Source organism: Suncus etruscus, chromosome 3 (genome assembly GCF_024139225.1).
Source record: "Suncus etruscus isolate mSunEtr1 chromosome 3, mSunEtr1.pri.cur, whole genome shotgun sequence".
Classification (NCBI taxonomy): domain Eukaryota; kingdom Metazoa; phylum Chordata; class Mammalia; order Eulipotyphla; family Soricidae; genus Suncus; species Suncus etruscus.
The window spans coordinates 66847938-66969833 of NC_064850.1; the positions used below are offsets into that span (position 1 = coordinate 66847938).

Here is a 121896-nt window from a genome sequence, read left to right on the forward strand (position 1 = left end):
CCTTGCATGCAGAAGGACGATGGTTCAAATCCCAGCATCCCATATGGTTCCCCGAGCCTGCCAGGAGTGATTTCTTTTTTTTTTTTTTTTTAGTTTTTGGGTCACACCCAGCAGTGCTCAGGGGTCTCCTGGCTGTCTGCTCAGAAATAGCTCCTGGCAGGCATGGGGGACCATATGGGACACCGGGATTCGAACCATCCACCTTTGGTCCTGGATCGGCTGCTTGCAAGGCAAAAGCCGCTGTGCTATATCTCCCGGCCCAGGAGTGATTTCTGAGCTTAGAGCCAGGAGTAACCCCTGAGTGCTGCCGGATGTGATCCAAAAACAAACAAATAAAAAACAAGAAAATATCAGGGACTGGAGAGATAGTACAGTAAGACACTTGCCATGCATGGAGCCAATTCAGGTTTGATTCCTGGCATCCTATATAGTGGTTCCCTGAGCACTAGCAGGAGTGATGCATGCAGAGCAAGGAGTAAGTAAGCCCTGAGCACCATTTTATAAAATTAGGGGCCGGAGAGATAGCATGGAGGTAGGGCATTTGCCTTGCATGCAGAAGGGCAGTTGTTTGAATCCCGGCATCCCATATGGTACCCCGTGTCTGTCAGGGGCAATTTCTGAGCATAGAGCCAGGAGTAACCCCTGAGTGCTGCTGGGTGTGCCGCAAAAACCAAAAAAAGAAAAAAACATCTGAGGGGCCGGAGAGATAGCATGTAGATTGTGTGTTTGCTTTGTATGCAGAAGAACAACGGTTTGAATTCCGGCATCCCATATGGTCCCCCCGAGCCTGCCAGGAGCGACTTCTGAGCATGGAGCCAGGAGTAACTTCTGAGTGCTGCTGGGTGTGACACAAACAAACAAACAAACAAACAAAACTTTATCTTGAAGGCTGAAGTGATAGCACAGCAGGTCGGGAGGGCATTTGTCTTGCTCACAGCCCACCAGGGTTCAATCCCCAGCATTCTTACCTTACAAGCACCCTACCTGCCAGGAATAATTCCTGAGCTCAGAACCAGGAATAACCCCCCTGAGTACCACTGGGTATGGCACTCCAAAATTTTGGGTGGGATAGGGTCACACCCAGCAATGCTCAGGGGCTTTTTTCTGACTGTGTCAGTGTAGCTTCTAGGTCTACTTTGCAATACTGGGGACCCCCCCCCAGCCCCCGGGAATCTAGCAGAAGCAATGTGTTTATGGACAGGATGGTAGGACAGGGCTAGTTCAGTCTCTCTAAGCCTGTGGTGCTGGAGGCCCACTTGGAGCTGAGTTCACTCTGCATTTGCAGGGGTCCAGCCCATCCCTCTGGTCCAAGTGGAGGCCTCCTCAGGGAGTGTGGGTGCTTGTAGATAGTGGGGCTGAGGATTCCAGCTCATTACTGAGGACTGCAAGGGTAGGAGCTTCCTGGGTGCTGTTTGCAGCAAGCTCAGTTCCCTGTCTGAGGTTCTTCTGGGGTTTCTGGTCTTTTTTGTTTGTTTATTTCATTTTTCATATTTTGACATTTGGGCTTTTGGTGCTCAGGGCTAATATCTGGCTTATGCTCAGGGTTCCCTCCTGGGACAATATATGGTGCCAAGGCTTGAGCCAGAACTTGTCATGTGCTTTCTTGCTAAGAAAATAGGTTTTGCATCAACAAAGTAATTTTTTTTTTCATAGTGCCTAGGATTGAACCCAAAGCCTCACACATGCAAGGTAATTGGCATATGTAGAACTATACCCTCAGGACTCAAATGAATCTTTATTCTCTAAAATCTAGTATCTTATTCTTTATTCAGTTTCCCAGTACCACAAGTGGGATTTTTTTGTTTTATAATTTTTTGGACTACACTCAGCAATGTTGGGGATAATTCCTGGCTCTGCACTCAGGAACTACTCCTGGTAATGCTAGACCATATAGGATGCTGGACATCAAACCTGAGACCACATGCAAGGCAAGCACCCTACCTGCTGTACTATTGCTTTAGCCCCCACATGTTTTCTATAGTCAGTTTTTCCAAGTTAGCTGGTTATCAGAGCCCACATACATGCATGTCTTAAATTTTCCATGGTAAGATAGTCTACCTTTGTTTGATTGTTTGGGCTACATCCAAATGATGCACATGTACTACTGGCATTACTCAGAAGACCATATAAGGTGCTGGGTTGAACCTGGGACAGCCTCATACAAGACAAGCACCCTACCCACTGTTCTATCTCTCTTCTTTTTTCTAAGTTCTACAAGGAGCCCATCTTGTCTTGAATGCCAGCCCCTATTCTCTCACTTATTACTGAAAATGTCCTGGGTTCTGGGTTCAGCTGTTCCTTATGCTTATGAACTTGAAAGTTCCTCTTCCCATATTTCTTCTCAATTATCTCCACACTAGTCGTGACCACCCTTCCCTGCTATGAAGTTCTGTGCACACCCCATCCTTGGATCCCTTCAGGGAACATGCCTCACATTGCTCTTTCTCTTTAGGTTGGATCAGCTCAGCCTCTCCCTCCCTCTCCCCCCTCATCCCCACCCCCAGTACCTGAAGGAGCCCTGGTCTGAATGCAGCTAAGTCTTGCCTGCTAAGTCATACATACCACAAGGGGACTGCTCAGCCACAAGTTGCATTGATGTTTGCCAGGGGGCGTTTGGAGAAGGATCATGAAGAAATCTGAAAATGGCATGGACGGCCTATGAGGAATTCTGAAGAGTCTGCTACCCATTGGCCCCTGGACTTTCAGTTTTGTCTTGTTTTGTTTTGTTTTGGTTTTTCGTTTTGGTTTTTGGATCACACCGGCAGCGCTCAAGAGTTCCTCCTGGCTCTATGCTCAGAAATCGCTCCTGGCAGGCTCAGGGGACCATATGGGATGTCAGGATTCAAACTACCATCCTTCTGCATGCAAGGCAAACGCCTTACCTCCATGCTATCTCTCCAGCCCCAGTTTTGGGTTTTTATTTCACTGTTTCTGACCCCCACAAATAGAACTCATGTTGCAAGTGGTGTGGAATGTGCTTGTTGAATTCTGCCCAGCCTGCAGCCCTTATCTGACCTTCCCACTTCCTGTCTTCATGAGTGTGCAGGCCAGCTGCTCTCAGCCTGACTCCTTGAACGTGTCTGGAGGCAGGTCCTTGTCTCTGACTGGCCCCTCACGGATAGCTTGAGGCTCAAGCCCAGTCCCAGGCTCCATAATCCCTTCTGGAGCTTGGCCCCTGGTACACCTGAGGGGAAGAGAATCCTGGGGTTTCTACTGAAATGCGCCAAGTTTCTCTCCCCTAGTTCTGGGACACTTTCTTTTAAAGCCAGGAAGGAATCAGGCATTTTCACTTCTCTCTCCTGCTGGCCAACAGAGGGCAGTGGAGCTTGAGTCAGTCCCAGCCTTCTGCAGTTATGTCAGCCTTTTACTCTTGATCCTGTCAAAGTTGCTGCCCAAAAGACTGGCTGAGACCTTGGGGCAAGGAACAACTGAATCAAATTTCAAGGTGCCTGTGAGTCTCAGGTCAGATGTTTCGGTGTGGGGCTGGAGCAACAAGGGGTAGAGCATTTGCCTTGCACGTGGCCCACCCGGATTTGATCCCCAGTATCCATTATAGTCTCCCAAGCACGGCCAGTAACGACCCCTGAAAATCATTGGGTATGACCCAAAAACCAAAATAAATAAATAAATAAATTATGTGAGCCTCTGAGGTCAGATGTTTGTCTTTTGAGGGGTGGGGTTTGTTTGAGCCACTCCCAGCAATGCTCAGGAATTACTCTTGGCTCTACACTCAAACACTCCTAAGGATGGAGTGATAGCACCATGGTAGGCTTGTGCCTTGCATGCGACCATTCCAGGACAGACTTGGCTTCGATCCCTGTCATTCTATATGGTCCCCCAAGCCTACCAAGAGCAATTTCTGAGCACAGCTAGGAATAACCCCTGAGGGCTACTGTGTGTGGCCCATGGAAAAAAAAAAAAAAGGATCATTTCTATCAATGCTCGGGAAACCATATGGGATGCTGAGGATGAATCAAACCCAGATCAGCTAGCTACACACTAAGCAAGCTCCCATATTTGTTTTATATGCTTAGTGGGATTTGGGGTGTCTATTAGCTTGTCTTACATACAACTGGCCTGGGTTTCATGCCCACCAGCCCATATGGTACCCTGGACACCATTAGAAGTGATCCCTGAAGTACCACCCTAGATGTGCCCCTCCTCCATTATCCCTCACAAAAAGACTTCTTCCATGTCCTGTGATGGGGGTGTAGAATCCAGGCAACTAAGGTGCAGGCATGTCTCCTTCACTCACCCTATTTGGCTATTCTCCAATCTGTCATCTACCAAGTTTGAGCAAGCTCTCTGGCAGGACCCAAGGGTGGTTGGGGCTCCTCTACATTCAGCTTCCAAAACCTGATGGGTTGCAGAAAGGATTGAAGCAACTTCTAAGGGAGATGCTGTCAAGCCAATCAGAATGGCACCTTTGATCTCTCTCCAGTGTGAGTCAGTCTCAGATTGAAACAAACAGCTAGAGGTTGCCTGGGTAGCCCTGAGTGAGCTCACAGGCATCCTCTTCTTCCAGCAGGATTACTCCTCCACCCTGCTTTCCAGCGCTTGAGTGTTTTAAGTTGACAGAGACATCAAGAACACTCAATGCATCTAAAACACTGATGTACATTAAGAGTAGAGAGAGGGGCCAGAGTGGTGGCCAAGTGGTAGGGTGTTTGCCTCACAAGCGGCCAATCTAGGATGGACCTTGGTTTGATCCCCTAATGTCTCATATGGTCCCCAAGCCAGGAGTGATTTCTGAGCTCATAGCCAGGAGTAACTCCTGAGCGTCACCGGATGTAGCCCAAAAAGCAAAGGCACCCCCTACAGGGAGGAGTGAAGTCATGACAATTCTTGCCTCTTCCTCTAGAAGGCACTTTTCCTCTATTCTTTCGTGGATCACTTTGGCTGCCTGATTCTATTCAAAGACTTTAAATGCTTGCCAAGGGGACTACTCCGAGCTTGAGCTTGGTGTATTTGATAGGGGAACAATCTCCCACAAGGAGCAGCAGACCCTGGTCTGGTCTAGTTGTTCGGTTTGTTCTGGAAAGTTTGGAGTCTGTTATCAGCTCTGAGCACAATTGTCAGTGAGCTGCTAAATATTTGTAGCTGACTGAGATACAGGGGAGGGTCAGTGTGAGACCCACTGCTGATTGCAGGATCAAGTGTGCCATGAAGAAGGGCATAGATGGGGCCTGTGTGATAGCACAGTGGGAGGGGTGCTTGCCTTGCACGCGGCTGACCCAGGCTTTATCCCTGGCTTCCCATATGGTCTCCCAAGCCTGCCAGGGGTAACTTCTGAGTGCAGAGCCACTAGTAACTCCTGAGCACCGCTGGGTGTGGCCCAAAAGAAGGGCACTGATATGGATGCCAGATACTTCTATTTACAACTCAGCTTTGCTGCTTAATAACAGAGCTGTTACCTAACAAACTGCTTGAGATACTGGACCTCAGTTTTCTTTTGCATAAAGTTTTATTTAGACAGTATAATTTATCAGAGAATGGTTATGAGGATTATATACTACTTTGAGCAGTACGAGTTCATTAGTACTAGCTAGTACTAGTATGGCTGTCAGAAACCACCAATGAGCAAGGTGACTGGGCTTGGTCCCGCCATCATTGTTCTCCAAGTAACAACCCTCTGTTCCTATTTGAATTAATGATTTCTTTGTGCTGCCCTATTGCTCTTTCTTTCTGCTAAATCCAGATCTTTTGAAGATGCTTGTCTTTCACGGTTAATTATTCCAACTATCTGTTCAACCAAGGTCTCAAAACATGTATTCCTTCTTCTACTCCAGATTTCCAGTGTTCTGGAGCCCACACAGCCAGCTTTGTGCATCCAAAATCTGGCTTTAAACCCTTCCGCACAAAGCCCCCTCTGTACCTCTGCTCAGGCCTGCTCACAGCCAGCACTGGAGCTTCTCACCCATGCTCGCAGCTTAGAGGCAGGGCAGAGGTTCTTCATGGGATGTGTCCTAGATCCCAATTACTCTGCAGTGAGACCCAAATACTTCATCAAAGTAACCTGTGGCACTGAACTCTACAGAAGAGCTTTTTCTTTTTGGCTTTTGGGTCACACCCGGCAATGCTCAGGGGTTATTCCTGGCTCTATGCTCAGAAATCGCCCTCGGCAGGCTCAGGGGACCATATGGGATGACAGGATTTGAACCAGTGACCTTCCGCATGCAAGACAAATGCCTTACTGCTATGCTATCTTTCCGGCCCCTCTACAGAAGAGCTTTTGCTCAGACAAATCAAGCATGAGCTATGACAACCTGTGTTGTGAGATTTACAAGACAAAATTCCCAAAATTCATTTGGTTAAACCAGCACCATTTATTCACATGTAATTTTACAATTTGTAAGTTGGTGGTAGTGGCTCCTCCATGCTCCAGGAAGTTGCTGAGGCAACCCAAGAGCTCAACACACTCACCTGAGGCGACAGAAATGGCTGGACATAGCTTAACCCCTCCAACTCTCATCCTTGGCCTTTTCCCATATTAACATTGACACTATTGTAACTAGTAGCCAATTTCTGAGAAAAGTGAACATAGGAGGTCTCTTTCAAGTTCCAATGGACTAGCGGGATAGTACATTGGATGCCGCATTTGCCTTGAATGCAGCTAACAAGACAATTCCTGGCATCCCATATGGTCCCCTGAGCTTGCTAGGAATGATCTCTGAGCACAGAGCCAGGAGTAATCCTTGAGCTCTTCCAGTTATGGCAACAACAAAAAAAAAAAAAGTTCCAGATCCACTGGAAAGTGTTATGGTTGAGGAGTTCCCCCACCCCAATCAAATTGGTGTGATGCGATATTAGCCTCCAGTATCTCAGATTGATCTTAATTAGGGGGTCTGAGCAATGGCACAGCAGGGTGTTTGCCTTGCACGCACCCAACCCAGGACCTACCCAAGTTCAATCCCTGGCATCCCATATGGTTCCCCGAGCCTGCCAGGACCAGGAGTAAACCCTGGATGTGGCCCCAAAACAAAGTCTTGTAGTTGTCACTAGTTATTATGGGATCCTTTCTACCAGTATAGAGTGAGGTGGCCCCTAATTCAATGGGACTGGCGGCCACATATGAAGGAGGAATTAACATTGTACATGGGAGGAAACACGTGAACAGCGGAGGTGTTTTTCACTGGCTGCAACCCCACACCTGATGTGAAGATGGCAGGTGTGGGCTGGCGAGATAGTACAGGGGAGGGAGATGGCAGGAGCGGGGCTGGAGAAAACAAGTCATAGTGTTTGCCTTGCATACAGCCCACCTTGGTTCTTTATTGAGCATGCTATATTGTCCCCAGAGCACTGGGCGGAGCTCCCAAACAAAGTTGAATTGTGCGACCACATCTTCCAGATTTAAGGAAAGAAGCTGGAACTTGTGCTTCCAGCTTCTAAAGGCAGCTAAGTGCCCTTGGACCATCTCTGCCAACACTGCCAGAACCATCCATGAGTTTATATGTGCCTCTTGGTTTAAATCACCAGTTTCTGGTCAAAAGGGAGATGGACCAGCTCTGAATGGAAAGAGTGACTGTCAAGCATTCTGTCAGGATAGAGCATTGATTGGCTTTCCTTGCAGGCCTGCCAGTGCACCCGCCCATGAGTGTCAGTCTTGGGCAATAGCAAGGAGAGACTAGAGATGAGAAAGCAAAATCTAGATTCTAAATTTATTTGTAGAGAATTAGTGAATGATGTTGGGGAAACATTCTCTCAGTCCCTTTGCTACAGCAGAGGAAAGACCTAGATCACTGTCCTTTTTGGTTGTTTTCCCTTTAGAACTTTTTGTCTCCCTCCAGACTTCTCTAGCTGAAGCCAACTGTGTCCCTGGATTCAGAGCTTGTCTGGCAAGCACAGGTTACCACACCCCTCCCACACCACTTCTGCCTTCCATTCTCTAGGGCAGGTGGGAGGGGAGAACCGAAGCCTTGGCCTGTGGTTGCTCAGCAAGCTGACAGGAGGAGGCGCTCATTGTTCCCTGGGGTGCCTGAGGAGGGGAATGGACCACGGGGTTCTGGGGAGTCAGACCAGAGTCAGCTGCTTTCGGGTCAAGTATGTTATCTGGTCCTATCCAACTCCTCTCTTTTAAAAAAGTTTTTTTTTTTGGGGGGTGCGAAGAGATAGCATGGAGGTAAGGTGGTTTGCCTTGCATGCAGAAAGACTGGTTCAGAAGGACTGTGGTACGGCATCCCATATGGTCCCCCGTGCCTGCCAGGAGCGATTTCTTAGTGCAGAGCCAGGAGGAACCTCTGAGCGCTGCCAGGTGTGACCCGAAAACAAAAATAAAAAAAAGAACTGCAGGGAATGGGTGGGAAAGAGATTAATGATGTAGCCCTGGAACTCTGGAGACACTGCTGAAAGACTTCAAATTGTCTCAAGTCCCAACCCCTGGTGGGTCTTTTACCATTCTGAGCCCAAATACATGCTAATCTGGTTTGAGTCCAAACCCTGCCTGGATGTTATCTTGATAAGAATGTTCTAGAGGTCAGGTGTCTGAGCTCTGGTCTGAACCCCACCCTTGTTCCTTCCCATTGGTGCTTAAGTTGTTCTGCCTAGGGAACCGAGGGCTGCCTAGATGTCTGTTGGAAGTACAAGAGACTTTCTGTCCTCTCTTGGTAATATTACAGGACTGCAGGATTTCTAAACTAACCCAACCAGAAAGAGGAGAATCCTGCCCCTGAGGTTGCTGCATGGGAAAATAGAGCCATCTCCACCCACCCGGGCCCTACCTGGAAGGAGTGGTCTGTCTGACCTGCCTGGGCTTGTCTGAGGCTGGCTCAGAAGGATGAGAAGAGAAGGAGGGGTGCATCTCAGTAACTGTGCTCTCACTTCGGAGCCCTGAGGATGTATCCGCAGGAAGCAACTTAAGACAACTGCTTCAAAGAAAGGGCTTTGGGAGTGGGTGGGAAACTGGGTCCTCTGGTAGGTAGAGGCCAGAGCTGTAGGCAGGCAGTGTGGTGGCGGAGGGAGCAGCGATAGGAGCTGATACAGTCTCTGCTTCCAAGTTTGATTTTTCTAATCCTTTCCTCTCTGTGCTTTCGACCTCTGCTGCTGATCTATAAGCTGATCAAAGATTGGAAACCATCACGGTAGAGTCTGGTTTCATAGATTGGGAAGCTGGCTCAGAGGTTAATATTCTTTTAAGCCTCCCTCAATTGACAAACAGACATCACATTAAAACCCAGGTCTGGGCCGGAGCAATAGAACAGCTGTAGGGCATTTGCCTTGCACACGGCTGCCCCAGGACGAACCCGTGTTCAATCCCTGGCATCCCACATGATCCCCCGAGCCTGCCAGGAGCGATTTCTGAGTGCAGAGCCAGGAGTTACCCCTGAGCACCGCTGGGTGTGGCCCAAAAACCTAAACAAACAAACAAATAAATAATGTTTTAAAAACAACAACTCGGGTTTGGGTGACACCAAAGCCTGTACATTTTCCTTTGACCCTAAAGAGTTAGCTTATTCTTGGGCACACTTTGAAGATTTTAAAATGAAAGAGGTGAGCCTCACACTGGGATCCCTACCGTGGGTGCTTCATGTTCAAAGGCCTGGATGAAAGTGGTGTAGGCAGATAAGTAGGGGACTTGGGTAATGTACTTTTGGGAAATAATAATACTAATAAATATAAGGGCCAGAGCAATGTTACTGCAGGGAGGGTCCTTGCCTTGTACACAGCTGTCCATAATTTGATCCCCAGCATTCCATATGGTCTTCCAAGCTCCACCAGTAGTGATTCCTGAATACAGAATATAGAATTACCAGGAGTATCCCTGAGCACCACCAGGTGTGGCATGAAAACAAAAACAAGGGGCTGGAGTGGTGGCACAAGCAGTAGGGTGCTAACCTAGGAAGGACCATATGGGCCAAAAGCCAGGAGCGATTTCTGAGCATTGAGCCAGGAGTAACCCCTGAGCATCACCTGGTATGGCCCACCCCCACCAAAGAACTAAAACAAAACAACACTTAAGGATTTTCTAGCACAAAGTGACCCAAAAGCATGATGACCTTTTTATGTTTTGTTTTTAGATCACACCCAGAGGTACCCAGGGGTTATTCCTTCCTCTGTGCTCAGTAATTACTTCTGGCAAATGCCCTACATATTGTGCTATCCTCCAGTTCTAAAGAAGAATGCAACCTTTTGACTTGCAAATCCTCGACTCTTTAAAGAAGAGAAACTGAGGCACCACCCAGATGCAGAACTCTAAGTCTCCACCCAGAGAAGATTGGGCCCCTCAAAGGGAGAATCTCTAGAACAATCTATGATAGAACAATCTATGAGATTCTGAGCAATGTAAGGCTTTCCTGTGACAACACTCAAATAAATGTTCACATGTACAAAACCCCAGAAAAGCCCTCTGGAGAAATCTTGCTTCACAGTTTCGCCTCCTCCTGAAGTTCTTTTCAATAAGGGGAAGGTGGTGGCCAGAACACAGTGACCAGAACATTGGACTCACTTAATACCCACCTGACCTAGGCATTTCCCTAAGGTTGGCCAAGGTGAATGGGGCAGAGAGGCAGAAACACTCTTTTCTCTAGTCAGCCTCCCTTACTCCCCACTTCACAGTGCCACCAGAGACAAAGGAAAAGTCTAGAAGAAAGGAGTACGGGGCTGGAGATTGTGGGAAAGTATAGGGTCCCTGGTGGTCTACAGGTGATGAGGTTTTTCCCAACATCCTGGGAATGATGGACATCAAGAGGTCCTTCATCTCCCCTGTCTTGCCTAGTCACAATTTGGTAGCAGAAATACTTCTATCAGAAGGGCCAGAGTGGTGGCGCAAGTGGTAGGGCATTTGCCTTGCATGTGCTGACCTAGGACGGAACTGGCTGGATCCCCTGGTGTCCCATATGGTTCTCTGAACCAGGAGCGATTTCTTTCTGAGTACATAGCCAGGAATAACCCCTGAGCATCACCGGGTATGGAACAAAAAAGAAAATAATACTTCTATCAGGAGACTCTGAAATTATGCAAACTCTATATAAGGGCCTTGCCTACAACTAACCAAAGCCCAATACACCAGGGTCCTCCAAGTACCCCCAGGAGTGATTTTTTTTTTTTTTAGTCATACTCAGCGGCTCTCAGGTTACTCCTGGCTTTGTGCTCAGAAATCACTCCTGGCAGGCTCGGGGGACCATATGGGATGCCGGGAATCAAACCGGAGTCAGTCTGGGTTGGCCGCATGCAAGGCAAATGCCCTACTGATGTGTTATTGCTCTGCCCCCCCCAGGAGATAATTATGAGCACAGAGTCAGGAATAACTTCTGAGCACCGCCAGGTGTGTCCCCCCCCCCCAAAAAAAATAAAATAAAACTAAAAGAGGAAGGAAAGGATAAAAAGAAACAAAATTTAAAAAAATAAATTAATAATAAACAAATTTGGGGTTCTCATATGCAATCAGCATGCTGTAAGATCTAGCATGCCCAACAACCCCAACAGGAAGAGGCTGTACTCTCGTGAGCCAAAGCCCAGCTGGTAGGGATGGAGAGCAAGTAGCACATGTGTGCCTTGCCAGGGACCTGAACCTTTCAGGCATTTCTCTGTTTCTGAGTAAACCTTTTCTTTGTTGCTTAAATAAATCCTTTTTGTTTGAGGCCCTATATTTGGTGACATGGGTGGGAATGCCAAAGCAGCAGCTGCAGAGCTGGTAGGAAATGAGGCAGCTCCAAGATAAGCCCTGAGTTCATTGCTTCCCTCTGGGGGCTGAAGCAGTGGCACATGCGGTAGAGCATCTGCCTTGCACGCACTAACCTAGGACGGATGGCGGACTGCCGTCCCATATGGTCTCCCAAACCAGGAGTGATTTCTTTTTTTTTTTGTTAAAGTGATAAATTTTTAATTGTTTTTACTTTCCAGTATTTGATACGTAGTCTTGCCTGAAATTATAAACTTTAGGATTAGTGAGAAATGGATTTTTCTCTTGAGTTTTTAGAAATCATTTAGAGCTTCGTAAGAAATCATTTGTTTTCTCCTTTATTATATCTTAAGATTTCAAGTCTGAGAAACCTACCACAAGAATTTTAAAAAGTGCATGAGTCAAACAAAGTACAGTTTAAATATGAAAAAACACATGTTCCATAACCCCAAAAACATCTAACATAAATACTATTTCTTCCCTCCAATACAGCCTTTAGAGAACAGTGGTTCTTACCTGAGAGGTACTGGTGACAATGTAACTGTGATGAAGAGGTGCTACTAGTAGCCAATGGGCAGAACCAGGGATCTGTTAAACATCCTATAAGCTACAGGATGAATCCCACAACAAAGCATCCAGTCTGAATGTCAACAGTGCCAGTTTAAGATCCCATGTTTCAGAGTTAACTCAGGAGTGATTTCTGAGCAGAGCCATGAGCAACCCCTGAGCATCACTGGGTGTGGTCCAAAAATCAAAAAAAAAAAAAAAATCCCTGAACTTCCATGGCATTGGCCTCTAGAGTGTATGTGCAAATTTATTAGAGAGGATGTGCAAATTTTCTGTCTTGATCTTTGTAAAGGGCAACCACCTGGGCCTGTGGCTCTTCTGTACATTGTCAATGGCTGTGCTTGGGACCGTGGGCAGCTAAATCCATTGTCAGTGGAACTGCCAGCTGTGCTGTCCTCAGATCCTCTCATTGGCAGATGGTTTTCCAACTGGGGTTGGATTTGTGCTTTGACCTGATCTCTCTTGAGACAAGGCTGTGCCACTGAAATGAGGCCAGCAGGTATAGAGTAATAGTGCTTTGTAGCACCTTTTCTATCAGAGACAGCCTATAAAGGGATTCTGGCTCTAATCCTGAGTGATAAAGGAAATATCGGGAGCCAATAAGTAGGATGCTCCTCTTTCAGGAAAACTTCCACTTTGGTCTTCCAAACCATTGTCCCTGCCTTCTGAGCATTCTTAAGTATGGAAACTGAAGTAAGTATAAATAATTTAGGGGCCGGAGTGATAGCACACAGGTAGGGCATTTGCTTTGCACGCTGCCAACCTGGGACAGACATCCCATATAGTCACTTGAGCCTGCCAGGAGTGACTTATGAGTGCAGGACCAGAAGTAACCTCTGAGCGTTGTAGGGTGTGGCCCCAAAACCAAAATACAACAACAACAACAACAATAATTCATGATGGGGCCTTGAACTCGAGAAATTTGCTTTTGTAAAATTAAATGGAAAGTTTTGTTTGTCTGTTTGTTTTTTGTCACACCCAGCAGCACTCAGCAGTTACTCCTGGCTCTGCTCTCAGAAATCACTCCTGGCAAGCATGGGGAACCATATGGGGTTCTGGGATTCAAACCACCATCCGTCCTGGATTGGCTGTGTACAAGGCAAACACCCTACTGCTGTGCTATCTCTCCAGCCTAAACGGAAAGTCTTTGCAATTGGTTTTTGGAAGCCTTCGGATGTTACCAAGAATCCAAATTTTTTTATTTAACAAATCCAGTATTTAGCTGACTGAGAGGAAAAAATGCTTAAGGAAGGAGAAAAAATTGTGAAAGGATGATGCTCCTCTGTGCCCTCTTGTACCTCCTTTGCATCGGGAGACTCAGTATAGGTAGGTACCTTGGAGCTTCCTCCTGTGCTGCTCCCTTTCCTCCCTTCACTTTCCTTCCCTGCCCCTCCCAGGCTTTCAGTTTGCTATCCTGCTTAACTAGCTATTGCACTGAGCCTCCCACTGAACTCTCCTCTGAACTTAGTAACACCTGCTATTTAAGATAGTGAAACAGGGCCTGGGGGGATAGCACAGTGCTTACATTGCATGTGGCTTACCTGGGTTCATTCCCAGCACCACGACATAGTTCCATAAAGCTTCACCAGAAGGGATTCCTGAGTGCAGAGCCAGGAATAAGCCCTGATCTTAGCTGGGTGTGACCCCAAAAGAAACAAAAGATAGGCAAAAGTTAGAAACAAAAGATAGGTGATTCGAATCCAGCATCCCATAAGGTCCCCCGAGCCTGCCAGGAGTGATTTCTGAGCGTAGAGCCAGGAGTAACCCGAGTGCTGCTGGGTATGACCCAAACAAAACAAAACAAACAAACAAACAAAAAACAAAAGAAAAAATAGGCAAAGAGCTAGAGCATATGCTTTATGTAGGACCCCAAATTTATTCCCCAGTACTGCAAGTCCCCACAAGAAGCTCTGAGCACCATTCAGAGGATCCAGATAAAACTCTGTTCTCTTATGCTTTTTGGAATAAGGCTGGATTGTGAATTCAGTCTCCTGTTTCCATTTACTCACATGAATTGTGAGCTCTGGCTCATATTTCCTGAAGAAACTGAGGCTTCTCAGTTTCTGTACTACAGCCCCTCACCCCAAGCAACATTGGAAGTATCCCCAGATATCAAAGGTGTGGCCCCAAAATAAAAGCAATAAAGGAAACTCAATGCTCATGAATTTTTTTAATTTGTTTTGGGGTAGCACTCAGGGGTTACTCCTGGCTTTGAGCTTAGAAATTGCTCTTGGGGCCCGGAGAGATAGCACAGCGGCGTTTGCCTTGCAAGCAGCCGACCCAGGATTTAAGGTGGTTGGTTCGAATCCCGGTGTCCCATATGGTCCCCCGTGCCTGCCAGGAGCTATTTCTAAGCAGACAGCCAGGAGTATCCCCTGAGCACCGCCGGGTGTGGCCCAAAAACCAAAAAAAAAAAAAAAAAAAAAAAAAAAGAAATTGCTCTTGGCAGACTTGGGGATCATATGGGATCCCAGAGATGGAACCTTCATTGGAAGGTACCCCTACACAATAGCCAATCATTTTATTTATTTATTTTGGTCTTTGGGCCATACTCAGTGGCACTCAGGGTTAACTCCTGTCTCTGCTCTCAGAAATCATTCCTGGCATAGGGGGCCGGAGAGATAGCATGGAGGTAAGGCATTTATTTGCCTTGCATGCAGAAGGACAGTGGTTCAAATCCCGGTATCCCATATGGTCTCCCGAGCCTGCCAGGAGTGATTTCTGAGCATAGAGCCAGGAATAACCCCTGAGTGCTGCCAGATGTGACCCAAAAACCAAAAAAAAAGTCATTCCTATCAGATTTGGGTGACTTTATGAGATGCCAGGGATTGAACCCAGGTCTGTCCTGGGTCAACCACACACAAAACAAATGCCCTACCACTGTGCTATCTCTCTGGCCCAGCCAATCATTTTAAAGATCATCACAAAGCTAGAACCTCCCTATTCCCTTCCCTATATAATCTTCCTAGTGAACTTGGGCAGAGTTCATCTCCTTTTAGAGATGACCCTGACCTGTTAGTATTGGGGCTGTTGGTAGTCAGATTAAAGTTTTGTTCAGCTCTACTCCAGTTGTGTGGTCTCATCCCTCAACTTGGGACCCTAACAGTACAAAGTACTGTATTTGCTGGCGTATAAGACAACCCCCTAATTTTGCAGTTAAAATATAGGTTTAGGCCTATATTCGCTGTATCAGACAGAACATTCCTGTGCTGCATGTGCTGCATGTGTTCCTGTGCTCATGTACCACAGTGAGCCAATCAGAACAAAGGTTCAAAGGTTATACTGTAATAGACTTCCTCTCTGACACTGGCCAATCTGAGTAGGCTTTTTACAGTGTAGACTCGGGTCCAAAACATTGTCTAATTTGCATGCATAAAAAGCCTGCTTGGATTGGCTGAGTTAGAGTGGCATCCGAGCAGCCTTGCAGTGATTGGTGCAGGATTGACTTGGAAAATTCGTTTTGTGGCAATATTCAGACAATTTTTGCTTATCGGCATATTGAAACATTTTTTTTTTTTTTGGTTTTTGGGCCACACCCGTTTGATGCTCAGGGCTATGCGCTCAGAAGTTGCTCCTGGCTTGGGGGGACCATATGGGACGCCGGGGGATTGAACCGCGGTCCGTCCTAGGCTAGCGCTTGCAAGGCAGACACCTTACCTCTAGCGCCACCTTCCCGGCCCCATATTGAAACATTTTTCGGGATAAACTCGGTGTATAAGACGACCCCCGATTTTCAGTTGACTTTTTTTTGTTGTTTCAAAAGTCGTCTTACACGCTGAAAAATATGGTATGTTCCAAAATTTATAAAAGGAGGAACATGCTCTTGGGGTACTGACCTAAAGGCCACGATTAAGGGTTAGCAATCCATAGCTAACCTCATGGCACAAGGAACCCCTCATTGCCACAGAGCATCATTACCACTGCTCCTTGGCAGAAGCCACATAACAACTAGCAGATTGGCCCATTCAATTTTGTTCTAGTTGTTTTCTTTATACTTGGGCCACACCAATTAGGCTCAAACCTAATTCCTAGCTGTGTGCTCAGGAATTACTCCTGGCAGTGGAACAATTTCTAAGCACAGAGCCAGGAGTAAACCGTGAGTGCCGCAAGGTGTGCCACTAAAACAAAACGAAACAAACTAAAAAAAAAAAAAAAAAAAAAAGGAATTACTACTGGCAATGCTTAGGGGACCATATGGGATGCTGGGGATCAAAAATAAGTCAACCATTATGTTACATGCAAGACAAATGCCTTCCTCTACTGTACTCCGGTTTCTGTGGGGTCCCCTTTAAACATGTCTGAACCTCAATGGGTAGTTCTCCTAAACTCTTGCCCAATTGAACATTTTTCCTCAGCTAGTTTGTAGTGTCACGCTAGGAGATTGGTTAAGGTTTGATTCCCACAGAACTCCCGGACAGGAAAGGCAGTTCCCATTCCCCTGTCCAATTAGGTCAGGGGGAACAGTTCTAGTTGTAGAGATCCACAGAAAATAATTCCCACAGTGAAAAGGTATAAGAATGGGTTCAGGGAATCTGGTGCTCAAGCAAGAAATTCATACCACAAAAGCTCCTAAGATGGAATGCAGCTCAGTGGAGGAAGACTGAAGAATGAGCCCCAGCCTTCCTCAGACCCTTGCTTTTATTGACAAGAATCAGGTACCACCCAAGGATGGGAACAGAATACCAAGTAAGAAATAATCCAATATACTATCACCAGGTCACACCCTAGGGTGGGGTACAATAATTGATTAGGGTACGATCAGTAACACAACACTAGCTTATCTTCTCTGAAACCTTTTGATGATACTTACATATAACTAACTAATATTTATTTACTTGTTTGTTTTGTTTGAACTGGGTCACAATCAACCATGTTTAAGGCTTTTTTCAGGTTCTCTATTCAGGCGGTCTCATTCGGCAGTGCTCAGGAAAACCCTATGCAGTTCCTGGAATGAATTGGGTCAACTGCTTGTAAAGCTAGTGCTTTTTTTTTTTTGGTTTTTGGGTCACACCTGGCAGCGCTCAAGGGTTACTCCTGGCTCCACGCTCAGAAATCACTCCTGGTGGGGTCGGAGAGATAGCATGGAGGTAAGGCGTTTGCCTTCCATGTAGTAAGTCATTGGTTCGAATCCCAGCATCCCATATGGTCTCTCGAGCCTGCCAGGAGCGATTTCTGAGCATAGAGCCAGGAGTAACCCCTGAACCCTGCCGGGTGTGACCCAAAAAAACAAAAACAAGAAAAGTCCTCCACAGTTGCCCCATGGCACCCTCTAATTCAATATTTTTTGTTTGGGAGCCACACCCAGCAGTGTTCAGGGGCTACTTCCAGCCCTGCACTCAGGAATCACTCCTGATGGAATCAGGGGACCATGTTGGGATTGCCTATAATTGAAGCTGTGTGGGCCTAGTACAAGGCAAGTATGTCCCTGCTGTACTGTGACTCTACTCCCAAGTTATTCAGTTTTTAACCCAAGGCTAAAGTTTATCTTGGTTTCTTTCTGTCCACTCCCTTATTTTGTATTTTTACATTGTAACAACCTTATCCTACTCCTGTGCTGTGGGATTAGTGGGGCTCCTCATAACTGCCTGGCCCTGAAGGAGCTTTCATGATCTCTTGCAATGATTATAAGAAACTCTTGGGTGGGGGGGCTGGAGAGATAGCACAGTGGTTGGGCATTTGCCTTGCATGCAGCCTATCCAGGACAAATGGTCGTTCGAATTCTGGCATTCGATATCGTCCCCTGAGCCTGCCAGGAGTGATTTCTGAGCACAGAGTCTGGGGTAACCCCTGAGTGCTGCTGAGTGTGACCCAAAAACAAACAAAAAAAAAAAAAAGAAAAAAAAGGAACTCTTGGGGGCTGAAAAGACCCAGTCAGTTTCAATCCCTTCAATCTCGGTTACCCCATATAATCCCCCAGGGTGGCAAAGCCTAGAAGAAGATCTAAGCACTACTGGCTGTGACCTCAAATGAAACAAACAAAACAAAAATAGAAACTTATTTGGGGCTAGGGAGACCTTGTCTATGCAAGGACCCAGGTTCAGTCCTCAGCACCATCTGATGTAGTCCCCTATGCCCTAACCCAGAGCATTGAATGGAGAGGCCTAGACAGGAATGATCCCCCAACTCTCACAAGCACTGCTTGAGACTTTCCTCCCCACACGTGAAACTTAGGCTTGGTTAATATTTCAGTGTCCAGTCATGGCTGTTTAAAAGATGAAATATAGAGCTGAAGTGATAGGACAGCGGGTAGGGCATTTGCCTTACATTTAGCCAACCTGGGTTCAATCCCTGGCATCCTATATGTTCCCCTGAGCCTGCCAGGAGTAATTTCTGAGCACAGAGCTAGAGTAATCCCTAATGCCACTGGGTGTGGCCCAATGCCACCCCAAATAAAATAAATAAAATGAGATATAGGGCGTAAATACAGAATAAGGCTGAAGACACTTGCTGGCCAACCAGATTTGATTCCCAGCATTCGATAAGGTCTGCAAGCACTGCCAGGAGTGAGCTCTGAGCACTGCTGAGTATGGACCCCCCCAAATTTTTTGTTTTTGGACCACATCCAGCAGCACTCAGGAGTTACTCCTGGCTCTGCCGTCAGAAATCGCTCCTGGCAGGCTCGGAGGTCCATATGGGATGCCAGGGATCGAACCTGGGCCTGTCCCAGGTTGGTCTCATGCAAGGCAAACAAATGCCCTATCTCTGTCTAGCCCCAAAATAACTTTAAAAAAAAAATGGCAGGCCGGCTAGATAGCATGGAGGTAAGGCATTTGCCTTCGATGCAGAAGGATGCAGAAGGACGATGGTTCCAATTCCGGCATTCCATATGGTCCCCCGAGCCTGCCAGGGGCAATTTCAGAGCATAGAGCCAGGACTAACCCCTGAGCACTGCCAGGTGTGACCCAAAAACAAAATAAAACAAAAAATTGGGAGGGGGCACACTTAGCAGTGCTCAGGGCTTACTCCTGGCTCTACATTCAGAAGTTAATTCTGGCAGACAAGGGGGCCATAGGAAAGCATACTGACACTTGTCCTGATTTCTCAGACCTATCCTTTGGGAAATTCATAAACTCTCATCTTTGGAGTTAGTCACAAGACATATCTTGCTTCTGCCTCTCTTCGTCCTCAGCTAATTAGAAAAGACAAAACCAATGACTTCTGTTGAAAAGAATCACATTCTAGTTGAGCCACCCTTTTACAGCACACCAGGAAAGCACTCAGAGGTGTGGCAAACTCCCCACCCTACCCACTGTACTATCTCTTCAGCATCTCTCTATCCCATGTCTTATGTCACTTTTCATTGATCTCTTCATCCCTATGCCCTTCTCTTACCTGCTTCAGTCTAGTCTCTACATGGCAGTCAGAGAGATCTTTTTTATTATTCTTGTTTTGGGGTCACACCCGGTGGTACTCAGAAGTTACTCTTGGCTCTGCACTCAGAAATCGCTCCTGACAGACTTGGGGAACCATATGGGATGCTGGGGAGTGAACCCATGGTTTGTCCAGGGTAGGAATCAGAGAAATCTTTTTTTTTTTTTTTTTTTTTTTGGTTTCTGGGTCACACCCTGCAGCTCTCAGGGGTCTCTCCTGGCTCTACACTCAGAAATCACTCCCAGAAGACTCAGGGGACTATATGGGATGCAGGGATTCAAACCACCATCCTTCTGCATGCAAGGCAAATGCCCTACCTTTATGCTATTTCCCTGGCCCCTTGTTGCTTGCTTTTTTTCCTCTGTGAAGAGACCTGTGTTCTTTCTTGGATACATATTTCTTCTCTTTCTCTTCCCTTATGTCTAAGTAAGTTTCATTCAATAAAAACTATGTTGTCAGAAGAAGAAAGACAAAAACCTAGGATGATCTCAATTATAACTGCTATATAGAATAACTGGACCTTATCACTTAGGGAGAAGAACAGAAAAGGAAAGAAATCAAGGAGAAAGAAAGATGATGAGAAAGGGAAAAACAGGTGATTAGGGATTGGGGCTTCTGTTGTGCTGGTGATGTAGGAGAGAGGTAGAGTTGTACAGCCAAAGCACAGACTCAACAACACTAAAAACATGAGATCTGGGGCTTGAGCGATAGCACAGTGGTAGGGCATTTGCCTTGTACGTGGCCAACCTGGGACAAATTCCAGTTCAATTCCTGGCATCCCAGGAATTGATCCCAGGAATCCCGGGTTCAATGTCTGATATCCTACATGGTTCCCGGAATCCAATCATGAAAGATCCCTGATCACATGGCAAGGATTAATCCCTGAGCCTGCCAGGAGCTATTTTGAGCACAGAGCCAGGAGTAACTCCTGAGAGCCGCCAGGTGTGGCCCCAAAACAAAAACAACAACAAAAAGAAACCATGGGATCTAAGCAGCAATCACAGAAAACTGTGAAGTGCCTGTCATGATGGTGGTTGTGGTGTCACAACGGTGATTGTGGTGGCAAATAGAGTATAGAAACAAACACTAGGGGGCCCAGAGAGATAGCACAGTGGCGTTTGCCTTGCAAGCAGCCGATCCAGGACCAAAGGTGGTTGGTTCGAATCCCGGTGTCCCATATGGTCCCCCGAGCCTGCCAGGAGCTATTTCTGAGCAGACAGCCAGGAGTAACCCCTGAGCATCGCTGGGTGTGGCCCAAAAACAAAAACAAACAAACAAAAAATAGAAATAAACACTAGGGCTTGGAGAGATAGCACAGCGGCATTTGCCTTGCAAGCAGCCGATCCAGGACCAAAGGTGGTTGGTTCGAATCCCGGTGTCCCATATGGTCCCCTGTGCCTGCCAGGAGCTATTTCTGAGCAGACAGCCAGGAGTAACCCCTGAGCACTGCCAGGTGTGGCCCAAAAACCAAAAAAAAAAAAAAAGAAAAGAAAAGAAACACTAGTGAAAGGAGCTAATATGGTAATGGTGCGGAAATGTGATATGCATAAAATCAACTACAATGAGTTTTTATTTATTTATTTTTGTGGTTTTTGGGTCACACCTGGCAGTGCTCAGGGGTTTTTCCTGGCTCCGTGCTCAGAAATTGCTCCTGGCAGGCAGGGGGGACAATATGGGACGCCGGGATTCGAACTGATGACCTCTTACCTCCATGCTATCTCTCCGGCCCCAACTACAATGACTTTGTAAATCACATTCTTTAATTAAAAAAAATGTTAGAGGGCTGGAGTGATAGCACAGAGGCTAGTTTAGCCTCTAGGCTAGCTGCTAGGACATATGCCTTGTACTTGGCTGAGCTGGATTCAATCTCTGATATCCCTACATGGTTCCCGGAGTTCAATCATAAAAGATCCCTGATCACATGGCAAGGATTAAGTCCTGAGCACTGCTGGATGTGGCCCAAAGGCAAAACAAAACAAAACAAAAACAAAAACAAAAACAAAAAACTACCAACAACAAAAAACCCACAACTATCTCTGAATTGCTTATCTAATGATATCCTTTTCCTTGCTGCACTTTTCCAATGGCTTCCTGTGCTAGGAAGATCCTCCTGACCACAGTCTACACAGCAGGCCACCCCTAGCCATCTGTCTGCCTCTTTCATGCTATCTCCCTCTCAACTCTTATATCGGGCATGTGGCATCCTTTGGTTGTACTGTTAGTATTGGGGCCTGGAGCAGTAGGAGTAGTGGCAGGAGCCATGAGTCCAGTAAACAGTTTCTCCAGCAATCCAGCAGGAGCAATCTGGAGAGGTGGTAGCAGCAGCAGCAGCCTCCTGTCTTCACCACCCTGCCTGCCCCTCAGCACTTCAACCCCAGGGCTTTATTATATACCCCCAACTGTCATCCTGCAGCAGTTACAAGGGTCAGACTTCAGGTAACTGACAGTATCACCCTTAAAGGGACAGTAACTCTTTTATGGCTAAGTGCCATTAGTGTCTCTGTTTCCTTACACATATCACTATCACACTCTCCCTTGACTGAAATTCTTTTGCATGCTATTCTTCTTTTTAGAAATTTCCAAACTTTCCAATATCCTTCAATATCCAAACCTGAGTTCAAGTTTTCTCTCCACTGGGTGGGTCATCACAGCTAAAATAAACTCATAAACTCTCTGGTTCTATGTTTCATGACTCGTATCAATGTATTTTTTCCCCTAAGCTGTTATTTGTACCAGAAATGGCCTTTTTCTGTTGTCAGTGTCCTTTAGGTTAAAATACAAAGGATAAGGACTATTTTGTTTTGTCTTTGGGCCACACCTGGTAATGCTCAGGGGTTGCTCTGGGCTCTGCACTCAGGGATTGTTTCTGGTAGTGCTTAGGGTCAGCTGCAAGTGTTCTACCCACTATACTATCACTGGACTTTTTGTTTTTGGGCACACCCAGAATCACTCAGGGGTTACTCTTTGCTCTGCTCTGAGAAATTACTCCTGGCTGGCTTGGGGACCATATTGGATGCTGAGGATCTAACTTGGGTTGGCCGTATGCAAGGCAAACACTCTACCTGATATAAATCACTCTGGCCCCTGGACTTTTGTTTTATTCATTGCTCCATATTAGAACTTTGTTTAATATCTGGTGTAGAGAATATGTTCAACAAGCACTGATTAATTCACTTATTATCAGGAATCATGGCATAGTGTTGAGTATCATGTAGTAAATCCCAGGCTAGGTGCTAGGGAAACATCAGTGCACAGAGGAATAAACTTTTTTTGTTTGCTTGTTTTTTGTTTTTGTTTTTTGTTTTTGGCCCAGTGGCGCTCAGGGGTTACTCCTGATTATCTGCTCAGAAATCACTCCTGGCAGGCATGGGGGACCATATGGGATGCTGAGATTCGAACCACCTTTGGTCCTGGGTCAGCTGCTTGCAAGGCAAATGCCTTAATGCTGTGCTACCTCTCCAGCTCCAGGAATAAACTTACCACTGATTTTGTTTGTTTGTTTTTATGGCCATATCCAGTGTAGCTTATGACTTACAATTACTTTTGGAGGACTTGGGGGGGGCTATATGTGATGTCAGGGATCAAACTCTGGTTGGTTGCTAGCAAGGCAAATGCTTTACCATCTATACTATTGCTCCAACACTATTTACCATTGAGTGATGGTTAAAACTCCATCACTCCAACAGCCTGAGCCAGAATCTGGTTCTGCTAATCTTTTTTTGTTTTGTTTTGTTTTTTTGGCCACACCCGTTTGATGCTCAGGGGTTACTCCTGGCTAAGCACTCAGAATCACCCCTGGCTTGGGGGGACCATATAGGATGCTGGGGGATCGAACCATGGTCCTTCCTTGGCTAGCGCTTGCAAGGCAGATGCCTTACCTCTAAAATGACTCAGCCATTCTGATTCTCAGTTCCTCACCCAGGAAAGGAAGAGAATGACAGGTACTTTTAAGAGTATTTGTGAGGATTAAAAGAACTCACACAATTATGCTCAGATTATCGTGCATATTTAATAATGCCAGATCTTTGATTAAAAGGAACAAGCATTGTTTTCATACATACAGGCTAGTACTGCTTTGTCTCTACACATACTGAACATTTCATCTTTTTAATGTTTTCTTTGAATTCCTTTTCTTTTTTTTCGCTAAATTGCACTTTCATTTGAGCTACCCAGAAATTTACATAAATACACAGGCTTGTGTTTGAGACCCTTTCTGTATCTAGGTACTGATTATCTTGTGTGTGTGTGTGTGTGTGTGTGTGTCTGTGTGTGTGTGTGTGTAGGGGGAGCCACACCAAGCTCTGGGGTTACTCCTGGCACCACACTCAGTAATTATTCCTGGCAGTCTTGGGGCCACATGTGATGGCAGGGATCAAATTAGGGTCAGCCTCTTGTGGTGCAAGTGCTGTACCAACTGAATTATCAGACTGGCACTGATTACCACTTCTTTAAAAAAAAAACCCACTTTTTTAAATTTACTTTTTGTCTGTTGGGCCATGCCCAGCGGTGCTCAGGGGTTGCTTCTTGGCTCTGCACTCAGGAACGACTCCTGCTGGGCTCAAAGATCTTATGGAATGTGGAGGATTGAGACCAGGTCAGCTCTGTGCAGGCAAGTGCCCTACCTGCTGTGCTATCACTCCAGCCCACTCCAGGCCCATGATTTCACTTTTGTTTTTTTTGGTTTTTGGGCCACACCCAGTGATGCTCAGGGGTTACTCCTGGCTTTATGCTCAGAAATTACTCCTGGCTCAGGGGACCATATGGGACACTGGGGATCGAATCCAGGTCTGTCCTGGGTCAGCTGCGTGCAAGGCTAAAGCACTACTGCTGTGCTATCACTCTGGCCCCTACATTTTTTTGGGGGGGGAGGGTAGCCACAACAACTGGCGGCACTTAGGGGTTACTCCTGGCTCTACACTCAAAAATCACTACTGGTGGGCCGGAGCGATAATTCAGGTAACCAGACTCTATTTCTTTTTTTTTTTTTTTTGTGGTTTTTGGGTCACACCCAGCTGTGCTCAGGGGTTATTTCTGGCTCCAGGCTCAGAAATTGCTCCTGGCAGGCACAGGGGACCATATGGGGCGCCGGGATTCAAACCGATGACCTCCTGCATGAAAGGCAAACGCCTTACCTCCATGCTATCTCTCCGGCCCCTAATCAGACTCTATTGGAGAACATCAATGAGAACAAGGTTGAGAAGGCTACAGCTCCTCTAGAGATCACTGATTGCTGGGTTTCTGCTTCAAACATCCCAAGAGAAGGGTGGGGCCTGAGAGAGAGCACAGAGGGTAGGGCATTTACCTGTACTTGGCTGACTCAGGACAGACCTGGCTTTGATTCCCAGCATCCAATATGGTCCCCTGAGCCTGCCAGGAGTGATTTGTGAGCACAGAGCCAGGAATAACCCCAGAGCGCTGCCAAGTGTGTGTGGGTAGGGGTAGGGAAGGAAAAAAAGATCTCTCCTGGCAAGCTCAGGGGGACCATATGGGATGCTGGGAATCCAATCAGGTCCATACAGGGTTGGACACGTGCAAATGCCCTACTGCTATGTTATCGCTCCAGCCACTTGATTATAAAGAGCTTAGAGAAGACCAAGCTAGGGGCTAGATAGGTAGCACAGTGGGTAAAACACTTGCCTTGCATGCTCCTGACCCAGGTTGGATCTTAGACACAGATTTTTGAGTGAGTAAGCCCTGAACAACATTGGAAATGGCCCCCAAACCAAACAACAACAACAAAATAGAAATGACAAAACTTGAGGGAAGGAAGAAAATCTTTCAGAAGCCTGACTTTCCTCATCAGCACTGAGCATAGGCCATGTGTGACGTTACTCGTTGCTCTGAGAAGGCCCTGACTTTATTCTGATTTGAGGAGTTTCAAATAGGGGCACAGGATGTGGCTGTATATGAATTCACCTCACTTCAGGTTTTTTATTTTTTTATTTTTGGATCCCACCCACAGGTGTACTCAGGGATCACTTCTGATGGGGCTTGGGGGACCATATGGGGTGCCTAGGCTTGAACCCAGGTCAGTTGTGTGCAAGGCAAGAGCTCTACTCACTACGCAATTTCTCTGGCCTTCAGCCTGTCATTTCGGAGTGCTAGCACTAGGGTAGTCTTCCTTCTCAGAGTGAGATCCCTGCCACTGGTCTGTTCAGGCCGATGGGGAAGTCAGGGGGAACCTCACAGCATCCTGTCTGACCTCAGGCTTGTCTGGCTAGATATAGATTAGCAGGGCCAGGGAGAATGGCTGGGGAGTACTGGTAAGGAGCACTTGGTTCCCCACCCTCAGTTTTACAGGAGTCAGCTTGGCGGATGGGGAAGATCAAAGACTCTGGTCCAGCATTCTAGGCCTGGCGCTGTTATTAGCACAGTAACTCTGGCTAATTGGCATTTCTGAGTCTCCACTTGCCCATCTAGGAAAGGTGAACCTGATGCCTACCTACTTCACAGGGCCCACATGTCTAGATCAAGTCACACCTCGCTGTCTGCCCTGTCTTTCACATGTGAGTCTTCCTCCTTGCTCAAATCATTTACCCACCCACCCCACCCCTCCTGGGCCCAGCTAGGAATTTCCTGTGTCTGGCCCAAGGAGCAGTGCTCACACTGCAATGTACAGAAGCAGTGCTCTGAGCACTGATAAAACTGGCAAAGGCTGATTCCTTCCACTCAGAGACTTTTATGGTAGAAACAGTGAATCTCAAACATTCCCAGTATCCTGCATCTTCCAGCAGCAGCTGTGAAGGGCCCCTTGGCCAAGACCTGAGTCAGGGCTGGCCCATAGCCCATGAGCGCCCCTCCTGGTCTCTCAGCTTTGCTCAGGGGCACAAGGTTGCTCTCTGGGAGTTTGAGCCCTGAAAGTGGCCCAGCCGGAAAGGGAAGAAACACACCCTGGAGAGAGAGGGTGGCAGACTGCCTGGCCCACCCCATGGGCAGGGCTGGCAACCGTGGGAAAGTACCATTTGCCAATGACTTTTGGACACTCACAGGACACTTTGGGCCTCACACAGGTCCTCAGAAGCTCTGGGCAGGATCCTCTGGGCTGACATCAGAGAGCACAGAAGTTTTAATCTGAGTGGCCAGTTACCAGGACCAGACACAGGCCAGGACCGATCCCCAGAACTGCACCATCCGCCCCATACTGGGACACACAAAGCAGAGTATGGGGGGAAATCCCACACAAATCGCAGAGGAGGGGGAAGAGGGGTAGTTTAGGGAAAATGCAAGCAGCAAGAGACTCGGGAGGACTCTGTCCCACACTTCTGTTTTTTCAAACATTCCCAATGTTTTTCTTTTGTTTTGGGTCCCTGTCAGTGTTCCTCAGTGCTTACTCCTGGCCCAGCTCAGGAGAGCATACGTGGTGCTGGGTGATTGGCCAGGTTGGCCTCTGCAAGACAAGCGCCTGCTGTACTATTGCTCCAGCTCACTCCTACTGAGAATCTCTCCCTGCTTCCTTGGCAGCCAGATTCTCCCCTGCGCCCTCCCCAAAGCTCCATCCTCAGGCAACCAGCGCACAGAAACGGAGCCATCTCACTTCCTCCCACAGATCCTCCTGGCCTCCTAGCTTGAGCATGTCATTCCTTGCTGCTTCTGCAGGCAGCTTCCTTGTGCTCTTTGGGAGGCCCCTCTGCAGGGAGAGCCCTTGGGGGTCCAGCTGAAGTTCTAGGAACATTGATAGGCCCAGTAAACCAGTCACGGTGAGAAAACATTGCAGCAGTTCCTCTAGAGATCGCTGGTTTCTGGGTTTCCACAGAGACTTCTGACCCCAAGAAGGGCTTGTGCAGAGGGATAGATACTGCGGGAAAGCAGAGGGAAGCCCCAGGGCAGTGGGGGGTGGCTGGGGAAAGGCTGAGACTAGAAGTGCAGGCCGCAGCACCCCGGAGCTGTGCGAGGGCAGTCCTAGAGACAAGCACAGCGCCTTCACGTGCTCTACGTGCGTGCACCCTGGCGCTGCCGCCAGCCGCAGGCCCCCCAAAATGCATCCACCAGCCTGCTGTGATGCCCCGCACGTGGGATGGAGGCGGGGTGCATGTGGACCGGATGGGAGAGATTCTCCGCAGTTTTGTTCCACGGGTGGTTTTCGTATCCCAGCGACGCACCTCTGTGCGGGCCTGCGGATCTTGGGGCACAGCCTGCAGATGTCGGGGTGCAGGGGGGATGGGATGGGGTGGGTGGTATGCGCGGGCGGGGTGTGTGGTGCAAGTCTGTTATGAGAGCCGGATACGGATGAAGTCTCCTATAGCTGTGCGTCTGGGTTGCTGCACCCACTGGGGCGGTTTTGGGGGGGGGGAACCAAGGCCCGGGTAGGGCGGGGTGTTGTTTTAAGAATTAGGAGGGGGGGTTCCTGGAGACGTGGCACTCGGAGCTGGGCTGGGTTCGCTCCGCTGGCCGTCTCTAAGCTTCACTTTCCTCCAGGAACCCGCCTCGGACCCCGCCCCGGCCCTCCCTCCCCGCGATCGTGGAGCGTCCAGTGGCGAGCGACCTGCGGGGCCCAGGTGGGCCAGGCCCGGCCTCTGGGGCTCTCTCCGGCCGGCCCCAAGCGAGACAATGCGGCCCCGGCCCCGCCCCCCGAGGGCCGCCCTGGCCAATCAGCGCCCGAGTTCAGGCTCTTTAAAAAAAGAAGTGCCGGCCGCGGTGTGGCTGTCAGCTGGCGAGGGATCCCTCCGCCCATGTAAACACACATCATAAAGGGCAAGGCCCGGCGTCGAGGGGGCGGGCGCTGTCGCCGTCGCCTTCCCGGAGCGCCTCAGGGTCCTCGCAGTCCCCCGACTCTCCCCTCGGCGGCCGCCCCTCCCTCAGCAGCGCCTCAGGCCTGATGGGGGGGGGAGCCAGCCCCACAGCTGCCGCCGGATCTGAGCCGCAGCATCTCCTCGCTGAGGAGCCGCTGCCGGAAATGGAGGAAGCTGGGCTTCAGGGGGGGAGCCTGGAGGAGGGAGGCCGAGCTCACAGCTGACAAGTGGGCTGCGTTCTGCTCACCTCTGCTGGGACTCTTGGGGGGCTGGAATCTCTCTCCCAGTTGCCTGCCTAGGGTCTTCTTCCAACTAATTGGGAGAGGGGCTGAGGGCTGTCCCAGGAAATGACACCACAGGAAATCCATTCCTCAGATTCATAGCAAGCCCCTGGCCAAAAGAAAATTATTTTTCCCCACTTCCATTATGTTGGGGAAAGCTTTTCCAAGAGTGCAGTCGACCACCTTTGGGTCTCCATTGCAGAAGTTGCTGGAAAGGACTGTCTTCCGAGGTTCACAAAAGCCTTAGAGAACCAAGTCTAGATCACTTCCCCAAATTCTCCTGATCTCTTGTGGGAGCCAAGTATATTTGAAATACTTTGGGGAAAAGGACTCCCCTAAGCCTTTACAGTTGAAGAACTCTCAGAAGATTTTTTTTTTTCCACCTAGGCGCCAAGAGCAGGTGTAGGACCCTTTTCTGAGGAGGCTTCTGGCTATCATCAGCTTTGATGTGGGTTTGCTTTTTTCTGGAAAAGCATCCGTAGGGAGACACTGCCTCCTCGCCCACAGGCCCCTCTAAGTCCGCTGCGACTCTGTGTAATGGGGGAAGCACATTTCCTCGCCAATAGGTGGGCTGTGAGGATGCCATGAACTACTAAGTGATACCTGCCCTGGAGAAGCTCACAGCACCCTGTTCTAATATCTCCTCCTAATCTAATCCATAGTCTCCTGTTTTCTGCCTACTTGTCGCCTCAGTGATGAAGGCTGAACTGCCCACCCCAATCTGTCCTCCCCTTTATAAAACCTAGGTACCGACTTCTGCTTTGGGAAAGGATGACAATTCCCTCAACAGGTCCCCCCAGACTCCAGAATCCCCAAGCTACCTGCCTTCCCCTGAGCAATTCATCCTGAGGTGCTAACTGCTCCATTTGCACCCCAGCCTCCAAATCAGCACGCAGCCCTTTAGGATCATCTCCTAGTCTAGGCTCTCCCAGCAGCCTGCCTGGCAGCCATCTTGCTGGCTGCACCCAGAGAGAGAGAGGGTTGGACTCTCTCTCTTCAATGCGCCATCCCCTTTCTCATAAACAGTTTCCCTTCTCGAGCTGCGAGGGGCCAAGGGCTTCATCAGCTCGCATCCCCTAGCCCGTCCTTTCTCCATGGCCTTGAAAACCAAAGTAGCCGTGGAGTGGGCAAGGCAGTGGTGTAGTTCACTGGGTAATCGGAGCAAGAGCGAGGAGGGCGCTGGAAGGGGGCCAAGGATCCGAACTTTTCCACAAACGTCGTGCACAACACGGGGGTGGCCTTAGGTTGGCAAGCCGGGTGGGTGCCACCGAGGGAGGCGATCCATCCTGCGAAATCCACCGTCATCTCGCGCTTTGTGCCCCCCTCCAGGGCCTCACTGGGCCTAGGGGGACCCCCCCCCCCAACTCCAGCACAGAGCACAGGCTCAACTAACCACAAGGTCATTCCGCGATTTAGGCCTTTGGTTTCTGAGGACAGGGAAAGAAAGAAAGAAAGGCACGGAGGAAGAGGTCAGTAGGCGCAAGCTCCCTTCGCCCCCAGGAGCCCCCCAGCTTGGGTCCCAGGCCCGCCTGGGGGGCGGAGCCGAGCGCCGGGGAGGTGGGTGGGTGGGTGGGGTGGGGGCGGGGCGGGACTCTTTTCCCGGCCGTGGCTGCGGCGGAGGCGCACGGCGTGGGGGCGACGAGCAGGCGCGTGAAGCAGCGAGCGAGCGAGCGACGAGCGAGGCGAGGCGAGGCGAGGCGAGGCCGGGAGGGAGCCCGGACGCACCGAGGAGCTGCCGTTGCGGCCCCGCCGGCCCTCGCAGCGCCCTCGCCCGCGCCCGTTCACCCAGCCAGGCCCGCGCCCGACCTTCCTGCCCGCGCCCGCGCCCTGCCCCTGCCCCTGCCCCGCGGGGATGGAGCCGGCCGCCGCGCTGCCCCCGGGCCCGGGCCCGCGCCCGGCGCTGCCCCTGGGCGAGTTCCTGCCGCCCCCCGAGTGCCCGGTGTTCGAGCCCAGCTGGGAGGAGTTCGCCGACCCCTTCGCCTTCATCCACAAGATCCGGCCCATCGCCGAGCAGACGGGCATCTGCAAGGTGCGCCCGCCGCCGGTGAGTCCGCCGGGGGGTCCCGTCCGTGCGTCGGAGCGTCCGAGCGGGCCTTCGCCAGCCTTGCCGAGCGGAGCGGGCCCGGGGGCGGCGGGGCCGGGAGCGGCCCGGGCCGGGTGCGCGGGCGCGGGGCGCCGGGGTGCGGGGGCGTGTGCGGGGGTGCGGGCGCGGCGGGGGCGGGGGCCGGAGTTGTCGTGCGCCGAGCAAAGTTTCAATATGGCGGCGGGAGCCCCGGGTCCTTTGTGTGGCGGCGGCGGCGGCCCGGAGCGGCCTCACCTGGGCGCCGCCGCATCCCAGTCCCCGGGCCCCGCTGCGCCGCCGCGTCCCGGCCTCCGGGCGCCCGGCCGGGTGGCGGCGGCGGAGAGCGGGCGCTGCCGGGAGCGGAGGAGCGAGCCTGAGATGTGGTGGGGGGCGTGAGTGCTTTTTGGGGGATACTGTGATGTTTTTGGGGTCCCCAGTGAGAGCAGCGGGCGGGCTGCACCGGAGAGACTGTCTGCAGAGTTTGTGCCCGTCCCCGGGTCCCCTGGTCCCGGGCCCGTGGGGCGGGGTGAGTGTCACGGAGTGTCCTAACGGCCCCAACGGGTGCGCCTCCCACCCCCGTCCGTGCCTCCCACTCCACTCGGGCCCACGACCACGACGGTTGGCAGCCCGGGCGGACCGTTGGGGAGGAGGAGGGTGAAGTTAACCGCCGCCGTGGCGGCCCCCCCTCCGCTCCCCTCCGCTCCCCCCACCCGCGGCCCCTGTCTCTGCTCTTTGTCGTGACGTTCGAGCTGCGGGGACCTTGCGCGAGTTTTGTGTCTGTCCCCCAAACGGCTTCTCCTCTCGAGGCCTTCCCTTCCCCAACCCCCTAGGAGAACAACAGACCTTTACGTACACTTGTCGGGGAGGAGGGGGTCGTGCTTGACTGTGAAGTTGAAAGTGCCCACTTTGGAATTGGTAGTTTTTTTTTGGGGGGGGTTGTTGTGTTTTGTAAATAAGACATTTATTTATTTATTTTTCTCAGCAGAACTGGGGATGGTCAGCCTTGGCCTTGAAGGAAGTGGCGTTTCTTTGCGGTACAGAGGCAGAAGCAAGAACCTTGCTTGGTTTAGGAGCCACCTTTTTTTTTTTTTTTTTTTTTTTTCTTTTTTTAATTTTAGTTCGGAAGTTCTAAGCACTGTAAGTCTGTCGGATGCAAGAAAAGGTGGACGGACACACACCTGCACCAGTGCTGGTGTTTTCTGTTGGAGGCCCGAATAAGTTCTTGGGATCCCAAATGTGGAGTTGGGTTCCTGGGAGAGTGAGTGGCCTCCATGTTGGCATTGTAGAATCTGGGGTGGCTTCGAGCCCTCCTCGCATTTTTCCATTCCATTCTGTGCCTGTCTGTGTCTGTTCCTTTCCCAGAGGGTAGTGCTGCCTTGTTTACGTCTGGCTGCTTTGCCTCTTGTCTACTATATTCGTGGTAAGCAGATAAGTGATCTCACTGCCTCAGCTCGCTCTACATTGCCACGGAGGTGATGGCCACCATTTCGTAGTGAGGAGCACATCCTGCAGGCAGAGGGGACTCTGAGGCAGAGCCTGGCCCTGTTCTGAAGCCCATATCGTGGGCTTGCTTCAAGGGTAGGCCTGTGCCAAATGGAAGAGATTAGATGGGTGGCCTTGGTATAGCTGCATACAGGAAAATTTTTTTCAGAAGTTGTGACTCTTAAGGATCTTGTTTGGAACAAAGGCTAAGTCTGACCAGTCTTTGTTTTAGGAACACTTGTGTGTTTCACTTTGTGAAAAAGTGGTTCTTATAGTTGAAATCAACAACAAGAAACCCCAAAATGTATAAAATATTTTTCTTGGTAGCTTTATAATATATGTTTCTAGATTTTTTTTTTTTTTAGTTCACTACTGGAGTACTACTAACTAAAATTGGGGGTTGGTGTTCTTAACATTTCACTTGTTTGGAGAAAGTAAAGAGCATTCATTATAAAGCCTATTTCCTCTTTTGTCCTTCACCTTTGTTTCTTTAAGTAATGGTACTTACATGGCTTCTTTTTATAACCACTTTCTCAGTGAGGGTCCTGAAAACCTGTTGGGCTTTTTGAAAACAGGTTCATGGAAATTTGTGAAAGTGCCATATATATGATAAGCATGAGAACAGGGGAGCACAGTCAAATCCTGAGTTAAACATTTAAGAATTACACCTTTGTTTCAAATTACATTATGCAGTAGTATAACAAAATGTAAAAAATAAAAGCTTTTGAATTTATTACCTTTAAAACGCTCATTTTAAACCTCAACACTTAGGACGTATAAAATACTAATTATTTTCATGTCACTAATGGTGTTTGGATGATAAATTTTAGTGGTTAATTTTTGCCCCACACCAATCTTTTTAAGCAAAAATTGGTTGGCTGCCTAGTATTAAGACTTTTCCCCAGCTTTCCTTGGAATATATATGATGACTTAAATAACTTTAAACATTTAACATTTGGCTCAGCATTAGAAAGTGATGGATTTAAATCTAAGCCCAGGTGGCGGCAGACCCTCCCACCCCAACTTTAACTTGTTTGTTGTTTTTTGGGCCACACCACGTGGAGCTCAGGGGTTGTTACTCCTGGCTCTGCACTCAGAAGTCCTGGCAGGCTCAGAGGGACCATAGCGGATGCTGAGGTTCTAGCCCAGATTGAACCCACGTCAGCTATTGCTCTGTCCCCCACCCCAATCACTGACTTGATCCCTTCGTCTTTTTATTTATTTATTTATTTTTGGGTGAGGGGTCATACCCGGCAGCTCTCAGGGGTTACTCCTGGCTCTATGCGCAGAAGTTGCTCCTGGCAGACTCGGGGCACCATATGGGATGCCGTGATTTGAACCACTGCCCTTCTGCATGCAAGGCAAACAAACGCCTTACCTCCATGCTATCTCTCCGGCCCCAGATCCCTTCATCTTTAGTGTAAAAAACATTTCCTTGAAAACCCATCAGCAGCTTTGAATGAGCGCAGTGGTACCACTGAAGAATGGGAGGAACTGGAATGCCTGTTTCTTTGTATGACACACTGATGTGAATGATCAGGCCTTCTCTGCACTCTTTTTTTTTTTTTCCTTTTTGGGCCACACCCGGCAGCACTCAGGGGTTACTCCTGGCTGTCTGCTCAGAAATAGCTCCTGGCAGGCACAGGCCATATGGGACACCGGGATTCGAACCAACCACCTTAGGTCCTGGGTTGGCTGCTTGCAAGGCAAACGCCGCTGTGCTATCTCTCTGGCCCCAGTTCTCTGCACTCTCAGTCGTGCTCCTGGCTTGGGGAACCATATGGGATGCCAGGGGTTCGAATCGCTGCCCATCCTAGGCTAGCGCTTGCAAGACAGACACCTTACAGCTTGCGCCACCGCTCCGGCCCCCTAGTACTCCCATTTTGAGGTGTGTGTGTGTGTGTGTGTGTGTGTCTAGGACTCCCATTTTGAATTTAGTTGGTTTGGGGGTGTGTGTATGTCCCTAAGACTCTCATTTTGAGTTTAGTTGTGTGTGTGTGTGTGTGTGTATGTGTCCCTAGGATTCTCACTTTGAGTTTAGTTTGTGTGTGTGTGTGTGCGTGCGTGCCAAATCTGTTGATGTTTAGGGGCTACTTCTGGCTCTGTGCTCAGGAATTATTCCTGGCGGGACAATATGGGTTTTGGGGATTGAACCTGAATTGTCCATGTGCAAGGCAAACGCCCTACCGCTGTACTATGGCTCTGGCTGACTGGTTTTATTCTTTTTTCCTCAGTTTCTGTGACTACCTCCTAAACTCTTTGTCTACTAGTGATACTATTTTTTTTTTTTTCGGTTTTTGGGCCACACCTGATGACACTCAGGGGTTACTCCTGGCTATGCGCTCAAAAATTGGGGCTGGAGAGATAGCATGGAGGTAGGGCGTTTGCCTTGCATGCAGAGGATGGTGGTTCAAATCCCGGCATCCCATATGGTCCCCTGAGCCTGCCAGGAGCAATTTCTTGCACAGGGGCCATGCTAGTCTTCTCTGTATCGTTCCAATTTTAGTATATGTGCTGCCAAAGTGAGCACATATACTAGTGATGCTTTTATTTTTTTTCCTTTTAAACTAGTGATTTTTACGCCATTTTATTTATTTGGGTTTTTGGACTACACTTGGTTACTCCAGCTCTGCACTCAGGAATCAGTCCTGGTGGTGCTGGGGGATCATATTGGGCTAAATCCTTACCAGTATTTCTCAGGGTGGAGAAGGGGGTGTAGCGTGAGTTTCAGTTGCGTTTACTAGGGTTGCTGTGGGTGCCATACACACACATGCTTTCCTGGGCTGTGGTGGTCAGAGGTTGCACTGTGGCAGGTGTTAGGACCTGAGCATGTGGGATCTGAACCTTGCGATCAAACTCTTGGCCTCTTGCTTTTTAAGTCAGGGACTTTTGCCCCAACCATTTCCTAGATCCTGAAGACTAACTTAGGACTATAGTGCCCTCAAGTGAAACAAGTTTCTCATGTAACTGTACTTCAAAACTCTGTAGGGGCTGGAGAGATAGCACAGTGGTAGGGTATTTGCCTTGCATCCGGCTTACCTGGGAGGGACCGATTTGATTCCTGGCACCCATATGGTCCCCCCAGCCTGCCAGGGGCAATTTCTTTTTTTGGGGGGGCACACCTGTTTGATGCTCAGAAATTGGCCAGGGGCAATTTCTGAGTGCAGAGCCTGGAGTGAACTCCTGAGCGCCGCTGAGTATGACCAACAACCAATCAATAAAAAAAATTTTTAAAGTCTCTAGGGGTAAGAGAGATATAGTACAAGCAGGTACGGTGATGTCTGGGCTGGAGTGATAGCACAGTAGGGTGTTTGCCTTGCATGCTGCCAACCCAGGATGGACCCAGGTTTGATCCCCAGCATCCTATGTGATCCCCTGATCTAGGAGTGATTTCTGAGCACAGAGCCCTGAGTGTTACCGGGTGTGGCCCCGTCCCCCCAAAAAAGAGCAATGAGCAATATCAGTAGGTAAGGCCTTTGCCTTGCATCATGCAGGTTCGAGTTTCAGCATCCCAGATAGGTTCCCAGAGTACCCCCAGAAATGATACCTGAGCACAGTCAAGAGTAACCCCTGGCCACAGCTGGAATGCCCCCCAAAGAAAATAAAAACCAGTTACCAAGAGAAAAATAAATTAACCTCCTTTCTTGCCACAATTCTTGTAATTTGGTTTATTTTGAGATTGTTGTGGGATTATAATCTAAGAGAAATGCTCTGAAGAATGATGCTTTTATGACAGTTGTAAGTGTATTGATTATTATAACTTCAAGAAAAGATTAAAATCAGATGGGAACTAAAGGTCTGTTTATACTTTGCCTTGAAGATGATTTTTTTTTTTTGGTGTTTTCATTTGCTTTGGGGCCACACCCATCGCTGCTCATGCTTGCTCCTGGCTCTGCATTCAGCCATCACTCTGCTGGCTGTGCTCAGGGAACCTGGAGTGTGGGAGAATAAACTCTGCTGACAGGATGTGGGGCACTTGCTTCTGTGCTCTCATTCTGGTCCCTCTGAAATTTCTGTTAGATGCTGTAGAGTAACTGGCAGAACATATCTGGGAATGGGTAGATGGGCAGAACCCTCCTGCTGTGCTGCTGCTTCCATTAATGTAAGGGTATTAAGACAAATAACAGGATTTAAAATCTGAGTTGCAAGAAATTCAAGTTTAAGATTTGAGATATTTAGTATAACAAGGATTGATATCTTCAGCATCAGTTGCTAGATCTTGGCAAGAAATTAAACATTGGGGCCGGAGCAGTGGTGCTAGAGGTAAGCTGTCTGCCTTGCAAGCGCTAGCCTAGGATGGACCGCTGTTTGATCTCCTCACATCCCATATGGTCCCTCCAAGCCAGGAGCGATTTCTGAGCATATAGCTAGGAGGAACCCCTGAGCATCTATGGATTGACCCCAAAACAACAACAACAACAACAATAAATTAAAAGAAAGGGCTGGAGAGATAGTGTGGAGGTGTAAGGCATTTGCCTTGCATGTAGAAGGAAGTGGTTCAAATTCCGACATCCCATTTGGTCCCCTGAGCCTGCCAGGAGTAACCCCCCAAGTGCTGCTGGGTGTGACCCAAAATAAATAAAAAGAAATTAAACGTTACCTTTTTTTTTTTTTTTTTTTTTTTTTGGTTTTTGGGTCACACCCGGCAGTGCTCAGGGGTTACTTCTGGCTCTATGCTCAGAAATTGCTCCTGGCAGGCATGGGGATATGGGATGCCGGGATTTGAACCAATGACCTTCTGCATGAAAGGCAAACGCCTTACCTCCATGCTATCTCTCCAGCCTCACTTTTTTATTTTTTTTGGATGTGGGGCCACATCTGGCTGTGCTCAGGACTTCTGGATCTATTTTCAGGAATCATTCTTTTTTTTTTGGTTTTTGGGCCACACCCGGTAACGCTCAGGGGTTACTCCTGGCTATGCGCTCAGAAGTTGCTCCTGGCTTGGGGGACCATATGGGACACCGGGGGATCGAACCGCGGTCCGTCCAAGGCTAGCGCAGGCAAGGCAGGCACCTTACCTTTAGCGCCACCGCCCGGCCCTCAGGAATCATTCTTGCTGGTGCATAGGGGACTATATGGGATGCTGGGGATCAAATGTTTGCAAACCAAGTGTCCTACCTCCTATACTATTGGTCCAGGTCTCTCTTATTCTTTCTTTCTTTTTTTTTTTTTTAAAGAACTTTTAATTTTTGGTGTTTGAGTTACTCCTGGTTCTGTGCTCAGAAATTACTCCTGGCAAACTTGGGGGACCATATGGGATACCGGGGGTTGAACCCAGGTCCATCCTGGTTCGGCCACATGCAAGGCAAACACCCTACTGCTGTGCTATCTCTCCGTTCTTTTTCTTTTTGGACTATACCTGACTGCCTAGGAATCATGCCTGGTAATGCTTAGGGGGGACCCTGTGTGGTGCCCAGGATCAAACTGGGTTAGCCTTCCTCCACTGTACTGCCACTCTGGACCCTCTGCCATTAACTCTCAAATGAGTTCTGTGGTGAGTTTGCTTCTTACATTTCCAAGTTTATGAACCAGGCTAATGAAGAAAATTGGTTGTAGGGCAATGTGACATTTCTGTTCATGATTAGAAGATGCTTGGAACAGTGCTGTGAAATTGCATGTAATGCTTTAAGGTTTTTTTTTTCTTTTTTTTGTTTTTTTTTTGGGCCACACCCGTTTGACGCTCAGGGGTTACTCCTGGCTATGTGCTCAGAAATCGCCCCTGGCTTGGGGGACCATATGGGACGCCGGGGGATCGAACCGCGGTCCTTCCTTGGCTAGCGCTTGCAAGGCAGACACCTTACCTCCAGCGCCACCTACCCGGCCCCGGTTTTTTTTTTCTTTTCTTTTTTTTTTTTTTTTGTTTTTGTTTTTGGGCCACACCCGTTTGACGCTCAGGGGTTACTCCTGGCTATGTGCTCAGAAATCGCCCCTGGCTTGGGGGGACCATATGGGACGCCGGGGGATCGAACCGCGGTCCGTTCCTTGGCTAGCGCTTGTAAGGCAGACACCTTACCTCTAGCGCCACCTTCCTGGCCCCCGTTTTTTTTTCTTTTTTTTTTTTTTTTTTGGTTTTTGGGTCTCACCCGGCAGTGCTCAGGGGTTACTCCTGGCTCCGTGCTCAGAAATTGCTCCTGGCAAGCACGGGGGACCATATGGGACGCCGGGATTCGAACTGATGACCTTTTGCATGAAAGGCAAACGCCTTACCTCCATGCCATCTCTCCGTTTTTTTTTCTTAATGAAAAATTTAACTAGTTGCCAGATGAGAGAGTTCAACAGGCTGGAACACATACTTTGCATACATAAGTGAGACCCAGGATCTATCCTCAGCACCTCATTAGTCCCTCAGCACCACCAGAGTGAGACCCCCCCAAGCCAAGAGCTACAGAAGGAGGAATGGTGACTGAGTATCGATATGCAGGGTCTGACCCCAGAGCAAAAATAAAAAAAATTAACAGGTCACTAATTTCTCTTAAATTACCATTGCTATATGTGTTTAGAAACAGTTAGGTTTATACCTTTTTATTTATTTTTTTATTTTTTATTTTTGGGCCACACCTGGTGACGCTCGGGTTACTCCTGGCTATGCGCTCAGAAGTCGCTCCTGGCTTGGGGGACCATATGGGGTGCCGGGGGATCGAACCCCGGTCCGTCCAAGGCTAGCGCAGGCAAGGCAGGCACCTTACCTCTAGCGTCACCGCCCGGCCCCACCTTTTTTATTTTTTGGTTTTTGGGTCATACCCAGAGATGCTCTGGGGTTTCTTCTGGTAGGCATGGGGACCATATGGGATGCCAGGAATTGAACCCGGGTTCATCCCTGATCAGCCGTGTGCAAGGCAGACGCCATACCATACCCCCCCCCCTTTTTTTTTTAAAACTGTTTCAGCTTTCTTTTTCCTTTTGGCTACTCCCAGCAATGCTCCTGGCTCTGTGCTCAGGAATTATTCTTGACAGTGTTCAGGGGACCGTAATTGATTCTGGGGATCAAGCCACATGCAAGGCAAACTCCCTTCACATTGCTATCTCTCTGGCCCCTTCTATTGGTTTAGATGAAACTTTTTTGTTGGCTTTTGTAATTTGGGGGGCCATATGCAGCAGTGCTCAGGGCTTATTCTCACTCTGCACTCTGGGATCACTTCTGGTGGGGTTTTGTTTGTTTAATTGATTTTTTTTATGGTTTTTGGGTCAAACCTGATGGCATTCAGAAGTTACTACTGGCAGAATGCCTGTCTCGAATACAGGCAGCGGATGGGAATGGGGAAGGTGAATATTACACTGGTTAAGGGGGGTGTTCTGTTTGTGACTAACCCAACTATGATCATGTTATTTAAATAAAAAATATCAAAAAAAAAACCAACAAAAACAAACCAAGTTCCTACTGGCTCTGCATTCAGAAGTCACTCCAGTCAGGCTCGGGGGACCATTTGGGATGCCAGGACTTGAATCGAGGTCCGTCCTGTGTTGGCTGCATGCAAGGCTTACTGCTGTGCTATTGCTTCGACCCCCCCTTTTTTTTTTGTTTTGTTTTTGGGCTACACCCGGTGATGCTCAGGGGTTACTATTGGCTATGCACTCAGAAATTGCTCCTGGTGGGGCCAGTGAGGTAGCGCTAGAGGTAAGGTGTCTGCCTTGCAAGCGCTAGCCAAGGAAGGACTTCGGTTCGACCTCCCCGGCGTCCCATATGGTCCCCCTAAGCCAGGGGTGATTTCTGAGTGCTTAGCCAGGAGTAACCCCTGAGCATCAAACAGGTGTGGCCCAAAAAAACAAAAAAAAAAAAACAAAAAAAAAAAAAAAAGAGGGGCTGGAGAGATTGCATGGAGGTAAGGTATTTGCCTTTCATGCAGAAGGTCATCAGTTCGAATCCCGGCACCCATATGGTCCCCCGAGCCTGCCAGGAGTGATTTCTGAGCATAGAGTCAGGAGTAATCCCTGAGCGCTGCCGGGTGTGGACCCCCCCCCCCCCAAAAAAAAAAAGAAATTGGTCCTGGCATGGGGGGGGACAACCATATGGGATGCTGGAGGATTGAACCTCAGTCCATCCTAGGCTAGCACGTGCAAGAAGGCAGACACTTTATTGCTTGCATCACCACTCTGGCCCGGGCTTGGGTTTTTTTGTTTGTTTTGTTTTGTTTTTGGGCCACATCGAGTGGTGCTCAGGGGTTGCTCCTGGCAGGTGGGGGAGGGGAGTATATGGGATGCTGGGAATAAAACCCTTGTCCACCCTGGGTTGCTGCTTTCAAGGCAAAAACTCTTTACAGCTGTGCTATCTTTCTGACCCCCTCCTGGTGGGCGTGGGGATCATATGGGGTGCTGGAGATTGAACCCTCATTGGCCATGTGTGCCCACTGTACCATCTAGCCCCTTGCTGAAACTTTTTGTACCTGGAACATTTTGTTTATGGACCACACCTGGCAGGACTCAGGGACTAAATCTGGCTCTCTTCTCTGCTCGGTGGGTTGCTAGGAATTGAACACTAGTTAGTGTGTAAGGCAAGATTCCCTTTTCTACTTATTGCTCTGGCCTCTATACTTGGATCTTTTAAGAAATGAGATGGAAATTCTTATTTACTTACTTATTTATTTGGGTCACACCCAGCAGTTCTCAGGAGTTACTCCCGGCTCTGCGCTCAAAATGGCTCCTGGCAGGCTCGGGATCATATGGGATGGTGGGAATCGAACCTGAGTGTCCTGAGTTGACTGTGTGCAAGGCAAATGCCCTACCACTGTGCTATTACTATAGCCCCCAATTTTTTTTTTTAGGTAGAACTGTGTAAAGTATTTTAGGACATCTGGGGTGCAGGTCTGTTTTGGCTGTCTTGTATATATACACAGATGAGCTTTGTGTCCTTTTTATTCCCTTCCTCTAACGTCACTGTGGTACTGCCAAAAATACTGCAGATGGAAGACTGTATTTTCTCTACTGACAATTTATCTATTATTTTCTTAAAAAACTTTTGTTCGTTTTTGGTCCACACCTGACTATACTTGGGTTACTTTTGGATCTGCTCTCAGAAATCACTCCTGGCAAATTTGGGAGCACATAGGATAACAGGATTGAACACAGGTTGGATTGACTGCATGCAAGGCAAACACCCTACCTAACCATTGTGCTATTAGTCTGGCCCCCTTTTATTATTTTTGGTTTTTATTTTCTTTGGGGCCACACACTGAGGGTTTACTTCTGGTTATGCAGTCTTGGATCATTCTTGGTGGTTTTAGGACTATTTCAGGTGCTGGCTGCATGCAAGATAATTGCCCTACCCATTGTAGTATCTCTCCAACATCTTTTTGTTTGTTTGTTTGCTTTGTTTTTGAGCCAGGGGTTAACTCTTGGCTATGCACACAGAAATTGCTCCTGGCTTAGGGGACCATATGGGAGGCCAGGGGATCGAACCTTGGTTCGTCCTAGGTTAGTGTGTGCAAGGTAAAAGCCCTACCACTTGTGCCAGTGCTCTGGCCCTCTCTCCAACATATTTTTTTTTTTGGGTCAAACCCGGCAGCGCTCAGGGCTTATTCCTTACTCTGTATTCAGATTCACTCCTGACAGTAAATACTCTTGAGTTACCATATGCTCTGCAAGTTGTCAAATCTGGGTTGGCTGTGTATAATAAGATAAGCACTTTAACTCCAGTAATATCTTTCTTGTCCCAGAATTTGAATTTTTAATATTTTAACTAGGGGGCTGGGAATATAGCTCATTGGTAGAGAGCACTTGTCTTGCATGTGAGGTCCTAGGTTTGTTGCCTAGCACTGAGCAAGAAATACACCATTTCTTCTATTAATTTAGTTGGAGTGTGAAAGTAGAAGAGGCAGTGGTAAAACTGATTACTTTGATCATCAGGACAGCAAAATCACACTTGAACTTTTTTTTTTTATTGGGGGGACTCTCAGTGATCACTCCAGCAGGTGCAATCATATTGATCACATATTGATCAGGGGGACCATATTGAATGGAACCTGGGTTTGCCCCATGCACGCAAGGCAAACTTACCCTACCTGTTCTATCACTTAGGCCCCTCAAACTAATATACTTAACCCCCCCCCTTTTTTTTTGTCCCAGCACATCTTTTTTACATAATTTGAGTTTCTTTTGTTTTGGAGGTGGCACACCCAGCAGTGTTCAGGGCTTATTACTGCTCTCTGCTTAGTGATAATCCAGATGGGTTTAGGGAACCACATGGGAGTATTTTACCTGTTGAACTATCTCTCTTGGCCTCCTCCCCATACTTAATTGGTATGTAAACTTTTGTGATGTTTGTTTTAATCTTGAATCAAGCTTATTTACTTGATGCTTCCTTTTTTTGTTTTTTTGGGCCACACCCATTTGACGGTCAAGGGTAACTCCTGGCTATGTGCTCAGAAATCGCCCCTGGCTTGGGGGGACCATATGGGACGCCAGGGGATCAAACCGCTGTCTGTCCTGCGCTTTGCAAGGCAGACACCTTACCTCTAGTGCCACCTTCCCGGCCCCTGATGGTTTCATTTTATTTAAAATTTTTTTGTTTGTTTTTGGACCATACTCAAATTATTATTATTATTATTATTTTACATCCGGTGATGCTCAGGGATTACTCATGGCGCTGAGCTCAGAAATAGCTCCTGGGGGCCGGAGAGATAGCACAGTTGTAGGGTGTTTGCCTTGCATGCAGTCGATCCAGGACTGACTGGTTTGAATCCCAGCATCCCATATGGTCCACTGTGTCTGCCAGGAGCTATTTCAGAGTGCAGAGCCATGAGTAACCTCTGAGTGCTGCCAAGTGTGACTCAAAAACAAACAAAACCACAAACAAGAAATTGCTCCTGGCTTTAGGGACCATATGGGATGCCAGAAAGTGAACTCAGGTACATCCCGGGTCTGCCGTGTATGTAAGGCAAACGCCCTACCGCTATCACTCTAGCTTCTTGGAGATTATTTTTGGCTCTGCACTGTGGTATCACTCTTGCTGGCCCCAGGGAACCAGAAGGGATGCTGGGGATCGAACTTGAGTTGGCCATGTGCAAAGCTAGGGCTTTACCTGCTGTACTATTGCTCTGGCTTTGCTTTTATTTTTTTATTTGGGGGGGTGGGAATCACACCCGGTGGTGCTCAGGTGTTACTCCTGGCTCTGTGCTCAGAAATCACTTCTGGCAAGCTCAGGGAACCATATGAGATGCTGGGAACTGAGCCTCGGCTTGGCTGAGTGCAAGATAAATGCCCAGCTGCTGTGCTATTGATCCCGCCCCGTTTTTTTTTTTTTTTTTTTTTTCCTTTTCTGGACCACACTCGGTGATGCTCATGGGTTATTCCTGGCTATACGCTCAGAAATCGCTCCTGGCTTGGGGGACCATATGGGAGGCCGGGGGATCGAACTGCAGACTGCCCTAAGTAGTGTGTATAAAGCAAATGTCCTTTTGCTTGTGCCACCGCTCTGGCCCCTGTATATTTTTTAATTATTAATTTTTCTTTTTTTAATTATTTTTTTACAATTTTTTTTTTTGTGGTGAAGACATTGAATCAAAGTGCTTACACATGAACGTAATGGACATGCATAGTAATACAAAGCAGTTTTACCACCCAAACTGAGCTACTGCTAGTAGTAGTATAGTAGTCTCTCTCTCTCTCTCTCTCTGTCTCTCTCTCTCTGTCTCTCTGTCTCTCTCTCTGTCTCTCTGTCTCTGTCTCTGTCTCTGTCTCTGTCTCTCTCTCTCTCTCTCTCTCTTTCTTACTCTTTCTCTCTCTCCCCCCCCCCCTCTGATTTTGAGCCACATCCAGCAGTGCACAGGGGTTACTCCTGGCTCTGCACTTAGGAATTACTCCTGAGTGGCTTGGAGGACCATATGAGATGCTGAGGATTGAACCCGGATCTGTCACATGCAAGGCAAAACACCCTACCTGTTGTGCTATCATGCCTTCCCCTAAGTACTTAATTCTTAGAGGTAAAAAAAAATTTTTTTTGGGGGGGAACACCCAATGGTGCTTGGGTTACTCTTAGCTCTGTGCTCAGAGCTGGCTCCTGGCAGGGGGACCATATGGGATGCCAGGAATTGAACCCGGGGGTCTGTCCTGGGTCTGCAGCATGCAAGGCAAATGCCCTACTGCTGTGCTATTCTCTGGCCCTATTTCTTGAAATATTAAGTAGACTTTACACTGATGATGGGGAGTGGACCCTGGTGGTGATGGGATTGGTATTGAAGTATTATATTCCTGAAACTCAACTATCGATAATTTTGTAAATCACGGTTCTTTAAAATAAAAATACTTTACATACATGGTGTGTGGAAATTGTTGTTTTTATATGCTATTTTAGGGGCTGGTGCTTGCCTTGCATTTGCCAACCCTGGTTCTATATCAGGCATCTTATATGGTCCCTTGACCTCTGCCCAGTGATCCTTGAGCCAGAGCTAGGACTAAGTAAGTAGTAAGCTCTGCCTCAGTCAGGTGTGGCTCCAAAACGAGATAAAATAAAATAAAAACATGCAGGCTGACTGTTATCTCAGTTTTACTAATTTCATAGCTGGCTCCCTATGTGTGGGTCTGTGAAGATTTTTGTGCATACCTAGGTTAATTTTTTGTTTTGTTATTTTGTTTTTGGGCTAGATCTGATGGAGTTCAGGGGCTACTCCTGTCTTTGTGCTCAGAAATCACTTCTGACAGGCTTGGGGGGGAACCGTATGGGATACTAGGGATCAAACCTGGGTTTGTGCAGAGCAAATGCTCTACCTGTTGTGCTATCGGTCTGGTCTCCCCTAGGTTAATTCTTGTCACCTCACTGATTTGACCAATTGTAATTGTCAGAGTTCTGATGTAATGTCCTAACACATAATGTGTTTTTGAGCATTTTTAATCTATCTATCATATATCTGTCTGTCTATCTGTCAGTCTATCTGTTGATGGCATCGATCGATTGCTTATCATTCCCAGTTGTGTTCAGGGCTTTGCATTCAGGATCCTAGCAGGCTCAGGCTCAGTGGGTCATATGTGATGCTGGAGATTGATTTTGAGTCAACCATGTCCAAGGCATGCACCCTACTGCTGTGCTGTCTCTCTGGCCTTTTACTCATTTTCAAAAGTAAATTTTTATTTATTTTTTTTTGTGCTCAGAGGGCCACTCCTGACTCTGCACTCAGAAATCGCCCCGGCAGGCTCTGGAAACCATATGGGATGCTGGGAATTAAACCTGGGTCCTTCCTTGGTTGGCTGCATACAAGACAGATGCCCTACAGCTGTGCTATTGCTCTGGCTTCATATTTTGGAGGTGTGTGTATAAGGGTTATGCACCACTAGTGGTGTCTATGATTGTTCTTTTGATCTTGGAGTCTGATTTTTCTGCTCAGGGGTCTATGTGGCTTGGGGTTTGAACTAAAATCTGCATGCAAAGTATGGTCATAACCTTTTGAGCTATCTATATGGTCCTAGAGCACTTTTATTTGGGGGTGGGTAGAGCATGCCCATGGTGACGCTCAAGGCTTATTCCTGGTTCTACTCAGTGATCATCATTGGTGCCGGGAATCAAACCCAGGTCAGTCAAGTGTGAGGCAAGAGCCTAAACCACTATACTCTGGCCTCAGAGCACTTTTAAGCACACAATTATATGAAGCATGCATACCTGAGAGGACAGAAAACATGACCATATTGCTCTAATCTAACAAGAAACAAAGAACAAATCCCTATCCAAACCACATAATTGCCAGGTCTTTAAGTCTCGGTCTCCTTGTTTCTTTGTGTGGTTGTATTAACTCATCACTTGGTGATATTTAAACCAGATGGTAAGAGGACTTCCACTTAGAGGCAAGAGACCTTGAGAACAGAAAGAATCCAAGAATTTGAATTCTGGTACACTTTTTAATTTGTGGGCCAGATGAGAAAGGTCTGTAAAGAGATTTGTCAGAGTTGACTTCTGCTTTGTAAAAAATTTATGCATTCCAACCTCCTAACTCTTCCTCCCAGACACTTTTTTCTTTTTTGGACTACTTCCAGTGATGCTCAGGGGTTTCTACTCTTGGCACTGGGTTCAAATTATTTGTGTTGGTGCTCAGGACCATATTGGATGCCGGGGATTGAATTGAACCTGGTTCATCTGCATTCAAAGCAAGTGTCCTCCCCACCAGACTATTGCTTTGTCTTCCTTATAGTCCACAGTGGTCTGCTGGGAATTTAATTGAGAAAAGTACGGTCTATTCCATGCTAGTACCATTTAGGTTTGTGTATTATATTTGCCAACAATAAACATTCAAAAAATTTAATCATATGCCTTCATTTTCTTAGTTTATTTGTGTAAATATAACCATTTCAGATACATTTGGTTATTTTGACTAATTTGTGTTGGAATTCCTCACTACTGAACTTGAGAGAAGACCCTTTATCTTTAATTGGAGAGTGTAGTCTCAGGAGTTCCCCCAACTGTTCCCTCCTTTTGAGCTTGACCCAGAAAAACAGAATAAGGCACTTGGGTGGGGTGTGTGTGTAAAGCATACATTAAAACCTTAAAAACTACACTGTTATAAACATGAGTCAAACTATCCTTATCAAATCAAAGCAACAGCTTGCTCAGGAGGATGGGGATGTGAAAGAGGGACCCTGGGGACACTAATGTGGACACCTAACATTGGTGGTGGGTTTGGACTCTGGACATTTTCCTCCTTACATGTTTTGTTGGCAGCTTTGTAATCTTGCTATCTAAATTTTTTGAAAAAGCAAGGAGTGGAGGGGGCTGGAGCGCACAGCAGGTAGGGCTTTTCCCTTGCATGCAGCCTTCAGAGGTTCCATCCCTGGCACTTTTTATGATTCTCATAGCCTGCCAGGAGTAATTTCTGAGCCAGTGTTAACTCCTGAGCACTGTCAGTGTGCCCCCCAAACAAAAAAACAAACAAACAAACAAACAAAAAGAATGGCACTAGCAAGTTCCAAGAGTCTTGGGGTGGGGGGTGGTTTATAGGTGGGTGCAATAGAGTTGGAGAAGGGGGCTGCCTGTGATCTCTGGAAGGCTTTGAGTTAGGACAGGTGTAGGGATGAAATGGTGTAGAATGAAGAGTCAGTCAGGACAACACCACAGAAACAGCAGTCTAAGGAAGAAAGAAGACCTTCTAATTAGGCAGTCAGGTAATATACTAAGGGGAAAACAGGTTTCTTCAGTTAATATTTCAGTCTTAGTTTTGGGAGCACCTCACTCCTGGAGGTTTTTTTTGGGGTGCAGCGCATACCTACTGGTGTTCAGAAGTTAGTTATTCCTAGCTCTCTACTGAGGAATTATTCCTGGTGATGTTTGGGGGACCATGTTGATGGTGTTTGGGTAACCATATTGAATAATGGGGATTGAACCTGGGTTGTCCACGTAAAAGGCAGGTGCTCTATCCACTGTATTGTCTCCTTGGCCCACTCCTGGAGCTGTTTGAATTGTACATGATGTGATGCTCATCCTAGGCAAGCACCTTAACACTGTACTAACTCTCTAGCTTCTCAGTATTTCAGTCTTGGTAAGACTTTACAACGATGATTTTTCTGTCAACTCTAGACTGAGCTGCCAATCTTTATGTATTTCCAGGAAATGTAGGTAATAACTTTTTATAAATAAATATCAGATTGTGTGTCTTGATTCCAGCAGCTAATTAATGCTTTCAGTGAAATCTGATCCAATTGGGCTTCAACTACTCTCCCGATTTTGTTTTGTTATGGATCACACTGGTTGTGCTCAGGGATCACTCCTGGCAATGCTTAGGGGACAAATGGGGTGGTGGGGATCATCCTGCCTGTTGTACTGTCTCATATTTCAGTTAGAATAGGTTATTCTTTTTTGGGGGGGTGGGGTTCCTGGCTCTATGCTCAGAAATCGCTCCTGGCAGGCTTGGGGAACCATATGGGATGCCAGAATTCGAACCACTGTCCTTCTGCATGCAAGGCAAACGCCTTATCTCTCCAGCCCAGAATAGGTTCTTCTTTAAGATGAATTTGTGTGGCAATATTCAGTGAGTCAGTAAATCTCAGGAAAACTAAGTTGAAGAGGGTTAATGCTACAAAGCTACAAAACCACACTATTTATTTGGTCTCACATATTACAGGCTAAATTTCTTTTAGCTCTTATGTTTGTTGTTTTAGTATATTTTTCTTTGCAACAGGCCTGACTTTATATTCAAGCATGATCAGAATTGCAGTATATTGAATGGGCTGTGAGGTTATATTTTTGTTTGTTTGTTTTTGGGCCAGCATTACTTAGGATTACTCCTGGCTTTGCGCTCAGAAATCTCTCTTGATTGTTTTGGGAGACTACATAAGAAGCCTAGGATGCCGCATAATCAAACCTGGGTTAGCTACCGCTATATCCCTCTGGCCCCGTGGCAGGTTTTTCTTATGTAAATATAAATGAACTGACAGTGGGAAAGGTCCAGTCAGGTGTGATCTTAAAGATTTTTAAGGGAGATTTATTTGGGTGGAGAAAGATATTTGGACTATAACGTGCAGTGTAGCACTGCCCCCCCCCCCCTCGGCTTTGTGCTCAGGGGACTTTGTGGTGCTGGAAGTCAGAATAGACAAGTGCCCTTTCCCTGTACTAACTCTTCAGCTCCAGTCTTCTTTGAATTTTTGGTTTTGATACCTGCAGTATTCAAGGCTTCTCTGGCTTTACACTCCTGGCTCTACACTCGGGGCTTACTTCTACCTGAACCCCCCATTCAAATATGGGCATTTTGGATCATGTATTTAAGATTGTTTCCAGGGACCTGAGGTGATAGCGGTACGGCTTTTGCCTTGCACGCAGATGGCCTGAGACAGACCAAGATTCAGTCCCCGACATCCCATGTGTTCCTCTCAGCTTGCCAGGGCTAATTTCTGAGCATGGAGCCAGAAGTAACCCCTGGACGTGCCGGGTGTGACTCAGAAAACCAAAACCAAAAAAAAAGTCACCTGAAATAACTGATCTTCCTGCCTGGTAGCAATTAGAACTGTTGTAAATATCATGTCAGCATGCTGGTGACATGCATCCAGGTTCAGGCAATTCTTCTGCCATTCCCCCCCTCCCCCAAATAGTTTAATAAGCGCTTTTCGTTATCCTTAAGTCTGAGACATGGTAGTTGAGGGGAAGATATTCTTGAGGGATTTGGATTTTTTTATTTTTTTGGTTTTTGGGCCACACCTGGTGGCACTCAGGGGTTACTCCTGGCTCTGTGCTCAGAAATTGCTCCTGGCAGACTTGGGGGACTGTATGGGATGCCAGGAATCAAACCCAGGTCTGTCCTGGTGCAAGACAAATGCCCAACCTCTGGGCTATTTCTCTGGCCCTTTTTCTTTTTTTTAAATTTTTTTTTATTTTAAATTATGAGAACAAAGATGCAAAGAAAGAGGACAAGGTAAAGTTACAGTGGAAGGACAATCACCCATAACATAATTCTCAGATGAAGTCCCCTTGCTGATATCTTAACTTTGAAGTTTCAGCCAAAGAACATTAAGATAAATAAAACAGAATCCATGTACAATTACTTTGTCCCTCAACTCCCCAGATTGTAACACATTATAATACTTCTTAACAGCACACAAGGCAATCTAAAGCCATAAAACTTACGTAACTCCTTAAACATTAGAGGCATAGTATTTTTTACATTTCCATGTACATGCATATTAGCTTAAGTTAACCTTAAATTTTAAGTGGGTTTTTTTTTTTAAGGATTAGAGTCAAAGGAGCACAGTAAAAATGGTGTTAGAGTGGCAATTGTTTGCATAGGCCCACCAAAATATGAGAGGCATGGAAAGGAATACCCTTGGCCTAAATACAAAGAGATCCTACCCCTGAAGTTTCCTGGCATAAGACCAACTCTAGGCTCCAGGCAAGTTATCGTCCAATCCAAGACATTGTCCGTAGTGCCAACACACTTTTCACACAGTCTCTGTTGTTGGTATCATGTTTCTGTATTAAAGATCCTGGAATCTGCATATCCTACATTGAAGTCATGATGTGGAGCGTCTTCTCGTTTCACCTCAACATTAAAGGGCAATGCAAGAAGCCCTGTCCTGTAAGCAGGTCGTTGTTGTTAAGTCTTCTCAGTGTTAAGGGAAGTCTCTTTTGAGCAGGTCGATGTCTGAGCAGTGGTAGGGTCTTCCGTGGTAGACGATTGCTTCCAGATGATGTTATAGACAAACCTGGATGTTTCGTGGATGGCTTCCCTGGTTTAGGGGTGAATGGAAAATGCCCTTTCTTCTGAGGCCTGTGCCAGGTCGTTATGTCAATGTTCAGAGTGTAAGGTCCCTTTGCACTACAAGACTTGTGTGTTCCAATCTCTATTAGATAGGATCTTATTTGTATGTATAGTATTTTCCCATTTTAATGTGCCTATGCAAAAAAGGAGCAATGCCACGTGGCGTTATTGGTACATATGGGGGCCATAAGAACAAGCCCAATAATCCCCATGACATGGTTCAATCATAAGCATTAAACTGGGGGACTCTTTCAACAAAATTCTTTGTTGAACAGCTCATAAACAGAAGATAAAAAGTAGTTAGAATCGTCACTGTATAAGAGAATATTTAGTAAGACTTATAGCTGTCAGAGAAAAAACACAAAATAGAGGCCTGGAGAGATAGCACAACGGCGTTTGCCTTGCAAGCAGCTGATCCAGGACCAAAGGTGGTTGGTTCGAATCCTGGTGTCCCATAGGGTCCCCCGTGCCTGCCAGGAGCTATTTCTGAGCAGACAGCCAGGAGTAACCCCTGAGCACTGCCGGGTGTGGCCCAAAATCCAAAAAAAAAAAAAAAAAAAAAAGAGTAATGTGGGTTAGTGATGTTTGGGGGTGTGTGTGTGAGAGAGTTAAGGAGTAAAAATGAGCTTTGTAGGGGTGTGGGAAAGGGAAGAATACAAAATGGACATTCTGGATACGCAAAACAAACATAAAGATAAGGGATACTCTTAATACATGCTGCGTGAGCTAGCCCCCACGCAGTTTTCCATATGTGGACTAGTCAGAAATTGCCAGTGACAAACTTAGCGCAACCAAGCAAATCTCAGCACACCCCAACCCACCATTTCTGGCCTCCTGGGTTGGAACCCCAGAAGGCCTGGAGGCCGGGGGCAGAAGAGGGGAAGCCTGGGAGCCTATCAAGGCTCCCAGCGCATCCAAGTTAGGGAGAAGGCCTTCCACATGGGGTCTCTCCAAATCCCATGCGGCTAAAGCTAGCCTCCAGCTCAACAGAGGATGGATAGAGAGCCGGAAGCCAGGATCTGCCTGCCCTACACCCCATGCCCTTCCCACCCTAGAGCTGGGGGAAGGGTGGGGAAAGCTTGGGACCTCATCCAGGAGGGACCTCACCTACACCCACCTTGTCTGGCCGCCTGGGCTGGAACCCCAGAAGGCCTGGAGGCCAGGGGCAGAAGAGGGGAAGGCTGGGGGCCTATCAAGGCTCCCAGCACATCCAAGTTAGGGAGAAGGCCTTCTACATGGGGTCTCCCCCAACCCCATGCCATCTAGAGCTAGCCTCCAGCAAGAGAGGATGGATAGAGAATCTGGCCCTTTTTCTAGTCTTTTTTGATAACTCAGGTTCTATCCTCTGGTACCCCATGTAGTCCCCCTACCCTTTTTTTTTTTAATTATCTTTATTTAAACACCATGATTACAAATATAATTGTACTTGTATGATTACAGTCATGTAAAGAACACCCACCTTTAGGAATAATCCTTTTATTATTATTATTATTATTATTATTATTATTTTGGGTTTTGGGCCATATCTTGTGATGCTCAAGGGTTACTCCTGAATCTGTACTCAGAATTATTCCTGGCAGTGCTCAAGGGATGTCGGAGGTTGAACCCTGGTCAACTCCATGCAAGATAGATGCCCTACCTTTTGTCACTTTAGCCTCCAGGAGTGATCCTTGAACTCTGAGACAGGAATAATCCCTGAACATACCTATTTATGACCCTCCCACCTCCAAAATGCAATAAGGGCCAAAGATAGTACTGCAATGGGCTGACCTGGCTTCAAGCTCCAGCATCCTGTATGGCCCTCTGAGCACTGCCAGGAGTGATTCCTGAGAACAAAGCTTGGAGTGATACCTGAGCATCACCGGATTGTGACCCTACCAAAAAACAAATAATAAGCAACAATAAAGAAATAAAAAAGGAAACTGGACAGGTAGGAGTTAAGTGTGTAAGAAGTTTCTCTGCTCATCTTTTGAAGGCATCACTAGTCCATGGAGGATTGGTTCACTAAAATCTTTGTGTTTTACACTTTGTTGCTTCTATCCAGTGAAAATCTTAAAAGTACAAATTGGTTGGGGACCGGAGAGATAGCATAGCGGTCGGGTGTTTGCCTTGCACGCAACAGACCCAGGATGGGCGGTGGTTCGAATCCTGCATCCCATATGGTCCCCTGAGCTTGCCAGGAGCGATTTCTGAGTGCAGAGCCAGGAGTAACCTGAGTGCCACTGGGTATGGCCCCAAAACGAAAACAGAAAGTACAAATTGGCCTGGTGAGATAATACAGTGGGTATGGTGCTTGCCTTGTATGTGTCAGCCTGGATTTGATTTTCTCTCAGAGCTTTGTATTTTTTCCCTGAGCTCTGAACGAGGAGTGATCCCTGAGCATAGAACCAGGAATGACTCCAAAACAAACCAAAAATGATTTTATTTTAGAACTTTGTTAGATTACTAAAAAAAAGGGACTAGTGTAGATACACCCTTATATCACTCCCCTTTTTATTAATGTCTTACGCTAGACACATTTTTTAGAGTGAGTAAGCTTTTGTTAGTAACTTTTCTTAGGTCTGTTCTGTTTTGGTTTCCTAGGCTCCATATCCCTTTCAGGATGTACATCATACTTGGCTTTCAGTGTTTCAGAGCTATTGAGTTATGGAAGTGATGTCAGGATTATCTGGCTGTTGATGGCACTGACAGAGGGGCTCTGAGTGTCTGGAATAGCAGGTCCTGCTCTGGGGCAGTTGCTGGATGATGGACTCCAGTTTTCTTCTTTCTCTCTGATCATTGAGGGATGGACCATAGTGATTACATAACCTGAGCACCACTGGGTATGACCCCAAAACAAAACACATCAAAAAAGGAAAACAATGAAAAGGCACTTTTTTGATTTTGCTTCTGGGCCACATCCAGAATTACTCGGGCTACTACTGTCAAGATGTTCTGGGGACCAAGAGATTACAGCCTTCAAACCTGGGCCTTCCATATGCAAAGCAGGCATTCAGCCATTGAGCTCCTTGACCCTGTGCTGTGAAAGTGAATGTTGGATTGGTTGCAGCACAGTGGCTGTCTGAGTCCCCCATAGCTCTGTTGTTCGTGATCCCAGGGCAGTTTCTGGGACAAAAACTGGAACTAAGAGTGGAACCAGATCAGCACCACAACTACAGAAAAAGATGTGAGTGCTGCTGTTTGGAAAAAATGGCACAAGCAGTGGAAACACAGATGGAAACTTTTCTCCAAGAGCACCAGGGCTGAGTGTGCTGGGCCATCATCGATTGCAGTCTCAATGAGCATCGTCACTGGGTGTGCAAGATCATGACAGTAATTCAGGACAGGAAACAGGGACAATGAATGACATGAATATTGGGGTCTATCGTGTGTGCTTACAGAATACCCTGGTTTTGATCACAACACAAACACCCTCCTGAATAGAGTCCTGGAGCTCCTGGTACCTTTAGTCTAATTGACCCAAAATTGCTGGAGGAACTCTAGGTATTTTGAGCACTGGTTGAGGACCTGCCCTTTCCAATAAAGAAAATATTGGAGAAATAACAGGGAAGAAAATAGAGGAACCATTAATCTGTGTTGAAATTGCTGTTGTGTTGTTGAACATTCTGGTTGGAGCAAGAGTTGAGATGGAAGAATAAAGTCCTTAATGGTCACACTCTTTTTTTTTTTTTTTTTTTTTTTTTTCATTTTTGGGATATACCCATAGATGCTCAGGAATCAATTTTGGTGGTTTTGGAGGGAAAGGGGGTGCTGCCTGTGGAATGCTGAGGATCAAACCTGGATCAAGTGCATACAAGGCAGGCAAGCACCCTATTCGCTATGCTATCACTCTGGCCCAGTGTAGCACTTTGAAAGTTGAAGTAGTTGTGATTTTTTTGTGTTTCATAGGTCAGAACTTTATGTAATATGCTATATTTGGCCATCATTCACTTCTCATTGTTGTGTATGGATTCACATACTTGGGGGCAGGGCTTGAACACTTGGTGGTTGTGGCGTGGAGGTCTTAGAACAAAAGAATGTTGATAAATCTACCCCAAGGGAAGTAAGGAACTAAAGAATAAGGAGCATTATTATTATTATTATTATTATTATTTTTGGTTTTTGGGCCACACCCGGCAGTGCTCAGGGGTTACTCCTGGCTGTCTGCTCAGAAATAGCTCCTGGCAGGCACGGGGGACCATATGGGACACCGGGATTCGAACCAACCACCTTTGGTCCTGGATCGGCTGCTTGCAAGGCAAACGCTGCTGTGCTATCTCTCCAGGCCCCAATAAGGAGCATTATTAACACATTTTATTTCTGTTTGTGTGACTGTATTCCTTTGTATGACAAAGCATTCCTGGTAGACATCCATCAGTGAATGGCTAGTGGATTCTGTTAGGGATATAACCTTGTTTGCTCTTATTTATAAATGAGGATGTTTTTGGGTCCAGGGTGAGCACAGTGGGTAGGGTGCTTTAGCCTTGCATGAGGCTTACATGGGTGTGATACCCACTGTCCCATATGTTCCCCTGAGTAGCACCAGGAGTGATTACTGTGTGCAGACCAGGAGTAACCCCTGAACATCAATAGGTGTAACCCCAATCATTTTCATAGGTGTCTTAAGGATATCTTACATACAAAAACCATTACATTGAGCAGAAAGTATTCTTACTGTATTTAACACATGTGATACTGGAAACACAATTCAGTTAGATAATTTTGTCGTGCTCAGCTGAATGCTTTTGAAATCACTTACAGTTTTTATAAAAGGGGTCAGGGAAAAATTTGATAAAATTTTGAGGCCCACATGCAGTAGCACTCAGCAACTCTGAGGTTGCTCCCAACTCACCATTTTGTGCTTGGGACACCATGGATTGTTCACTGATTGAGTTGGGGCCAATTGCAGTGCAAGCAACTCCCTTACTATCTCCAACAGCCTGAAAATGCCCTTTGAATAAATTCTTACGATCTTGAAAATTTTATATACCAATTTTTTTTTTTTTTTTTTTGTGGTTTTTGGGTCACACCCGGCAGTGCTCAGGGGTTATTCCTGGCTCCAGGCTCAGAAATTGCTCCTGGCAGGCACGGGGGACCATATGGGGCGCTGGGATTCGAACTGATGACCTCCTGCATGAAAGGCAAAAACGCCTTACCTCCATGCTATCTCTCCGGCCCCCTTATATACCAATTTTATATTAATGTTGGTAACTTAAAAACTGAGAATCTGTGGGCCTCAGCAATAGGGTGTTTGCCTTCATTGGGGCCCAACTGGATTCAGTGCCCTGGCATCCCATATGGTATCCCGAGCCTGCCAAGAGTGATCCCTGAGTGCAGAGCCAGGAGTAAGCCCTGAACATTGCCTGGTGTGCCCCCTGAGTCCTCAAAGTAAGAACCGGAATTTCCATGATTGAATGGCACCCTGCTGGCAGTGGATATGTTCCTAGTTCATCTCTTAGTAAACTAACCAGAATATACATTTGACACTAATTTTTCTTTTTTTTCTTCATTTTTTTCGTTTTTCGGCCACACCTGGTGATGCGCTCAAGGGTTACTTCTAGCTATGCGCTCAGAAATTGCTCAGGGGAGTATATGGGAGGCCGGGGGATTGAACCATGGTCTATCCTAGGTTATTGTGCACAAGACAGATGCTTTACCGCTTGTGCCACTGCTCTGGCCCCTATTTTCTGTGTTGTTGTTTTGTTTGTTTGTTTATGGATCACACCCGGCAGCGCTCTGGGATGGTTACGCCTGTTCTATGCTCAGAAATCGCTCCTGGCAGGCTCGGGGGACCATATGGGATGCTGGGATTCGAACCACCATCCTTCTGCATGCAAGGCAAACCCCTACCTCCATGCTATCTCTCTGGCCCCTTTCTGTGTGTGTTTTTTTTTGTGTGTGTGTGTCACACTCAGTGGTGCTCAGGGGGGTTACTCCTGGCTCTGCGCTCAGAAATCGTACCTGGCAGGCATGGGGGAACTATGTGGGATGCTGGGATTTGAACCACCATCTGTCCTGGATTGGCTGCGTGCAAGGCAAACACCCTACCGCTGTACTATCCCTCCAGCCCCGATTTTATGTTGTTTTTTTTTTGTAAAGCCACTGTTGAGTATAAACATTAAGAGTCTAAATTTCCATATCAATCTCCCAATGACAACCTTTGCTATAATTAAACAGTATTCTACTTATTCATATGCAGGCATCAATAGCACGTTACTTAGAGTGAATTTTCAACATGGTTTTGAAAATTCTTTGTATTTTTCTGAATGTTAAGCTTGTGCTGGTTGGTGTTAAAAACTTAAGTGTTCTGTAAGTCATTGGTTTTTTTTTTTTTTTTTTTTTTTTGTTTTGGGGCCACACCCGGTGACGCTCAGGGGTTACTCCTGGCTATGCGCTCAAAAGTCACTCCTGGCTTGGGGGACCATATGGGATGCCGGGGGATCGAACCGCGGTCCTTCCAAGGCTAGCGCAGGTAAGGCAGGCACCTTACCTCCAGCGCCACCTACCCGGCCCCAGAACTGGGTTTGATTCTTGGCACCCCGTATAGTCCCCTGAGCCAGGAGTAAATCCTGAGTACCACTAGGTGTGATGCAAAAACAAAAAGGAAGAAAAATTTTTTTCTTTTAGAGGCCAGGAATATGGCTTTTGAGGTAGACCACAAGCTTCTTAAGCATGAGGCGTCTTGGATTTAATCATGATACTTAATGAACAAGTAGGGGCTTGGAGCCATAGCACAGTGGAGAGGGCTTTTGTCTTGCACATGAATGGCCTACCCTGAACACAGGCACTTGTGGTTCAAAAACAAACAAAAAAACAAAACAAACAAATAATAAAATAAATCTCAACAGAGATTTTCTGCAATTATCAGCATGAACTTGCAATTTATAATACTTTTTTGGAAAGGAATTTTTTTGGGGGTTGGTTTTGTGTTTTAATAATAGTCACTGTGTAAATACTATGAAATTTTGATCATCTTTTTTTGGGGTGGGGCTACACACACAGGCACTCGGGTTACTCCTGGCTCTGCAATAAGAAATCAATCCTGGGCCCGGAGAGATAGCACAGCGGCGTTTGCCTTGCAAGCAGCCGATCCAGGACCAAAGGTGGTTGGTTCGAATCCCGGTGTCCCATATGGTCCCCCGTGCCTGCCAGGAGGTATTTCTGAGCAGACAGTCAGGAGTAACCCCTGAGCAACGCCGGGTGTGGCCCAAAAAAAACAAAAAACAAACAAACAAAAGTTTCTTTCACTTATTCAGTGCTTACCCATTTTTTTTGGGGGGGGTTGTTTACTTTTGGAGGCACATTTGACAGAACTCTGGGTTTACTTAGACTCTGCTCAGGGATCACTTCTGTCAACTGAGAGGATTGTATGTGATGCCAAAGATCAAGTGAGATTGGCTGTGTGCAAGACAAGTGCCCTCCCTCCCTGTTGTGCTATTTCTATGGCTCTCATTCAAAAATTGCTCCTGGGGGCTGAGAGCACAGTGGTAGGCATTTGCCTTGTATGCAGCCAATCCAGGACAGATGGTGGTTCGAATCCTAGCATCCCATCTGGTCCCAGGTGCCTGCCATTATCGATTTCTGAGCGCAGAGCCAGGAATAACTCCTGAGCGCTGCTGGGTGTGACTCCCGCCCCGCTCAAAAAAAATAAAATCACTCCTGGCAGGCTTGGGGGGACCATATGGGATGCAGGGAATCAAACCCAGGTCCGTCCTGGGTCAGCTGTATGCAAGGCAAATGCCTTACTGCTGAATTATCACTGGCTTGTAAACATTTTTTTGTTGTTGTTGTAAACATTTTTTTAATGTCAGAATCATGCATTCTTTTAATAAATGCCTTTGCTTCTTCCCTAGGATTGGCAGCCACCATTTGCATGTGACGTTGATAAACTGCATTTTACTCCACGTATCCAAAGGCTGAATGAATTGGAGGTAGTATGTATATATATTTTGTGGGGCAGGGGTTTCCTGCACTGGTCTGTGTTCAAGATATTGTGTTGATACTAAGGATTGATTCTAGGGGTCCTGCATAAAAAGTGTACTCTAGCTTTTTATTTTCCCAACACCCCTGGAAGTGATTTCCCCTGAAGTAATTTCTTTTCTTTTTCTTTTTCTTTTTTTTTTTGGTTTTTGGGCCACACCCGTTTGACGCTTTCTTGCTGTACACTAGTGTTTCTCAGCCTTTTATAGTTGCTTCCAGTTCTTTCCTTCTAGTGTGTCACCCATTCACCTACTCCTGTACTCCTTCCCTTTTCCCAGTGTCCTGTGCCCCCACCCCATTTAATTTTCACCCAAGGTCCCTTACCTAGGCCTGCCCATTTGAAATGCTGTTCTATACTAGTCCAAATGGGCCTTAGGTAGATCTTTTGGAATAATGTGACTATGTGGTCCACATATTTCCAAAATGTATGTATGTATGTATGTATGTATGTATGTATGTATGTATGTATGTATATATTTTAAGCTTCAAATGGCTTAAATATATATTAAATAAAAAGCAATTGCCGAGCTGGATAAGTTATAAAGAAGTAAAAATGGCTTGTACAGAAATGTGCCTTTTCCAAAGCTCTCGAACAGTTGACCTACTAATACAATCTAATTATATATTTTCAAGTACTTTCATGTGCTTTAAGTTTTGCTGGAGAGAATAGAGGATGGGCACTGACATTGAGATTGCAAAATATGGGGTCCCACCCGGCAGTGCTCAGGAGTTACTCCTGGCTCTACGCTCAGAAATGGCTCCTGGGAGGCTCAGGGGACCATATGGAATGCTGGGATTCTGACCACCTTCCTTCTGGTTGCAAGGCAAACTTACCTCCATGCTATCTCTCCGGCCTCGAAAGAGTATTTTTTTTTTCTTTTTGGGTCACACCCGGTACTGCTCAGGGGTTACTCCTAGCTCCATGCTCAGAAATCACTCCTGGCAGGCAAAGGGGACCATATGGGGATGCCAGGATTCGAACCACCGTCCTTGTGCATGAAAGGCAAACGCCTTATCTCCATGCTATCTCTCCGGCCCCCCAAAAGAATATTTTTGAGTCACATCCTGAAGTGCTCAGGGATTTCTCCTGGCTCTGCTCTCAGAAATCACCCGTCAGGCTTGGGGACTATAGTGGATGCCAAAAATCAAATCCAGATCTGCCGCAAGCAAGGCAAATGTCTTCAACACCAAAATGGCAAAATATTAAGGAAAAATTACTTGTAGTCACTGTTTTTGATAATCGTTTAAAGGATATTTCCCTGGCTTTCTGTTACCTTTATATTATTGAGACTTGGTAAAGAATCTATATTATAAAATGTTTTGAAATTGGTATTTGAGCAAATAAGAAGAAAAAGACTTAAAGAGAATGTTTTAAAAAACTGAAATTGAGGGCCGGATAGATAGCATGGAGGTAAGACGTGTTTGCTTTTCATGCAGAAGGATAGTGGTTCAAGTCCCACGATCCCAAATGGTCCCCTGTGCCTGCCAGGGCGATTTCTGAGCACAGAGCCAGGAGTAACCCCTGAGCATTGCCTGCAGGGTGTGGACCCCCCCACCAAATACTGAAATTGGACAGTGATTTGAATCCCAGCATCCCATATGGTCCCCTGAGCCTGCCAGGAGCAATTTCTGAGCGCAAAGCCAGGAATAACACCTGAGCCCCCCGCCCGGTGGGACCCCAAAACCAAAAACAACAACGAAAAAAAAAAGAATAAAAATACTGAAATTGGGACTAGAGTAATGATAGCGCAGTGGGTAGAGCAGAGTCACTGTGTATATAGCCAATCTGAGTTCTATCCCCAGCACCCCATATGGTCCTCACAACCCTGATAGGAGAGATTCCCTGAGCACAGAGCCAGGAATAAACCCTGAACAAGAGTGTGGCCTCCTTAATTAAGGAAATTGTGAAGGGCATAGAAAAGTCTATTTGTTATCACTCATATAATTCATGAAGAATTATATTGATAAAGCCCTGTTAAATGCACCCTTTCACAGTACCGAGGTAGTTGCATAACACCTGGTAGGAACTGAATTCTCGTTGGGTTCCCCCCCCCCCCCCGCCCCCCACATAATTATTTAACTCTGGCAAGAGAGTTTCAATGAACTCAGTAGCATTAAAATTTTATTCTTCGTTATTTAGGCTCAGACACGTGTAAAATTGAATTTCTTGGACCAGATTGCAAAGTATTGGGAGTTGCAGGGAAGTACTCTGAAAATCCCACACGTGGAGAGGAAGATTTTGGACTTGTTTCAACTTAATAAGGTAAAGAACCATCATCTGATCATCTTGTTTAATACTAGGTCTAGCAGTATGAACCTGATTTTTTTTTTTTTTTTTTTGATTTTTGGGCCAAAAATCTGGTGATAATCGGGTTACTCCTTGCTGTGTGCTCAGAAATCGCTCCTGGCAGTCTTAGGAGATCATATGGAATGTCAGGAATCAAACCACCTTTCATCCCTAGTCGCTGCGTGCAAGGCGAACGCCCTACCACTGTGCTACTCTCCGGCCTTGATTTTGATCTTTAACTAAAAGGGTTTATTGTTTGAAATGTTAAAATGAGATTTTCAGTTCAGATGACTGATGGTGCTCTAGTAGTTAGTTTTGAAAACCTGATCTTGTGAAAAGTTTTGTCTCCCTTCTGTCATTTTTATGGTTTTTTTTGTTGTTTGTTTGTTTTGTTTTTGTTTTTGGGTCACACCCGGAAGCACTCAGGTATTGATACCTGAGGACATATCAGAGGACTTCTGGCTCTACGCTCAGAAATCACTCCTGGCAGGCTCTGGGGACCATATGGGATTCGAACCACCATCCTTTTGCATGCAAGGCAAACGCCTTATCTCCATGCTATCTCCTCGGCCCCCTTCTGTCATTTTTAATTTTACAGTAGTTGTAGAAGTGTTTCTCTCTTACCACAAATAAAAAACAAAACAAAACAAACGAGTGTTGGGAGAGAAGTTTGACCGAACTAAAAAGATCAAATCATAATTCACTGAAGTGAGGCACCTTGCACATGTTGACTTGGGCTCAGTTCAGTATCCCATACGCTCCCCCAAGTCCTGCCAGTAGTCATTCCTGAACTAGAGACAGGAGTAACCCCTGAGCATCACTGGGTGTGGCCGAAAAAAAAAAAAAAAACAAAAATCCAACCAAAAATTTGCTTGTTTCACTTAACATAGAAATTTATATTTATTGGACAAGACCAGGAGCTCTTCACGCTGTGACCAAAGAGTAACAGACCTCAGGACGCGGCAGCTGCTCAGGGAGCAGCTGTTTGTTCTGCGGGGCTACATGCTGCCCTCCCCACATCTCCACCCCTGCCTGAAAACCTGCTCTGCTCTCTCTAGGCATCCCAGAGTGAAGGATGATGAAAACTGCACGCAGGGTGGCGACTTAAATAAAACTTTATTTATAAAAAAAAAAAAAAAAAAAGAAATTTATATTTACACTAAACTTGCTGCTATCCTCACAGTTTAGTAGTGCTTATGAGAAAACTTTAAGGATCAGTTCAGTGACTAGAATCAATAATAAAGGCAATTATTGTTTTGTTTACATACCCAAACATTTTGGTTGCTTGGTACAGGGTTGGAAAATTGAAAAATTGGTTTTGGGCAGTACAAAATATTTTAGGTACTATGTTGTCAGAATCAATGTTTTAATTTTCTAGCTTAGAATGAATTTTTTTTTTTTTGACAAAGGTAATATTATGAGTTACAGTCACACAATAGGGGTTAAAGGGCTTATCTTGCATGTGGCTGATGTGGATTTAATCCTTGACACTGCATATGATTCCCTTGCTCCCTGGCAGTAGTGAGCCCTTATCAAGTGTAGCCTAAAGGTTTAAAAAAAAATAAAGAGAAAACATATGTATTTATCTTTGTGGCGTCAGGGATTGAAAGTGTCATATTCATGTCTATGTGTAATGCAGGCTTGTTAGCACTGAGCCTTGTTCCTTGTTCCTTGTTCCCAGGGAATCTGGTTTTTCTTTGTTTCAGTCCTTACTTTCCTGCCTCCCTGCCTGCCACAGGCATGCTATTCCCAGACCTGCTCCAGAGATGACTCCTAGGAATTAGCCTTTACTTCAGTTTGTAAAACATGAGCTACAGCTGAGAGAGATAGAGAGATGGAGGGAGGGAGGAAGGAAAGGAAGGAGGTAGAGAAGAAGAGAGAGGAGAGAGGAGAGAGTTGTGGTGTGGTGTGGTGTGGGACCATATGTGGTTTTGGATTGAATGTGATCAGCCACTTGAAATGCAGGTGTCCTTCAGATTGTGCTCTCTCTTGGACTTGGGAATACAAAATTCCAAGATTATACAGCTAACATTTGTCCTTATAGCCATAGAAAGAATGGAATATAGGAATGATTTCCAAATAGATACTTATAATTCTTTTGCTTTATCATTTAACAGTTAGTGGCAGACGAAGGAGGCTTTGCAGTCGTTTGCAAAGATAGAAAATGGACCAAAATTGCCACCAAGATGGGCTTTGCTCCTGGCAAAGCTGTTGGCTCACATATCAGAGGACATTATGAGAGAATCCTCAATCCTTACAATTTATTTCTGTCTGGAGACAGTTTAAGAGTGAGTATTGCTTTTTTTTTTTTTATTAAAAAATAATTCATTGAGTCACATTGAAATAGTTACAAAGTCACTTATGATTGCTTCAGGCATACAGTGTTCCAGTAGCCATCCCTTTACCAGTGCACATTTCCTACCACCTTTGTCCCTAGTTTCCCACTTACCCTTCTCCCAGCCCTTTCTCCCCCTACCTGCCTCTATGACATACATTCTTCTTGTCTTTCAAGAGTGAATTTTGGGCTAGCTTGAACTGTTTTTCACTGTACATTTCAGTTGAAGAGTTCTGTTTTTTGTGTTGAAGGCATTATTTTGTTCTGTTTGTTCTGTGGATTGTTCTCCATTTTGTTCCATTTTCAGAGAAAGCTCAGATACTTATTTTTTTAAATACTTTTTTGGTTTTTGGGCCATACCCAGTGGAACCTCAGGAGTTTACTCCTCCTGGCTCTGTACTCAGAAATCTCTCCTGGCAGTCTTGGGAGGGGACCATATGGGATGCTGGGGATCAAACTTGGGGCATTCCCAGGTTGCCGCTTTCAAGGCAAAAGTCTACCTTTGTGCTATTGCTCTGACTCCCAAGATATATATAAAAAAAAATTTTTTTTTTTTGGATTTTGGGCTACACCCTGTGACGCACAGTAGTTACTCCTGGCTATGTATTCAGAAATCGCTCCTGGCTTGGGGACCATATGGGACAGGGATTGAACCATGGTTTGCCCTGGGTTAGCTGCGTGCAAGGCAAATGCCCTACCACTGTGCCATCACTCTGGCCCTGATATTTTATTTTTATAGATGGTTTTATATAGTTTCACAGCTTCAAGTTATATGAAATAGTATTTAACTATCAGAAGTAGATTTTATAACATGTTTCTGTGTGTTTTCTTTATCTTTTTCCATTTCTATGGTTCTTTTTTTGTGGGTGTTATAGGGGAGCACACCCATTTGTGCTTAGGAATCACACCGGATGGGCTTGGGGGTGCTATTTAGAATTCCTAGGTCCGAGACCAGGACAGCAATGGGGCCAGGCAAAATCCCTTGATGCCTTGTTATTGCCCTTCCGGATTCTTCTGCAAATGTTTGAGGAAGAAGATTGTAGAGAGGCAGACAGTATTGCTGTGTTCAGAACCAAGAATTCTAGAAGATTGTTGGTTTAGTACACCTCTTTACAATTTTATTTAATACTGAAGCCTATATTTGAAAATGACTTTGTGTTTGAGTTCTTTTTAGAACAGGAGAAACTCATTCAAATTAATATTTTGTTGTTTCGACAGTAAATGCCTACTTTCAGTTTAGAATAAAATCAAAGAGAAAAGTCAAAATAAGTAATGCTTTTCTAATTAGAACAAAAATTATTGTTGTGTTTTTCATATTAGTCTTTGCCTTGTATGTTTGGAAGAAAATGGAAGCACAATCAGTGAGAATAGTTAAATGACCCTTTTCTCAGTTCTAGTATCTTCTGATAACAGAACATTGCTAATTATACCTAAATCTATAGAGTTCTAAAAATTTAGGAAGTCACGATTCTTTTTTTTTTCCTACTGAATACATTTCTACTCTGAAAACATTTAAAATTGTCATTTTTTGGGGGGTGGACACACCTGGAGGTAGTCAGGTCATATTCCTGGCTCTACTTCTCTCAGGGATCATTCCTGGTGAGGCTCTGTGTGTCTTAAGTGGTGCTCAAACTGCTGTACTATGCCTCTGGCCTCAAAATTATTAGATCATTCTTACAGAATATGGGGGGAAAAATTAAGAACTTCTAATGGGTCTGTTTAAATTGTAAGCAGGGATAATTGCAGTTTCTCATTGGGTTTGTCTTTTTTTTTTTTTTTTTTTTTGGTTATTGGGCCACACCCGGCGGTGCTCAGGGGTTACTCCTGGCTGTCTGCTCAGAAATAGCTCCTGGCAGGCACGGGGGACCATATGGGATACCGGGATTCGAACCAACCACCTTTTGGTCCTGGATCGGCTGCTTGCAAGGCAAACGCCGCTGTGCTATCTCTCCGGGCCCTCATTGGGTATGTCTTGGGCCTATTTATGGCATGTTATGACATGATAATAATTAAATGAAATTTCATTTAATTAGTTCAATCAGGATCTGGAGCAATTGTACAGTGGTAAGGCGTTTGCCTTGTACATGGCTGACACAGGACCCTACCTACTTTGTTTTGATCCCCAGCATTCCATATGGTCCCCTGAGTCTGCCAGGAGTGAAATCTGAGCAGAGTACAGAGGAGTAACCTCTGAGCACCCCTGGGTGTGGCCCAAAAGCAAAACAAAAAATAGCTCATGGCATTTGCTAAGCTTTTTTTTTTTTTTTTTTTTTTCCCTTCTGGGAACCATATGGAATGCCAGGAATCAAACCTGGATATCTGTGCACATGGCAAGCCTTACCTGCTATACTGTCTCTCTGGACCCAGCATTTGCTAAACATTATAGATAGCTATTTATATATTTTTATTATTGGTAGCTATATGTATAAACTTGTCCTTTTTTAAAAGAACTTTTAAATTACAGACCTATTATATATCTATGTAAATTGTGGATATACCTTGCAAAAATCCATTCAAATTTTTTCTCAATGAAAGGGAGGAATTTCTCAGTATAATTATTCTTTCTAGTGTCTGCAGAAGCCAAACCTGACCACAGATACAAAGGACAAGGAGTACAAACCCCATGATATTCCCCAGAGGCAGTCAGTGCAGCCCTTGGAAACATGCCCCCCTGCCCGCCGAGCCAAGCGCATGAGAGCGGAGGTGAGTGTACTGGAATCTGCTGCAACATCTTCTTGTGCCTTAGTCCTAGTGTCTAGTAGATCGCTCTATTATAGTTGTGCTTCTTATAGAGGGTCCAGCTTTTAGATTTGAGAAAATTGTGCTGAGAAAAGAGGTATGGAATTTTATTTTTGTAACCTACTTCATTGTTGGGAGGGTAAGATTTGTTTCTGATGATATTTACTTTATCCATGAATTAGGAAGTGATCATTGCAAATTTAGGCTAAAATAATCCGAAGAAGAGATTTGTTGAAAATAACTGGTTTGGGGTGGAAGTCAATGCTCTCGATCTTTGCTCAATGAGACAGGCTGTGCTTTTAGGGTCCTGAGTTTCTGAGCCGTGTCCCTAGTTCATGGGAACTTTATTTTTAGATTTCTTGAAAAAAGGATCTGGGAATTAGTGGCATATAGCTATATCAATAAAGAAAATGATTGGGGCTAGAGGAATAGCACAGTGGTAGGGTGTTTGCCTTGCATGTAGCTGACCCAGGACGGACCTCAGTTCAATCCCTGGTGTCCCATATGGTCCCCCAAGCCAGGAGCGATTTCTAAGCACATAGCCAGGAGTAACCCCTGAGTGTCACAGTGTTTGGCCTGAAAAAAAATCACCACTACCACCACGACCACTACCATCCCTACCCCCCACAACCCCCCCCCCCCCCAGGAAAGAAAATGATTGAATAGGGCATTTACCTTGCTCACAGCTGACCAAAGGTTTGCTCCTGGGTACCCCATATGGAGTGATCCTGAGTCAAAAACAAAAGATTGGACAGTATGAAGGGACTCACTGAATCTAGAATAGCGGGGGGGGGGGGGGACGACGACGGGACGGGGACGGCGGGAGGGGGAGTTAAGAGTTGATATGGCATACTTACCTGGCAGGGGAGATACCATGATCATGATCACGAAGGTGTGGTTTCCCCAGGGCAAGGCTCACCCTTTGCACTCCGGGTGTGCTGACCTCTGCGATTTCCCCAAATGTGGGAAACTCGACTGCATAATTTGTGGTAGTGGGTGACTGCGTGCGCACTCTCCCCTGAAAAAAAAATTAGAGTTGATAAGGCAGATCCAGATTTTTCTCTTGAGACTTCACTAAGGAAGGATATTTCTCTAGTTCTTGCTTTTTTGTCTGTTTTTGTTCTGGGACCACACACAGTGATGCTCAAGGGTTACTCCTGGCTCTGAACTCAGAAATCACACCTGTGAGACTCTGGGTATGGCACCAGGGACATTTGGGATGTGGGAGATTGAATCCAGGTTGGGTGTTATCACTCTTGCCCATGTAATTCTTGTTTATTAATACAGAGGAGCAAAAGTTCTGTGAGCCTGCAAAGCTTATGTATGAGTAGGGTCAACCCTAAGACTCTTTGATAATATATTAGGAACAATTTAGAACTCAGAAGCTTCACTGCATTGTAGATTTTTCTAAATCTGTGTTTATTGGTTCATATTGTTAATTATTGGTGTGGATACAAAAATAGAATTTTCTGAGCCAGAGAATTAATAGCAGATAAGGTGCTTGCCTTAATTAGGTTCAATACCCAGGCCCCCACAAGGTCCCCACAGCCCCACCAGGAGTAATAAAAACCAAAAAACAACAACCTAAAAGATAGATTTTCTGAGGAAATAGATAAAATAATTATTTTTCACTTAGGTTGTAGGAGAACAAATATATATAAATAAACAAATGTTGTAGGTAGTACTGAGTTTTTTCTTTCAAAGTATTATTAGATAGGTAGTACTGAAGTACTATATATGTGTGTGTATATATGTATAATAATATTTTGAAAGAAAAAAACTTCAGTACTATCTACCACAACATTTCTTTTTGTTGTTGTTTTGATTTTGGGCCACATCCTGTGACTCTCAGGGATTACTCCTGGCTATGTGCTCAGATATCGCTTCTGACTTAGGGGACCATATCAGATGCCACGGTATTGAACCTAGGTCAGCCTGTGCAAGGCAAACACCCTACTGCTGCACCACCACTCTGGCCCCCACAACATTTATTTTCTTTGTCAATAAGTATACTAGCATTTCAACTATGAAAGCTGAGTCTGGCTAATTATACCATCAACAGTAGGGACTTTTATCTATTATTTTTGGGCTACACCCTGTGCTGCTTAGGGTTATTCCTGACTCAGCATTGAGGAATTACTCCTGGTAGTGCTCAGAGGACCATATAGGATGCTGGGGATCCAGCCCAGGTCAGCCATGTGCAAGGCAAGCATCCTAGTTCAGTAATTTTACTCTGGTCCTGGTAACAAACTAGCAGTGTTTCCCTTTTGGGAGGCTGGTTTGAGCCTCAGCAATGCACAGGGCTGACTCTTGGCTCTGTGCTCAGGGATTCTGGTGAGGCTGATTTGTGCACTTGCAAGGCAAGTGCTCTGTCCCAGTGCCCAACTAATCATTGTTAGAAGAAACTTTTTTGTTTGTTTGTTTTTGTTTTTGGGTCACACCCAGCGGTGCTCAGGGGTTACTCCTGGTTCTATGCTCAGAAATTTCTTCTGGCAGGCTCGGGGGCCATATGGGATACTGGGATTCGAACCACCATCCTCCTGCATGCAAGGCAAATGCCTTACCTCCGTGCTATCTCTCCGGCCCCGGAAGAAACATTTTTAATAATATATTTACTAATATAATAATTAGTAGAGAATTATTTTGGAAGCTAATTTTTCCAAAAATAACTGACAGGCCTGTGCCAGAGCCATAGTACAGCGGGTAGGGCATTTATTTGTTTTGCATGTGGCTCAACTGGGTTTGATTCCAAGCATCCCATATACTCCTTAGCCTGTCAGGAGTAATTACTGAGTGCTGCCGGGTGTGACCCAAAACCAAACCAAACCAAAAATAATTGACAAGCTGGGGTCAGAGCAAGTAGCACAGCGGTACGGTGTTTGCCATGCATGCAGCTGCCCAGGATGGACCTGAGTTTGATCCCCAGTGCCCCATATGGTCCCTTCAGCCAGGTGCAATTTCTGAGTGTATAGCCAGGAGTAACAACCCCTGAGCATTACCGGGTATGGCCCAGAAACAAAATAATTGACAAGCTTTGCATTGGACCAACACTTATATTCTTTTTCTTTTTCTTTTTTTTTTTTGGGGGGGGGTGTCACATCCAGCAACGTTCAGGGGTTACTCCTGGCTCTAGGCTCAGAAGTTGCTCCTGGCAGGCTCGGGGGACCATATGGGATGCCGGGATTCAAACCACAATTTTTCTGCATACAAGGCAAATGCTCTACCTCCATGCTATCTTTCCGGCCCAACACGTTTATTCTAATGACTGATATTTTTAATAATAACTGATTTGGTTTAATCATGACTTCAGTAAAAACAACTTAAGTAGATGAGGGGCTGGAGTGATAGCACAACGGTGTTTGTCTTGCAAGCAGCCAATCCAGGACCCCAGGTGGTTGGTTCGAATCCCAGCATCCCATATGGTCCCCCGTGCCTGCCAGGAGCTATTTCTGAGCAGATAGTCAGGAGTAACCCATGAGCACTGCCGGGTGTGGCTCAAAAACCAAAACAAAACAAAACAAAAAAACAACCCCACCCCCAAAAAAAAAAACAAAACCAAAATGACTTAAGTAGATGAGAACTAAGGGACTTCCATAAAGAAAATAAAATATGTCTCAATTTTGGTAGTGTTTTTTTCCCATAATTTGTTTCTGATTCTTTATCTTTCTTTTTTTTTTCTTTTTACTTGGGGGACAGCACACCTGGTGGTGCTCAAGGGCTTCTGGCTCTGTGCTCAGAAATTGCTCCTGGGGGCCGGGTGGTGGCGCTAAAGGTAAGGTGCCTGCCTTGCCTGCGCTAGCCTTGGATGGACCACGGTTCGAACCCCCCATGGTCCCATATGGTCCCCCAAGCCAGGAGCAACTTCTGAGCACATAGCCAGGAGTAACCCCTGAGCGTTACCGGGTGTGGCCCCCCCCCAAAAAAAAGAAATTGCTCCTGGCAGACTTGGGATCATATGGGATGCTGGGAATCTAGCATGCCCTTGCTTGGTCCTTTATGGGTTTTTTATTTTATTTTATTTTTATTATTCTTATTATTATTGGTGATGGTGGATTTGTGATAGCCCACTTCTGGCTCTGCTCAGGAATTGCTCTAATGAGCTCAGGGGCCATATGGGGTACTTGGGATTGACCTAGGTTGGCCTTGTGTAAAGTACTCTGCCTGCTATACTAGCTCTCTGACCCTAATAACTTTTTTTAATTAAAAAAATCACTTTTTGGGCCCGGAGAGATAGCACAGCAGCGTTTGCCTTGCAAGCAGCCGATCCAGGACCAAAGGTGGTTGGTTCGAATCCCGGTGTCCCATATGGTCCCCCATGCCTGCCAGGAGCTATTTCTGAGCAGACAGCCAGGAGTAACCCCTGAGCACCGCCGGGTGTGGCCCAAAACCCCCCCCCAAAAAAAAATCACTTTTTACTACTTTAAAATCTTAAGACACTGATATTTGCTAAGATGTTCATAAAATTGAGTGTTTTAGATATACAATATTCCAACACCAGTCTTATCAACAAATTTCCCTTTCTACCTATGTCCCCAGGTTGCCCCCGCCCCCAGTGTGCTCTGTTGGCAGGCATATAACAAATATGTTTCATATTACTTTCTCCAGTAAAACTAAAGGATGGCAAATAGAATAGTTAGAAAATAAATGAATAAAAATCAATTCATGATTATTGACTGCTATGTTTTTAACTTTTCTGAAACAGGATAACCATATGCACCATTAGTGTCATACTTGGTACACGTTGGAAAGTTTCTCCTGTCTATTAAAGGAATTTTTGAATATTTAAAAAAAAATTGGGAAACCAGAGCAGTGTCTCAAGCAGTAAGGCATCTGCCTTTTCCACACTAACATAGGACTGATAGCGGTTCGATCCCTCCCTGCGTCCCATATGGTCCCCCAAGGCAGGAATGATTTCTGAGTGCATAGTAACCCCTGAGTGCATGAGTAACCCCTGAGTGCCACTGGATATGGCCTAAAAACAAACAAAAAAAATTTTTTTTATGATAGCACCATGATTTACCTAATTGTTCAGATTACGGTCATTTTAGGCATTAAATGTTTAAAACTCCAATCCCACCACCAATGTGACCTTCCCTTCACCAGTGTCCTCAGTTTACAACCACCCTCACCTGCCCAATTGCAGGCACAAACAAATTAAAATTATTTAATTTACAAGTAAATTCAGAACTTTATTAACAAATTAACTATTTAATATAAATAGTTATTTAATATAAATAACAAATAACTATATTATTTGTTAGAACATAAAGACAAATGGAATTATCAAAACTTAGATCAACAAGGAGTCAATCTGAAATAATGGTCATATGTCTTCATGGTGTTAATATAGTCTAAGGATTCACAGATCTGCAACAAATTTGGTGGCTTGGCAGTTTGATGAGTTGGGGGAGCTGGGCTGTTTCTGTGGGAGGGTACTTGGTGTGGTGTTGGGCTGCTGTAGTTCATGCAGAAAGGAAATCTGCCCCTCCTATTCTGAGAAGATCACAGATGCATCAGCCTGAACCAGATTACTTGGGGAGAGTCACTGACCATCATTCTCTTTGTTTTGTTTTTGCTTTTGTTTTAAGTTTTAGAGCCACCAACAATGCTCATGGGTTACTCACTCCTGGCTTTGCACTCAGGAATTATTCATGCAGTGCTTAGGACACCAAATGGATGCCTGGGGTTGAATCTGGATCTGTGGCATACAAGACAAAACACTCGCCCCTCTGTACTATCGTTCCTGGCTATCATTTTGGAGCTTGTTTAGAGGTGCTGGGTTATTTTTGAGCCAGGAAATGGCATTTAAAAAAAAAAAACACTAAGATTCCTTAAGTAATAATTATGGGCGAGATGTCTCTGATGGGAGAGAGAAGCACGTTCTGCATGTCCTGTTAGTGTGTCACTTGAGTTTCCAGTAGGATTTTACTTTATTTTTGGGGAGGTTGGCTATACCTAGTAGTACTCAGGGCTTACTCCTGACTGCCCTCAAGCTTTTTCTGACAGGCATGGTGATCTGTGGTGCTTGTGTCAGCCATTTACAAGGCAAGTACTTCCCTGCTGTGCTCTCTCTGGTACTTATAGTTGAATTTTAATAGATTTCTTTATTTTTAAAGAAAATACTCTCATATATGATCTTTTTTTTAAGGCCATGAATATTAAAATTGAACCCGAGGAGATGACAGAAGCCAGAACTCATAATCTTAGACGTCGAATGGGCTGTCCAGCTCCAAAATGTGAAAATGGTAAGAAAGTTGAAATATGATGTTAATAAGTAGGGAACCAGTAAAAAAGTATATAAACAAAAGCAATTGCTTATTAGGAAACCTGTTGTGTGCTCAGTTCTCCCGCTGAGTTGCCTCTGACCCATTACTACTACTACTACTTTTCTTTTTCTTTTTTTCCATTACTTCTTTTTTTTTTTTTTTTTTTTTGGTTTTTTGGGTCACACCAGGCAGTGCTCAGGGGTTATTCCTGGCTCCAGGCTCAGAAATTGCTCCTGGCAGGCACGGGGGACCATATGGGACGCCAGGATTCGAACCGATGACCTCCTGCATGAAAGGCAAACGCTTTACCTCCATGCTATCTCTCCGGCCCCTCCATTACTTCTTTGATGCTCAGTCCCACACATTAGTGAGTCTGAGTCTCTCTCTCTGACTGGTCACACTCAGCATCTTCCACTTCCATCCATGTTGCTATTGATTGCTTGGCTTTATTTTTTCATAGAGATGAATGGCAAAACTTTTTTTACAACTAAAATTTTGTGGGTGATACCTGGTGGTGCTCAGGGGCTCAGGACCATATGGGACGCTGGGGATTGAATAAATCAGACTCATCTATGACACATTAGCCAATGCTCAGGGTTACTCCTGGCTGTGTGCTCAGGGGTCTTTCTTGGTGGTGCTCAGAGACCATATGGGAAGCCAGGGTTTGAACCCTGGTTGGCTGTATGCAAGGTAGCCTGCTGTGCTGTCACTTTAGCCATGACCCTCGATATATTTTTTATGTCAATTTTCTTTGAAATAAATGTTGTTTGCAATGATTGAATTTGGGGGGGGTGGATTTGAGTCACACCTGGCAGCACTCAGGAGTTACTCCTGGCTCTACGCTCAGAAATCGCCCCCAGGAGGCTCAGGGGATCATATGGGATGCTGGGATTCGAACCACCGTCCTATACGCAAGGCAAAGCCTTATCGCTGTGCTATCTTTCCAGCCCCGATGATTGAATTTTTTAATTTAGTAGTGTCCATCACAGTATAAATAGTTGATTGCTGGTGTATTGGCTAAAATTTTTAGTCTTGGGTCTATGGATTCAAAAGGTATATTATCTTTGATTACGGAGAAATGGATTGTTTTTTGGGCCGCACCCGGCGCCGCTGAGGGGTTACTCCTGGCTTTGCACTCAGAAACCACTCGTAACAGGCTCTGGGGACCATATGGGATGCTGGGAATTGAACCCAGGTCCATCCTGAGTCAGCAGCAAACGCCTCACACCTGTGCTACTCTTTAACTCTGGAGAGATTGTATGTACTTTGCAGGAGTACCTGTTGTGAGTTAATAATCACTTGTTGACAAGATCAAGAGGAACTTGCCTTTAAAATATGTTATATCTTGGCATCTTACATACAAACCTGAGGGGGAGATCTCCAACATAGCCACATCTTGACACTTAGATGAATCCGTTTTCTGAGCCCTTGAATATAGAGATAACACACATTGTGCTCTAGGCCTCAGGATTTGTATCACATTATGTACTTTGGGCAGGAAGAAGCTGAGAGGAGCATAGTAGAAAAAGCTCTAATTTATTGCCTCTTTATTGCCTCTTACAGAGAAAGATATGAAGACCAACATCCAGCAGGAAGCCATTGAGAAGAAAGACTATATTGTAGAAAGTGAAAAAGAAAAACCCAAGAGTCGATCTAAAAAAACCACCAATGCTGTGAGTTGACACCTTCAAACGTTTTATTTCCAAGTTTATACTTTTGAGATGAGCTGTGAGTAGATCTCGCGTGCGTGTGCGTTTCCTTGCCACATTGCCCGCTGCCAGGGCTTTCTCCTGGCTCTCTATTGATGGATCGACTCATGCTAGGACTTGGGACTATATTGGGTACTGGTGAGCAAAGTTGGCAAGTCTAACCCTTTGGACTCTCTCCAGCCCCAAGTAAAGCCTTTCAAGTCATTTCATATTGCCACTTTCTAGATTAGGAAATACATAACCGCTTTTTGAAGGTGTTAGTAACATCTGGGATGGGGAGATGTTCCTGTACTGTATCAAGTGCATTCAGGTTAGTATTAAATAATAATGAATTAGATACCATGTATAATTTTCTGTAAAAACATTAGTTTCTTGGGGCCGGCAGTGGCACTAGAGATAAGGCGTCTGCCTTGCGAGCGCTAGCCTAGAATGGACTGTGGTTCGATCCCCCACCTTCCCATATGATCCCCCAAGCCAGGAGCGATTTCAGAGGGCATAGCCGAGTGTCAACGGCTGTGGCCCCAAAACAAAAAAATAAAAAAAACAACAAAAGATCCCACTAGTTTCTCTCCAGATGACTAGCTCAAGTATTGAGTTGATGTTTTCCAATTTTCCTACAAGGAAGGGAAAAGGAAGAGGAATACGTGAGAGAATATCAGGTGAGGAAGGACCTGTAGGGTTGGGTATGAATATGGAGCCATTTAAAAGAAAACAAAAGTGAAGTCTGGAAACAGACTCTGTTGGTTTTCTTCTGCTCCCACCTGGAAACGATGTAGCTCAACATTGTTTTTTCATCTTGAAATTCTTTTTTTGTTTTTGTTTTTGTTTGAGTCACACACCCTGTGGCTCTGCACTGGGATGGGACCATATGGGATGCCTGGATTCCACTATCCTTCCTGCGTCGGCTGCATGCAGGGCAAACATCCTACCACTTTGCTATCTTAGTTTTTTGTTTGTTTTTGGGTCACACCCGCCAGTGCTCAGTTACTCCTGGCTCTGTGCTCAGAAATTGCTCCTGGCAGGCACGGAAGATTATATGGGATGCTGATATTCGAACCACCTTCTGTCCTGGATTAGCTATGTGCAAGGCAGATTCCCTACCGCTGTGCTTGCTATCTGGCCCCTCTTTTAGTTTTTTAAATGAGTATCCATATTGTTTTCCAAAAGGACCCACTCTATATTCCTACCAGCAGTGGATGAGGGTTCTTTCCCCCCATCATCCTTGCTAACACTGGTTGATTTTGTTCTTTTTGATGTTTCTGGTCTCACTAGTGTGAGACAAATCTCATTGTTGCTTTAGTTTTGATTTCCCTGATAATTGTTGTGGGACATTTTTTTTGGTGTGTACTTTTAGGCCTTTTATTTCCTCCAGCCCTTTGAGCGGTTTTTAGAATCCCTATGTTTATATTATGAAGTATTAGGGGTCAGAACTTAATGTCTATGTATTTTTGTCACTGTTTTGAGAATTTTTTTTTTTAGTTTAATCACTTAGAGTCAACCAGGTTGATGGTTGAGTTTTAATCCTATAGTGTCCCCACAACCATCACTCCACCAGTATTTATTTCCTGCCACCAATTTCCTCAGGTTCCCTCCTGTCCCCCAACCCTCCACCCTAGTTTCTTCTATTGAAGACACTTCTATTCTTTGTGAGAAACTTTTTAATTAAAAGCCATCGTAAATTGGTAATATACTGGATTAATTTCATGTTTTCTTACCTTTAAAGCATGAGAACTCCTATTTGGGGGAGCATCGGTTGATAATTATTGCCTAGTATGTTAGTTTATAATTGTCTTTCACTAAAGTACTATAAAGTGGGTATATAGGTAACAACCTCTCAACACACAATTGAGAAAGCAGGAGGTGTAGTATGTGCTCTGTTGTTTAAAGGGAACTGCATTTTGTTTTGTTTGTTTTTGGGCTACACCCACCTCGGGGGTTGCTCCTGGTTCTGTGCTCAGAAATCGCCCCTGGCAGGCTTGGGGGACCATATAGGATGCTGGGAATCGAACCACCCTTGTTCCAGGGTCTGCCCCATGCAAGGCAAACGGCCTACTATGCTGTCTCTCCAGCTCCAGGAACTGCATTTTTAATTCAGGCAGAAACGAGTAGGTCATGTTATACATTGCCTTTACTTTCCCCATATGAGCAGCTCATGTTCCTTTGTTGTGGCTACAGGTTGACCTATACGTGTGCCTCTTATGTGGCAGTGGCAATGATGAGGACCGCCTTCTCTTGTGTGATGGGTGTGATGACAGTTACCACACTTTCTGCCTTGTCCCACCTCTCCATGATGTTCCCAAAGGAGACTGGAGGTGTCCGAAGTGTTTGGCTCAGGTAAGAACTAGTTGTAGATTTAGATTTGGAAAGTTTTTTCTTGAACATATTTACTTTGCATTTGGGTTTTAAATTTGGCAGTTGATGGTAATGAGTCGTATAGAAAACAAAATGGGACTGGACCTGAAAACAAGAGTTATGATTTTATGGTCTAAAAATAACTAATTTATTCACCCATACTTTTTCTTTTTTCTTTTTTTTTTTTTTGGTTTTTGGGCCACACCCAGTAACGCTCAGGGGTTACTCCTGGCTACGCGCTCAGAAGTTGCTCCTGGCTTGGGGGACCATATGGGACACCGGGGGATCGAACCGCGGTCCGTCCAAGGCTAGCGCAGGCAAGGCAGGCACCTTACCTTTAGCGCCACTGCCCGGCCCCCACCCATACTTTTTCTAAATAATATGTCTCTAAGTCAAGTTTTATTGTCTGCTTTCAAATTTTGTGGGTAATTAAATATGAATTGATTATATATACACATATGTTTGTTTATTTATTTATTTATTTATTATTTTCAGGAGTGTAGTAAACCTCAAGAAGCATTTGGCTTTGAACAAGCAGCCAGGGACTATACTCTTCGTACTTTTGGGGAAATGGCAGATGCATTCAAGTCTGATTACTTCAATATGCCAGTCCATGTATGTACATCTGTACTGTTTGGATTTCGATTCTCTAATGCTTCTGGAGAAAAGTTTAAAAAATCGATCTGAGTTGGCACCTTTCTTTTTTTTGTTTGTTTCTGTTTTTGCTTTTGTTTTTTGGGCCACACCTGGTGACAGTCAGGGGTTACTACTCCTGGCTATGTGCTCAGAAATTTCTCTTAGCTAGGGGAACCGTTTGGGAAGCCGGGGGATCGAACCAGGTCTGTTCTGGATTGGCGTGTGCAAAGCAAACGCCTTATCGCTATGCTATTGCTCTGGCCCCTGAATTGGTACCTTTCCAATAATCATTTTTTGCCTTTTTTTGGGTTTATTTTTACCTTTTGTGCCATACTTGGTGATACTCAAGGCTGATTTCTGGCTTTGTGCTCAGGCATCACCCTGGCACTGGGAATTGAAACGTTGTCAGTTGTGCACGAGAAAAGATCCTTATCTGCTGTATTGTTGTTCTGGATTAGTATTGCCCTAAGATCAGTCTATTTATCGTATTTTCCAGCATATAAGATGACTTTTGAAAAAAAAAAAAAAGTCAACCGAAAATCAGGGGTCGTCTTATATGCCGAGTATATCCCAAAAAATGTTTCAATATGCCACTAAACGAAAACTGTCTGAATATTGCCACAAAATGAATTTTCCAACTCAATCCTGCACACCAATCACTGTAAGGCTGCTTGGACCGCCTCTCTAACTCAGCCAGTCCAAGCAGGCTTTTTATGCATGCAAATTAGACAATGTTCTGGACCCGAATCTACACTGTAAAAAGCCTGCTGAGATTGGCCAAAGTCAGAGAGGAAGTCTATTACAGTATAACCTTTGAACCTTTGCTTGTTGTGATTGGCTCACTGTGGTACAGAGAGTTGCAGCACAGGAACATTCTGTCTGATACAGCGAATATAGGCCTAAACCTGTGTTTTAAATGCAAAATTAGGGGGTCGTCTTATACGCCGGAAAATATGTTACATTTTTTGGGGGTGGGGGATCACACCTGGCAGCGCTCAGGGGTTACTCCTGGCTCTAAGCTCAGAAACCGCTCCTGGCAAGCTCGGGGGACCATATGAGATGCCGGGATTCAAACCACCGTCCTTCTGCATGCAAGGCAAATGCCCTACCTCCATGCTCTCTCTCCAGCCCCCTTAAATTTTATTTAAAAAAATTAAAACAAGGGGCCGGATAGATAGCATGGTGGAATGGTGTTTACCTTGCATGCAGAAGGATGGTGGTTCAAATCCTGGCATTCCATATGGTCCCCGGAGGCTGCCTGGAGCAATTTCTGAGCGTAGAGTCAGGAGTAACCCCTGAGGGCTGCTGTGTGTGACCCCAAAACAAAACAAAACAAAAAAAACAAAAACAAAAAAATAAAGGGGCTGGCACAAGGGACCATATGGGATGCCAGGTCCTTCTGCATGAAAGGCAAACACTTTACCTCTATGCTATCTCTCTGACCCCTATTTTGTTTTCTTAATTTATTACTCTTATCAAATGCCAAAACACCATAATTCAAGGTAGCTAAGGTAGCTAAGCATTGGTTTTTCTCACAACTAAGTATTAAAGTCTATTCTCAATGTCTGATTTCTTTAGTTGGATTATTATTATTATTATTATTATTATTATTATTATTATTATTTTGGTTTTTGGGCCACACCCGGTGGTGCTCAGGGGTTACTCCTGGCTGTCTGCTCAGAAATAGCTCCTGGCAGGCACGGGGGACCACCTTTGGTCCTGGATTGGCTGCTTGCAAGGCAAACGCCGCTGTGCTATCTCTCCGGGCCCGGATTATTATTTTGATGTTAATGTAGTCAAATCAGAGTTCTTTCCCATACTGGAAACCATATCACTTTTGGGGTTCTACTAATTTATAAGTGAACCTATTTTTTCCTAAGATCATTAATATCAACTAACTACTGTTGCTTAATATGTTTGTCTTTTTGGTTCTTTTGATATTTCACTCTGTCCTTAATGTTTGTTTCATTTGGTGATTTGCATATTATTTCCAAATTACTTTTGTTTAATTTAAAAGGTGCAGATCGGTTCAGAGAAATAGCTGAGCTAAGCACCTGCTTTCCATGCAGGAGTTCCAGGTTGTTCCTGGGCCCTTTTAGTTCCCTGAGCCTTAGGCATCAAGGAGCAGTCCCTAAGCAGAGCTGGGAATGTTGGCTCGGAGCATTACTGGTGGTTCCATAATAGACTAAGTAGGTCTTTAAGCTACTTGCCTCGGGACTCAGATTCACAACGGATCACAGCTACTTATTCCTGTAACTCAATACTGGTGAATGCTACTACAAAAACACTTTTTTGGACATATTTTATGCCCTCTTTTTTTTTTTTCCACCATGGTTTTCCACATTAATATTAGATCTAGTGAAAAAAATGAAATTGATGGGCTTAGGTAATATGTCTTTAAAGACAAAGCATGATAAAACATATCCAACTATTGGTCATTCTACAGCAGTTGGCTATTATAGTTCTCAAAGCAGAAAGACATCTCTAGTTCCAAATGACGGATTTTTTTGCTTTTCTCAACTCTTATTTTGACTTTAGAGAAACATGAGGTTTGTCTTTTTGATTTTGGCCTACACCCAGTGGCACTCGAGGGGATTACTCCTGGTTCTATGCTCAGAAATTGCTCCTGGCAGGCTTGAGAGACCATATGGATGCTGGTGGAGATTGAACCCAGATCAGCTGCACACAAGGCAAAAGCCCTATTCTGTGCTATCGCTCTAGCCCCAGGGATCACTCTTGAGGGAATAGACCTTTTGTATTGTTGGGATTTGACTCAGTTGACTGTTCTTTATTTGCTGGGCTACCTTTCCTGTTCAGGAATGTGAATTCCTAATCGGGTCAATGTTTTAGTTGTAAAGTTTATTGTAGAAAATAATGTCACAGTCCGGATTGGTGGTTCTATGGAGAGCAGTATGCTTGTCCCTTGGGTTCCCAGACTGTTTATTCTCACCTTAGAGATAAGCGAACCAGCTTGTCAGTTGTTTCAGAGAAATAGTTTGTGCTTTCATTGTGGTTCTGTTTTACAGATGGTACCCACAGAGCTGGTTGAGAAAGAATTTTGGCGCCTGGTAAGCACCATTGAAGAGGATGTCACTGTGGAATATGGTGCAGATATTGCCTCCAAAGAATTTGGTAGTGGCTTCCCTGTCCGTGATGGAAAAATCAAGCTCTCACCTGAGGAAGAGGTTGGTGTTGGCCTTGAGCTCTATACAGTTTGCGCAGGGACGGGGAGGTATCCTACATTTAAAGTAAAAAACAATACTAACAAAAACAATTTTGGGGATGGAAAGAAACTAGTACAGCATATAGGGGACTTGTCTTGTACTTGGCTGCCAACCTGAGTTTGATCTCCAGCACCCTTCTGCTTCCCCCATCCAGTACTAGCTCTGGTGGTTCCTGAGTTCAGAGCCAAGAATAAGCCCTGAGCACCAATGGGTGTGGCCCAATTTCCTACCCAACCCCAGCCCCCCAAAGAAAAAGAATAAAATAAAAAGGTGTCTTGACTCCTGGTGAGTACTACAGCCAAGTTATGTGTGATCCTGCTCAGCAAGAGCAGGAAGAGTGAAAGACACTCTTTTTTTTTTGGTTTTTGGGCCACACCCGGTAAAGCTCAGGGGTTGCTCCTGGCTTGGGGGACCATATGGGACACCGGGGGATCGAACCGCGGTCTGTCCAAGGCTAGCACAGGCAAGGCAGGCACCTTACCTTTAGCGCCACTGCCCGGCCCAAGACAGACACTCTTACTATAAAGTATTAAGTACCTGCTGTTGAAGGAGACAGACTTCTAATTCATTGGTTAAGATTGAAATTCCGGGCCCGGAGAGATAGCACAGCAGCGTTTGCCTTCTAGCAGCCGATCCAGGACCAAAGGTGGTTGGTTCGAATCCCGGTGTCCCATATGGTCCCCTGTGCCTGCCAGGAGCTATTTCTGAGCAGACAGCCAGGGGTAACCCCTGAGCACCGCCGGGTGTGACCCCAAAAAACCAAAAAAAAAAAAAATTCGGAGAGATAGCATAGCGGCATTTGCCTTGCAAGCAGCTGATCCAGGACCAAAGGTGGTTGGTTCGAATCCTGGTGTCCCATATGGTCCCCCATGCCTGCCAGGAGCTATTCTGAGCAGCCAGCCAGCAGTAACTCCTGAGCACCACTGGATGTGGCCCAAAAACCAAAAAAAAAAAAAAAAAAAAAAAAAAAAAAAAGAATTGAAATTCTATTTGGTTGACTTGAAATAATGAATACTTTTCAGAAAACCTTTAAGTGTCATTTGTAATTTAATTAAACAACAATTAAAGATCCTGAAAAATTCTGTGTGCTTTTCTGTGCTATGTGAGATTATTTAGTCTCTGGCTTCAGATTCTGTGATTCCGTGAAGAAAGTTTGAGCAATTGGGACCAAATCTATTCGCCTTTGAATTAATTTTTTTCTAAATATCTTTATTTAAGCACCATGATTACAAATCTTATTTTTTTTGTTTTTTGAGTCACACCCAGCAGCACTCGGGTTACTCCTGGCTCTATGCTCAGAAATCGCCCCTGGCAGGCTCAGGGGACCACATGGGATGCCAGGATTCGAACCACCATCCTTCTGCATGCAAGGCGAATGCTTTACCTCCATGCTATCTTTCCGGCCCCACAAATCATCTTTGAATTTAAAAATAGATTATTTTCTACACTGGGAATATCGTCTAGGGAGGTTTTTTTCCTATTAATTGCCTAGTTAGATAGAAGGCAGGTTGTTTAGTTTTGGGGCCACACCTGATACTGCTTTGACTTCTGGCTCTTTACTTGGGGATCCAGTGGGGCTCAGGGACCAAAGAGTGCCAGGGATATAGCCTGGGTCAGATGTATATAAGGCAAACTCTTTCTCTTCTATGCTATACATCTATCTCTTCAGCCCCAGAAATCAGATTTTTAAAACAATTTTGAAATCTCACACACAGAAAAATCTACACAGTTATGTGTATAGCTTAATATTTTAAAAAGTGGAATACATTTTAACTAACATTGGAACAAATATTAGAATATTGCCAGAACCCCTTTTGATCAGAACATCCACTCAGAATAACTGCTAGTTTGACTTGACTACCATGGGTTAATCTATTTTTAAACTCTTTATGTAAATAGGCTCATCTACATACATACTATTGTAACAGAAAAAGGGGTTGGGGGGTGGGATGGGGAGGTAGCATCAGAGCTATCACCAGGGCTGATACTGCCAGGAGTGATCCCCTGAGTGCAGAATTAGGAGTGACCCCTGAGCATTGCTGGATAAGACCCCAAAATAAAAAGGGTATCAAAAACAGGTACTTAAAACAAAAGGTATCACTACCTGAGTATTTATAGCTCAACACTGGCCAAATCATTGCCTAATATTCCATGAAATTAATACAGTGATTTCTTCTACAGCCCCCTTTTTGCAACAGCATTCTCAAATATTAGTACCATCTCACTAACCCTGTATACTGTTTTTCTTTTGTCATTTTTAGGAATATCTTGATAGTGGCTGGAACTTGAACAATATGCCTGTGATGGAGCAGTCAGTCCTTGCCCACATCACTGCTGATATATGTGGCATGAAACTTCCTTGGTTGTACGTTGGCATGTGCTTTTCTTCATTCTGTTGGCATATTGAAGATCACTGGAGCTATTCAATTAACTATTTGCACTGGTAAGATGATCCACGTGAATAATATGCTACTCTCTTATCAGGGACTTTACCTTAAGGCTAAGAATAATGACCTATATTTCCCATTATTGTTGGAATAAAGCATCCTAACAAATTAAGATAATGGTCTTTGATGTTTCTTGGGGAAAGATGTCCCCTGAAAACTGCACACATTTTTTTTAGCAAGAGATTTTTATAAAAGAGAATAGAATGGGAGAGGGCTGGTATTTCCTTAGCAGGGTTTTCTGTGCACCCATGTTATTGAGTCCGACATGTTATGGGGAGAGGGTAGTTTTTTTTCTTTTGTTCATTTGTTTTTGGGCCACTCCTGGTAGCACTCAGGGGTTACTCCTGGCTCCACACTCATAATTTGCTCCTGGCATGCTCTGGGGACCATGTGGGGAACATGCAGGATGCCAAGGATTGAACTTAGATCCATTCCAGGTCCGCAACATGCAAGGCCCTACCGCTGAGCTATCACTGCGGCTCTGGAGGGTAGTTTTTATTTATTTAATTTTTGTAGAAGTCTTAACTCATTTAGATTAAAAAGTAATGACCAGGTCTAGGAAGTAGTAGAGAGGTTACAGCACATGCTTTGTATATCTCTTGAGTCTAGTTGGAACCCAGCACCACATGGCCCCACCAGTACTGCTGGATGACCTTGCTGGTCACCAAGTGGCAGTGCCTCCTTGGGCCCTCAAATTGAGCTATACTGTCTCAGCTGAGTTTCCTAGTTGGAAATCACTGGGAATGGCCTCAGCCCTGCCTGAGCATCACTTGGGACACACCCTCTACCTCCAACACACACAGAAAGCACTGGGAATTTTGCTGTGGAGAATCCTACCCTGTGACCAGAGTAATCTAGCTATCAGGAGTAGGGGTGTAGGTACCATCCATGGTGAGGTAGGATCTGTCCTAGGGAATTAGAGCTTAATGATTTCCTGAGCTGAATTCTGACATTGTGACATGGAAGACATGAGGGATGCAGAGTGATGCAGGGACTGTGGAGGAAAGTTTTTTTTTTTTTTTTTTTACTTTGTTATACTCTTAAAAAAAGACATTCTTTTTCACATATGTTTTCTTCTCTCTATTTCCTCTGCTTTTCTAAGTACAAAGAGATTTGTAACATAAATCCCCACCCAAGGAGTTTGAGGATGTACCACAACAAAGAGGGAATTGGCTTATATATATGTTGGGCATCAGTTCTTCTTCCGTAGATAATTGCTCCCAGCTGTAAATCAAAGACGATACTTAGCAAACTTTACAGGGATGTCACAGATTAATCGGTTGACAGTTCTAACGTGCTTTGAAGTGGACTGGGATGATAGCTCAGAGGGGTAGAGGGCATGGCCGGTGTGTAGGGGACCATGTTCAATTCCTGGCACCATATACCCCTGAGCACCCACCATGTGTAGTCTTGGTGACCCCCCCCCCCCCCCGGCACTGTAGGAAAGCTACTATTCCCCAAAGTTCTTTGAAGTAGGAAAGTTTTTTAGACATACCAATTGCCTTATTGGTTTTTGACATAAACTCATTTGCCAGACAAGGGGAAGGGAGATCATGCATCTCCCTTGCCTTTGTCATTGTGGTACTCACATGTCCTATGGCTGACACTCGATGCCTTATAGTCAGAGAATTTAAAATACCTACATTTTTTTTCCCTAAGGGATCAGAAAAAATGGGAGGAGGGAGAGAATTCTAAGATGGAAACTCTCCTGTTAAAGCTTTCCATTTGATAGGGAAAATGCTTTACAAAATGGTCCCAGTCTCATTTCTTAAGACGCTTCCTAAGCTTGAACGTGCCTTTGCAGTATAGTCTTATAAAGTAGGATCTGAAAAGGATGAACTAGTTAACCATTTGTATGTGTTGGTATTGCAGATTGATTTTTATGATCTTTGCAGGGGTGAGCCAAAAACTTGGTACGGAGTCCCAGGGTACGCTGCCGAACAGCTAGAAAATGTAATGAAGAAATTAGCTCCAGAGCTCTTTGTGTCGCAGCCGGATCTGCTCCATCAGCTTGTGACCATCATGAACCCCAATACCCTGATGACTCATGAAGTGCCTGTATGTTCTGAGCCTCCCTCCTGTCACTTAAGCTTTAGTTCACCACTTCCCTTTCCTTTTAGCAGCTTTTTTTGTGAAGTCGACTTATATTTGTTCTAGAAAGCTCAACTTGATATAGAAGTAGCTGTGGGTATACTTTGGCAGATCGTGACCCTATTAAGCCAGTTGGGCTGAACTGAACCCTAAATACACCATCAAAGCTAACTTGTTGCAGCTAATAATTAGATTGATAAGCATTCTTATTTTTGTAAATAAGAAGTATAGACTTACTTTTGGTGTCCATTTGAATTATTTTTAGTATATGTATGTGTGATACAAGCATTAAAACTTTGTAAATGTTGTTTTGGTTTCTAAACCTCAATGTTTTGATGCAGAACCAAAAAACATGTTAAAAATAAGCTTGAGGCCAAGGGTGCATTTGCCTTGCCTCTAGGTCTGGGTTTGCTCCCCTGCCACTAAAAGATAAATACATGTTACTGGTTCAGTATAAAGTAAAGTAGATTACTGTGAAAATATTTAAGTTCAATTCCAACTCCATCTGAACTCTGGTGTTAGAACCATTCTGTCCCCATTTACAAAAGTAGTTAATTGAATCCAGATGATTTTAATAATACTGTGTTAGTAATGAACTGGAACGACATATTTGATAGATCTTAGTTCAGCTCCCATCTCTAATGTAGCTTATTCTATTGGTGCTAAGGGTGCTATTCCTGGCTCTTTTTGCCCAGGCTCACTCCTGGTGGTGCTTGTGTGGTATGAATGATCACATGGCTGTTGACAACATGGAAGGTGACTTCCTTTATTTTGTGGTTGTTTGGGGCCACATCTGGCTGGGCTCAGGTCTTACTTCTAGATATATCCTCAGGGGTCTGATCACTCCTGGTGAGCTTGGGGGACCGTATGGAGGTGTGAGGGATTGAACCTGTATCAGCTGCATACAAGGCAAACACCTTACTCTTCACTATCGCTCTGACCTGAAAGTGAAGTTTCTTAGCACTAGTACTATCTCTCTTCCTGAGCTTACTTTAAAATAACTTTATTTTGAATTCTTTTTGAGTTTGTTTTGTTTTTGGGCTAGACCCAATGATGCTCAAGTCTTAACTCCTGGCTTTGCTCAGGGATCATTCCTGGTGGGGCTCAATGGACCATATCCAGTGCCAAGATTGAACCGGTGTAGGTAGTACAGGCAAACATTCTGTGTGTACTATGTGTTCCATATGTGAAGTTTTTGAGCTTAGACTTCAGGATCCCACTTATTTAGTGTTTCCTAAGATTGTTCAATCAGAGAATACTCTGGGGTATTTTTAGAGGCATGTATGTGTGAGCCCTGGCAGGTTCTGGGGAACCATATAGGATTCTGGGACTTAAACTCTGGTCAATCTGCATGCAAGGCAAATACCTCTGCTGTACTGTCTCTCTAGCTTCCTATATTTGTTTGTTTGTTTTGTTTGTTTTTTGGGTCACACTGGCAGTGCTCAAGGGTTACTCCTGGCTCTATGCTCAGAAATCACTTCTGGCAGGCACGGGGGACCATATGGGATGCCGGGATTCAAACTTCTGCATGCAAGGCAAACACCCTACCTTCATGCTATCTCTCCGGCCCCTAGCTTCCTATATTTAAAAGTGAACATTTATTTTAAAAATGTTTAAAAATGTTCAGGTTTTCAGTTGAATTTTTTAAAATTTGAACCACTGCTAGTTGCAAGGTTACAAAGATTTATGATTGAGTTTCAGGCATACGTTGTTCCATCGCCCATTTCCCCTTTTACCAATGTCCACTACCATGCACCACTGTCCCTATATTCCCTCCTGCGCCTACAGTGAATTCTTGGTCTTGCTATGATTTAAATTATGTGCCTTTTTGTGTATAGACTAGGAAGTGGAAGTAGGTAGACTTTGCTTTGAGGAGTTATAAATTATTTGTATGGAGCACAGCTTAGCAAAATAGATACTAAAATATCTCCACCTTATATTACTTTTTCCTGGTTTGGGGGAGTGCATATTGATTGAAGATATCTTTTTTTTTTTTTTTTGGTTTTTGGTTTTTGGGTCACGCCCGGCGGTGCTCAGGGGTTACTCCTGGCTGTCTGCTCAGAAATAGCTCCTGGCAGGCACGGGGGACCATATGGGACACCGGGATTCAAACCAACCACCTTTGGTCCTGGATCAGCTGCTTGCAAGGCAAACGCTGCTGTGCTATCTCTCCCGGCCCTGAAGTTATCTTTTAATATAAGGCCTAATTATAGAGATCTTTAGTAATTTAGCAGACCATCTGGGGTTAACCTCTAGGCATAGCACAGATAAATGAATAAAATATAGAGGACTCAATTTGTTTTGGAGAATGTTTGCATAGTTAATGGTCTTGAGGCATCTGACCTATTTATCCTGGAGTTCATGTTCATGATGACCTTGAAACTATAACTTGGAACCCTGATAAAGAATATAAATTGTAGGGGAAGGAAAGTCCTGGTAGAAGGGTCCTGGTTTTCAAACTAGCCTACTCAGAACCTGGAAAGGTATGCTAGAATACAGATGGCTGTCCTTAGCCTAGTTTCTTTCCATTTTTGTTCTCTCCTCCCCCCAACCCCCCAGTTTTTGGGCCACACCATTGGCCCTCAAAGTTTACTCTTAGTCAGGACCAAATGGGATGCTGGGGATCAAACCCGGGTGAGCCCTGTGCAAGGTAAATGCCCTACGCACTCTGGCATTCATAGTTCCTTTTGGTGTAGGTTTGGATGATGGTCAGCACTTGATACTTTGTACTGGATGTGGCACATGTTTTTGCCTGAGACTCATTAGGAACAACTGTGTAATTGTGTAACTTACAGGGATTCAGTTAAAAAATTTTTATTAAAAAATTTTTACTCCCCCCACCCCCAAATTTTTAGTTGACAATGATGCTACTGGTCTTGGACTCACACAATTTGGTGAACCATTATTCATAGATATAGAAAAAAAATATTGGGGCTGGAGAGATAGCATGGTGGTAGGGCATTTGCCTTGCATGCAGGAGGTTGATGGTTCGAATCCCAGCATCCCATATGGTCCCCTGAGCACTGCCAGATGTGACCCCCCAAAAAAATTCAAGTTTAGTTTGAGAATTTGTGTGCCTAGAGCAATATAAGTTTGGTTTTGTTTTTTGTTTTTTGTTTTTGTTTTTGTTTTGGGGTCACACCTGGCAGCGCTCAGGGGTTGCTCCTGGATCTACGCTCAGAAATAGCTCCTGGCAGGCTCAGGGACCATATGGGATGCCAGGATTCAAACCACCTTCCTTCTGCATACAAGGCAAATGCACTACCTCCATGCTATCTCTCTGGCCCCAGTTATTTATTTTTTTTGGTTTTTGGGCCACACCCGGCGTTGCTCAGGGGTTACTCCTGGCTGTCTGCTCAGAAATAGCTCCTGGTAGGCACGGGGGACCATATGGGACACCGGGATTCGAACCAACCACCTTTGGTCCTGGATCGGCTGCTTGCAAGGCAAACGCCGCTGTGCTATCTCTCCGGGCCCGGCCCCAGTTATTTTGTTTTTGATGAAATTGGCATTGGGAAGAGGAGAACTTTGTTATTGGAAATTAAGCTTGGTTATCAATCAAGAATAATTTTGTTTAGATGAGATCCTTAAAATAATGTTAAATTTCTTTCATTTGTGGTAGAAGATAACTAGGATTATTATTATTTTTTTTTGGTGGGGGGTGGCCAGTCTATATATTGACTCTATAACCAAATATAGTGGAAGCATTTTTTTGTTTCTGTCCACTAAGCTGTATCTCTGGCAATGCCTCGGGGTTCCTTTTGGTTTGTTGTTTACTCCTGTTGATGCTCAGGGTACTGAGCGTGGGTCTTCCACATGCACAATATGTAAGCCAGCCTTTTGAGCTCTCTTCTGTCCTTTTAGGATATTCCCTCCTTTCTTTTAAATGTTCCTGAATTCAATAGTGTTCAGGGTCTGCACTTAGGAATCACACTTGGCAGGCTCTGAGAACTTCGGGATGCTGGGGAATGAACCTGGGTCAGCCATATGCCAGGAAAAAAACCTCACTTGCTGTGCTATGTATCTGGCTCCATATTAATATATTCTGTCTTTCTCCCTCTCCCTCTTGTTTTTGAGCCACACTCTTGGCTCTGCACTCAGAAATCACTCTTGACATGGGGGGACCATATGGGATGGGGGGGTTCAAACCTGGATCAGCTGCCTTGCAAGGCAAATGCCTTACTGCTCATATTAATATATTCTTTTGTTTGTTTTTGTGTTTTGGGTCACACCCAGCAGCACTCAGGGTTCCTGGCTCTGTGCTCAGACCATATGGGATGCTGGGATTTGAACCACCATCCTTCTGCATGCAAGGCAAATGCCCTACCTCCATGCTATCTCTCTGGCCCCATATTAATATATTCTTTTTTTAAAATATAAATCTTTATTTAAGCACCATGATTACAAGCATGTCTGTAGTTGGTTTTCAGTTATAAACAGAACACCCCCCATCACCAGTGCCTCTACTCCTCCCCCACCCTGCCTGTATTCATGACGGGCATTCTGATTCTTTCATTCTTTAACATTGTCATGTTAGTTGTTAGTGTAGTTATTTCCCTAACATAGTTCACCACTCTGTGGTGAGCTTCAAATTGTGAGCCAGTCCTTCCAATCCTTTCAGCCCTTAACTCTATTGTCTCTGGGCCTCATTACAGTAATGTCTTTAATTTTTCCTAAAATCCATACATCAGTGAGACTATTCTGTGTCTATCTTGCTCCCTCTGACTTATTTCGCTTAACATAACAGATTCCATCTACATCCATGTATAGGAAAATTTCATGACTTCATCTCTCCTGACAGCTGCATAATATTCCATTGTGTACATGTACCACAGTTTCTTGTTTTTGATTTTGTTGTTGTTGTTTTTTTTTTTTTTTAGGCCACACCCATTTGACACTCAGGGGTTACTCCTGGCTATGTGCTCAGAAATCACCCCTGGCTTGGGGGGACCATATCGGACGCCGGGGGGATCGAACCGTGGTCTATCCTACGCTAGCACTTGCAAGGCAGACACCTTACCTCTAGCGCCACCTTCCCTGCCCCATAATTCAGCTAGTTGCTACAGTTTCTTTAGCCATTTATCTATTGAAGGGCATCTTGGTTGTTTCCAGAGTCTGGCTATTGTAAATAGCACTGCGATGAATATAGGTGTGAGGAAGGGATTTTTGAATTGTATTTTTGTGTTCCTAGGGTATAATCCTTAGGATTGGAGTAGCTGGATCATATGGGAGTTCAATTTCCAGTTTTTTGAGGAATCTGTGTATTACTTTCCATAAAGACTGGACTAAACGGCATTATCACCAGCAGTGAATAAGAGTTTGTTTCTCTCTACATTCCCACTAGCACTGATCTTGTTTTTTTTGTGATGTGTTATTAATATATTCTTAATGTCATTGTATTTGGGAAAATATCTCCTGATTATGGGTGCAGCTGTATTTTTTCATACTTGAAATCACATTTTCTGTTTAGATGCTAACCAATCCTGTTAATCTGGGGTTTTCATTCTGCCTTGTGACAAAAGTGTGCGTGAAAGTTATATTCTGCTGTTTGTTTTTGTTTTCCCCTCTGTATGGCCATAGCTGGAAGCAGTCTTTCCTGAGCAGTAGAACATGATAAAATTGTCTTGCGTGAGACTCCTACTAAAAATCTTCGTTTTCTATTTCTTTAGGTTTACCGAACTAATCAGTGTGCCGGGGAGTTTGTGATCACGTTTCCAAGAGCCTACCACAGTGGTTTTAACCAAGGCTTCAATTTTGCTGAAGCTGTTAACTTCTGTACAGTTGATTGGGTATGTAATTATGACTAGTGACTTTTTCAAACTGACGGTTAAATGGCATGATGGTACAAAACCCTGTCATGGTGTAGTTGTTTAAACTGAAGGCTACTCAAATCGCTCGTCCACAAATTGTTACCTTGCAAGTGAAGATGAAAGGCACTTGTACCATTGTAAATCAAGCCTATGGTATCAACGCACAGCTCCTAGTTCTGCCAACTTTTATTTTTTTTTATTTTTATTTTTATTTTCTGGTTTAAGGTTAAGTGAAAGAATTGGTCTTTTATTTGTTTTGTTTTTTGTTTTTTGTTTTTTGGGCCACACCCGGCGGTGCTCAGGGGTTACTCCTGGCTGTCTGCTCAGAAATAGCTCCTGGCAGGCACGGGGGACCATATGGGACACCGGGATTCGAACCAACCACCTTTGGTCCTGGATCGGCTGTTTGCAAGGCAAACGCCGCTGTGCTATCTCTCCTGGCCCAAGAATTGGTCTTTTAACTGCCAGAGAAATGAACTGCCAGAGATTGGCTTCTGCTGCCTTGGTCTTTGGGGTTTTGCTGGTGAGACTCTGACTAGCCTTAAAGCCATTTTAATATTGGTGCCCTAGGAGCCTATGACAAACCTCTAGGCCAGGAGAGGGAGAAAAAGGGGGGAGATCTGGGTTTGGGACCAGGGTAAGTTCTATGTATTGTAGGACAAGAGTGAGCCCCCTTTGTTGTTGTTGTTGTTGTTGTTGTTGTTGTTGTTGTTGTTGTTGTTGTTGTTGTTGTTGTTGTTGTTGTTGTTGTTGTTGTTCTTCTTCTTCTTCTTCTTCTTCTTCTTCTTCTTCTTCTTCTTCTTCTTCTTCTTCTTCTTCTTCTTCTTCTTCTTCTTCTTCTTCTTCTTCTTCTTCTTCTTCTTCTTCTTCTTCTTCTTCTTCTTCTTCTTCTTCTTCTTCTTCTTCTTCTTCTTCTTCTTCTTCTTCTTCTTCTTCTTCTTCTTCTTCTTCTTCTTCTTCTTCTTCTTCTTCTTCTTCTTCTTCTTCTTCTTCTTCTTCTTCTTCTTCTTCTTCTTCTTCTTCTTCTTCTTCTTCTTCTTCTTCTTCTTCTTCTTCTTCTTCTTCTTCTTCTTCTTCTTCTTCTTCTTCTTCTTCTTCTGTCACACCTGATGGCACTCAGGAATTACTCCTGGCTCTGTGCTCAGAAATTGCTCCTGACAGGCTCCGGGGACTATATAGGATGCCAGGATTCAAACCAGGGTCCTTTATTGGCCATGTGCAAGCCAAATAAATGCCTTACTACTGTGCTACTGCTCTGGCCCAACACAGTAATTTTTAATGACAATACTGGGTTTCATTTAATTGCAGAATGGAATTTTTAATAGTTTTCATTTACTTAAAAGGAGCTGTTTAGCTAAGTGTGATGATGTTAATGTACCACCCTTTTTAGTAATAGCTTGAATAAAGATGCTTTATTTATTATTTTGGAGCCACACCCAAATTGTTTTCAGGGATTACTCCTTTGCATTTAGAAATCACTCTTGAGTCGACTTGGGGAACTTTATAGGATGCTGGGGATTATACCCAGCTTCGTCATGTGCAAGGCAAGCACCCTACTTGCTGTAGTATCTCTCTAACTCTACCACTGTTTTTAGAATTGTTGTCAGGTAATTTTGCAGAATCACAGTTCCTTGTTGGCAGATTGGTTAATCACATCAGCTCAACATGGTTATTTCAGAAAATGTATAGTTTCTACATTGTTGTTAATTAATTCATATATTGTATTCATTTGGGAGGGCACAGGGTTCGCCTGTCCATTCTCAGGGCTTACTTTTGTCTTTGTCAGAGATGAGAACTGAACGTGGGGGGCCGGAGAGATAGCATGGAGGTAAGGCGTTTGCCTTTCATGCAGGAGGTCATCGGTTCGAATCCCGGCGTCCCATATGGTCCCCCGTGCCTGCCAGGAGCAATTACTGAGCCTGGAGCCAGGAATAACCCCTGAGCACTGCCGGGTGTGACCCCCCCCCAAAAAATAAATTAAAATAAAGAGAACTGAACGTGGGAGAGCTGCATGCAAGGGTAGTTCCCTACTCACTGTAATCTCTCGACCTAAGCACTTTCAGTTTAAGGTTCTTAAATATGCCCCATCTTTGAGATGAAGAATCCAAAGGCCCAAAGACTTGCCTCAGTATCTTCAAGAGGTGATATGAGTTATCTGTCATGACCCAGGATATATTTTCTAATAAATAATAGTAAAAATCTTTGAAGACAGGAAGTTGAAAGGTGAATATTGTGTTTCCTTTTGCTGCACAGTTGCCCTTAGGCCGCCAGTGTGTGGAGCATTATCGCCTACTTCACCGCTACTGTGTCTTTTCCCACGATGAGATGATTTGCAAGATGGCATCCAAGGCTGATGTGCTGGATGTCGTTGTTGCTTCAACTGTCCAGAAAGACATGGCAATTATGATTGAGGATGAGAAAGCTTTAAGAGAAACTGTCCGTAAACTGGTAAGGTTTCTGGAATCCTAATTGCATATCATTGAGCATTACCAAGAAAAGTGGTACACACCTTATTATCCTAAGGTGTCTTTTCTTAGCTTTCATTTAAGATCATTCAGAGATGGAGACAGAGAGGAAGGGAGTTATCTCCTGGTGTTGTTCTCATTTCTTCAGGGGTTAATGATACTGAACACTGATCATATACTTATTTGCTACCAATATATTTGTTTCTTTGGATGAAATGTCCAGTGAAATTGGCCCTTTGGCTTACCTTTTTTCTATTCACTATTTTTTTTTTTTTTTTTTTTTTTGGTTTTTGGGTCACACCCGGCGGTGCTCAGGGGTTACTCCAGGCTATCTGCTCAGAAATAGTTCCTGGCAGGCACGGGGGACCACATGGGACGCCTGGATTCAAACCAACCACCTTAGGTTCTGGGTCAGCTGCTTGCAAGGCAAACGCCGCTGTGCTTATCTCTTCGGCCCCAGAATTTTTTAGTTTTAAGCTCTGCTTAAATTTTACTGAATCATGGAAATTTTTCTTTGATCCATCCGTCTATAGGCACGGCCAGTCTCCATTACCTGCAAACCAGACCCCAGAGTGTGGACTTTACAATTTACAGTGACATGTGGGACCAGTTAGACTACAGTCAGTTTTCTGTGGGGCCTGTAAACAGCTGGTGCTCAGCCTCTGGGTCTTTCTTGTGTTGGACATGTGCTCCATTGCACTCATCTTGCCCCTCAGAAAAAAATTTTTTTTTTTTTTTGGTTGTTTTTTTTTTTTTTTTTTTTTTTTTTGGGCCACACCCGGCGGTGCTCAGGGGTTACTCCTGGCTGTCTGCTCAGAAATAGCTCCTGGCAGGCACGGGGGACCATATGGGACACCGGGATTCGAACCAACCACCTTTGGTCCTCGATTGGCTGCTTGCAAGGCAAACGCCGCTGTGCTATCTCTCCGGGCCCTCAGAAAAATTTTTTATTTTTAAGAAAAAAATGTTTTTGTTGGTATTTACTATGCTTAGGATTTACTCTTGGCAAGTGCTCTAGGATCACTCCCAGAAATGCATGAGGTGCCTTATGTGGAGCTTAGGTTTGAACTGCCATGGGGTTGATTGCATACAAGGCAAGCACCTTAACCCCTTATACTATTTTCCCAGACCTCAAAATAATTTTTTTTTGTGGTGCAAGGTGTGTGTTGATATGACCACTTGTGCTTGTAGACTATTAATTGTTCCAGATATATCTGACTTTGTTATTGGTCCACACTTGGCTATGCTTAGAACTTCATCCTGTGCTCTGGGTTACTCTTGGTGGTGTTTGGGGGACTTGAATGATACTGTTGAGACCAAATAATAGTATTACTATTACTTTAATTTTCTCTGATTATTATTAGCATTTAAGAATATTACAAACACCCGGAAAGGAAATATAACAGATCATTGTTTTTCCATTTTCATCAAACTTTTTACACCTGTGGACCATTATAGAACACTGGTTAAAATCAATGGGTCTGGAGAGAGCACAGAAGGGCAGCACTTGCTTTGCATGCGGCTAACATGGTTTGATCCCTGAGTTTGGTCCCTGGCACCTCATAAGGTCCACCAAGCACTTCCTAGAATGATTCCTGAGTGCAGAGTCAAGAGTCAACGTGAGCACAGCCAGTTAGGAAACCCCTTTCCCCCTAAAAAAAAAGATGACTGCTGCAGACTTTTTTGTATATTGGTCTTGTGATCTTGTGACCTTGCTATCTGCTGTTCACTGTTTTTACTAGCTTTTTGGTCAAATTTTTTGCAATTAGATGGGTAAGTGCATTGTGAAGGGATCACCTCCCTGGGATCCTTCCCTGGTTTTCTGAAGGCCCTGCTCTGCTGGGTTATCCAACCCCTTGACTGTGTGGAAGAAGATGGGTTGCAAGGTCAAATCTAGAGGTATTGGGGGTCTCCTGGAAAACTCTCAGTGATGCTCCAGGGATATTATGCCAAGGATAAAAGTTGGGTTGACCCTATATTGTCTGCCTGGCTCCTTAAATTGATTTATTAAAATGTGTATGTAGCATTGTAAGATGTCGGTTCCCTTGAGCACATTGTTGTTCACCTACCTGTCCCCTGGTATTTTACCAGTGGGAAAAACAACGCCTAGTTATCAAGTGCTTTACTAACTTATTTTACTAATAATGATAACTCTGTTTTGAAATTTTGAGTACTTGCAAGTTTTTTCAGATGTGGAAATTTGCAAATAAAATTTAATTTCTATGTTTATTCTTTTTGGGGAGGTGGGTTTTGGGCCACACCCAGTTGTACCCAGGGATTACTCCTGGCTCTGCACTCAGAAATTGCTCCTGGCAGGCTCAGGGGACCATATGGGATGCCGAAGATCGAACCTGCTGGTCGGCAGCATACAATGCAAATGCCCTACCCACTATGCTATCGCTTTGGCCCCTCCATGTTTATTCTTTACTAAAACCTATAGTAGTTCTTTAGTTTCTTTTTAATTTTTTGGGGGTGTTGGGGTGGGGAGGGTTTGGGCCACACTCAGAAGTTGCCCAAGGGCTACTCCCAATGCAGTGCTCAGAGGTTATTGTTGCTAGTGCCAGGGACTAGCCTCAGGCTTTCTCCTGCAGGATGTGCACTCAGACTGCTGGGCTGTCTCTGTTGCCTTTTCAATCTCATGGGAAACAAAAGTTTCAGCCCTTTCCTGTGCAAAATCCTTTTTTTTTTTTTTTTTTTTTTTTTGTGGTTTTTGGGTCACACCCGGCAGTGCTCAGGGGTTATTCCTGGCTCCAGGCTCAGGAATTGCTCCTTGCAGGCACGGGAGGACCATATGGGAGGACCATATGGGACGCCGGTATTCGAACCAATGACCTCCTGCATGAGAGGCAAACGCCTTACCTCCATGCTATCTCTCCGGCCCCCAAAATCCTTTTTAATCACCAAGTCCAGATTAAAACTAAATGTTTACTGATGGGTGCTTTCTTTACTCATCTCCATCTTTACTGGGTCATATAAGTGTCTAGATGTGGTCAAAATAGTTAAAAGTAAACCTAAGGACCCTGTGTATAAATAAACCTAATCATGCCCTTGGCATGATCAAAATTGAATTATCAGGCTGGTTCCATTTGAGAGGTAAGGGTAATAAAAGTTTGAACTTCTGGGGCCGGAGAGATAGCATGGAGGTAAGGCATTTGCCTTGCATGCAGAAGGTCGGTGGTTCGAATCCCAGCATCCCATATGGTACCCTCAGCCTGCCGGGGGAAATTTCTGAGTGTAGAGCCAGGAGTAATCCCTGACCACTGCCAGGTGTGACCCAAAAACCAAAAAAAAAAAAAAAAAGTTTGAACTTCTGTGAAAAATATATTCCTATATTCCAGACTTGTCCTGAAAGATATACGACTCTCCAGAGAGATAGCACAGTGGCGTTTGCCTTGCAAGCAGCCGATCCAGGACCAAAGGTGGTTGGTTCGGATCCCAGTGTTCCATATGGTCCCCCGTGCCTGCCAGGAGCTATTTCTGAGTATACAGCCAGGAGTAAACCCTGAGCACCGCCAGGTGTGGCCCAAAAACCAAAAACCAAAAAAAAAGAAAAAAAAGATAAAGGACTCTTTGACTCACATAACCTTGCCATATTTTAGCAGAGAATTGCTGTAGTTCTTTTTTTTTTTTTTTTTTTTTTTTTTTTTGCATGATAGCCCAACTTTTGACATCCAATATTCTTTCAGTCTGCCACTCAGCATCTTTCTATAATTAATAATTCTCTGATAGTCTCTTCCATTTTCTTTAACATTTTGTGTGTGTGTGTGTGTGTGTGTGTGTGCATATTGGTTTTTGGGTCACACCCGGCAGGGCTTGGGTTACTCCTGGCTCTAGGCTCAGAAATTGCTCCTGGCAAGCTCAGGGGACCATATGGGATACCAGAATTTGAACCACCATCCTTATGCATGCAAGGCAAACGTCTTACCACCATGCTATCTCTCTGGCCTCGTTTTTTTTTTTTTTTATTTATTTATTTTATTTTATTTTATTATTTTATTATTTTTTTTTGTATTTTTGGTTTTTGGGTCACACCCGGCAGCACTCAGGGGTTACTCCTGGCTCTGTGCTCAGAAATCACTCCAGGCAGGCTTGGGGGACCACATGGGATGCTGGGATTTGAACCACCATCCTTCTGGATGTAAGGCAAACACGCTATCTCCATGCTACCTCTCCAGCCCCATCCAGCCTCAATTTTTTGTTTTTTGTTTTTTGTTTTTTGGGCCACACCCGGCGGTGCTCAGGGGTTACTCTTGGCTATCTGCTCAGAAATAGCTCCTGGCAGGCACGGGGGGGGGGGGGGGGGACGGGGACCATGTGGGATGCCGGGATTCGAACAAACGCCATTGTGCTATCTCTCCAGCCCCACATTTATTTATTTATTTTGGCTTTTGGGCCACACCTGGCGGTGCTCAGGGGTTACTCCTGGCTGGCTGCTCAGAAATAGTTCCTGGCAGGCATGGGTGACCATATGGGACACCGGGATTCGAACCAACCACCTTTGGTCCTGGATCGGCTGCTTGCAAGGCAAACACCACTGTGCTCTCTCTCCGGGCCCACAACATTTATTTTTCCAGCCTCGTATTTTTAAAAATTTTTATTTTCTAGTATTTCTCTAATGCCCTTTATAGTATTTTATTTGAATTAAAAAGAACAAAACACATTTGCATTTTTTAATGCCCACAATGATCAGGAAAATAGAATACAGTAAACAGCTGATCTCAGTAGTTTGTCTCTTAATTATTTTGTTTTGTTTTGTTGGGTCACACTTGCTATACTTGGGATCACTTCCAACAGTGTTTAAAGGACTATGATATCAGAGATTGAACCTGGACCTCCCAAGGCAAATAATGTGCTTAGCCTATTGGTTGATCAATATCCCTGGCCTCTTTGTCATTATTTAAATGAAATAAAATTTTTTTTTAAAGTGCTGTCAAGGGTGACAGTTTGTTCTGTCCTTGGTGAGTTTCTGATTGTGCTCACAACAAAAACTAATAGAGTTCTTTGTAAACAAATAAAGTAACCTCCTGATACTTGCAAGGGCATTTTGCTTTGCACATATTTTAAAGCATGTAGTGTCCCTCCTGATAGAGAACTTGCTTTCTCTTTTCTTTTTTAAACTCAGCTGTTGAATATTTTGCCAAGGAGAAGGGTGATGAACTTTAGTTGTCCTTTGAAGGGCTTTAATGGACACTTTATTTTAGGGCGTAATCGATTCGGAGAGGATGGATTTTGAGCTGTTACCTGATGATGAGCGTCAGTGTATCAAATGCAAAACCACGTGCTTCATGTCTGCCATCTCCTGCTCTTGTAAGCCTGGAGTGCTTGTTTGCCTGCATCATGTGAAGGAACTATGCTCCTGTTCTCCATATAAGTACAAACTGCGGTGAGTCAAAACTGTTGTAGTGGAAAATTAGGCTCTCTCTTTTTTTTTTTTTGTCCATACCTTGCGGCACTCGGGTTACTCCTGGCTCTACACTCAGAAATCACTCTTGTCAGGTTTGGGGACCATATAGGATGCCGGGAATCGAACCTGGGTCTGTCCCGGGTTGGCCTCATGCAAAGCACTTGCCCTACCACTGTTGTATCGTTCCAGCCCCTGGAAAACTAGATTCTTAATAAAAAAAAAACTAGCAGCGTACCTGTTCGATGGCACAATGCTGAGTATAAAGTGTGTGCTTCTCTGCATCTTTGTACTCAGGTACCGATACACTCTGGATGACCTCTACCCCATGATGAACGCACTGAAACTTAGGGCGGAGTCCTACAACGAATGGGCCTTGAATGTGAATGAAGCTTTGGAAGCGAAAATCAACAAGAAGAAAAGTATGTGCTATAGAGAGTGTGGTGCTCAGTGATTTGGGACTGGTTTATAAAATATAGTTAACAAGACTTACCATTGAAAGGGTGAATCGAAAGGACTTTAATGATGTTGGTTGCACTTCTGCTTGTCCCCTATTACCCCTATACTCATAAGAAGAAAATTCATTTCTTCTCCCCAGGTTTTTGTATTTGACTTCTGAGACAGAGGATCAGAAGAGTAAGTGGCAGTGGTCATGCTGGGAAGCTGTTTGGGCCTGTCTGAATAGTAGCATTCAGAGTCCAACAAATTAGGCTCTTTCTTCACTTGTAGGGATTAGAGGGAACTGTTTGCACTATAGTTGCCACCATGCCATCTTTGGACTTAGCTGTCCAGCCAGGTTTATTGAGCATTGGCCAGGATCTGAAAGCCAGGAGCAGTTGAGGCAGACACTTGACTCCAGAATGAGGTCTTATGCATGAACAAAGACGACACTGTAGGAAACAGTGATGACCTTCATCCTTCACTGTCTCACAAACAAAACTATTGCAGATGTGTTTGTTTTTGAAGCACACTGAGCAGTGCCCAGGACTTACTCCTGACTATGCTCAGGAATCACTCCTGGTGGGGCTTAGGGGACCTGACTACATGCAAGCCAAGCATCCCGTGCACAGCATTGTCTCTCAGCCCTTAAAAACTAAGTGTTTTGTTTGGAGGGTCACACCCAGGGTTTACTCCTAGCTCTGCACTCAGGAATTACTCCTGGCTATGCTAAGGGAATCATATGGAGTGCTAGGGATCGAACTAGGGTTGGCTGCATGCAAGGAAATCTCCTTAACCTGCGGTGTACTTTCTCTTTGACCCCAGAAAAACTTTGTGGCATTGGCTTTGTGCTCAAGGGACTATATAAGTAGTTTTAGATCAAATTTGCACCAGACGCATGCACCTGTGTCCAATCTCTCTGGCCTCTAAGGAAAAAAATTAAGATAAACTATATTTCAGGACAAAAGGCATTTAATTAAATATCTGGATGTTAACTTACTTCCCTTAACCAAAATCAGTGTTTGTCTTTCGAAAGCCACGGCTTGCTTTCTTTGTCTTTTTGTTGTTTTTTTTTTGGGTCATCTCAGTGTTCAGGGATTACTCCTGGCTCAGATATTACTCTTGGCATGCTCGGGGAAACATAGGATGCCAGATATAGAACTTGGGCCTATTGCATGCAAGGCAAACACTATATGTGCTGTTTCATTGCTCCAACTCCATTTTCTTTTGAACTAATTTTGAACTTTTCCTTCATTAGCTTACTAGATGGTCTTCCTCTTAGCTGAAGAATAAACTATGAGAGAAAATGGTTCCTGCCACAATAAAAATATGTTTCACGTAGTTTTGACAAATTCTTTTTCCATTGAGTGTCTGTCAGTCATTATGGTCTTAAGTATTTCCATATAGAAGACCAATTCTAGGCACGTGTTGAAATACTTCACTTCTTGGGGCCGGAACAATATCACAGCAGTAGGGGGTTGCTTTGCATGCGGTGATCCCGGACGACCGGTTCAATCCCCTAACTCTGGCATCCCGTGTGGTCCCCATGCCTGCCAGGAACGATTTCTGAGCACAGAGCCAGGAATAACCTGAGTGCCGCAGGATGTGGCCCCAAAACACAAACAACAAAAAAAGAAAACAAACTGGATATTAGCTAAAGAATTTTCTTTTCTCTGGGAAGGGTGGGGTGAAGCTCCCCAAAGGTGACTACTAGCAAGTACAGCTCTTTATCTGCAGTATGTAAGAAGTTAACAGCAGGGGCCGGGCGGTGGCGCTGGAGGTAAGGTGCCTGCCTTACCTGCTCTAGCCTAGGAGACGGACCGCGGTTCGATCCCCCGGCGTCCCATATGGTCCCCCAAGCCAGGAGCGACTTCTGAGCGCATAGCCAGGAGTAACCCCTGAGCGTCACCGGGTGTGGCCCAAAAACCAAAAAAAAAAAAAGAAGTTAACAGCAACCTCTGCTTAAAAAAGGGATTCTAGTAGCTCCTTGCAGCTCTCTCAAATTCACAGAGATTCTTTCTCTTCCTTTTTGTTTTTGTTTTTGTTTTTTTGTTTTTTTGATTTGGAGCCACACCAACTGTGTGTTCAGGGCTCTGTGCTCAGGAATCATTCCTGGCAAGCTTCAATGGCCACATGAGTTACCAAGATTCTTTCTCTTCTGGGACCACAGCTCCCGATAATGCATGCCCTTTGTTTATATATGTAACATGCCCCATCCTTGTTGTATTTTTGGTTATGCTCAGTAATAAGGTTTGAAAACCAGTTAATTATGATAGGTTACACAAAAACGGCTGGTCTGATCACTGAGATAAAAGACCAACTAAATAGATGACCTCTTACAGGCATCTTGATGGCATGTATAGATGTGCCTGCTTCCTTCACAACTAATGAAATGCAAGAAGTGCTCGTTGGGCATTTCCACTGATATTCAGCTTGGTGGGATGTACCTGAAGTTTCAACTGCTTGGGCCCTGCCAGGCAGAGTTACTGGAGCCTCATACTGGGCTACTCAGCCAAACTGTGACTAGCTGGGATGCCCTGAGTCCTTGGGTCATCAAGGTCCAGAGCAATAGTACAGCAGTACGGCATTTGCTTTGCATGTGGCACACATCAGATGACCCAGGCTTGATTCCTACCATTCTATTTGGTCCCCTGTGCCTTCCAGGAGCGATTTCTGAGTGCAGAGCTAGTAGTAACCCCTGAGCCAAAAACCCTGTTTTTGGGTATGGCCCCAAAACAATAAAACAAAAAAGTCACTGCACATGGAAACAAAGTTGAATGGAAATTTATTAATGATACAAAACTTTAGAAGCATTTTACTTAATTGATGTATAATGTAGGTTTTGTTTCTCCTTTATTTTGTAAATCTTTGCTCCATATCTCTCAGTCCTAAGTGTTGGGGATTGAACCTGCACCTCTGCTCTAACTCTTTGAATCATCTCCCTGGCCCTAACTTCTGCTTTAAAATTATATCTGTAGATCAAGGGGCCGGAGAGATAGAATGGAGGTGTAGGGTATTTGCCTTGCATACAGAAGGACCTTGCTTCAAATCTGGGCATCCCATTTGGTTCCCTGAGCCTGCCAGGAGTGATTTCTGAGCGTAGAGCCAGGAGTCACCCCTGAGTGCTGCTGGGTGTGACCCAAAAACCAAAAAAAAATTTTTTTTATATCTGTACATCAATACTTAAAGAATTCTTTATATTGATAGTTTAATAAATGTGCCAGTTATAAATCATGATCTATTCTTTATCCATAGGCCTCATCAGTTTTAAAGCTTTAATTGAAGAATCTGAAATGAAGAAATTCCCAGATAATGACCTTCTGCGTCACCTTCGCTTAGTCACGCAAGATGCAGAAAAATGTGCCTCTGTGGCACAGCAGCTGCTTAATGGCAAAAGGCAAACTAGGTGTGTTCTTCTGAGTCTTGTGGCAACACTTCAAAACCTGTTGTGACAGGATTCTCTACCCTGCATTCCTGTTATATTGGGACTTGGGAATGGTGCATATATGGATATCTATGTTCTCATGGCTTTCTTTGGCCTCTTCTTTGTGTAGGTATCGATCTGGTGGAGGGAAATCCCAAAATCAGCTGACAGTAAATGAGCTCCGGCAGTTTGTGACACAGCTGTATGCTCTTCCATGTGTCCTCAGCCAGACACCATTACTAAAGGTACTATAGGACCTGGGGAGGGTCCTTCAGTGACATACTTAGTAAAAATCTATGTGCATGTTAGTAATCTAACCAGCTAATTGGATTACCAGGTGTGACCAAAGGTTGATTTAAAGTTTTCTTTGAAATTGACTACTAGTGCCTTGGAGTTGGGTTGTTTTATATTTGTTTCCCTTCTTCTCTCTTATTTATGCCACCCTTGGCAGTGCTCAGGTATTACTCCTGGCTCTGTGCTTAGGGACCATTTCAGGTGGTGCTCAGGAGATTATAAGGGGTTCCAGGGATTGAACCTGGGTCAGCCCTACTGACTGTGCCATCTACCCAGTCCTTAGTAGGAGGTGTGTTTGATAGTCCCCTGTTGTAGCTGTTGCTTATGCGTTCACTTCTGTATTACTGAAACTAAGTGAGAAGAAAGACTTAGGGGATTTGTGAAGGTTCTAAGCATGAGATTAATACTTTGATTAAACAATCTTTTTGTTTTGGGGCCATACCTGGAAGTACTCAGGAATTACTCCTGGCAGGCTCAGGGGACCCTATAGGATGCCAGAGATCACACTTGGGTTGGCCACGTGCAAGGCAAATGACCTATCCACTGTGCTATCTCTTTGGCCTCTGAAACAATCTTTTTTTTTAAATTTTTTAAACATTTACATTATTTAGGTTTTGGGGCCACACCCAGTTTCTCAGGGGTTACTCTTGGCTTTGTGCTCAGAAATCACTCCTGGAAGACTCGGGACAGTGTGGGATGCTGGGAATCGAACCCGGGTTCATCCTGGATTGGCCACGTGCAAGGCAAATGCCCTACCACTATGCTATTGATCCGGCCTTTGAATTCTTTTTTTTTTTTTTTTTTCTGTTTTTTGTTTTTGGGTCACACCCGGCGGTACTCATACTGTATAGTACTATATAGGGGTTACTCCTGACTGTGTGCTCAGAAATAGCTCCTGGCAGGCACGGGGTACCATATGGGACACCAGGATTCGAACCAACCACCTTTTGGTCCTGGATCGGCTGCTTGCAAGGCAAACGCCACTGTGCTATCTCTCCAGGCCCTGAATTCATATTATTTATTTATTTATTTATTTATTTATTTATTTATTTTTGGTTTTTGGATCACACCCGGCAGTGCTCAGGAGTTAATCCTGTCTCTCCCGCTCAGAAATGGCTCCTGGCAGGCTCCAGGGGACCATGTGGGATGCTGGGATTCTAACCACCACCCTTCTGCATGCAAGGCAAACACCTTACCTTCATGCTATCTCTCCGGCCTCCTCATTTTTTAATTTTTTAAAAAATGTGTTTTAGGATCTCCTGAATCGTGTAGAAGAATTTCAGCAGCAGAGTCAGAAGCTGCTTTCTGAAGAAATGCCCAGTGCTGCTGAGCTGCAGGACTTGCTGGATGTCAGCTTTGAGTTTGATGTGGAGCTTCCACAGCTTACAGAGATGCGTGTTCGTCTAGAGCAGGCCCGCTGGCTTGAAGAGGTGCAGCAGGCCTACCTAGACCCCACTTCACTGACGTTAGATGATATGAGACGCCTCATAGACCTAGGAGTGGGTCTGGCCCCGTACTCAGCAGTGGAGAAAGCGATGGCACGGCTTCAGGAACTGCTCACGGTGTCAGAGCACTGGGATGACAAAGCCAAGAGTCTTCTCAAGGCCAGGTAAAGGGCAACCTCCCGAACCCCTCCTCATCCCCATCCCTGCCAGTCCGTCCGTTGGGGAATATTAGGTAATGGGTCTGTCTTAAAGTACAGAGCACAGTTATTCCAGCATGGTAAGTTTTTTTTTTAATAGCTGCAGCTGTGTATGTAGAGCACATGTATATAAATAGATGCAGGAATGGGGCTTAATTTGGAATTTCAGCAAAAGGATACTAATTTTTCTTACCTGTTATGAAAGTGTTGATAGATGTGTCTTTTCTGAGGATGATCTGAGGAAATTTCCTGGACCACCTTACAATACCTTCTTTGAAAAAAAAATTTCTAAGTAGAAGTATTTAAAACCACAGTTAAGGGGCCAGATAGATAGCCCCATTTGATAACCAGAACTACATGAACCCCTGAGTGTGTGTGTCTTCAACTCAAGTTGAGGGACTAGGCCACCTCTGGCACTGCAGGACCCACTCGACACCACAAAACTGGGCACTCCCATTGAACCACAGGCTGGTTAGTAGAGAATTGTGGGAGGACTATAAATTTATACTGTTGATAAATAATTCAGGACCCTCCATACTAGTATTAGAGCTTAAATTGAATTCTTCTGCTCTTCCGTTCTTTTTTGTTTGTTTTTGTTTTTGGGTTACACCCAGCAGCTCTCAGGGGTTGTTACTCCTGGCTCCACGCTTATAAATCGCTCCTGGCAGGCTCGGGGGACCATATGGGATGCTGGGATTCGAACCACCGTCCTTCTGCATGCAAGGCAAATGCCTTATCTCTGTGCTATATCTCCGGCCTGTTCCACTCTTGTGAGCTTTATGATATAGTCAATATTATAAACTACCAAAAAAATAAATAAAAAAGTTATCGGCATCCTTCAGTAATCAAAAGTAATGGTCACTGAAGAAAGAAGGTGGGAGTTTTTGATATTTTACTTTGGAGTATGTCAATATCTTGGTATACTTGCTGAATATCATGGGGACCCCTCAGTGCTCAGGCTCGTTCTGTTCTGGTCAGGGATTGCTTTTATGGGGGGCACTGGGAATCAAACTTGGGCCTTCTGCATGCAAGGCAGCTTCATTCAGCCCATGGCTAAATGGAGATTTCAGAGCATTTTAATTTTCTTGCCAAAAACTAGAAGTTTTTTGTTTTTTGTTTTTTTTTTTGGGGTTTTTGTTTGTTTGTTTGGGTTTTTTGGGTCACACCCGGCAGTGCTCAGAGGTTATTCCTGGCTCTATGCTCAGAAATCGCTCCTAGCAGGCTCTGGAGACCATATGGAATGCCGGGATTTGAATCACCGACCTCCTGCATGCAAGGCAAATGCCTTACCTCCATGCTATCTCTCCGGCCCCGAAACTAGAAGTTTTAATAGTATATAGTTTTCACATAGTTGCTGAACAACTTCCCACAAGTAGAAGTGCATCCTAAACTCAGGCATGAGTGGAATTTACATAATTTGTCTTAGTCTTAACCCTCCACCGCCCCAACTATATTTCTGATGCATGGGAGGCCATGTAACGCTGGCAGTTGAACCCAGGGCTTCTGCATGCAAGTCATGTTCCCAGCTCATTGAGCTTTCTCCTTAGTTTGATGCTGCCATTCGGTTCTAGTTTATTTAAAATAATGAATTTTTTGACATAATGAATTCTGTTGGAAATGATGTTATTTTGTGTGTGATGCTACACTGGTGATGCATCAGGGAGTTTATGGCGTCCCAGTAGAACCTCACATGAAAGATTTGATTGTGTGTTGAACCAGTCAAGTTATGTCCCTTGCCCCTGAAGTGACTTTCCTGGTCATCTTGTTAAACCATAAGAAAAACGAACCACCATTGCCAGTGCTCAGTGGTGTTTGTATCTCATTTGTCCAGACCTCGGCATTCTTTGAATAGCCTTGCTACGGCAGTGAAGGAGATTGAGGAGATCCCTGCATACCTGCCCAGTGGCGCAGCTCTGAAGGACTCTGTGCAGAAAGCCAAGGACTGGCTTCAGGATGTAGAAGCCCTGCAGGTTAGTTAAAATATAAATGCTGAATGTATAAGTGCATCAGTTAAGGAAGATTGGATAATTGGAGGTTACATGTTGTACCTCAATTCAGTATTTGGGATTGACTGAATAGATGTTCATACTATTCCCACATAACTAAAGCTATCAAAAAAATATTTTTGTTTTTGGGCCACACCTAGTGGCAATCAGGTTACTCCTGGTTCTGCACTCAGAAATCACTTTTGGCAAGCTCAGGACCATATAGGATGTTAGGGATCAAACCCGGGTCCCTCTTGGGTCGGCTGAGTGCAAGACAAATGCCCTACTGCTGTGCTATCGCTTTGGGACTGGTCAAGAATATTTTTTTTTAAGTGGCTTGTTGTTGTTATTATTTTTTGTTTTGAGGCCATACCTAGTGATGCTCAGAGTTATTTCTGGTTCTGCACTCTGTAGTCACTCTTGTTGAGAGTCAGGGGACCCTAGGGAATGCCAAGAATTGAATCCAGATGAACCACACAAAACAAATTCCATGCCTGCTGTACTATCTCTCTAGTCCCTTAACTCTAATTTAAAGCTTAGATAATTTTAGGGTAACTTGGGAGCCTCCCACAATAGTTGGTTAGGAATCTAAAAAAAAGCCAAAAGTAAGTTCCCAAAGATGGAGTTTTTGGGACTAAAGTGATGGTACAGTGATAGGGCGTTTGCCTTGCAAGCTGCTGACTCGGGACAGACCCGGTTTTGATCCCTGGCATCCCCTATGATCCTCTGAGCCTGCCAGGGGTGATTTCTGAGAGCAGAGCCAGAAATAACTTCAAGCGCTGGTGAGTGTGGGCACACCCTCCCACCCCCAAATTAAAGGAATAACTATAAAGTCTGTGAAATAGGGTCAGAGGGAGATGGCTTCAAGGGCTGGAATGTATAGTTTGTATGCAAAAATCCTGGTTCAACCCCAAGCACTGCATGGTCCCCAAACACTGCTGGTTGGGGCCTAGAATGTTGCCGTCAGCATTGACAGTTTTCTGTCTTCTCAAAAATGACCTGTAGAGTGTATTGACTATAGAAGAGTAATCCTGTGGTGTGTTCCACTTAATCAGTGTCTTCTCTTTTGTATTATCTCAAAGTGGAAGTTAATTTCAAAATCTTTGTGCTCCAAGGTAATAAATATTGAGTGATAATGGATGTGTTATATTACAAAACATCAAAAAATAGATATTTTAGGTACACTAGTGCTACCTACCCATACCTCAACCCAGATACATTTGATCTATTTGTTGTTTGGGGAGATACATCTGCCAATGCTCAGGGGTTATTCCTGACTACACTCAGGAATCACTCCTGCCAGACTCGGGGGACCATATAGGATGCCTGAGATTAACTTGGGTTGGCCACGTGCAAGGCAAGTGTCTCCCCACTGTATTATCTTTCTGATAGTAAAATGATGTTTTTATTTTACAATCCTGATGTTTTTGTTTTAATATACTATTTGGGCACTTTATTCTGTAGCCAGCAAGTTCTGAAAGCTCATTAGAAATGCAAGTTCATAAACTAACAAGTTCCTAACTGAACTGGTTATCTTGGTTGGGGGGCTAGAAACAGTGCAGATAGGCTGTCCATATGATAGGAATGGTCAAGTTTGTGAGTCAATAGACTTTTTGTTTATTGCTTTAATTTATCATTGAAGAGTTTGGATGTAGTACAATACATGTTGTTACTTTATTATGTAGGTCATGATAAAAAGTCTTTGATATTTTACATTTTGTTAAGTGTTTTTTTTTTCTCCCCAATCTTTAGGAACCAACATGGCAGGTGAATTTAGAAGGGAATATAGTAGTCATTATAAAATAGAGAACCAATTATCCCTTTGTATTTAGGGCCTAGCATTAGGCTGAGGACCTAGCACAAAATCCAGTTTTTTTCTTTTAGGTATTCACCACACCTCAGCCACAATTGTTTAATTACCAGGTTTTGTTAATAGCTGACCATAAACTCAGTGTTTTGGAATTATGAAACACTTAACCTGAAGTATGTTTTCCTCATTTTACGTATGGGCTTATATTTTTCTGCAATGATTTTTCTTACTTACTAGGTTGGAGGACGTGTACCAGTTTTAGACACACTTGTAGAACTTGTTACCCGGGGCCGAGCTATCCCGGTCCATCTGAATTCTCTACCAAGACTGGAGTTGCTAGTAGCTGAGGTTCAGGCTTGGAAAGAATGTGCTGCTAACACATTCTTGACTGAGAATTCTTCATATTCTCTCTTGGAGGTAAGTTTGCAAACATCTGTGTAAAGGGTCTTAGAAAAACAACCAGTCCCTTCATGAAGGTATCAATGAAGGAATCAATGATATTATTTGAGTTGTTTTCAGTAGAGCTAGAGTTACTCTTCTAAGCTTCTAGCATAATGGCGTTTCCTGGGTAGGCAGACATAGGATAACATTTGATATCTATGAAGAAGGTTTATCATCCAAGTTCCCCAGTCTGTGTTGAAATTGGACTTTTAGCCAGAACCATGTTTTATTACATGCCTCCTTTCCTTCCCCCTTTTTTGGTTGTTGTCGTGACCTGGGGTCACATGCTTGGCCACTGCACCTGGGAGGTCCTGTGCATTTCTTTCTGCCATGTAATAGCAGGTGGTGGTATGCACATGTGGGGCAGTATTGGACTGCTATAGTGCCTTCTACTTTATAGGCAGGTATTCTGTCCCTGAGCTACAGCCAGGACCCCATGTTGTCTACCTTTATAGGCCTGATTGCCTGGTTGCCTCTGTCTCATGAAAGTTTCATGCTTATACCTTCTGTGTCATTTATACACTGTTATTTGTCATGCACTGCGGCTGAATTAATAACAGATCACTTTCGTTTTTGGGCCAATCCTCAGGATTACTCCTGCTTTACACTCTGGAATCAGTCCTGGCAGACTTGGGGGTTCATGGGATGACAGAAATCAAGCCTGTGTTGGCTGTTTGTAAGGCAAGTGCCTTACCTGCTATAGCCCCTGATCACATTTTTATTGACAGTTGAAGTCTCAAAACCAAGTGAATCTTTTTGAGTTTTCCTTTTCCCTCCCTTGCCCTCTGGTTATCCCTTTGTAGTGGAGAAAGTTCCAAAGAAAATGTAAATAGTAAGACATTTACAACCTCACTGCTTAGATTTATTTTAGAGTCTTTGCTAATGATTTGTCTGAAATTTCTTTTACTGGTGATTGTACTTTGTCCCACATTAGGTTCTGTGTCCTCGGTGTGATATTGGCCTTTTGGGATTGAAGAGAAAGCAGAGAAAGGTAAAGGAACCATTGCCCAGTGGGAAGAAGAAAAACACCAGATTAGAAAGTCTGAGTGACCTGGAGAGAGCTTTGACGGAAAGTCCAGAAACCGCTTCCGCTGTATGTTGTGGGATCTTCTCTTCCTTTTTTGTTTGTGGGGATGGGGAAGGCGATCTCTAACCCTTTTCTGCTCTTGTGGAAGGCAGGTGAAAGTGAACTTTCACCAACAAGGCTTAGTAGGAATTGTCAGCTGTAAGTTTTACTGGAAGATGTACAGAGATCAGGGAAAAAGCTTCCCAGTCTGAGTCCTAGACAGGAGACAGTCCTCCCAGTCTGTGGGATAGTCCTGGAATACACATTAAGGATTTCAGGACCAGCATAGGCAAACTATATTATAACCTCAGATTTATAGTGAGTAATATACTTAAAAACATGCTGGATTTTTTTTAATAACATGCACTATTGATTAAAAGATTTTCCATCTTCAAGATGGAAACAACTAGCTGTTTTAGTGAGCACAGTATGGGTAAAAAAAAAAAGACATCTGGATAATTTGGTTGCTTTATTTTATTAAAAAAATTTTTTTTTTCTATTTGGTTTCTGGGCCACACCCCTTGATGCTCAGGGATTACTCCTGTCTGCATTCAGAAATTGCTCCTGGCTTGGGGGACCATATGGGATGCCGGGGGATTGAACTGTGATTCATACCACTTGAGCCACCACTCCAGTCTTATTAAAAATATTTTTTATTGGTCTGTAATTGACACATAACATTAATTATATTCACATGTACTCACAAGATTATTAGTACAGCATAATGATTTAATCTATGAGTATATTGTGAAATGATAACCCAAGAAGTGTGGTTATACCTATCACTTATCATTTCAAACTATTTACTTACGCTGCGATATTTTAAGATCTCATCTCCCACTTTCAAATATGCAGATGCTTTTTTATTGATTATTGATAAAGGGCCAGAAAGAGAGAGTACAGTAGGAAAGTTGCTCTCCTTGTATCCTATATGGTCCCCTGAGCATCAGCAGTATTGATCTCTGACTGCAGAGCCAGGAGTAAGCCCTTGCACAGCCAGATGTGGCCCAATAAAACAAAAGCAAGCAGATAAAAAGAATTGATAAAAGGAACAGGTCCTATAGTCTTTAATCTTTGTTTCTAAGGGGAAACCTTAGCTTTTTTTTTTTTTTTTTTTTTTGGTTTTTGGGCCACACCCTGCATTGCTCAGAAATAGCTCCTGGCAGGCCCAGGGGACCATATGGGACACCGGGATTCAAACCAACCACCTTTGGTGCTGGATCGGCTGCTTGCAAGGCAAACGCCACTGTGCTATCTCTCTGGGCCCAGGAAACCTTAGCTTTAAAATCAATGCTTTGGGGAATCAGAGTGATAGTAATAGTACAGCAGGCAGTTTGCCTTGCATGTGGGCAATACCCGGCTCCTACATGATTGATCCCTCTGCATCCTACATGATCCCTTGAGTCAGCCAGGAATAATTCCTGAGCACAGAACCAGAAGTAACCCCTGAGCACCATCTGTGCCCCACCCCCAAAAAAATACAGCAAAAAAAATTCTTGCTTTCCTGTAAAGTAGTAGAAGAGGACTTGAGTGGTTTGGTTTGTCCTTTTTTGTTCTGCTGCCACTCCCGGCTATATGGGGACTCTGGTGCCAGGAGCAACCTGGTACTCCAGTGTTTTTGTTTTGTTTTTGTTTTTGATTTTGTTTTTGTTTGGTTTTTGGGCCACACCTGGCAGTGCTCAGGGGTTACTCCTGGCTGTCTGCTCAGAAATAGCTCCTGGCAGGCACGAGGGACCATATGGGACACCGGGATTCGAACCAACCACCTTTGGTCCTGGATCGGCTGCTTGCAAGGCAAATGCCGCTGTGCTATCTCTCCGGGCCCACTCCAGTGTTATTTTAATATAATTAGATAGTTCACTTGTATTTGGTAGGGCGATGGTGACGCCTTTCTTGGTTCTGCCTGGCTCCTGCAGCTGGGCCTGGCGGGTCTGAGATTGCAGGGTGACAGCGGAGAAGTTCACAAAGCTGGCAGATGAAGTTCCAGGAGTCAGCCAGCTATATTTCACAGTCTAACCATCATGTACATTTCCTCATGTGGCTTCTATGCTAAGCCTTTTCCAAGCCGCCACTTCTCTGCTCCTTCTCTGGCCTCTTGGCCTATCTCCCCCTTTCAGCTGCTCCCCAGGCCTTCTTGCTGACTGACTCCCTCTTTACTGACTCTAATTCTCTTTATTCTCTCCCTCCCTCCAGGCAGACTCCTCTACCTGCCTATTCCAGGTGTGGGGGTTCTCATCATTCAGATGGGGATAAACAAGAAGTTGGGGAGGGGTACACACTGAGCAAGAACTACTATTTATTCTATATCTAATATGTTCAGTATGAGGTGCTTAGACAATTTTGGTCAAATCTTTATGGAAGAGCTCAAAGGCCTGGAACATGTTCCTTGCTTGCAGGAGGTGTCAGGTTCAATTCTGGGCACTACACAGTCCCCTGAGCAGTGCTGGGGTGCCCCAGACAGAGTGGGATAAGGATACATGTTGACTTTGTCTGTGTTTTCAAATCATTCAGGCAGGTTAATTGAACTTGGAGCTTTCCCAGACCTCTCTCTTTATAGTATGAACACAAAAACAACTCGCATTTGTCTTTTTCCTAAAGATAATGTGTATTTGCATGTGTGGATGTTTGGGAGCAAGTATGGTTTTTCATTTTATCCTAAGGGGTCCAGCACACATAATGCCTCAATTTAAGGGCAGTAATACTCTAGTATGCAGTAGGTCCTGTAGGAGACCTCCTGTCAAAAGTAGTTTTCTATGGAGGACAGAGTGCTAATGGAATTTAAAACAAGTTTAGAGCTTTAGAAATCATTTCATGCAAAATGTGAAAAATAAGTAAATTTAGTAAGTAAATATAATGAATAATTTACTTACCTAATAAGTAAGTAAAACACATTTGCTCAGATTTATTTGCGATAGGCCAGGCAAGAATGTTCTGTTGCATAGCTCTGATGTGAGCATTATCACAGCCCTGTGTGAAATGTGTCTGATGCACATTTCATTCAGTTGATACACTGGGAATCTAGCTGCAGTTCAGTATTATGCTGACAGTCACTCATTAGCTTACTGAGATGGTTGGAATGTGAAGAATGTTTAGAACCCTTATCAGTTTTCTCCTCTTTTCTTCCTCTCTCTCTTTCCTGTGAGTACTTTTTATCATTAGGTCAGCTTCTAACCTGCAGCTTCTGTACTTGCCCAGTGGCACTCATGAGTTCGGAAAGGCCAGCTTTTGACTGCATTGTCCTTGATTGTTGCCCTTCTAGATGGCGACACTCGGGGAGGCTCGCCTCAGAGAGATGGAGGCCCTGCAGTCTCTCAGACTAGCCAACGAAGGGAAAGTGCTGTCGCCTGCTCAGGACGTGGAAATGAAAGTCTGCGTCTGCCAGAAGGCCCCGGCTGCTCCCATGATCCAATGTGAACTGTGCAGGGATGCTTTCCACACAAGCTGTGTGGCTGTGCCCAGTGTCCCCCACGATCTGCCCATGTGGCTCTGTCCCCACTGTCGGCGGTCGGAGAAGCCACCGCTTGAGAGGATACTGCCCCTGCTGGCATCCTTGCAGCGCATCCGAGTCCGCTTACCCGAGGGAGACGCACTTCGCTATATGATTGAGAGAACCGTGAACTGGCAACATAGAGCCCAACAGCTGCTCTCGTCAGGGAATCTTAAGTTTGTGCAAGATGGCGCAGGCTCCGGACTGTTCTCTAGCAGATGGCAGGCTTCAGTGGCACAGGGGGCAGAGGCCAACAAGGTGAGTTGGCACCGAGCTCTGCTGCTGCTCCCTTGCTAATGGCTCACTTTGGGGCTTGGCTCCCAGTTAGCCAGCCAGCTGGCCGAGCTGGCTCTCAGGTTTGCTGTTCGTGAGGAGTGGGTTTTACTTTGTTCTGTTTAACCTCAATTTTCCCATTTCTGTATATAAATCCATAGGTATATGCTTACTAATAGGCATTTTTGCTGGATTAGATTTTTTCCTCCTGCTTCCTCTTGTAGTAAGGATATTGGGGATTCCCTCCTGCCCTTTGAGGCAGATCAGTATTGGCGTGTCTGAGCCAAGTCCTCCCACAAGGTAGCGGCCTCCGTCTTTCTCCAGTTCTTTGTTCTTCTGTCAGAGTCAAGTTCTGTGCCAAGGCTGGGCAGGCAGTTTTCTGTTTTCCTGGCAAAGCAGGTGCAGAGATTGCAAGGATACATATGGAAACATGTGACAGGAAATCAGAGATAAGAACAAGAAGTGAATCTCAGTCATGTTTTATTTTGCCTCCACTCTGAGAAACAGAGACTGGTACTCAGCAAAGGATGGATTAAATGGTATTTTTTCAGTTAAGTTCTGGTTCCTAGGGCATCTTACATCTTATAAGAGGGATTTACTCTAGTGAATCAAAGGAAAGAATACGGCAGCCTCTTACTTGTTCATGTGAGGCGATAGAAATGTTGGTTTTTTTTTTTTCTAGCCCCCATTGTTGGACAGTGATGTTGAGTGTGCTGCTGGGGCTCACAGTTAACTGTTTATGGCCCCAGGAATCTTACCTGGGTGTCTGGTAGTAGGTGGGACAGGTCGATGCTGGCCTCTGTGCATACAGAGCACGTGCCAGCCTCAGTCACGGCCCTGGCTCAGTGTCCTTATTGCACTGAGAAACACTGGAGAACCAGAGAGAGCTGAGTGTGAAGGACACTTAAGAGCATCTGTGTTAGATCACAGTCTTCATAGATCATAGAGATTCAAAGGCTTTATGGTTTATTGCTATTCATAACATAAATGGTTTTGTTTGCCTTTTCACCTCTGAAATCAGATCTGGTAAAAAACATAGAAAATTTGGTGGTCATAATTAATTGATCTGACCAGACCTAAGATACCAGGAAAACTCAGTTTTGGGAAGTCAAGTCTTCCTCTTCTCTGGTTTCCTATTCCCAGACCCTGGGTACTTTTACTGTACCAGTAGATGCATTTTTAATTCCAAAAAAAAGCCTTAATAAAAGTGTTTTTCTTTCATAGGTCTCTCAACCAACTGGCACAACATCCTTTGCTTTGCCTGAAGATTGGGACAACAGAACCTCATATTTACACTCTCCCTTCTCTACTGGTCGCTGTTGTATCCCTCTTCATGGTTTGTAGTTGGCTTTTTAAAAAATGTTTGAGGGGCTGGAGAGATAGTAACACTGCGTAGGATGCTTACATTGCGTGTGGCCAACTTGGGCTGGATCCTTGGTTCCCCATAATTGTCTCCTGAGGCCAGAAGTGATCCCTAAGCATATAGCCAGGAATAAGCCCTTATCACTGCTGGTTATGACGCCAAAATTAAAAAAAAAAAAAGTTAAATATTACATTAAGCCTGGGATAGTAACAAGATTTTGTAGCAGACTTTTTTTTTTTTTTTTGTAAATGGTCAGCTACTTTTAAAGGTGGTTTTAGGTCTTGGAGAAAGACTTCAACAGGTAGTCTTGCACATGGTCTACCTGGTTTAAATCTCCAACTCAAGTGATTCCTCACATAGCACCAGGACTGATTCTTGAATGCAGAGCCAGGAATGAGTAACCACGTGGTGTGACCCCAAAAATAAATCCAACAGAATTGTATCTCCAAATGTAAGCTGGATTTTCAAAATAGATGAAGGTTTATAAACACAAAGGAAATAGAAATTTATTTTATTTGTATTGCTTTTAGGAATCAAAGTTAATCCTGTTGATTAAATATCAAGTATTTTGGGGATTCTTCAGCCTTATCTACTAAATAAAGCTGATATCTCCTGGAAAAAAAAAATCAAGTATTTTAGTCAGATTTTTAAAGTTAGTTTTCTTGTTACTTCAGTACTTAAGAACTCTTGTGGAAAACCTTAAAAATAACCTCCTTGGGCCCGGAGAGCTAGCACAGCGGCGTTTGCCTTGCAAGCAGCCGATCCAGGACCAAAGGTGGTTGGTTCGAATCCCAGTGTCCCATATGGTCCCCCGTGCCTGCCAGGAGCTATTTCTAAGCAGACAGCCAGGAGTAACCCCTGAGCACCGCTGGATGTGGCCCCAAAACCATATATATATAACACCTCCTTAACTTAAAAATAACCCTGATAGTCCTCTATAATGACTTTCCCATGAGTTCAGCCTAGAGCTGCAATTATATCCAGAATATGTCTAGTAAATATGTCTAGTAAAGAGTTACTTGATTCACGCCTGGGCTGAATTTTTATTTTTATGATTATGCCCTAACATAATAAAATATTATGCTATTGAAGATTGTCAAGACATACAGTATCACTTCTGCATTAGCAATAAACTCAAGAAATGGAATTTAGTGTGAGATTCATGTTTACCTCTTGATTAAAATTCTAGGCAAATGTAGTGTGAGGTCTCTTACTTACATTGTGGCTTAGAAATATTACATGAACTTCAGCTGAGTGTAAAAGGTCAGAATTGTAGTGGTATAAGGAATAGTCCTGCTTATCTGGCAGGACTAAGATGCAGGGCTCACTGGGAAATAACTAATGTGATCCGTTATGGCTTGTTTACTTTTTCATAGGTATTAGTCCAGAAGTGAATGAACTGTTGATGGAAGCCCAGTTGCTCCAGGTATCCCTTCCTGAAATTCAGGAACTTTACCAGACTTTACTCACAAAACCAAGCCCTCCTCAGCAAACTGACCGGAGCTCACCAGTCAGACCCAGCAATGAGAAGGTAAGTGCCTGAAAGGCAGCTCAGGAAGCAACATGCCAGGCAGCCAGTGTACTTTGAGAGGCACTGCTCCTGATGTGGTTGAAATTGAGTTAAGGAGATATTGTCTTCAATTGAGAAAGAGAAGTGGATCTCTAGTCTGTCCTGATCTTCAGGCAGAAAAGGCACACAGTTCAGATTTTATTTTTAAGGATGTAAAAGGTCAAAATTGTAGTGGTAAAAGGAACAAGCCTGTTTATCTACCAATTTCTTCCATTTCTGTTAAGGTATGATGATTCAGAATTCTATTAATAATAGTTTCATGCATAATAGTGTCTGGTACCCACATCTACTGATGTGTGTCCCTTTCCTCTACCAGTATCCCATGTTACCCTCCCTGGGCTTCCAAACTAGGCAAGCTTAGTTGTGTAGCCTACTCTGAGAGGTTCTCTTGTTTTTGGCCCTGTCATATTCCCTTACTTTGTTTGATCATTCTATGTTTGTCCCTCTCCTTACTTCTTACTTTACTCAGCAGTTACCATCTAGTTCTCTAGTTCCGTATAAGTAGCAGCAAATTGCATCATTTCATCTTTTTGGGGGTTACTCCTGGCTCTGCACAAAGGAAGAATTACTCCTGTTAAGCTCAGGGGACAATATGGGATGATAGGAATTAACCCAGGTTGGCTGTGTGCAAGGCAAGTATCCTACCCACTGTTCTATCCTTTTTATCTTATAGCTGAGTAATATTTCATTGGGTATAGACACCATAATTTTAGGACAAAAAAAATTGTAGACAAAAGATGGAAGCATTTCTTTCATCAACTTTAAATTTTATTTTAAAGGTATAGTAGTTAAGACACTATGGTACAGGAATAAAATTGAGCAGAATTAAGAGCCCAGAGACAGGATCCTTAGGTATATGTGGACAGCTAATCTTTGCAAAGGAGCAAGGAAAGCCTCTTCAAAACATGGTGTCAGCCACTTGTAGAAAACCAAACTCACAATTTACACATAAGTCAATTCAGAATTCAAGTTCAGTATCAGACCTTGATACATAGATTACATGAGAAAAACACAAACAGAACCCTTCTTGAAATTGAAGCTTGCGGCATCTTCAGTGACTCAGTGACACTGGCCAGACAGATGAAAATGTGATTGTAGATAGACGTAAAAACTTTAAAATTGGGGTTGGAGCGATAGCACAGCGATAGGGCATTTGCCTTGTACACGGATGACCCGGGACAGACATGGGTTCAATCCCTGGCATCCCATATGGTCCCCGAGACTACCAGGATCGATTTCTGAGCTCAGAGCCAGGAGTAACCCCTGAGCACTGCTGGGTGTGGCACAAAAAAACAAAATAAGATAAAATAAAGATATTAGTCAGCATCTTAAATGCTTTATATAACTCTACTAGCCCTAATAAGATAGCTGTTATGAGGACTGTGACTAGACTGAGGATGCCCCTTTTATTTGTTGGTTGTGTGTGTACATACAGGTATATGTACATGAACGCTAAGTTGCATGAAGTGGGGGATAAATTTGACTTTCTATTCCCTAAAGTAGGGGTGTGTGTGAAACGATAGCACAGTGTGTAGAGGGTTTGCCTTGCACACAGCCGACCTGGGTTCGATCCCCTGCATCCCAGGTCACCTGAGCCTGCCAGGAGTAATTTCTGAGTACAGAGCCAAAAGTAACCCCTGAGTGCCACTGGGTATGGTCCAAAAATAACAAAAAGTAGTTAAAGGGCATTCTGTTGCTTCGAGGTAGAGAATGAACTCAGCATTTAAGGTTCCTGAGAAAATAGTGAGTGGTGGCACTAGTTTCATTAGATACGTGAGGGATCATATTGGAATTCTTTTTTTTTCTTTTCTTTTTTTTATTATTACAACAGATTATGGCATCATTACTGATTATGTTAGCATACCTTCCTCCCACTAGTGGTGGGACTGTATGTTTTTATTTATTTATAGTTTGGTAGCCACACTTGTTGGTCCTCAAGGCTTATTCCTGTTTCTCAAATATTTGCTGAAGGATCACTCCCAGCTGTCCTGGGATTCGAATTGGGGTTGACAAGTGCCTCTCTCTTCTCACCCATACTATCTCTCAGGCCCAAGAATAAATGTCCTTAAGGGGAAAGATGTACATAATTGTTAGGAGTCTCTCAAGGATAAAAATAAATTTCTAAATAGAAGGTGTATTCACCAGTTACTTAGTTATCAATCCAGTATAGGCATCTTCCTATCTCCAGGCACTGTTTTGAAAACTAGTCTGATCTCTCTCTTTTTTTTTTTTTTTTTTTTGTTTTGTTTTTGGGTCACACCGGCCGCGCTCAGGGGTTACTCCTGGCTCTACGCTGAGAAGTTGCTCCTGGCAGGCTCGGAACCATATGGGATGCCGGGGTTCGAATCACTGTCCTCCTGCATGCAAGGCAAATGCCCTACCACCATGCTATCTCTCCGGCCCCTACTGGCCCGGTCGTTAACATTTTTTTTTTGCCCATATGCCCTTGATAGAATTAACTCTGAGGTTATTAACCTGGTGAGGGTTAGAATGAACCCTGTGAGATTTTGTAGGGTTTGAAGGGAGGTGGTGGCTATGGAAAGGACCTTGTGTGGCAGTGTTGAGTGGGGGAGCATCCGGTTTCTCATAGAGCTGTTAGGGAAGGAAGCTGTGGCCTAAAGTTGTGTTTGCCCTCTCCTGCCCAGAATGACTGCTGCCGAGGGAAGCGTGATGGAGTCAACAGTCTCGAGAGAAAAGTGAAGAGACGTCTGGAAAGAGAGAGCCGCTCTAGCGAGCGGTGGGATCGAGTTCAAAAAATGCGGACCCCCAAAAAGAAGAAAATCAAACTGAGCCATCCAAAGGACATGAACAGTTTCAAGTTAGAGAGAGAGCGTAGCTATGAATTAGTTCGTTCCGCTGAAACTCATTCCCTACCCTCAGATACATCCTATTCTGAACAGGAGGATTCTGAGGATGAAGATGCCGTCTGCCCAGCTGTGAGCTGCCTGCAGCCAGAAGGAGATGAGGTCAGTGAGGTTTGGGCCATAGAGGACATGCTTTCCCTTAGCTCAGAAACCCTGTAAGCTAGACCTCATCTCGCTGGGTCTTTCTCTTCTGCTTCTCTGCTTTGAGCTGATCTGAATGGATTGCTCAGTCCTCCCCCCACTGATCCTGTGCTTTCACCATCGTTCCTGGGTCTTCTCCCTTTTTCTGAAGAAACTCTTAAAACATGCTTCCCTTTTTCCTTTTCCTGCTTCTCCAGCTTTCACCGTCCCGGCGCTAAGAAGGTGGGAGGGATGCCGATGTAATGCCCTTTTGCTTACTTACCACAGGGCGGCGCTGTCTTAGCCCCAAAGCAGTCACGACTTGAAGAATGGCTTTGACTCGGTTGCTTTGGCTAGTGGGCCAGCTACACTTTTGGCTTAGCGGTTTTGCCAGAAGCCTCAGTGGTGGGACAGTGGCCCTTAGTGGCAAACGGCCTACCAATTTTGAATCACATTTTTCCTCTGAAAACCCCATCTCCCTGCTCTTTGTAACCAGGTGGACTGGGTCCAGTGTGATGGCAGCTGCAATCAGTGGTTTCATCAGGTCTGTGTTGGTGTTTCTCCAGAGATGGCAGAGAAAGAAGACTACATCTGTGTGCGCTGTACTGTGAAGGACGCACCAAGCCGAAAATAAAATACACATGTACACAGACACACAGATACAAACACACACACACCCTTAATGTAATTCAGGACTCCAACCAAGAAGATTTCTTCAATTTCTCAGCAAAACTACAGGACTGGTTTTTAATCCAGCCTGTAAAAGGTGCTATTTCTACTCCTTATGGGATCATTTTTCCAGAACTCTTTGAAAAAAAGAAAAAAAAAAAACTAAAAAAATTTTTGACACTTTTTGTATTTTTTTCCTTAAAAGCTGTTTGTGGTGTTGAGGTTTGAAATGCTGACTGTCTTTTGCAGGGGTTTCCACCAATTTGGAAGTCGTTGGAGCGTGCACCTTCTCGTGTCTAGCATTAAAATCTTACCTCTGACTGGGATTTACCGGCATAAGAGTTTAACTCAATTTCAGTGCCCAGAGGGGCACCAGAAATTCCAGTAAATCCTCATTTGAGGAACTTCTCTCGTGTTTACTCTGTTACGATATTGGGGAACTTACTTTTTTCATTTTGGGGTTTTTGTTTCCTTATCCACTTTTCTTTTTTCTGGTAGACTAGGTTTATTTATCTAAGCAATAACTTCTATGTTGGTTTCAGTGGCTGGAATTAAAACAAACAAAACAAACTTATAAACAGTGTGTTGGTGCTTTAGCAATTGGTCTGATGTGCAGAAGGTGACTGTCGGTCACTATTGGGCTGCTGATGCCGGACCACGGAGGCTGCCCGGGAAGCCGCTGCCAGCGCTGCCCCTCAGCTGATTTTCCCCTATCCCCACCCTGCGCCCTGCTCCTTCCTGGTTTTTTTTTATTTTTGGTAGCTTGTGTCAAATGTTGCCATTATATTGTGGAATAAATCCTTGGTCCTAATAGAACACTAAATGCTGGTCATTTTAGAGCCGTCACCCTATGCTGCTGCTGCCCTCTCCCTCAGTAGACTTTGAGGAGCCAGGGGTGGTTGGGGGGCTCGTATTTGCTTCTGCCTGGCCAGGCTGCACACTAGAAGCGATTTGTATGTCTCTTGCTCTGGTCCCCACAAATAAACAGTCCCCAACCCCTTTCAGACACGGAACCTGTCTCTGAAGCCAGGTTTATTTTGCGTTTTTTTTTGGGAGGCAATGGTTTCCATCTTCCAGTCTGCCCTCTTTGGGAATAATAGTCTTTTTCTGTTGGAATTGGTAGGGAATCTGGTTTAGGGTAAAGGTGTTGAAAGTGAATGCCACATTTTCCGCCTTCCCAGTTTTCTTCTGTCTTCCTCGATCTTGTGGGGGACAGTCCCTAGCTTTTCTTCCTCTTTTTAAGGACCCTGTTTTGCAGTGGAGAAAATGTTCTGGTGAACAGATTCTTGCTCGCTTTATCCTGTTTTATTGCTAATAGATTCCCCCGCACTCTATAGCCATAAACCTAAAGATGGGTAGAACTGGTGGGTCTTTAATAACACAACAACAACAAGACAGCAGTTTGTGATGTAGCAGAGATTTAAATGTATTATCCCCTTTTCTGCAATTAAAATAATTAAATCTTTAAGAATGACTCCTAATTGTCTGCAGTTTTCCCACAATTGTGATACTTTTCTTTGATGGGGTTCTGGGGCCAATAGAGAATAGTGTCCAGAGTACAATCTGGAGTGACAGTGGTTTGGTCTTTTTAAATATCCTGATTCTTTTGGAGGGGGAAAAACCCAAGCAGCCCAGCTCTGGTACAAGGATACCAGCTTCACTCACTCCACTGAGATCATAGCTGAAGTGGGGGCAGGGTTGTTGCTTTAGCAGGCCCAGTGTGGGTCCCATTCATCCCCTGGCCCACTGGGTTTCCTTTACACAATCCCCGCAATACCTGGGTCATGTAGATTCTCTGCATCTTTGCGTGGGAAGCAAGGCCAGCATGAGAGCATAAAACTGCTCTCAGCCTCGGTGACAGCCCTGCTCTTTGCCGTCTGGTGGCACTGAAGCGAGAGTGCCTGTGGCAGGTGTGCTGGAAAAGGACACCTGGACCTTGCCTTCACCTCTGGAGGTCCCCCAGCCGGATGCTGAAAAACATGCTCAATAAATACAAGGATACTTTCCTCTGGCTGATGCCTTTTGTACCCCCCAAATGACGGCTGGGAGATGTCATCTCAATGTCCTGCTTGATTATGAAGGCACCCCATGTCCTAGAGAAATTTCTGAACTTGGGGGCAATATACTATACATAGAATCACACGTCCAGCAGTTAGATGAGTTGATGAAGGGAAAGGACTATGCTATATTGGCTCCTGAACTCAGAAGACTAGGGATTAAGGGAACATTCGAGACCGAAGATGTGACTCGGCAGTGGGGCATCAGCTTTGTGTGTGCAAGGCTCTGGGTCCAGTCTCTTGACAGTTCCAGTAAAGCAAAAAAAAAAAAAAAAACAAAAACAAAAAAAACCCTGTGACCTTGGCGTTATTCACCTAGTGTCTGCTATTGGTTCGTAATTTACCTTCTAACGTATGTCCAGGGAATTTCTTACCTAGAGGGCTTAGTTACTAGATCTTCTA

The 121896-nt window shown here is 44.8% G+C and overlaps 1 protein-coding gene, 1 non-coding gene and 1 pseudogene across 2 annotated transcripts; 2 read left to right on the top strand and 1 right to left on the bottom strand.

Moving 5' to 3' along the window:
- The first annotated feature begins 30417 nt into the window (after positions 1-30417).
- Positions 30418-120908, top strand: KDM5B (lysine demethylase 5B). Its single transcript, XM_049770583.1, has 27 exons — positions 30418-30609; positions 58103-58180; positions 60370-60492; positions 62634-62804; positions 65420-65554; positions 71739-71835; positions 73420-73529; positions 75741-75899; positions 76413-76532; positions 79580-79738; positions 82039-82220; positions 84120-84282; positions 89985-90104; positions 92379-92573; positions 97792-97973; positions 98289-98413; positions 101685-101835; positions 101984-102098; positions 103401-103756; positions 105621-105759; positions 107822-108001; positions 108960-109118; positions 112351-112836; positions 114076-114187; positions 115591-115745; positions 118430-118750; positions 119265-120908. Exons 1-27 carry the CDS (start codon positions 30418-30420, stop codon positions 119400-119402), a joined length of 4623 nt encoding a protein of 1540 aa, XP_049626540.1. The 3' UTR covers positions 119403-120908.
- Positions 34569-34639, bottom strand: LOC126004875 (uncharacterized; annotated as a pseudogene).
- On the top strand, positions 66440-66609 carry LOC126004971 (U1 spliceosomal RNA). Its single transcript, XR_007494167.1, has one exon. It is a non-coding gene; the product is annotated as a U1 spliceosomal RNA (small nuclear RNA).
- Positions 120909-121896: the final 988 nt, after the last annotated feature.

Excerpts from the sequence above, each read along its gene's own strand:
- KDM5B (XM_049770583.1), top strand. The coding sequence starts at position 30,418 with ATGGAGCCGGCCGCCGCGCTGCCCCCGGGCCCGGGCCCGCGCCCGGCG. Across the intron at positions 58,181-60,369 it reads AAAGGCTGAATGAATTGGAG|GCTCAGACACGTGTAAAATT; the intron begins GTAGTATGTATA and ends TTCGTTATTTAG. Across the intron at positions 65,555-71,738 it reads CCAAGCGCATGAGAGCGGAG|GCCATGAATATTAAAATTGA; the intron begins GTGAGTGTACTG and ends CTTTTTTTTAAG.